Source organism: Scomber scombrus, chromosome 13 (assembly GCF_963691925.1).
Source record: "Scomber scombrus chromosome 13, fScoSco1.1, whole genome shotgun sequence".
NCBI classification, from domain to species: Eukaryota; Metazoa; Chordata; class Actinopteri; order Scombriformes; family Scombridae; genus Scomber; species Scomber scombrus.
The window spans coordinates 9,126,993-9,270,881 of record NC_084982.1 but is presented as its reverse complement, the minus strand read 5'-3'; the positions used below and the strand labels follow the sequence as shown (position 1 = coordinate 9,270,881).

The window sequence follows — 143,889 nt, the reverse complement described above, 5'->3', positions numbered from 1 at the left end:
GAAATCTGTCCCTTTCTGAACATGGCATTGAAAGCTGCTGAACAGCTGTCCTAGCTCTGGAGAATCATATGGAAGAATGCATTATTGGCCTTGTTTGAATATTCCCTTAGATTTGGAATAATCAGGCAGCTATTCAGCAGTGAGATGGCCACGCGCAGATGCCAAAGCACAGCTGAGGCGAGCACAACGGTTCAAACACACAGACACACACACACACACACAAAACCAGCGGCATGAAAAACGTGAATAATGCAGGTGTGCCTTATTTCTGTACAGTGCGCTTATCATACATAACAGTGAAGACACTTTCTTTCAGTCCTTTTATCTCCCTTTTTTCTTTCTTCTTGCCTTGTTCAAGGTGATCCTTGCTTTGCATATGGCTGATTAATCTTATTGCACAGTAGCTAACATTGATCACAGAAATGATTAGAAATGCATTAGTCAGCAGACTGTTTGGAGTGGTTGGGTTTAAGTGCTAGTGCCAAGCCATTTTCCATAGGTGTCCATGTTTTTAATTTTGTTATATAGAATTTTGCAAATGGATGCATGCAGGCCGCCCAAATACAGCATCAAAGCTTTAATGCTTACAGACATAATTTAATCTCCTAGATGGCAGGCCTGATGGACTGTGTAGAGAAGGCATTCCTGCTAAATTCATTATGCTAAAAGTTGCTAGATCTCACTAGCTGATGAGAGAGAGAGACAGAGTAGCAAAACCGGTTTGTGTTTTATGCTGTATAAGAAATCCTGGCTCCGTTGCAACACTGATGAAAGCAGATTGTGCGCTTTCAGAGTATCTTCACCTTTTTTTTTTTTTTAAACCAGAGAGCTTTCTTCAAGTTAATGAAATGAAGGACTCCAATACAGTACAATATAATCTTTCTCTCTCCACCAACTATAGTCATCCAGTGCTCAGTCACATACAGTTAACCACTTATAACACAGTGCAACCCGAGCGTTAATGTGTTTAAAACGAGACACTGCCACCTAGTGAGTAAACTAAACATGATCTGTGGTTCAACACTTAAAAGAAACATTAAACACAAGCAACTAGGACTTCCATATCCTTTGGAAACAGAAAAGTTAAACGCCCTGCATTCATCCCAACACTCTTTTTGAAGCCATTCTTCATTTTCCCCCTGACCTCACTGGCTGCACCCCCACCACCACCCCTCCTCCTCCTTACTCATGGCTCAGATGCCTCCTTTAATCATTAACAAAGTCTTTCTTTATTCGCAAAATGTATTTTCTGTACAATTTCTTCTTCAGATTTCAAAAAGGTAATGTGAGTTTATGTTCACTCTAAATGCCTTTTTGGCTTTTATATTTACTGTACTTTGGGATACAAGAGTACCCTCACCAAAGCTACACTGTTCATTATGATGAAGAGCTTTGCAGAGATCATAAGCGCAGGGGAACGTAAGCAGAAAAATAATTATGACATTATTTGAGAGTCACAAAACAGGAAACTGTCCATTTGCAGCACAAAGAACTGACTGGCATTTTAAAAGTGACATAATAAGAATTAAAACTAAATCGTTAACGACAGTGCATAGAACCATTATGTACAATTTCCCCAACAATGAAATGTGCTTGATTACTTAGCAAAGGGACACCTTTACAATTAAAAAAGCATGGCATTCCTTCAACAGCAGAGGTGCAACTCATAAGGGTCCCACCAAGACAACTCTTGCCACATGTTCAACACTCCCCCATTAAAAACCTGGGGAAATTAATGAGCTTCCATTGGCACCCTCACAACAAAGCAGCCTTAATGTTCTCAGGGAAACTTTACTCTTCAGTAGTTCCCAATCAACCGGTAGCAGCAGATTTTGTTTTATTTCCCTTGTAACCGACAACAGGAGCTCAAAATGCAACTCGCTGCAACTTTACATAAATGTTACCCTTGATTGAAATTGTTCTTAGCTGATTCTTAATCAAAGATATGCCGATAATTAACCATGCTGGGCTGTCAAAATCTAACTATCTATAAATATGCTGTATCTTTAAATAAACAGCTGAGTGGTGCACTTTCATAAAAAAAAAAATCTATAAACCTGTAAAATATTGCCAACAACATTCGTTTGTAATTTATGCAGCTCAAAAGTGTTCAACATCACTACTGGTGTACACGGAGAACAAAACCGTCTCATGTTGTGAGCATTGATTTGTACTTTCTACCTGCTTGTACACAATTAAGAACACTTAGGAATCAAAGAGCGCAGAGGTTTGCAGAAAGGTATTAATTAGAACTTTATTTATGCAGATGCTTTGTAAATTTGCATAAAAAGCAATTCCACAGATGGGTTTATGGCAGTAATGACTGTTCCAGTCTGCAATAAAACATCTGCTTAATCACAACAGAGACTGTCAATGGCTGCTGCGAAAAACAGGCTGTCCAAGTACGTCTCAAAGAAAGTAGCAAGGTGAAGAGCCGGCGTGGACAGGTTAGGGGGGTTTAGGGAAAAAAGCTGTTCAAAAGCAGCGTTGGTTAAAAGAGATACACTTTTCCCAAACATTTACTGGTGGTACTTTGAGTGCTCTGATGTTGGAAAAATAGCTTTATCGAGCTGGCAGAACAATCCACTTACTGTGTCTAAGAGAAGAGAGAATTTTGTTCCAAGTCAAGCCAAGTCTTTGTCTACGTGTGCCAACTATTTTGAAAATATTCCACTTTGTCTCTTTTTAATCCACGAGAGCCACACACAAATACACAACATATACGCACGCGTGCACACACACACACGTACGTACACACACGTACACAACACACATACAGCAGTGTGGCTGCAAGGTCACTCCAAGTATTGATAAATCACCCAGCTGTGATTCCCTCCTGACAGCTCAAACTAACATCAAGCTGGATGGGGGAGAACAAAAGACCATCAAGCGGCCCTTTTCCTGACACTTTTATTCAATCACGGCCAGATTGCTTACGACAGCACCAGCAGCTGTTTCGTCTTCATCTTTCCCCATTTGATAAAGCGTGTCAAGTCATATTTCTGTAAGTACTTCACCTCACCCCATACTGTGCAGATCTGCAGCGATTCGGCATATGCACATTCCACATGAGGGGATCGTCAAATGGGTCAGGGAGTAATGACATCCCTCTGAAGGTCGCAGCACACTGGTGTGGGGGGGTGGGAGCAGGTAGGTGGGTGGGCGGGTGGGTTTTTTGCGGGGGTGACGACAAAGCAACAAGCTGAAGGTCAAAGATAAGAACAGCCACAGAGATATCTAAGATAGCCACCAGAAATTAAACAATGAGGGAAAGGCAGCGGGGCTTTGATTGTGTGATTGTGTTGTTTAAGAGAGAAGGAGGGTGTTGGTGCTTGGGATTGTTATTTTGGGACCACCATCCCATTCAGAGTTCTTCTGTTGACCTTGTTCCTCACGGGATGGAGGTCGGTGATAGGACGTAGAAATATTGCAGATGTCTATTGTTTGTTTGTGATCAGACATCAGCTTGTGAAGAAATTAGATTTCCATTTCGCAACTGCCTTTTAATGTTTACATTTAGATTGCCTTTACAGGCCCTGTTTTCCTGTGCAAGTGTCTGATAACAATTGCAGGTGTTTGAGTTTATTGTACAAAGGATGAATGCCATATTTGAAAATAATGTTTGCCTTCAAGGATAAAATACTGCCTGTCTCCGGTTAATTTCATCCAATTTTTTGACGTCATCAAGTCATGTAAGTATTGTAGCTAACATCCTAGACGCTTACTTTATCAAGGGATGACCTACATGAGCTTTCACAGGTGCACTGTTAGTAAATATAGCCTAACTACACATTATTACATACCTGAAAGCTGTAAAGTTACAAAAAAAACAACTTGGTACTTGAGAAACATGTTCCTGTATGATAAAAGTAAAAAATAAAACTTAACATATGTCTTATTGCCTCACTACAGGTGTGCCTACAGGGATGACAACATTGTTTTTTTGGTCTGTCCACATAGATATAAGAGTGTATTGTCATTAAATTTGCTATGGGCATTCACAATCCCCAGACAATGTATGTGTTTATTTTCCTCTGGTGCCACCATGCAGTTTTTGGTTTTGTGTCAAATATCTTGACAGTTACTGAATTGACTGCCACAAAATGTTGCATTCATGTTCCCCTCATACCTTCATTTTTTATCTAGCGCCATCGTCAGGTCAATATTATAACTTAAATCCAAATACCTGCAATGCCCAAAATCCTCAACTGTAGGTACTCTATATAGTGCATGTTAACACACTAAAATATAAATACTGAACACGATAAATGTAAAACAAACAAAACAAAAAAAAAACCCAGTATTGCCACACACTCTAAATAAATAAAGATTAACATAAAAAAAAAAAAAAAAAAAAAACTTCCTGAAGAAGGTAGTTTGTCAAATGTTGATCTTCATTTGTTGAAATAGATGTAATGGAGTGTGGCTTTCCCATTTTTAAGAGTCTGCCTGCAAGCCAGCATCTCACTAGAACAGGTGCATTTCCCTTCAGTTTGTTGAAAATGTCAAACATACCTGCTAAACGTCCGCATGTTAGCATTGTCGTGTCCATTTTAGCCAGGCGGTTAGCTCTCACATTCATGGTAGCTCCATAGCTCCCGGTCTGAGAAGTGCAGATGTGCCTTAAACCTTCTTTCTCAGATTATATATAAATCTATGAGAGTATGTCCCTACTTCTCATTTAATGTCTTACCTAAGTAAACACTTTCCTGGTGAGATTACAGTCTCACTGTAGCTTTTAAAGTCTTCTTCAATGCAGTATAAATGATAGTCCCATTTAAAGTAAAATAGACGATAAATAAGACTCACATTGACAGAATATAGGCGTAGCATCTGCTATTTCACAGTGTGGTTTCAGTTCATTAAAGTTAATTGTAACATGTCGGTCGTCTAAAAAGTGTTATCAAGCATTTGGTTGTACTAAAGATGTTCTAAGGAGTCGGCTGTGTAGTATATCCGGTAAGTTTGTTTTTTATGGTTTAATGCCTGTTTTTCACCAGTAAAAATTAGCATTAGCATTATTACAGTTTACCATAGGCTTTAAATGCACCTGCTAGTTAAGCTAGCGGCTGGCGCTAGTGTCAACTCTACAGTCTCGGTGCAAGTATGGTGAGTTTTGGCTCCAAAAATTCAGAACTGCGTCAGTCAAATGGTTAAACTCGAGGCTTCAAAACATGCTTTAAAATGGCAGTAACGGGGTAATGTCACGGTGACTACGTCCATATTTATATTAGTACAGCTAACAGGGCAGCTAACACAAGTAGTCTAACCGCATGATTGGGATATAACAGCGTTACGTAATGAGGATACAAAAAAGTAACTACTGAGTAACAGAAAAAAAGACGTAATCAGATTACAGGTACATTTAGTAAAAAGTGGGATTATTTAGCAGGATTACAATTTTAAAACACATTTTACAATAAAGAAAGATATACTATCATGTACTGTAAAAGTCCCAAACTAAACAGAGCAGAAACGAGAGAGAAAATTAACTCGCTGATCCACGATGGTCAGAGTAGAGGATGATACCGCACGTAGAAGCACTGGTCTTTGAAACAACTCTTAGTTGCATAGAAAAGGGCCAACTTTGCACCAAATGTATGTCTTTATTATTGCATATTTGGTATTGCATTAAATCTAAAGTAATGGAAAATAATCAAGTTATATTACTATAATATTGTGGTACTTGGATTACGTTACTGACTACATTTTTTTTAACAGGTAACTAGTAACTGTATCGAAATACATTTTTAAAGTTACCCTCCCAACCCTGTCTGACCGCATATATCAAATCATTACTACATAAAACATCTTAGCAGGTTCTGAGTATATTGTGTGTTTATATTGGAAAAGCAACAACACAAAGTAGCCTATGGTCAAACGAGACAGTAATCACTATTGTCTCCCAGTGCACTGCACAGAAGAAATGGCTGAGCGGCAGGAAAAAACAAACACAAATGTTGTCGGTGGTGATGAAAAAGCTCCAGAAAGGAAATGGAAAACAAAAATAAATATCAAATCTTAAGGAAGATGTTTTGGATAGTTTAATTAAGAGTTCCTTGCAATTTAATTGATGTATCATTTCCTGTTAGTATCAAACGGTTAACCGATGTTCTTTTTTCTTATCTTTTTTTAACTTCAAAAACAGTGTACTAAAATTACTGCTTGATCATACTGTACAGATTTGGTATATGTATATACAATATGGAATTAGGAAACAGCATGACTCTTGTTTGCTTAAGGGTTGGGAGATAATAATCTTGTTATTATGCTTTTTCTTTTATTTTTCAGCTGCTTCTTGTTAGTTTAAAAAACAGAAAATAAAAAAAATATTCACTTTAAAATATAGCTATAGCTGTTTCCATCTTTTGTTTTCACTCAACTTGAACAGAAATAGCTTTGCCTGTCTGGGCTATATAGGGTGTATCAAACTTCCATCAAACATAATTAGAAAAAGAGTCATAGGACCTATACTGTTCCTGAAACTGTGTCACAGGGAATATACAGTAACACAGCTGTCCAAGTTACTCGCCATAAAGCAGTTTATCTAAAATATATGTCTCAACATCTCTGCTCTGAAAAAGAGGGAAATAACAAAACCAAAAAAACGAGATGTTGGAAGTTAGATGCTATTTTGGCCAGAGTGAACAGCCACTCATTCCGTGGAAAAACAGATATGTAAATCAGGTGGAATGTAGGAAATGCTTGTATCAAAAATGGGACAGCTCACTCCACTCAGACTTGGCCTGGCTCCCAGGAATGCAGTTAGCTAGCACACAATCACTGCCTATTCACGGTGGCACAGCTGCTGTGGACATATGTTCCCCACCAAAGGAGGAGGACATCAACCAGGCACACCTTGAACAGGTTAGCAGATGAATGGCGTTCAGTCCTTTGACAGGCTGCCCTCGTCTCGCTGTATTTTCCCTTGCTCAACAAATAAGTTCCTCTCCAGTGTGGCCTTAACTTTTCTGATTCCTTCATCCATAACAAAGTGTACAGCAGTACAATATTGTTTAGTTATGGTATGTTGGATAACGCAAATGAGTGATAAATACTATACCTTCATAAATGAATATCTGAAATCAGTGACACTGTTCAATAATTTAGTGTTTCAGAAGGACAATGACTCCCCAGGAACAGTAATAAGGAATAATAATAGCAAACGAGCATACCATACAAAGACTTTTTCCAAGCCCTCAGCAAATGACCAAATGTGAGAGAAAAGATTACATTTATTCATAGCTGTCTTTCATCAAGAAGCTTAAAACCCAAACTTTGAATGTAATGCCAAATTATATGCATATTGAGCTGACCTCTTTCACCTTTTTTTCTTAAAGCCATAGAAGAGGTGTGATATGCAAAAACCCACAGATCCTTCAGCTCATCATTTAGATGATTTCAGCACTTTTGGTTTTCTAGCTGTCCAAGGGTGATCACGTTGGTCACTAATAGATAAAGAAGACACTCTTCCATTAGCATGGAGGTCATATGTGTAAAACCCCAAACCTTGCTGCCATTGCAGTAAGAAAAAAACAATGTGACTTAGACGTTGACAATTCACTTGATGCAATGTCAAACACTTTGAATTGTGAGGCAGAACGCACTAGATAACTGCAATCCATTCTCACTTTATCCATTGTTAACACTCATGCTTTTGTCACCCATCTCTACAACCATGACCTATTAGCTTTAGTGAAGTGCTCTGAGGCCACGGAGCCATATGAAGGTTGTTCACCCATCCAGCAGGGCCATTTACAGGAGAGAGACCCCAGAGCCGAGCAGCCGCAGCTCTCTAATGACTCTATCAGCTACACTGATGGGAGCAAATGGCACCCAGAGATTTTAACACATTCCCTGAGCATGCATTACATTTGCTCTCCGTACTTTCGTTATTGTTTTGTAATGGTAATGCACGAGGACATTGTAAAACATTTGAAAATAGATTCTAGAAATATCTTTATTAAAAAGAGAAATATTCAGCACCCTCCCATACACACATGCGTGCACACACACTCACACATATGTCAATTTTCCTATATACTAGGCTGCCACAGTCTGCTTAGGGTTCTCACATATTTTCAAAGGATCTGTTCTTTAACCTAAATACAACCTCTGTATAATTATTGTGATTTCCAAGGGAAGGGAAGGAAAGCTGTGTTGATCTTGCACCTCAATCCAAAAATTACAGGAAACTATGTGTAAGATAAAAACAGAAAATGCGCTTCCCTTTGTGAGAGATGGTGCGAAGTCACAGGAGTATTCATTAAGGCCTTTTTGTGTCCTGTTTGAAATAGTGCTGTTAAAGGCTTTAGCTGTGGGCATCTCTCTGGAAGAGATATAATGATCCTCCAATTAGAGACAGAATCATGAGACCTGTTTATTAGTCCTAATTCATCTCCTCATTGTGCTGAGCATATCAAATACCACAGAGGAAAAAAAAATCAACAATTTGCCCACCATAATTACAGATCTATTAATAGTTTCACAACAGTGACAAGCAAAGCTATTCACATCATTTTCTACTGTCAAGAACAATACCGCAGCACTGTCAATGTATCCATTAAAGCCTGCATTTATACCAGCTCAGTGACATCTTGCATTTCATAGATGACTCTGAGCCTCTTCAGATAAATTACACTTTTTCATTAACAAGAATGGTTTTTGTATTATTAATTCTAAATGGATTTTCAGACACTTCTCTACATTTGTAGCTTATCATACAATAGCAGGCTTTTGCGGCTATAAAGGTATTTTCCATTAAGAACAAGATGATAGGGGAAAAAAAACCTACAGTGCATTGTTGAGGTTTCTGTTTCAGGAGTCTAAAGGTGGAAATGGATACAACACAGCAACATGACAAATGAAAGTCCACATACTGTACCTAACTTCAAATAGTTCACTTACCAGTTTTAAGTAATAAAAATATGTTTGCATGATGTAATTGCAGAACTTGAACTATTTAATTTGTTTCATGTAACCAATAACTATTAATAATTCTTGAAATTATGCTCCATTTCTCAAAAGTCTAAACTGACATATATATAACTGCACATTCATCTTCACAATCTTCAAACTTTCACATCAAAACCAAACTCTGACCAAAACCATGTAGTCTACTTTGCAACCAAACTTTGCCTTCAAATGATCCTGGACGAAATTAAGATGGACTTCGTACAGTCCATCCTAATTTCAATGATAGTCATAAATCGTTAGCTTAAAAGCTGTATTGTATGTTAGTTTAAAAACTATGTATCCAGTTAGTTTAAATATCAAAGCCTGTATTAGCTCATCTTAAGCTAATGTGGCTCAAAAATAAATGTCAAATGTTTAGTTAGTGGTAATGACACACTAGCTAACGGAAAGATAAAAGGTTGGGTGGATAAATGATTCTATTGTGAGACTTTATTTGATGCTAAAAGGATTAGGCAGGTTAAGTTAATGAAGATGTCACACTTCATAAACTAAGCTTAAAATAATGCTGTTTTATAGGTGACAAATAACAGTATGTCCTGTTTGACTTCCACAGAGACTAACTTTCCCACTCTATGCTCAGTGCTGTTGACTGCAAAATCCACAACAGAGAGCAGAGAGACACACATCAAAATGTTTATGGAGGACCTCCCACGCTACAAAATCATTCTGGTATGTAAATGATATACAGTTTTTGTTTTGACCATCTCATTTTGTTTCTTGCTCATCACAGAGCAGCTTATTCATGTTACATAATAAAACATAGAACCTTACCCCACCAGCATACAACCAATACAATGCCTGTTCACCTGTTTGACACTGCCTTCCGCACTGTGAGCTGACACCAAGATTGACCCCTTAGATAAAGCATGCAAGTTTTCAAGAGTGACGGTAATCACAATGTTGCTGGGATACCTGTTAGCAATGTGGTAATTTAATCATCAACATAATAATAAAAATACCAGAGGTAGGATAAAAATGTAAAAAGTAAGAATACCAAAATAAAAGAGTAATAAACTATAATAAAGAAGTAATAAAGTCACTATAAAATAAAGTTGGTAAACAGGAATGTGAATAGGGGTATTAAAAGGAAAACAAAGATAAGAAGAAAAGAAAAGAAAACAACTTAAAGGAAATGTGATGAAGTAAAACGAGACATAAAAGGTGGGTTATGAAGAGGAAAAAAATCAGGAAATAAAACAGAATAAAAAGGATAGTCTAAAACATACAATAAAAGTGAGATTAATATAAAATAAAGTTCAATTGAAAGCCAGATTAAAAAGGTAAATCTTAAATTTGCTTTTAAAAATATCAACACTCTCTGCTGTCCTCAGGTCCTCAGGAAGACTGTTTCAGAGACAAGGACCATAGGACCATAAGAACATGTAAGCATTATGCTCTTAGTTCTGTTCACATTCTACTTGTGACGCTGGACAGGTTCAAATGCTCGGTAGCGTGGGTTTAACAGTGGCAAACCGAGTGAAAATACAGTTTTGTGTGTAATATAGATAAAAGTAAAAATCTAATGGGACAACATGGCTTCAATTTGCAGGGTTCTGGATTCTGCTGCGGCTGCTGTGTCTTGTCAGTGCAGTCCATCACCTCCTCCTGGCTTGATAATCTTGGCAAGCAGCTCTGATCCCCAGAGCAATGTGACCACATCAAGCCAAGGTAACACTTATCATATAAAATAAGTTCAAAGATATTAACTTTAGAAAGCAACACCACTAGCAGAGCAGATTTTACAAAGTACACAGATTTGATAAAATACTGTCAAAGCCCGACCCATAGCTGCCATTCACATATATTGTTTTAATCTGTGCTGGCTCTGTGACAAATAGTACAGCAACAGTAAAAGCAGGGGCTACTGCAAGTTTGTGAAGTCAGGAAGGATCTTTGTATACTGTATTAGTACATCAGTTTCACAGAGTGCTGGCTTGCTCCTGAACTGCCATCATGTCACCAGCCTGAATGAGGCCACTGTGATGATGCAGGGGGGTTGCCAACGCAGAGGCCTTGTAAAAAAATAAATAAAAAAAGAATAAAAATGCAGGGTTGTCCGACGAATGAAGTTAAACTTTATCCAATTTATGTCCCAGTGCAATTTGACTTCATCTGGCAATACATTGTTTTGGCTGATCAAATACATGCGAGTGCACATTCCTAATAGATTGCTTTGTAATGTGAACAGTGAGAAGTGAAACGATCACTGTTGTGATAACTTTGCCGAGTTGTAAAGTTCTGTCTCGTGGTGTTATAACTGCTGTGCTTTGTTATGGCTTCTGATAAGCCCTCAAGCTCATTGACCTATTACTCAATTACTGGCTTTCTTGGATAGTATTTCATTCTCTGACAGGTACCTGAAACAACACAGCCGCACCGCATTTTTATTTAACGCTGTGCTGTTAACTGTCTAGACACACGGTTAATCTGAAACCAGATTACAGTTCACAAAATTCCAGGAACAATTACACTTCATATTTGTGAATGATTTCCCTTTAATTGAAAGAGTGTCTACAAAACTGTTTTCCTTACAGATAAACCTAAAAATTGTTATGTTTAGTGTCAAATTTTATCTATATAAAAAATTATAAAAAGTCTTCATTATAATCGTATCTGATATAAGGGCTTGAGTGACAGAGCATGGTGTTAGCTTTGTGACTTTTCAAGTTTTAAATAACTGCGGCAGATACTGCCAACCTGTAATGATATTATATAAATATTGTTTCAGCATAACACATTAACACATGAATCCAATTAAAACAGCATTCATCATTATATTAAATAACTTTATTTTACAAAGCATCTCAACTTGAATTAAGTGTTGTAGTAGTATTTTTCTACATTAATAACGTGTGGTAATAAAGTTAATTATTAATTGGTGAGGTTAATTATTTATACTTACTCCCATAATGTGCCTGCTATAAATGTGTTAGGATAAATAAGAATAAAGAATGCTGTTAAAGAGAAACCTGGTGTCCACCAGGCATCTAAGTGAGATAGACTGAGGGCCTGTTGTCTTTTGGGACAGGGCAGCTCTACTTTGGACAAATTAATCTCCAGTAAAGATGACTTAGATCAACTTTGAAAAACACTAAGATGAAAACCCATAAAATGATTACGAACGGCGGCCAGAATGACAAGTATTATCAACAAAAATTAATCAGGTGCATCTTTTCATGAACTCAATTAATAATGTGCAACAACGGGGTCTTTTTTCCCTGGAATGAAAATTAATTAGCAGGGGAAGGTCACGCGGAGATGCTGACATCACTCATCAGGCCGCTGTGGCAGTTCTAATTATTTGTCTTCCAGGCATGGCTGATCAAAAATTATTGCCATACCTGAGCAACATTTAGAAAAAAAGCTTTGTTTAAAGCGCTTTTAATTAGACCTGCTATTTGATTAATGCCTTGTAAGCGCTCAGGATCGGCCCTCTTATCAGCATTTCTGACAAGTTTGCTGGGTATTGTTGTGTGAAAGACGTTTTACTGACGCTAACCGACTGTTTAGTATCTAATTCGTTCACTTTAGTTGCAATTAAAAAGCTATTTACTGCAAGAGCACTTGTTGATATTAATATAGATGTTGTAAACTTTGACAAAGCACTCTGTATCAATACTTGAAATAAATGTCATTGAATGATAATAAGTAAATAAATTTGCGTCATGTGGATTAGGGCTAATAAAGAGTGTAGTTACCTGCAATATCACACACAAACATAGTGTTGTTGTGGATTGTGCAATGATCAACTAAATTGCTCCCTGCACCTTCTAAGAAACAGCAAGTGTAGCTCTACGGTAGTACAATTTATTGCGTTTTTGTCAGCCGTAATTAATAACATAAGACAAAGGTCACGCTAACCCAACATGATTACCTAATCCCTGCCTGATAGTAGATCTAGCGAATACCGGACCCCTTGGTCACAGAGAAGGAAGACTTGTCATGAAGCAGCGTTATGATCCAGGCTTTATCAAGCTCCTGCGTTTCTACACTCGTTGCGTTAATGTGTTGACTCGTTGCCTGAACTATCTTCAACCCTTACTACATCAATTCACATTACCTGCAAATTAGCAAAGTTCTACTTTCAAGCTCACAGTACATTTGATCCAAATAGACTCTAAATGCCATTTCTGTTCCTATTAACCTACGGATCGGTGTGGCAGATATTTTCATGAGGTTGCTGGGGAAAAAACACGAGGCTAATGGCTTGGTTGTGACAGCGCTATTCATGATGATTTATGATTCTGTGTTTAAGTTGATTACTCCACTGCTGACTCGGAATACTATTTCAATTAGTGCACTGAAGGTCACTCCACGAAATCCCTCCATAATCTATTCCTATTAACACTAATGCGCCGAGTATCCATATCTGTTCACCCTTGTTGATTCAAATCATCCCCACTCCTAACGGCCAGCTTGTTTACCAGTTTACTGGTTCGGACGTATCCTAGATGGTAATTTTCTCTCCTCCTTGTATCATTAATGTCTTCAGTCTTGACACATGGCTAGGAGGGACATCTCAATAGAGCTTGGCTGCATTTTTATGGCTTTTATTATTTCTAATTTGTTTCACAGATCAAGTGATATTTATGCTGAATGAAATTGATCCTGAAAGCCCTATAGGCAAATGTGGTAATATTGTGAGGTTAGAAAGCAACAACCTCCTATTACTTGTCATCATGAGAACCAAAATAGCCTCGGTGTGATCAAAATTTTAGAGGTCTAAATTAATTTTACATCACTTTCATTCATACTCCCACTCACCCATGCAGAGGAGGAAATTAGCTACCTGTATTTAATCTAATATGTTCCCACTGTAAGCGCTGGTGGACATGATAGACTTAATCAGTTCCCACTGAATCAAAAAACCTCACCAGACAGTGCTTAGTGATGAACAATGTATTAAGTTTCAAAGACAGGGTCTATGAGTTTACTACCTACATTCCCTTAGGATATCGTATTTGAACGATAGGTTTACCCTTCTGATTCAATACATCAGATCAGAAATGAGGAAATAATTTACTACAAAAAGTTTATTGCATATTTGCCAGTTGAACTTAAAAGTTTTTAGTTGTAGGATTAGAAGGAAAACATTATATTACACATATAAGCAAACAAAATACTGTATTGGAGAAAGGCAAAAACTTAGTAGCTCTTATCAGCCGAAACAGGCCTCCAGGCTTGAGGAGAGGAATCATCCTTTTTTTTTTAAAGGGTAAAAGTGCTGACATTGTCACCAGTTGATGGGACTCTATCCAAGGGATAGGTGAAAACACTTGCGCACAGTGACATCAATTTTCAAGATGATTTAACTCCTTGCTCCTCTGTTGGAGGAAAGAAACTTCAGACCCCTGATTTACCTCCAATGACAGCCATGCGGCCCCCGAAACAATGTTTCCAAGGCTACTAGCGAATGACGAGTGGTCACGTCTGTACAGCCGTCCCCATTGGTTTGATTTATGTGACCGGGATCCAATAAAAATGGCAATCAAATCAACCCAGCCACTTTACAGGTAGAGGGCTGTCTGATTGAGTTGTCGAAGGCATGGCTGAGGCTCAGAATGATTATGCTAGGAAACGGAGAGGGGTCCATCTCTCCGCACCCAACAAGGACACCATACATCTCCCCATGCAGCTTTCCTACTCCACTGTGAAATGTATCCAAAATAACTGCACACCTACTGCTTGCCTGCCTCCCCTCTCTGAAGGTTATTTGTCGTCTGAAGGACTCTCCCTGTCAGAGTATGATGAATACCATGTACACAGACAAGAGCAGCGTCAGGTCCAGGATTAGCCGGAAAACTCACTGATCTGTGAATAACCTAAAAAAGAGGAGCTGAAGATTAGCAATGATGCTTTTAGGAATGATCCATCAAACTCAACTACCTCAGTCACTCAAATGAATCATCTCACTTGATTCTTTAACCCAGGCGAAGTACGAGTGACTGCCGCGCTACCTGCAGGTCACACAGATCATTTTGAGGATGTTTATTAAATCAGTGCTATCAATTTTCTTACTGATCATCTTTTATCTGTCCTGTCCTTGGGGATGAGTCGAGCGCACAATGATGTTAAAGGTTGCAATATTCAACTTATGGCTTTTCCTTTCAACCTCCAGAGCTCCACTGGCAATATTAAATTACAGCTACTGCCATAACGTACAAATTGATACCTGAAATATGCTCTTTATTGAGAGGACCTGTCACTTAAGTTAACTGACTTCTGTTAACAGAGCTACTGTACAAAGCAGAACAAAAAATGAGCAAACAATAATCATGTGAACTATTTGCCTTGGCTTTGAACTAATGACAACTCAGGCAGGCCTGTTTACTGTGCATGAGGAAGCACACGTTCAGGAAGTAAATTGGATCAAAGTACAAGCAGCTGCTTAAGTACTTACTCGCTTCGATAAGCAGAGTGAAATCACCATCATTGTTGCATTAGAGTGACTTGCTTCAGTCACCGCCAAGAAAGCAGACAGGAAGAGGAGAGGGGAGCTGATAGTGTACCAGCTCCATGTGTCATGAAGGAGCCACTGGCTAACAGCCAGCTCGAAAGAGAACAATTGAACATCACTGTAGAGTCTTTTTTTGTGTTGGAAACACAATCACCTTGTTGGAGAACAGAATGCACTGTACAGCAGGTACAAACACATCCTCTGGAATAATAGTCAAGCACACAGACCTTAAATCAGTCCTGCATTTCAAGACATTTATGAGTAAGGTTTTATTTTGCTTTAGCTGTAAAAGTTACCTCAGTGGTATTTCAGAGAAAAATAGGCTACCACAAAAGCAAAGTCAATAGAGTATGAATTTAAAACATGGAATAAGCTCATCATTGTAATAAGCAAACAAGCAAAATTAAGATAAGAGAGGCCCTTTTGATATTTTCTTTGTTGAGTCAAAGCTGAGACTGAGAACAGAAATTCTCTAATCCAAAGGATCTGAAATGACATCATCTTAAGTTGTCACTGAACTTTGAAGACCTTTCCTCTCCAGCAATGAGGAGACAAGGAAAGTTCAAGGATTGAGCAAGTCAGTTGGACTAACGTGCCATGGAACAGGAAATAGCCATTCATTGATTTTGTGTGTGTCCAGAAAGATCAATTTTATTCTTCCTTTGTTTTCAGACTACAATGCACTAAAGCTCCTGCAGCAGCAGGATGTGTTTCGTACAAGCACGGTCCAAATGAAGCTATAAATCAAGTGTTGAAGCAGAAACACATAATGTCATCCCCCGTAGACCACATACTGTACAGTATTGCATCTGAAACTCCTGCAATCTGCTTTCATACTTGCTGTACAAACAGCCTGACAATGTCCGACAATCTAATTAATATTACTGTCAAAATATCTAAATAAGAACTAAGGAAAGGCAGCACAATGCAGATTTATTCTATTTTGGATATGTATAGTAGATGTGTTGTTATTCTGTACTCTCCTTGGAGAAGTTAGTCATGGTTAGACTACATGGCATTGTATGATGACTTAACACCTAAATCTTACGTTATCTAGTGCAACATCATTCTGTTGTTATGCACTTTGCCGATTAAGTGTATGAGTGCACGCGCAGATATACGTGCGTGCATAAACTGACACTTCTTTAATTGTATTGCACTATCTGGTGCTGGAGTTAACTCGTAAAAGTGAAGTCTCAAGCAGATTCCCAGCGTCTGCCTATTTAAGATTCATAGAAAAGACCATCCACCCCAATCAATATCTACTTGAGATTTAAGTTGCATTATGTGTCCCCTTCACAGGCATGATTTAAAACATCAGCACAAAGTATTCTTAATTTTATTGCCTGCCGTAAATTAAAATTAATGATGCTGACATCCACAATTAACAATGAAAAATGTAGATTCTTATAATTACTTTAGCAGTAATATTGTTTTCAGCTCAGGCTCAAGGTGCTCCTCATATGCTCCTCAACATTCAGTAAAACACAAAAAGACAGCTTCATTACATTTTATTTGCTATAGGAAACAAAAAAAAGGGTCTAACAAAAATCCACAGCTCATTTGGGAATATCTCGCCATGCATAATTAAGCAAATTTGATTGGAATTAAGCATGACTTCTTTTGGTTGGGTTTTAATGAATGCAAATCAGGCATCTACATCCCTAAGATTAATTTCAGCCAATTAAAAAACAAAGCTTGTTGGAAAGTGTAAAAGTGTTCAAAGCAGGGCAGCAAAGCAGTTTCTCTCTCTCTCTCTCCCTCTCCCATTCCCTCCCTCTCTCTCCTCATCTCATCTTCATAACTTGCACTCAGGAGAAATCCCCCCCTCCACCCCACCCCTCTCCACTACCCCCACCCTCAACTTTGATCATTAGCATGAAGTTACAGGCAAACAGTATGAATTCAAATGTGGCAGAAATGCACTGCCAAGATCCTTATGCCTTTTAATCTCAAAGTTGCACCCCTTAATAGTTTCTCCACACAATTACTGTTTAAGTACTTTGTTTCTAGTAGGAATCTAAATGCACGAAATAACATGCTAATTTTTCCTCGGTGATGCAAAGTTCAGAGAGTTGAATGTGTCATTGTTCTGGGCTTTGACAGGACAAAATATGACAATTATTTTGCATTAGTTTGCCCACAATAATGTTGGCACAACCTGAAATCAACCTTTATCAGTGTTCAAGAGCATTCAATCCATCTGACTTAAGCACTCAGGAGATCTCATCGCAGTATTTTCCATGTGAAGGCACCAATGCACACCAGACCAGTGACAAATAATGCAGCTCACACCAAAAACAAATGCCAGTGTCAGGCACTGTCTATGGCTTATGTAGGTTTTAGTCTCATAATGACAACCTTACATTACCCTCTGTCTTAAATGCTATGCCTTTTTTTCCTTTACAGCTATCAATGCAGTGCACTGCAGCACTGAGTAAATCCTGATTATTTTGAGAGTAAACGCTAATGATTGAGGGCAAGCAGGCACCTTCAGGCTAATGCTAATCTGCCTGCGCATTGCCCGGAGAACGCCGTGTACATTGATTTGATCTCTCACATCAAAAGACAAACAGTGGTGCAAGTCAGCACTTCCCCAGTCAATGTCATTCCTTGAAGTGATTCCCCCACACGTGCATCTTCACGGGCCTGGGGAGGGAGGGAGGGAATAGAGTATTAGGCAATCAGATCTATTGGCATTTCTTTAAAGGAGATTCATGGTGGGAGGAAAGAGGAAAAGTGAAGAAAAGTGTTTCCCCATTCACCTGCTAGCCAGAGCCAGTTCTGAGAGGCTTGCTGTGTTTAGATTGCATTAATCCCTCTGTCTCTACCTGTTACAGAGCTTTCATTAATGTTGTCTTTTAACATCAAGTCTCCTGCAGAGTGGGGAATAAGTTGAGAGTGCTCAGAACTCTGCAGAAAGTTCAAAGCGCCACAAGAAACCCTTTATGTGTTCCCTTAATCATTCAAAAGCCCATCCTAGTATGCCACTTGCGTAGCTCCTCCATATGACGAGAAGAATTAATATTTGGCCTCTGATGCATTCTTTTTGAAAGAATAAAGGAATGTGAAGGAAAAGCATTATCTATTCAAGGAGCGCAGGGAATACTCCGACTGTGTCTCAGTTCTGTTGTAGCTGCTGCGTCTCATTTTGTCTGTCGCAGATCACAGAGCTGCAGACTGGTACGTTTCTGAGGGAGAATGGAGAGTGGGAAATTGTACTGTTTTATTAGAACCCGGTGGGAGAGTTTTGTAGAGGCAAGCATGCCATTGAGCCTATTTGCATCATGCTAGCAGTGAATAGATATGATAATATTGTAATACTTTGGAATCATTCCCACAAAAAAAAGTGGTTTATGTGATGATTTTTCTGCGGTTGGAGCCTCTGGCAGAACCCCTCACAATATCAAAAAGATACTGTACAGCAAGTCCACGCTGCCGTTTTATATTCATATATTTTTGCCTAAAACGTTACACGTCTACACTCTTAGACGATAATTTCCAATCGCCACTTCTGCGCAAAAGCCTGAATAATCATTAATTCACATTTTATCATTTGTTCTAGTTCACTTTTTAGTATTTTTTGTCTGTAAGTCCTCCCCTGTGTTAATATATTAACTCTGGTGCCTTAGGCTTTTCATTTCATTCAGTAAAGCCTCATTGCTATAGAGTTGGCCTTATGCTTACTTTATGCACCAAAGACCACACATTCAAGTTCACTAGAGCAGACCTATGCGCCTTTTGAAGCATTTGGGCCACGTTATTATGAAAGTATAGCGTTCGTACATTTGTAACTGCAATTGCAACTCAGCCATCGGTGTAAAATTTCCTTTTCTAACTTGCCTGAATGCAACGAGACAGAGAGAGGGAACATGTGTGTACCCTTTATTTTCACACATAATAACACAACAGAGATTATTATTCAAGGGGTACAACTAGTGAAAGGCTATTCAGTACATTTGTTTCAGTCTGTCCTACTAAAATCTGAGAGCTGGAATCATTTGCACTAAGCCTCTAAGCATTCTGAACATTCAATGGGTTTTTTTTTTTTTTTACTTAAAAAAAAGTATTTTAATTAATTTTCATTAAATTGCATTGAACTATTTAAAAAGAGGGTGCCGTGGAAAAAGTCTGTCTGCTAGGTGTGGGGCTAAATTGTGTGGAGTGAAGAGATGTTACTGAGAGATGGGAAGCCCAAGGGACAAGCAGGAGGACAATGCTGTCTCTTGGGAGAATTTTATGCTGCTGAAGTGAATTTGAATACATAAAGGAGAACTCGGGTAAGAAGGAGAGGGGGGTACAACATAGCCTGTGTTCTCCTGGTCCCTTGTGTGGGAAAAAAGGCAGATTACCCTTCTTTTTTTTTCCTTTCTGGCCCTATTTTCAATTACTAATTTTGCATTTTAAGATCTACAATTATGCCATGAGAACATTAGCTCATCAATTGAAAATTTTACCTCCGCTCATCAAATTTAAGTGTCAGACATGTTACTTTTCAGTGGTAGTTCATTTACTTCTAATAAACGTATCCATTGCCACTGCACAAATTCGTTGCAGATGCATAGCATTACAATAAACAGATTTACTGCTTCCACCAAAGATGTTATATGTTCCCCTCTAGTTAGTTAGTCTGCTTCTGTTGATGAGATATCTCAAAACCTCAACAGATTTGGCAGACAGATGGGGCTTTGGCCTAGGAGCGATGGATTTGATTCTAGTGGTGCTCTGGATGTAGGACTTCTCATTTGCAAGTAAAACTACCAGAGTCCCGATTCCAAAACTTAAAGGCTTGTTTACAGTCTCTTAAAATAACTGTCCGAGTTTCTCAAGAGTTTTTCCCTGATTGTGTAGCATTATCTGAACTGGGATGTTTTCTTGGATTAATTCTTAAATTAAAAAAAAACAAAAACAAAAAAAAATTACACATGCAGCGCAGCATTACACAACACAACAAAAAAAGAATATAACATACTCGTATCAGCACATTTTCCTGCTCAGGCAGGCAACGCCCCGCACATTCTCCCTTCTTAGTTTTCCTGTTTGGTCTGCCCTCTTTGCTTTGTCCCTTATCTGAGCATCATTCATTCCTCCTCCGTGATCCTGCACTTGGCTGTGGTCTGCGTGGCTTGGCACCCTCCCATTCCTCCTCTACCCCACTAAAGACACTGCTCTGCACTGTTCTTTGTCTTCAACTAAAAAGCAGAGGGGTCGCAGTATGAGAGGGCATTTACTTGTTGATATGTAGCAGCCTCACCTGTTTGCCTGTCATAGTGTATGTTTACATCTTGATCTGCCTCTATATGCAGCCTATAGTAAAACTGTCTATTTATATGTAAAGATTCTTATGTTAAAATTGGGTTATATGTAAAGTTTCTCTATAAAAAAAAAAGTTAAATCAAATGTTTTAAAAAGCTCCACTAATGTGTGCCAATTGGTTCCCAAAAGGAAAATAAGGAAGAATTTAATCTAATTATTAAATCATACACTATTTATTATTAAGTCAAAGCATCTATAAGAGCAACCATCACACTGATGATAAATTACATTAAATTAAATACTGCATCACAGTAACAATTACATTTATTTTGTAGAACACTATCCCTCCAGGTTATTGGCTTAATGCATCTATTTTGAGGTGCTTGACCTGAAAACATGTGAGAGGCACAGTAACAGTATTAAAGCAGGCATGAACTAGGTTGCAGTTGATGTGTTCTGTGTTCTGTGTTCCTGTAGAGGTCACTGTTGTGTGGTGCCTCTGTGTCAGATTGGGGATACTATCAGCAGCCTTAATACTTTCCTGTATGGTGTCTGCAGCACATAGTGTGACATTGAAAGAGACCAAGAGAATGTGAGCAAGAGAGGGATTACAAAGTTAATTTTGTTTGCAAAGCCATAATGTCTAGTACAAACAATGCTGTTTGAAAGGGAAAAGTTTGTTGGCGCCTAATCTGTACAATGATGAACAGTAATTGTTTTTTTATGCCAGTGTTAATCATGCTGCACCAGTGGTAAGTTAATTTGGACCAAATACAGAACATTATGTACATATGTCTGAAGGCATCTTAGAATTGTAGGATTATTTTCTTCTCTGGAAGAAACACATTATGTTAATCACAAAATCCCCATATTTGTGTATCTGGGAGATGATTGTAGGGAGCAATTAAGAGTGGGCTTTATTACCAAGAACACAAATTAGATACTATAAATGAGTTCATCCCATGCATTTGTATGTGCCATTTCACTCCAAAATCCTTGTTTATTAAACTCCAATTGCACATATGAATCAACTCTTTGGCATTAATCATGAAGTACAAGGGCCCAGATGGTACAATCTTAGCCAAGCCTGAATTAATACGAAAGGTTGAATCGCTGCTGCTTCGAGATCCTCTCAAGGACCTTTGAAGAATGACATCAATAATCATTGTTGTTGGATGCATAGTTTATTAAGTCAGCAGTGCATTGTGACCTACTGCAAACTGAGAGAGATTATAGCGCACGGTCCTGCACTGCCAAGACTGTTTGATGTATTACAGCTTGGATACTGAGGTGAAGAATAACTTGTTCTAACTCATAATATATGACATTTTAGTATCATATCATACACCATAATATCAGTGTCATGTTGGTTGTGATAAATGAACTATTTTGATTTACACAAGCCTAAAAAGGATTAAGATCTAGGACAGTCTCCTGTTATAGATAATTAACTGGAATCACTAACCAGAGAGAAAAAGTTGGCTTGGTGGATCTTAAGTTAATAGCACAAGATCACTTCCTCTCATTCATAGATCTTAATATGTAGGCATTAAGTAATCAGGAATAATTAAGAAAACAGATTAATGTCCGAAACTACATCCAACAAAAGGCCAGTTTTACTCGTAATCAATGTAATACAGTATTTTCTTAGATATCTGATTTGTAGCGCTACCACGTATCTTAAATTAGTATCATTCAATCACAATAAGAATAGAACTGCAACTCATTACATGAATATATATATCCTATCACTGCTCTATGACAACACATTGTAGAGTCCTATTATTTTTTTTGTTCCATACAAAAGCAGTCGTTCTCCACTTCTCTGCTTTGGTCTCACACTTAATGTATTCCAGCTTAGCTGATTTCGTGATTCTAAAGGACATTGCATCTCATTTCTTGTCACTTGTCTCCTAAATTCCTAAAGGTACAATTAGCATTTTGCTTGACGAAATGTTGAAAGGTTCATAGATTGATATTTGAAAAATGTAGCAGGGTGTTTTTTTTTTCCAAATGCAAATTCTGACATTTATTAACTTTTATTGCAGATACTCTGTTTATGGATTGTAAAACTCTGCATAGATTTAATGGGAATAAAGTAAAATTACAATGTTTAAACACAATCAGTGTGGCAAACCAGCAAGTGTGTAATTTAGTGTTGTGTGGCAATGAAATGTTTTACGGGCCTTGATTTATGTCCTGTGCATGGCATTTCTAATGAGAGAGACCAACATTGCAGTGCGCCTGTGTTCCAGGAAACTACATTTACAGCAGATCTTTTTTCTCAAGAGTGTTTTTCCCCTGTGAAATAATGTCAGCACTTTCCCACCTTCAAAGTCCTTTTGTTTCCAGATCTATTAACAATTCTAATTGTACAGGAACACTTGTTAAGTAAGGCTGGTAAATAAAGCAGGAAACGCATTATTTCCTTTTAGTGCAGATTAAAGGTACAGCTATGCTGGGTTGAAACACATTAATGAGGTTTTAAATAAAAATGCTGGCAGGGAATTTACACCGCTGACTGGTTTAACTGCAGTAAGCAGTTGATTTTCCTTGATGTTAAAGGGGAACATTATTTCACCCACTAATGAAAAATACATCTTTCCACCCTCCTATCTGTTAATTAACATGTTTGTGTTAAGGGATTTTCAAAAAGGGATACAATCGCTTTCAATCTGATTAAAGTAAGTGATACATAATAGGGAGGTTGTTTTCGTTGGGTCTTTCTGTTAATTGAATAGCTTTGTATGACTAGGAATGTTTTTCCTAGTCACAACAGTTTGCCTGGACTGAGCTGCTCGGGATGCCCTATCTTAATTACGGATCGTTTTCCAAATGTGGTTCAATTTCCTCAGCAGGACAGTTTCTGTTAACTGCTATTTTTAAGGCCAATAACAACGTCAAAGCTAGAGATGATTAAAGCAATTAAAGTTTCCCTTTGTTTTCTAAGCACAGCGAGATAGGCTTGCCTGTTTGTACAGCATTTATTAAACATTTACTAAATGGAATTGAATCTGTCATCGATGAAGTTTTCCGAGACAATTACCTTTTAGCATAGCAAACACTGTTTCAGTCAGCCAATGTCTCACAGCTTATAGCTGTGATTAGCCATTTGATTTCATCAAGCCAAACTACAATCCTCCAGCACAGAGAGAGAGAGAGAGAGAGAGAGAGAGAGAAAGAGAGAGAAAGAGAGAGAGAGAGAGAGAGAGAGAGAGAGAGAGAGAGAGAGAGAGAGAGAGAGAGAGAGAGAGAGAGAGAGAGAGAGAGGGCTTTAAATATAATTTTACCATCGGAATTTCTCAATTAGCATACCACATTTTCTCCATTAGATAAACTGCCTTTAGAGAGCTGGCTGGTTTAATCTGTTTAATGTCCGTGTAAACTATAATCTCCTGATTCTAAAAAGAAATCCCTTAAGGACATCATTCGCATACACTCTTCATAAGACAGTTTTTGAAAGACATGATCGAGCGCAGCTTTTAAAGAGGGCTAGTACGGTGGTGGGATGTTATGCATATCATGCTTTTCTTTTCTGCAGTGCACAGATTGTGCAAGTTGTGGTTTCACTTGCTTGAGTTTAGCTAATCATTAGTAATGACGCTTTTACCAGCTTGTCCTTCCTTGAAGATCACCAGAACATATAGTACAGCTTCACTGTAGATTCTTCTGACAGTATATAGGTTTATTACGGTACTCAAATGTCATGGCAACTGCCTGTTGTCTCTGAAGTCATACATTAAGCCACCCTGGAAAGATATGGTACTTGCTGTTGTCTGAAGGATAATGTGGAAGACATATCACCATGTGACATAATACATGAATCAAACTTTGATCTCAGATTGAATCAGGCATGTATCAGGCTATGTTTACTGTACATGAACTTCACTGCCAATCAGCGTTGGGCTGTTAGTGTATATGGATGTAGAAATGAGGATTTGTTGTTATCCTATTGAACGATGAGCACAGAGAAATCAGAGTGTTTACATGCATATCATTGCCTTCCATCATACACTGCAGGCTGTATGAATTAGGGCCTGCAAACACAGTCTCATTCTCCTTGCATCACGCCAAGAGTCACTCCATTGATTACCCTTCCCCGCTCCCAGGAAATGGCTCATGCATCTCGTGTACATTATAACAAATGTTCTCTTTGCATTACAATTGAATTGTGATTGTTATGTTCAATCAATGGGGAAAGGTCACGGGATTGCTCCTGCCAGCACTTTAATGGAGAAGTCGATGAGGATTCATTTTAATCACTGTGGCTGTGGCAGAATGAGCACAACACTGAGAGACTGTCAATGGCCCGGTAATTACCGCTGTTTATACAGGTTTCTGCTTTAGCAATTTAGATATCCACAAATCTCTGTTTCTTGCACCCCAGTTATATTGGAAGCTGCGTGGCATCAAATGAAGTACTGTAGGATGTGGGCCGTGACTGCTCTAATTGTGGGACTATCGGTGAGGCAGGCTCTTTGAAAATGAAGTGAGCTCCATTTGCTCCTCTTTTGAGTAGTTACATTACCAGAAAGCTGTTATTTTACATACTTTGTGTGAGGGAGCATATTATTAGCTCAGCCGAATTCACGTCCTGTCTGTAGCAGTTGTGTGTTCGTAAGTGGTGGAAGATTGTGCATATAATTACCGTATAAATTACAGTGCACGTCTGTCTAGGTTAACTAAACGATCTCATTCTGTAATTTCATTTCTTGAAGAAATTGTGATGGTACATACAAGTTGAGAACCTGAAAGGCTGATTTAGACTTCATTTCCCAGAATGCTCGCTATGCCAATCTTCCTTTTCTGACTTTGTAAACTTTATTTTCTGTGTCTGTCTCTTTGTCCTCTTTGAACAACATGTGGTGTTTTAAAAGTGCTATACATGTACAATAAGATTTTTATTTTTATACATAAAACTGAAAGTCTTTTGTGAATTATGTATATGCAACCACTTTGAAGCAGAAATGCAGTTTAATGGACAGTAGACTAGGGCTGATTATTTTCATTATAGCTTAATCTGCTGATTATTTTCTTGATTAATTGATAAATGGACTATAAAATGTCTGAAAATTGTCAAAATGACCCATCAAACTTCAGGGTGGACCAAAGAAATTAAATTTACGATGATGTAAAACAGCAAATCCTCATATTAGAGAATCTATAAAAATGCAATTATCAGTTTTTCATTAAAATGGGATTAAACAATGAATCGATTATCAAGATATTTGCAGATAAATGTCGGCTAATGAATAAATTGACTAATCATCTCAGCTTTAATGTAGACTGTCAGAGTCACAGTCACATTTTGGACTGTGACAGAAATTTTGGTGGATGTGATTGGACAATTACAGAAACTTTCACTTAAATACTCAACAGGTTAACATTACGAGCGACTTCCTAAACTTAAACCGTTAAAAAGAAATTTTTATGGCTAGTGTTGAATATTATCACACACCCTCCACCATCACTGTGCTCTCTGACATCTCCCCTTCACCCCAAGTGGCATGTTTGTGTTGGATGGTGTCTAAGGATAGATGGGGTCAAGGCTGTGTAACCTTGGAGAAACAAATATTCATGATCAATAGATGCTTTATTCCAAGCATCTAAATGATTCTTAACCCAGAGACGCCCCCCCCCCCCCGTCGCCTTATTTGCCCATGCAGAAAAGCAGCTTGAAGATTTATGCAGACTAGGTAAAAGGACATTTTAAAAGACTACACAGTATCAATGCTTTCAAATGTCATGTAATCATAGGTTAGAGGAGAGTGCTGGGCACAGAGAGCTAAGTGATATTACAGATAATGAATTGCCTCTGAAATATAATACATCGTGAGTATGATGCTTTGTTCCAAGCTCTGTACACCAACTCTGTACAATTAAAGTTATTTATCTCTCTCGTTTTTTAAGTTCATCAATTATATTGTGATACACTTAATGTCCATAAGAGGATGATGCATGATTGGTCTAATTATTTCTTATTCACCATGCTTTCTAAAGCATATCAATTTTGTTAATACCATGTAATTAAAACACGTCAGTGTGCTACAAGTTGCTGGCTGTATTAATGACTATGAAAATTATTTTAATTAAATAGCCAATTATAGAAAAATCCTAACCATGAGAATTGACATTTAAATGAATTCAATTTAAATTGCTTTTCAACATTGTTTTATCAAAGCGTTATGGGGTGAATAAATTATTATATCAAACAATATACTGTGTCATTGATCATACACAAGTCTTGTCCCATATCCATACATTTTCAAACACTTTCTTGATGCCATACATCATACCGGGTGATTACATTTTGACATAGTCATTTGTTTACTGCAATCTCATCCACATGTACAGTACTTCTGTGTACTTTTAGCAAAGCTAGTTAACTGTTTATGTGACTTAGTTGACCAAGTATTCAGTCAGACTGGAAACTTTATTCGTAGTACTCATTTCCAACTGTTTTACTGCTACCTTGTTTTATCTGAAGAAAATATTTTACATCTGTGTCACCAGGAAACGGTGAGTTTTCTTTGTGAGCAGTTTCCTTTCAAGATACCTGACTTTTACACGCAGTAATGATTTTGCATTAGTGCTGGATTACATGAAAGTGTTGTGGCTTAATGCACAGTACCAGTATACAAACCTTTTCCTGTTATGCTGTGTTTTCATAACTGGGGTCAGCCCACCCAGTTTGTTGAAAGGCATTGGTATCGAAAACATCATACATATCCTGTGGTGCCTTTTAATACCTATTAGGCTACTCTGACTCATATATTCTCGTTTTTTTTCTGCATAATGTTAATGAAGTCATTTTTCAGACATTACAAGCACAATGATTTGCACTTAACCCATGCAAACAAGAGAAATAGTGGCAAACTGTTGTGACATTCATTGTATATGATGAAATCTTAATATGGTGCATATTTAAGTGAAAGGTTAGCAACATAAAGGGCAAATGGATTGCCTGGCAATGAATTTTAAGCAGCTATTGATTTTACACTACAAGCTACCTCTTTCCCTGAATGATAATTTTGAAATGGCACACTGCTTATCTTAAAACTGATCTGACACAACAGGACAACAGGAAAATGCAGAATATTAAGGTAACTCTAGACTGCGATAAGCATCACTTTTCTTGACGGGCACCATACTTGTTCCACTTAATGAGAATACATGATAAGTGCTGATGCACTGTACAAATGTCAATTAATACATACATCTAAGGGAAAATAGATACATCTAATTAAACTGTGTGAGCTACAAAAGTGAAACTAAGAACGCTGTGACAAATGAGTTTATATAATGAAACTATATTAAGACTGGTCAAAATTTAAGGAACTGACCAAGTTGGTGACCGAGTAAAAAACCCTGACAACTGTCTTGACTGACCAAGAAAAAATATTTTTAAATTTTCCCAAAAGTCTAATAAAGTTCTTGCAAATAACAGTTGGATAATTCCACATGTGGGTTTTTCTGCCACTGTGAATAACAATAAAGTTCACTGTTCCTCTGTAAGCCTCAATTTTAATAAGGTGAAATTTATTCATGGATCGTTTTACTTAAGATAAATCTGCTGCATGTTAACAGAGTTCACTGTCTTACACCAAATAATCATTTTGGTGAGAAAGGCAAAAAGAAATGTATTTTACTTCATGATGGCTCACAGTGGTTGAATAGAGATGTAAAGTCTGTATTAAATGCACCTATTTCACTTGTACATGGATTTGACCCCACACCATGATACTGAACAGTGCTGCATTTCTCCCCGCTCTGCTTTTATCCTCCGTTCCTGTACTGTCTGAGATCGAGAACGAGTTCGTGTTATAGCTGGGTCAAGCTTGGTTCACGACTCAGCCTCATAAAATAGTGAAACCCCTCAATTTACAAGTGCTCTGTCTGTAGTTTGTGCAGTGTGTGTACTGTGGCAAAAGTTGACGCTGCGTCACTGTGCGACACCCAAAAAGTGAACGATTAGCATTTTACAGGATGTCTTTATAGGTTTTTTTTTTTTTTTTCATTTTAATATTTATTTTTTTGGATAGGTTCTAACATTATTTCCCCATTGCTCTCACTCAATGCCAAATTCTGGATCGGCTGTGGTATACAAGGACTATGATTTCTTTCCTTGGTGTCTGTATGTGTATAGCAGATTTAAGCCTGGTAACATTTTTACCCGTGTTTTCATAGGACACGTTGCTTGACGACACCTGAAATTCTAAAGTAATAGTTATTATAGCTATTTAACTTGAAATAGGCAGAACTGCAACTTTTAAAATGCCATCTGTTGGAGATCAGTGATTACAGTCCAACTTTGATTAGTATGTGCAAGTCACCATGATCAGACAGTACTATCATATTTGTGCACTATCTGATGAGCATTTTAATAACTGTCATCCTTGTTACTTCATGTGAAAATGCCAAAGCCACGTTGGCTGTGTAAATAAAATAATCAAAGGACTAATTAAAAAGACATTAATGCCTGTACTGAACATTTAAAGTCTGCAGAAAGTTTGTCCTGCAAAAGTTAGTTTTAAATGACTTCAGTGCTCAGTATGCTGCAGTGGGTTTGCTTACAGTTGGATAGCAGGTGCAACCTGTATTGCTGTTACACTGTTATAACCAGAAAAAAAAACCTAAATATATCCAGTGAGTGCATGTTTCTTTTGACCACGGATAAAAACAAATAATCCACATTTTTACACGATTATGATTTGATATAACCGGAACTCTGTCATGTGGAACAAACAATGTCACGTTTTAAAAGACCTGAAACATTTCAGAGGTAGCCAAAGCACAGTTATCTGTTCTTCAAAGGCTTCCACTGTCCCCTAGCTCCTCCCTCTCTGTACCGTGTGACAACAACAACTCATCCACAGAGCGGAGCTGCACTTTTCAGCTCATTTTCCTCCTGTCATTCCTCCTCCTATCTTTGATCACTGTCCCGCCGCTCAGCCCCCCCAAACCCCTCACTCAGCACGCCTTTTTTACGGCAGCTCTTTTTACTTCCCAACTTATCCGAGGAGCTAAACTCTGGTGGATTCTTTCATTTAGGGGTGTCTCGGCAGGCTGGGTTTTATACTTTGAACTTCGGCTACTCTCTTCCCCTCCAGTAGGTGACCATGGCCGTACCGGCTGCTCTGATCCCACCAACTCCTCTTGTCCCGCCGCCTCAGATCTCGATTCCCTCCGCGACGACGTCCCCGCCGTCGACAACTTCATCACCGTCTCCATCCCTGGCCCCCCCGTCTGGACCCGGACAGAACCTGTTCAGATCAGAGCTCATCGGCACCAGCAGCCCGGGCATCCCGACCTCGACTGCGGGTTTACCACCCAGCAAACCCGTGTACTCGACTCCATCGCCTGTTGAAAACATACCGCAAAACAACGAGTGCAAGATGGTCGAGTTGCGCGGTGCCAAAGTGGCCTCTTTCACTGTGGAAGGCTGCGAGCTCATCTGCCTTCCTCAGGCTTTCGACCTGTTCCTGAAGCACCTGGTCGGTGGACTGCACACGGTCTACACCAAGCTGAAGCGGCTGGAGATCACGCCGGTGGTGTGCAATGTGGAGCAGGTCCGCATCCTCAGAGGGCTCGGCGCCATCCAACCCGGCGTGAACCGCTGTAAACTCATCTCCAGAAAAGACTTCGAGACTCTGTACAACGACTGCACCAATGCGAGGTTAGTGTGGAGCTCTTTACGGCATTATGGTTTAAATGTCTGCACGGACCGCCGTGCGTAAAGGCGCAGAAGCAAGGAAGGGGGAGACATTTTCCCTCTATTAAACAAGCGGTCCAAGCGATATGATTCACTTTGTAGCTGACTTTAATAATCGTTTGTTTTATTTAGTGTGTGAATATGCGTGTGTGTGTCAAAACCCATCCTGACATCGATGTGCTGTAAGGTTGTCAGTTGGACGGGAAGAGGCCAGCGCGCATCATCAGTGAAAAAAAAGTTTGGCGAAAGTTTTTTTTTTTTTTTTTTAACACGTGCAGTGTAAAGTTGTGCCATGATGGATAGCCTGTCTGCCTCAGAACAAATGGATCGATAATGTAAGACTACAGTCACACAGTGCTGTTGAATAAACTTCAGGTGTAGAGCTGCCACTGCAGAGACAATCTCAGAAACACGAGCCCAGTCATCCTCTGTGACCCATGCTTTTCTTGAATTAGCCTCTAATTTAAGGCACATTTTAAATCAACGTTATTCTTAAATTAACCTAAAATAAAACTAGGCTACGCCTTATTATATGCCCTCGCCACAGGGTCAATTTAATTTCAGTGATGACTTTAATTTTTCAGAAAGTAAACAAGACAAACCCAGTTTATTAGAATTAGATGACATGCAATATTTTTTTATATTAATTGTAATCTTAGTATTGATAACTAGAACATTTCTTAAGGAGGTTACAGTACATTCATGGCTCCTGTTGAAAAATAGTATATGAAGCCAGTTGTCTTTTTTACCTTGTAAATCCCAGGGATAATTATCTCACACACACACAGACACATACCCACACACAGATGAGAATGTGCCTCAATCACACAGCCTTGATTTCTGTATAACAAGAAACAATCATAAAAAAGTAAGTGAGGTAAACAGCTCCACATGTGAAAATTAAGACATGACTCCAAATGACCAAATCAAATATTTTGAGCTTTATATGTTTTAATATGGAATGATTTAAGTGGAGATCAATATTTGATTAAAAGCCTTTTTTTTTTTTTTTTTTTTACTGTCCTGTTGCTTCTAGCTTTGATGTATTGTTCAGTCTCACAGGATCGTTCAGTCTGGTCAAATTTACCATCTTACCTGTCACTATGATTGATTCCATATTGATCTCCTACCCAGAAATGAGCTGGAAATGCAAATATGATGGAAAGGCTCACATCAGTGGGGAATAGCCATAAACAGTTTGAGACATTCAGTTGTCTCGGTTTGAAGAGCATGCAGCCTTTTGGAAAATTATAGTGTGAGATTAAACTTGATTCTGACTTGTAAATGAATGCTTAAATTTCACAAATGCACATAAAAAAACACACACAGAAATACACATGCACACACACAGAAGTTTCTTAGCTAGCATAAATATATTTTTTGTATATGATGAGGTTAATAAATACATTTTAACCCTCAGAAAATGCTCCAACTGCAAATTGTACTATCAAGCCAAGATGAAAAAAAGCCTAATAACTCACACAATATTGTGAGAGTATGATCATTTTTTTAGTGTTTTTTTTCCTCCCAAGTCTTTTTTCTCATGTAGTTCATTCACGTTAACTGCTGTTAGACAGCTATATGTACAATATATATACTATAGTAGTAGCTGATATTTTTTTCCATCAACAAACACTCTTCTCCTTCTTTTTATGATTGCCTGGAAATAGCCATACACATTCACATACAATATTTGGAGCTTATAGATATGCTGCAGCACCATATTTCCATTCCACTAGCAATTGTCTCAACAACTCACCTGTGCACTTTGGTGCTTAAGCATCATTTACATAAAGCATCAAGGGAGCAGAACAGCCCCCTTCCTCTCCATAGAGAGAAACATACGGTGCGGTGATCCTCCTCTCCAGTCTGGCGTAGGGCTTCAGGTGACAAAGTATGTGGTTGAACTCTTCGGGTTGTCAATGGGGGGATGGCCAGCGATGGGGTTAAAGGATAATGCAGTGCCTCGCGTCGCTTTAATGACGCTAAAGTGCTGGGCTATTACGGGCACATGGACAGGACTGTAATTGTCTCTGAAAGCAGCCAGGTTCTCCCGGTGCTGGGTTGAAATCAATCACTCAGACCCCGGCCTGCCCGCCTGCCTGCCCCATTTGGAGAATTACATCATGGAACAGTGAGGCATCCGCTGGATAAAAGGCTTCTGTTACTTAGAAAGAGTTGATTTTATTTGCTGGGATGTGTGCTTTATATCGTCTGTCACTGAATTGCTGCTGACAAAATGATGAGTCTGAGTAAACAGGACGCAGGTTACCCTGTAGGTGAAAAGCAGTTCCCCCCCTCCAAAGTCAATGTTGCTCTGACTTATTGTCAGATGAAAAAAGTATCACCGGTTTAACCCACTCAGGTTACACAACAACAGCCTGCTGCCTGAGATAGTTTAGCTTTTCATCTGGCCCTATTACCACAGTGTCACTACTCTTTTTATACAGTGGCCGAGTGGTAACAATGAAGTGAATAATACTCCTGTACAATGGGTCTTACTATTTCACATGCTGTTTTTTCCCCTCCCACGGTCTATTGTGTTAAAACAACACTACTCTCATTTTGCACACAGTGTGAATGTGAATAGCATCACAGAGCACCGTTGCTCCCCACTGTTTTAGTTTTGATGTGGACACAAACAAGCTCCAACCAAATTGTTCCCTGTAACAGTTTTTGAACATATTAAATGGAAAACTGCGCTGTCAGAATTTTAGTGTTTGTAAAAAAAAAAAAAGTTCTTGTGTGTGTGTGTGTGTTTCAGAGATGAATCCAAAAATTTGTAGTGGAAAAAAATCCTTTTTGAGGAGTGTTTGAACTACGTGTGCTTTCCCTAATAAGTGACAGTGTTTTAGTAATTACTGTTCATCTTTAAAGACACGAGGAATATAGTCATTCTCGAACCCTTCATTTTCTTAAGGACTCTTGTGCCAGATTAGCAGTGTTCCCTCTCCCTCCCAGACTGATCCAGGTTCAGTAATCTCCCTTACATTATGACTGGCCCTCCAGGAGCCCTCCAGGAGCCCTCTGTTCCAGCTACTTGTTTTCCTTTTCATTTTCCCTGCGGTGGGATGGAAAAGGTTCTTATTGCTGCGTGACACTTGAACTCTCTGAAAGGTTATTATAACACGAGGGGGTGGTGCGGAGATATCGCATATCTCTCATTGGTCTGCTTTGTGGAGGGTAGACAATCCGATGCTGGGGCGCAGAAATGCAGCAGTTAATTGACAATCATTGTCTACCCCTGAAGGTTAACCACACGCCCCAGACAATGTCCCACCACTGGGAATGGGACGGCTTTTCACTTACATGCCCTTCTTAAATAGATTTTCCCCGGCTCCTTTCAGTCAAGATCTAACTCTGAAATGTTACGAGTGACAGGTCACAGTGGAGCGACGACTTTTTTCCCTTTACAAATGCACCTAATTGATACTGATATGACAGCAAGTGGTATGAGAGCTATCACATCTCTTGTTTCTATTTCAAGGGTGTTTATGCCTAAACACACATATTTGCAAATGACGGTAATTGTTTTGTTTAGCGCTCAGTGTGAGCTGCCACTGAGGGTGCCAGCTTGTCTCTCTCCCTCCTCTCCTCTTATAATATATTTGTTTTCTACAAGGCACGGATGTGTTTACAGGTACTCAGGGGAGATTTCTGGATTCCATTCAAATCATTCCCAGTCAGAGTGGGTGCTAAGATACCCGTCACCCAGCAACCACATCCAAGAGGGAGCTTGGGCGATAATAACTTCAAAAACAGAGTGACAGATGCCTGATTAGAGAGAGGGAGAGAGACACAGACAGAGGGAGAGAGAGAGAGAGGAGGAGGAGGAGAGAGAGGGAGATAATGGTATACAAAGCTGTTTAAAATCCAAATCTATTCAAGTACTTCCTTGAAAGTCAAATTGGCCCTTGTGTTGTGTGTTGTTTCTTTATTGAGGGAAAAAAAAATATTTTGCAGTTCTCTCTGTTTTTTGTTTTTTTTACATTTTTAATCCTTCAGTGGGGCTCTGCTAAATTTGATTAGGTACAGTACATGTGCTCAAGTCAACTGTGCAGTTGGCAGATGGCGGCAAGGTGTTTTTTCCCCCTTTTTTTTCTTTGCAAACAAATAGCCTCCTTGAAAATCAGAATTGCTTTATTGACTTGACATTTATTCAGTTGGAACGAGTGCAAATTAAAACATTTTTTTTACTAACTCAGCTGACAAACGTAATATTTATTTTCTTCATTTCTTTTAAGATCATGTTTTCCTAACTTACAGTCAGGCTGAGCTAAGACAGTTGAACCCACAGATTTCACTTGTTAAAGAGGCTTTGTTAGACACTGTCTAATGTCATTTGTGGATTTAGAGGCTATTTGCATGGCAAAGAGGCCTGTATTGTTAATTTGCCTGTTGGATGCATTAGTTGTCCAAGCTCCTATCTTATTTGCATGCCTTTACTGGATCTGCAACAGCAATTGAATTACCAATTATTTCTTCTACCAAATGACACTTTTAAAAATCACACATCCACATCAGGTCTTTCCAGGCTGAACATTAAAATGACCTATTTTTATGTTAAACAACCATAAGGGGGTATTAACTTTGATTTTTATAGACAACTGACCTAAGCTGTTTAAAATCTATCTGTCAATATGACTTATCTAGCTTATTAAAGTAGATTTGTTAACAGTGATTTTTACCTGCTGATTTTACACTGAAACTGATTGCCTGACAGGCAAGCAATAGATTTTGGGTCACTCTTATTTCTGTTCTCCTCTTTCCCCAGTCAGTGCTCCCTTAGCTTGTCTTTACTCACGGGCTCCTTCACATTACAGCACATTTAGGGAGCGTGGCGGAAGTCACAGACGCTCGTACCAGGATGTTAAATGCTACTGACAGAAGTTAGAGGGAGCAGATGAGATTTCCTGATTGGAGAAGGAATGCAGGCCTTTGCCTGCCTCTGTCTAATATGGTCACATAGAGAAATTGATTTTCCTCTGAAATTAATTAATTTTTCATATAGCCCAAAGCTGGAGTTTAAAAAAGAGTGCACACTTGCTGGTTTCCTATTTTCCCTTTTTTAAAGAATTATTGCCTAATCATATTAATACTTTTGCCCCAAGGATGAAAAGATAATTGTACAAATGCATTTGGAAATATGTATCACTGAGTATTTATGATTAAATTATGCAAATAACTCGGCTCCCTTCCTTCGTGGGCCCAGATTGTCTAATTAGGATTGATATGGCGAATAGATGTTGGGGAATCTGAATACAAGCATGTCCAAAGAGCAGAAAATTGAAAATGACAAGGCTGGAATCCTTAAAAAGTGTGTAGGTTTTTTTTTTTCCCCCTCTCTGTCTAATTCAGCGTAGCTGTATCAGGAGTTAATTTTCTCCGGCTTCATTTCTCGTCTGAGCTGACAGGAAAAGGAATCCATCAGGGAAGCAATCTCAGATGGGATTCCACAAATTTCCTCCACTTGTTTTTTTCTCCCCCTCTTCATTTTGGTGGAGGCTATCAGGGATGAATCTTCTCCTGAGTAAACATGCAGATGTTATTCCTCAAGTGTCAATGTTTTTGGAGCTCTCTACTCAATACAAAGGACTCCTCCTTAATAATCGGAGTATATTAAGAAAGGAATGTCATCCAACAAAAAGCCCTTTGTACTTTTGGAATTTTACTGAAGTAATGCACATTACATTATACAACTTTTTAATTTTTTTTTGGAGGGTAAGGAGCCTTTTTTACTTTACGTTTGCTCTTTGGCTTATGGCATGCCATTCAAATGACATATTATTCGGCTGGTGATGACTGGAACAAAGTTTTTCTGAGTGTTTAAAATCTTTATTACCAAAATAATCAAATATATCAGATTTATTTCAAAATGTCTTCTGTATACTGGAGTTTATCCATATTTAATAAAAGCCACTCTTGAAATTTGCCTCTTCAAATTCTAGTTGGAGCTGCCCAAAGACAAGCACACAGACACTGACACTAGTATGAGCCAACAGTTACATGTAATTTAACAACAGCCCTGTTCCTTGCTGGGCTCAGCGGCACATCATAGAAAAGAAACCAAGGAGGAAATGACATCGGTTTCCACTCTCTCTTCTTCTGTTGTTAGCGTCAGATGAACAGTACAGCACAGGAACGGCTCCAGTGCCTCCAACAGTATCTATTAAAGGGCTGATTGTTATCTAATCTTTACCTGGCGCTAGCTGGAAAAGCCCTGAAGCTAATGACACTTGAGACTAGCAGCACATTCTATGGTGGTTCAAAGCATCTGCTCAGTCAATACCTTTCTGATGATAAACTAAAAAAACGGCCCCAAAGCTATTTATGTGAAGTCTGAATTCACTTAGACTCCAAAAACACTTTACGCAGTCAATTTATTGCATTGAATTTTAACTAACAATGTGAGTCAAATGAGTTCCTGTTGAGGCAGCAGGCTCCACACCACTGTTCTTTTGTGTTTGCTGTTCAGTACAGGCATCAGAAAATCTGTACACTCAACTCAAAAAGTTAATTATTTACACCGTTTAAATGATTTAGAGTGAAGTTAAGTTAAAACAGCATTAGTCAGTAATTATATGGTTTTGTCAAAGTCAGTGATTCATATTTAATTTCTCCTCAGCAACATGTTTCCTTCACTCTGCATTGATTTTTGTAAGATGAGTGTTTAGTGGCATACATGTACCACAGAAGGCAAATTAGCAAGTTAGATTGTTCTTTCTTTTTATGGGTCATATCAAGAAGGTCGGCCGTAGTAACGGTGTCGGACACTGATCGACAGATTGTTCCAGATCTGTCTTTCAAACAGTGGAAAAAAAAAAAATCATCACATCCTTGTTAAATCTGCTCAATTAAAATGTCATTAATCTTAAAAGTCGATCTCAGCAGAATATTTCTCAAATGAGAAAATCAAGAAACAAGTGACAACTTTAAAATCTTCTTTATAATATTTTTTTAATTATTTTTTTTAAAACAAACCTGATTCCATATTTATGTGCCTGAAGCTTCAGGTTTAATGTATAGAGAATGCAAATATGAAAATCAAAAAGGATCCGTGCACTGTGCTTGTGGTTTCATGTATTATTTGCTCTGCAGTTTTATTTTCAATACAAAATCATTTCAGCTGTCAGCACTTCAAAGTGAACGAGGCAGACTGTTCGGTGAGTGTACTGTAAAACGATAAGGTCTGCAATTCTGGCTGTTATCCATAGAGATAGCCACACCCAGAGCTGCTTCCTGACGGCACTGCACACCTGTAGAGGTTATGAGCGGGGTATCAATATCACCAGGTCAACACATTTTCATCTAACACTGACATCTCTCTTTGCTTTTTCGCCCCCTCTCTCTGCTTCTGTCTCTCTCTCCATCTCTCCCTCTCTATAAGCCTAGTGAGAATATCGGTGGGGGTCTTTATTGGTTGCAGCACTTGGGTTTCTCTCCTCGTAGACTCAAATGTCACCGTCTCCCTGATGTTTCTTTAAAATCGCCTGTGCCACCACTTGCTGTGGCGCCCGGCTATTATTACCCTCCTCTTAAAGAGTGACAGTCGGGTCTTCGGAGACATGACAGAAACCTCTGTGGATGGAGCTGTAGTGCTGTGTCAAGCCGATGCTCTCAGCCAATCAGACGGCAGGAGACCACTGGATACCTGGTATGCTCTGAGGTTAGCAGAAAAAGTGGGAGCAGTTGGGTTTCGTGCTTTAAAAGTTGCTGCTTAAATCAAAATCATAGGAAATATGTAAAGGATTAAATCTCAACGACAATAAAAGAAGGTAATGTGATAGGAATCAGTTTAACTGCCATCGTAAGTCAGTGAGCTCCCGCCATCCATGCGCCATTGCCTTGAAAGCAACGTGTTGTAACAGTTACTTGTATGTGTTGGTAGCAATTCCACAGCAGTGCAGGAAATACAGTGAGACATCTTCTCTATGGAAATAAACATGGTTATGATAATAAAGCGGCCCTTGGCTGAAATGGTCTGTCCACATACATTAACCCTGTGTAACTCACACATTTGGAGCGTGTGAGTGCTTGAGTGTGTGTGTGTGGGTGAGAGATGCTCAGTCAGAGAGAGTGTGTGCGTGTGTGAGAGAGAGGGAGAGGGAGAGTGTGAACTTCACATATGAATGGTCTTGTGTGAAAAGGAGGATGAATTGAGTCAAGCTGACATAGCATGCCAATAAGCTTTGTCTCATTTCCAATGCCGTATTCATTTGTGCCACAGAGAGATTTATTGCATGATTGACAATTATGAGAGGGTGACCTAGTTCTTTGTGATGGAACAAAAATGGTTTTCATCAGTTGCCTTTGCTGTCTTATGCATTTTGTTGTGTGTCTGTGAGTGTGCGTGCAAGAGTGCGTGTGCATGTGTGTGTGTGTGTGTGTGTGTGTGTGTGTGTGTGTGAGACGTCCCCTGGTAAAGAGTAGGGATAGCCTCCATGCAGCGAGATACTTTTTCACCCCCTCCAACTATTGAAACTCATGCATTTTTCTAGTAATGGCTTCATATATTTTGCATAGAATCACATCATCCACTATGTCTGTTCCACAGCAGAAAAAATGAATTTCCTACCCCATTAAGCAATGTGAGCTGTCCAAATGGATCACGTTAAAGTGACATTTTTACGAATGCTCTTCAATCTCTAACTTTGGTCTGGGAATAAAAAGAAAAGGAAGTAATTTCGCCGTCTGCAAACGTATATATCTCCGGCACACACACACACGAGACCATTTTCTGCTACTACTTACTATACTGTATTATTGGCTGTGTTATTGTTGTTGCTTGATCACCCAAATCACAAATACATTCATCCCTTTTTTTAGTGTTGTGACTGTCAGTAAAGGGCTTCATCTGTATAATACAGCCCCCGATTCCTTTATTCCTTTATGGTTCATTCTACCTGTCTATTAGCTGTGTGTTTGTCTGTGTGTGGTTTTGTGTGTGTGTACGTGTGTGTGTGTGTGCCCAGTCAAGCTTAGATTACTACGACTGTGAGGAGGAAGTGTCTGCTCCTCCTGGGACTCCTGCTTGACTGGCCCCACAAATGATACAAGCCAGGGTTTAGTTGGGAGTTAATATCCTGCAAAATTGTCCTGCACAGCCTCGGCAGAATGTGGATGATTAAATGACACAAGCATATCAAAAACATTTTTCTCAGACTAGTGGCTGCTAAGTGTCGCGTCGGTGCAGCCCGTTTCCCAAGGTTACCATTTTTATTTTTTTTAAAAGAAAGGAATATTCAGTGGGAAGTGGTGTGCGTGCATGTGTGTGTGTGTGTATGTTTCACCTGTATGAGCGAGCGCGTGCACGCTTTTGGATGTTTTGTTAATGCCCTGTTTGAGTGGTAATAATATCTCAACAGGATTTCAGGGTCTCATTGAGAGGTTTGATTGAAGGTTGAGAGGACATATGCTAATTGTGGCCGAGAATACTCTTCTCTCAGAAACATATTCCACAGGAGTTTTCCTCGTACGCTGGATGCCCCCCCCCCCCCCCCCCCGCCCCCCCCACACACACACACCACCAGTGACCAGAAAAAAAAGGCTTGAAGTTCCAAAGCGATCCATTTTATCCTTTCTTTTTTCAAAGGATGCAATGCTTTGTTTTAACCTCCGCAGGAAAGGAGATGAAAGGCAGTGTAATAAAGCCAAAAGGTCTTTCTGTAGTTATCAAATGGCCTTTCACTCCTGACCTTTAAGATGCCACAGTAGGAACTGGAGACAATGCTAGAAATACAGATCGGATTTCAGAGATCAAACACCTCTTTGTATAGTTTACTTGCACTGAGAAGAAAGAACAACCTTTCACAGCCCATCATTTGAACATAGGAGAAAATAAAACCCCAAAAATATTTGGAAAAGAATAATCTTCCTTGTCAGCTCCTGCACAGATCAAACACTTGTAAAGTTGAAGTAATGCAGCAACGGATGCGTTCTGAGGCATTTCTTTATTTCTTCCTTTATCTGTTATGCTCTTGCTACAGCGATGGGCTTTGTATGAGGGCAGTCATATTCATCTGAGACTATAGGCTCTTGAGTGTGTCTCTGCATGTTTTGCATTTTCCATTTGCATTTATCTTTACATTATATGTCATCGACAAAAGAAACCTTTTTACACACCCGTCCCATTTGCTTTTCCTGTTGTTGCATGTTACAGTAGATAGGCTAATGCCATTTCAATTGATGCTTTCCACCTGGCAGCCTTTCATAATGCACAATCAGGAAAAAACCCAAACCAAAGAATGGCAAAGCTCTGGATGAAGTGATTGTAAGATCCTCTAGTAATAACACTTGGTTAACATCAAGTTTCTGAGCTGCACTTGCTATGCCCTGAAGTCTTAAAATCCCAATTTACACATATAATCATACTGCTTTTACAGTTGATGGTTACATGTGAGTGACGTGGGAGGTTCAGGATCAGGTTTTGTGAAATGACAAGCCGCTGCATTTTAATGACAGGCCTACAATACCCAGCAGCCCATGTTTCCAATCACATCCATAGACGGGCTGACTACAGAGACCGCTAATCATGCTCTTAGAATGTTATTCGTAGGATGTTATCAGGATGCATGATGGCACCCAGCATTCCTGTCATACTCAACATTCTGCTGAGCGGCACTCGCACCCATGGAGTGTCGGTGCCTGCGGACCCTGAAGGGCTCTGTGTGAGAGGCCCAGTCGGGGCCCTGCTGGGCCAGGCCTGTTGACAGTTCCTTGGCACTGTTGTCTCAGCAGGAAGACATCAGTTGGAGCAACACAGAGGCTGTGGATGAAGGCCGTCTGGTCAGAAGAGAGAATGTAGTTGGAGAAGATTAGGCTTCACCCACGGGTCATTGTGTTCCCAGAGCAGGCCTGAGCCCGTCGGCCTCGGTATTGTTGAAGGGAAAGGTCAGGTCCAACGACCAGGCTAAGCCTATTAAACAACCCGCACCACTTCTTCCTGACTGTGCTTTCTCTTAACTACCGAGTTGGGGAAAAATCAGCTTTGAACAGCTGAGGTCGGCCATACCCTGATGTGGATTAGAGACCACATCTAATTGAAGAGAATATTACTATACCGTACACTCATATGAAAACATTGTTCTTTATAACACCAGGCAGCGATTTCATATTGCATTATAATACATATTACATAGCATGAGCGGCGCTAATTGTTTTACAGAGCTCTGCAGTCTGTATGCTGCACAATATGTGTGCAGGGCTGCTGAAGGTTTGCTCCGACAGATCCTACCAGTGTCGAACAAATCCTCACATTTATATCCTCTCAGTACTAAATGCTTATGTACCGCATCCATAAGGTCGTCTGAGCCCCAACACACTCCCATAAGTCTCCTTTAGCTGTAGTGATGGCTGGTGTCAGGGATGTCTGCCGAATGAAAGGAAACACTGGCAGATAGCGTTTGATCCGTGATGGAGATGAGTCCACATAGGAGTAGAGCTAGTGATTAATAATGGTGCATCTGGGTAAAAAGGATGTCATCCCCTGGACGTCTAATGAAAGCTCTTGAACATATCTGGGAGAGGCGATATGTTGACAGTGGATAATGCAAATGAGGCTAAATGTGAGAGGAAACCTGAAATGAATCACCCCGCTGTCTCCGTGGTGTTTTTTTGTGTGTGCATGCGCGCGCTCGAGCATGTGTGTGTATGTGCCCCGACTAGCAGCCAGCCGTTTACGCCGTGCAAAGCTCGGTGTGACACTCTCCCTCCTTTGTCTCAAACTGCTAACTGTATTTAATTTCACATCTTATCGGGCCGGGCTTTGTCTGTCTGTGAGTCTCTGCACAGTGGAGGCGACCCCCGGAGATAAACTCTGTCAGGCTCTGGGGTGATTTATTAAATTCTGATTTCTGTGAAGGACTTTAATGTCGAGGGGGTGGGAAGAGCGGGAGGGTGGATGGAGAGAGAGAGGGGGGGTGTTAGCGGGTGGAGGAGTGTAGGAGGTGGTGGTGGTGGTGCGGGGGAGAAAATATGTCGCAGGTGTCTCTGCCAGCTCCGGGCACTGTTCTCTCTCTATTACCAGCATTGTTAGGTATAGAGAGGCAGGAGAAAAGAGAGAAGTAGGAATCTATGTTGAATTTCCTGTCTTTGTTGTGGCAGTGGACTTGTTTTTTCCCTCTTGTTCCAGGCCAGAACAGCGGTATCAAATCTCACTTGTTTGGACTGGAGATAGCGAGCCGAGTGTGGGACGTGGGTCAGTTTCATCGAGGGCTCAACCCCACCGACTCGGGTTAACACTTATATTTTAATGCTAATCTTCCTCACCACACCTGAATGTAAGGTGGGGGGGCTCTAGCTTTCCATCCAAATCTGTTAGGTAAATCCTTTGACCTTATCGGACCTCCAATCCTCCTCCGATATTTGAATAAAGCCCGATGTCAAGACGTGTGACTTTTTTTTTTTTTTTTTTTTGACAAGTTCAGCAGATTTCACGGGCAGCTATTACAGCCTATCTGGCTACCTGAGCTTGAAATGTTAAATATTTTCTTGTTAAGTACACTTAGCAGGTCAATTGTGACTGAAGCCGAAGCTCATCATGTTAATTTTAATATCATATTATTCATCTCAAATGCATCAGCTCCTCCCCCTTGAAACCTATTTTACATTTCTCTTTCATGTCACCTTAATCTAAATTGATGTGTTATCATACATGGATCTCAGAGGAGGGGATCAAATGATGACTGTCAGTGGTGCATGGTGAACTGTGTTTTTGAACATAATTTGGTGCTCAACATTATAAAATATGCTTTAAAAGCGAAGTCACAAGGTGCTTTTCATATGACCCTTTCCTTTTGTGAGAATTATTTAACTAAACAGAGAACAGAGCTTGTGAAAAGTGACGTGTTGCTTCCTCTGATATTTGTAAAAAGCAGTTTGATCAAAAGGTAATATTGGCGAGGGGGGCGCCGCCGTCCCTCGTCTCCTACGCGTTACTTTCCCAAAGGGCTCTTTTTCTCTGTGACACCTCGATTCTCCAAAGCGATGAGTGGATGGTAAAGAGTTGTGGATTCCATATATTTATTTATTGCTTGTATTGAAGAAGTTAATAGAGGACTGTGGGCTGCGATGCGTGAAGGGCTGCATGGGACAGGACTTCTTGTCTTAGATGCAGAACTATAGAAAGCCGGGCTGAACACATACATCAAACCACAGCGACACATGCGTGCACACAACTACCCGTACACACACACACACACACGCAGGTGCTCTATATCAAATAGTTTACCCCCTGTCTTTCTTTCCTTCCCATATTTCTTTTTAAACCAGCACATCTCCCACACTCAAGGTAGCTATTAAATCAAGTCGAGAAGATGAGTTTGCAAATCCCCGAAACTCAATCTGCTTGTACTTCTGCAAAACTAAACAGTCAGAGCTCAGCACCCTCCCCACACACCCCCCACCCCCCCAAATATAGCTCAACAAGATCAGTTTAAATACACTTTCTCTCTCGCAGTAGCAGAGTTTGTTTGACCTAGTATGCAAACCCTGGTTAGCAGGTTTGATTGAGCGGGGCTGGGGATCTTAGGGCCTGCTCCTCTGATACCTACGTCTACCCTGTCTCCCATTGTTCTCTGCAAGTCAGCATCTTTTGTCTATGCCACTGATTTGTCTTTTGATCTGTGAGAGTGATTTATCTGCATGGAATCGTTTTTCTCTCTGTTCCCCCTCAGGAAATTTGGAATGAGGCTGGCCTAACCTTGCCAGGGCCAAACAAAGCCCGAGAGCTGATCTCATGTATTTTGATGCTGTTTGTGAAAACGACACACACACACACACACACACACACACACACACACACACACGCATGTATGCAGCTCAGACTTTGAGAGGGCTGAAAAAAAAGCGAGAGAGAGAGAGAAAAAAGCACCCTGATGGTGTCCGTTGTTTGGTGTTTTTCTCCAGCAGATGTAAGTACCTCCAGCACACTCTCCATTTGGAAGTGACATGTTTTCTAAACTCGAAATTATTAAATGGTAGTAAGTGCGTTTAAGTGGATACTTCTCATGCAGGCTACCAGACCGCTCTGCACACAGACCCTCTGGGAGCATAAACCCAGTTCACCGTTGCTGAGCTCACCAGGTAGGACTGATGGAACGGGGGGGGGGGGCTGATGTCTTCCGACTGCAACAGTTTTCCCCTCTGTTTGCCTGGTTAAAAAACGCCAGAGGTTGGGGGGATTGGAGTTGACAACCCTGGGGGGATTGGAGCTGTTTGCCTTGTGCGCGTTTTTTTTCCACCCGCCCTCATGTGCAGCTGTTAGCCTCCTCCTTCCTCCTGCCAGCTGCCAGAGCGAGAGAGACACACGCACACATAGAAAGACAGAGAGAGAGACAGAAAGGAAAAGAGAGCCTTAGAGAGGGAAAGGTAGAAAGGAGGTGGGTAGCGGGGTGATGGGGGCGGGGGGAGTAAACACACTCAACACCTGCTGCCCGGTGGAGAGAAAAGGTGTGTGCTGGAGAGACAGGAGAGGAGGGGGGAGGTGGGGCGAGGGAGGTGGCGGAGGGGGTGGGGGGGCACACGTAGAGATAGGTGGTTAGGGAGAGGCGACATGACTACAAAAGCCTGAGAATGTGTTAATGTGGGAGTGAGGATTGTGGAAAAAACAAAGATTAGAGGAAAGACAGGTGGGGGGATATGCAGGTAGGCTACAGTATCACACTCTAAAACCTTTGGTATTCTAAGTGCTCCCACATGCACACAGTCTGCTTATCTTTAGTGGAAATCTTGGAAAAATATAAATAGATATCTTTGTTCCAAAGGCAGGAGTCTCATTGCTCCAGATGTTTACGTGCTTTGATCAACATTGTTTTGGGTTTGAGGCCCAGCGTGTTTGTCTGAGATCTCCGAGAGAGGAAACTTTTCCTCGGCAACACTAATTATTTTTCCATCACCGCTCTGTCACCAGTGAGAACTCTTCACGTCCACATCGCCTTCCAGGCAGCAAATAGAGCACTAGGAAAGCATAAAAGCCACCGCATGTTTGCACAGTTAATGTTTCGGAGATAGCTTTCTTTCTTCGATAATTTACTCACCAATTCAACAAATACTACCCCGGCGATAGCATTCAGACGCTGGCGATAAGATCCGCACCGAAAGTTTTAGTGTGCATGTAAAGGTGCTTGATTCCTGTCCAAAGTATACATATGCATTTAAATCAAATGAAGTAAGCAATCTTTTTAATCAGCCATTTTCTCTGTATATCAGAGAAGTGCAGAGCCCCCCACCCCTCCACCCCACCACCCCACCTCCTGTTCCGTTTGGGACCGAATTGTCAATTGGCTGACATTATCTAAACAAGAAATATTAAAACTAATTAAAGAAATGTCTCTGTAAAATCTTGATAAGGCTGAGTTTTTTTTTCTCTTTCTCTCTCTCTCTCTCTCTCTCTCTCTCTCTCTCTCTCTCTCTCTCTCTCTCTCTCTCTCTCTCTCTCTCTCTCTCTCTCTCTCTCTCTCTCTCTCTCTCTCTCTCCGGCTGCTGCACTGTGCTCTGTTAGGAGACTTGCCACAGGCTTGTCTGAGCAGAGGAAGTTATGAAACTCCTACTGCCATATCATTTGCACAAGGAAGTTTCAGCCTGTTCCTCTGGCTCTGTTGACTGGAGTCCATAAAACAGCTTTATTAAAAATGACACCATTCCACTCTGTATTTGCTCAGTGGCTGCTCATCTAGATTAGGTCACATGTTGCTGTGTAGTGTGGCCAACAATAGCCGGAGTTTATGACAGATAGCAGCTGTCTGGGCTGACTGTGTTGTGATAACATATTGCTTACTGTACATCTCTAAATCTGCTGCCTTCTCATCGAGATAATCTGCTTCTGTTTTCAACAGAAAACTGTCTCGACCACAATTCAGAAAGCAAGTCAGCGCCGTTCCAATTTCCTGTAACCAACTGCACATGATAGTAAATCATGAACTGAGCTGAACTGACATGGCAAACATATACCAGCTCCACACAATTTTAGGCTTGTTTTGCAGAATTGATGTAACCCTGCTTCTTACTGTATTGCACAAGTTGAATGGTTGAGTTGAATACTTCGATGAGGAAATAGCCTCATGTTTCTCAACCAAAGCTCGCTTTCATCTAGATAGAATCTGTACAATCGAGGCATCAGAAAACATATCGAGTGTCTGAAAACCTACATTATGTTTTGTGTGAGCTCACAGGTCTGCCTGTGTGTGCATGCCCATGGATGTATAACACAACCGCCACAGAGAAGGGAGGGGTGAGCATTCAGAATTATGTTATGGCTGCCTCCTGTTTAGCTTTTCCCAGAGCCCCAGGCGACTGGAAGGCATCAAGGACACCTGGGTGCGACTTTATTAAAGTATGAAATGAGAGGTCAGTGACGCGACGGTCCCACACATGACATCCTGCTGCTGGCCCTTTCTTTCCCGCCTCCTCCCCTCAGCCCAGGGCTCTGATGACTCCTCTATGAAAGTCTGTTTCATTAATCCCCCTGAGGGACCCCTCAACTGCTCTTTCTGCCGCTGATACAAATTTAATTCCTGATAGGTCTGTTAGATGGAAGCCGCGTCTATCAAGGCTTTTAATTAATGTGGCACTACTCTCAGTGTATCGCAGTGTTTATCTGAAAATTCATGACCAGGGCGAGGACGGACGGGATCGTTCAAAGATGGCTTGTTTCCCCTTTATTTATTTTTTGGTTTGAAATGTGAATTTTAATTAGACACGGTTGTTACTCTGAGGGGTTGTAAAAAGGGGGCTCTGCGCTTGTTACACGGAGGCATGTGTGTGCATTGTGCATGCCGTGATCTTTTACTGTCACACCTTTTCCAATGTGTTTATTTTTCCTTATTAATGCTCCAGTATTTTGAAGGGAAACAATGCTCTGAATAGGCTCAGGAAACTACCTACAAAAGTGCAGTTGACTAAATTCTTTGGGCTTCACTGTAAATCCAGAGCCTGACAATGGGCTGGCCTGACAACTGTTTGTATTGGCAGGCTATTTCCAGCCTAATAGCTGTACAGTATCATTGTCAGCCTCTTATCATGGCAGGCACAGCCCTTTCTGACACACTGACACCTCAATGGTGTGTGTATCTGTGTGTGTGTGTGTGTGTGTGTGTGTGTGTGTGTGTGTGTGTGTGTGTGTGTGTGTGTGTGTGTGTGTGTGTGTGTGCATGTCTGTGTGGTTGCGCACTTGCTTGCACACGTACATCTATGTCTCCATATTATTTAAATCTTTATATGAACTCTTGTATATATACACATACATATATTTCCACTGTCTAAATCTATTTATCTAAGACAAAACTAGAAGTGATGAGGCCCAATAACACCTTTTTATTTGCGTCCCTCGTTAGCAGTGTGTCAAAGAGAGAGGGGGAGAGATCATGAAAAGCCTATCTCCAGCTGTATGCTCACTCTCTAATAGCGTGGACGGTACCTTGAGATGGTTCTGATGGCGAGATTATCATTTGCGCGCCTCTCAGCACCGTCCTCGTCCCTGAGTCTCATTCGTGCTGAGGCTAATTTGTATGCTGTCCTTAATGGTTGTGTTTGGGTTAGTTCTGAGCAGCACAAAGCCTTTAATTGTGAGGTTTAACATTTTGCAATTAAAATCTCCCCTCTTTGCTCTAAGGAATGAATGAGCAGTCTTTGATGTGCTTTAATCAGCCGAGATGTATTGTAGTTTAAGAAGCATAAAGATGCCAGATACATTTCTGATTTTAAATTGACACACTCTTCAACCTTTGAAGATGATAGTGTATTTTTTTTTTCTCCCCACCCCTCCCGCCTTAGCTTTAAGCAGTGGAAGCTCAGTCCCTTGAACCCCACTCTTAGATTCTGGGGCACAGATCTCTATCTCTCTTTCTAAAGTGGCCAAACAGGATTAGGAAGAGGAGCGCTTCTATTTCACCAGGACCAAGGAAGCGTACACAATGATTCACCAGAGCTTGACTAAATATCTTAGATGCACACTGTGACTGTATCAGCTGTTATTTTCTCACCTGTTAGAGGAGCTTTTAGACATCCGCTGTAGACATGCCGATGTGATCAAAAGAACATTCAGAAAAAAAGAAGAAGCACGCCACGCTAAGAATTCTTATTTAGACGATTCGATTTTTTTTATATCACTAATTTCTGTCACACCCTAAGCAAACGCTGGTGAATGCAGATTATGGTGCTTCTCTCCAGAGGTATCCTTGTTTTGCTGTATTGTTGCAGAACAAAAAACCTCATTAAGATCAGAGAGAGAGTGGAGGAGAAAAAAATATATTCTTATTGGACAAAGAGAGGTGGCAGTTTGATGAGGGCTGATTGGGAGCATCTGGAGGCTGTTTCCAGAGGATGCAGCCCTGAGTGAGCAACCCTGGCATTTAAGTACGGCCCGCTCTTAGAAACTAAAAAATCTCAGTGCAAGAAAATTAACGGGAGCAGGGATTTGGTAATAATGGAGGTTCTCGGCTTTTGTTTCACCGTGACAGATGGACAGTGTGCGCTCAAATTGAATTTGGCTTTAATTGCATTGTGGCGTTTTATAATTTATCTGCTCCACAGATTTTGTTTACAGGTTTATGGGGGTCTTGAAATGCGCGTTTGCTCGCCTTCCCTCTCTACTACTTCTCCCCTCTGTTCTCTCCATCCCACCGCGCGCGCGCGTGTGTGTACGTGGCGGCCAGATCCTTTTTCATCCTCCACTACGGAAGGATAAAGGACACTGTAATTCTCTGAGAGTGTGGTGTTCATTACCGTAGCAGTTTGCCCTCCAGGGTGAATGTGTTCAATAAGCGAGATTGTCTTTTTTCCAATATACACTTAAACGGTATAAGATTGCAAATGTAAGCTCTGTAGTGCCCCTCTGCCCCAATGCTCAATGTTCAAATCATTTGGATCACTTGGATAGGTGAACACAATATAATCAAATACCTCTCCTTTTGAATAAGTCGTGCAGATGCACACACGCGCATTAGAAAGCAAGAAGGCACGTCGGCTGACACACACGCGCACGTCCGCTGTACGTACACACAGACGTTACCATCCACAAGAGAAAGAAAGCCTACTCGAGTTATTTTTGTGCCTTTGTAATTCTACACATGTTTAAGTGCTTCTTCTGTATCCAGGTGGTTTGAGTGGTGTGGAGTCTTTCCCTTTCATGCAAACAGAGGCAGATCCTTGAGAAGCAGCAAAAGCATATTTTTTATTTCTTCAGAAAGTGAAAGGACTGAACATAACACATCCAGCCTTACCTCGACATGCTGCACTTTGCAATACAGTGATGACTCAAATCTCATTCTGAACACGGATATAAAGGCAGTGCTTTGTCTCATTAACTTGTGCAATATTTTTAAGCATTTTCTCTTTCTCTCTCCTTTTGGACAGACCTCCCGCACACACATCTCGCGGCGGCGATAAAGATTATATGCTTGTCTCCTGCTCCATCTAGCTCTTCTCTCCTCTCCTTATCCTAGCCTCTGCCACCCTCTAATTGATGCACCCCTGCCAATTTACACTTCAGCCCTGGCTCTGACCCCTATTAACTACCTGGCCTCGCTCTCCCAGGGAAAAAAGCACTGTGTTCAGGGAGAATCCTCCACCCCCAATCAACTCCTCTTAAGACTGCCGCTAAACACATTTTCATACTCAGCCAGCGAGAGAACTTCCACTTCTCGCTCCTCGCCAACTTTTTTTTATCTGGATGAGCAAAAAAGGGATAAGCCAAGCCGCGCCGTTTCCCTAAACGCACGGCGTCCCACAACACGGTAGTTTATCACTGGCAAGCTTCACGGTCATTTTGACATAGGCTATTTATTTATTTATTTTTTCCTCTCCCCCACCTTCCCACCTCAGCCCCCTCCCTCTGCCCCACGTCTTCAGATTACTGTCCTAGTAACACTGCACCAGCCACTTGTCATTGTCTGTTTTTCACTTGTCCTAGATCGGGAGTATTTTGAGGAATGTCCGCTCTGTTCTCTGTACCTGTCCCAGAAGTCAGCCCATTTGGGTTGTGAGAGAGAGAAAGAGAAAAAAAAGGGGTGGGTGGGGTGGGGTGAGGTGGGGGGGCATGTGTGTTCTTGAGCAGTAGTAAAGCTGTAGGTCTCTATCAGCTATGGCTTATTTGTGGTGAGCTTAGCCGGAGCGTTCCTACACCGGTTTTCACTTGACCTGATGTTATGTCATCATGAATGTTCTCCAGGGGTCCAGACTGTGTGCTGATTAAAGGACAGCAGATAATCATGTGTGTGTATGTGTGCGCGAGCGGCTGATTGTTTATATTTAGATAATATGCCCAACTGAAGTGGACGTATTTAGAGTCAGGAATGGCTGGGATGGGTACACTTCAGAGGGGTTAGTCACGTAGTTGCTTTTTTTCTTTTTTTGTTGCTGCAGACATGGTATGTGTACAGTTTAATGAAGTAGGGAATCATTCTGTGTTCTCGATTAACAGTAATCACAAAGCAATTGAAGCGTGAAAAATGAATTTGTTTCTTCCAATGCAGAACTGTTTCAGAACACACAACGGCAAACTTATTAATTATACACCGACGTCAAACTGGAAGAATAATATTTTTAAACGCTGTCATGTTCTGTCTGTTTAACCGCTTGGCATTTCACACGGTTTCCTTTCCATTAAAGTTGAAGGAAACCCGGCAGTTAGTTTTCTCTTTTATCCCCCAGCTCCACTGAGTAGCATTGCGGCTGTTTAGCCACTTTTCTCTGGGCAAATTGTTTTTGTGACCCATGGAATGTTAGAGGAAATGCTTCTTTCTCATTGGCGGTCCCCCGGGTGTGGAGGCCATGGCCCCTGTCATCGGCCCCAGTGCACACACAGACACAGACACACGCGCACGCAGACACAGTCCCACACACACACGGGATCACTCTTTGCTAGAGGAAAGCAATCCACCACAGGAGAGGGACCTCCAGGCCTTTTTATAGCACCAACACACACACACACACACACACACACCCCGACCAGACTCCCAGACGTGACATCACAACAATCAGAGATCATTTTCGGTAGCATCATCATCATCATCTGTACCTTTTTTCCCCACCTATCTTCCCTGTTTTGTGTTGCATTCAGTTTATCATCAATTAACCCTTGCTTTGCACAAATAAACACACACACGACTCCCTGAAAGAGAAGTTAAAAAGTAATCATAAACGGTCCCAATTCGAAAAGGATTTCCCTTGAATGTGCAGTGAAATATGCTCCTCAGATCAATTAAGTGTTTACAGCCTGTAAGAATAAGCAGCACAATAGAGAAGCTGTCTCTTTCTGGACCCCGGAGGCTACCGTAGCAATGTTTCATTAAGTGCACTCACTCCTGTGGCCCCCTATAAACACACATTAATTAAGGCACACAGAAACACAGTCTCTGAGCTTGCACTATGGTAATGATGATATGACCCCAAAAGGAGAGGTGCACCAGGGGTCAGGGAATAAAAGCAGGGAGCGTTTAATGCCAGAGCTTGGCTGATCTGCAGAAACACGGTCTTAACTGGTCCAAGTCAAATTAGGCCAAGATTTGCTTAACTGGCTAATTTAGATGTGCATGAATGTAGATTCATTTCCAGCAGTGAGTATGGCGAGGGTGTGTTTTCTCCTCCCATAAAAATAATGATGGGGGTCAAGATGACAATTTTCTCTATGTCAGCAGTCTATGTCGGGTATTCTAATTTATACACACTGATAAAATAACTTAATAATGATGTGTTGTATTTTCACATAAAAGAAGAAAGTTTAATCATGCATTGTGACATTGCCAAACATAGAATATACAATAATGATAATAAGATCGTGCACAATTTTAATAAAGAGAGAGGCTGAACATGTGTCTTTTGACATGCTGCTACGTGAGATTGAAGAATTGCAGAACTGAGAGCTGAATTTGAAACCCTGATACAAAACTTAGACATGCTGCAACTGACCTCAGTGATTGCTCATCCCTCAAATCATTTTAGTTTCAATCGCAGTCACCTCCCATAGACAATTTAGGTAGATTTGACAGTGGCAAATGGGTGTCATCAATATGATCCCAAACATTGACATTTTCTTTGGTGGGCTAAGTGGAAAGTCCCATCCCATCCTCTCAAGATCTGCGGCTAGAGGCCAGGGGGCTGGTATCCATCTTCGTAACAGTGACTATGTTGGAGGAGGAGGTGAAGGAAGAGGAGGCGAAGAGATGGAGGGGAGGGAGGCAGCATGTCAATGAGCCTGCCCAGTGTCACTGAGCACCACACAGAACAGCCATCTGGAGAATCAAAGACTCCTACCATCTGGCTGCCTCACCCGCTCTCTACCCCCACAGAATAAGAATCAACCAGATAGTACTTTGCCATAACACTCCTTGGCCTTTTTGGAGAGAAAAAAAAGTCAGGTAAAACTGTATTCAAGTTGAAAAAAAAAAGAAAAGAAAAAAAAAACACCTGTCAACACTCATAAACACGGTGAAACCAAATAGGCTTTTGATCTGCCTGTCCACCTTTTTGTTAAACAATGGAAAGATAGCACTGACCCTCATTCGTTAAGCCATCACATGTTAAAAATCGGATTTCAAAATGAACATATGTTCATCGTCCTGCCAAAACTAATATTAAACTAATTTCCGTCTTTGTCTTGCGCTTAAAATCAATCTCGCATCTGTTCGGAAAACACATGCTCATTTATCAGACGTCTGTATTTGAATCATGCGAGGAAAAGTTGTCTAATAACAGCACTGAAGAATATCCTCATGCTTTCTGATGAAGAATAGCTGAATATTCCTTTTTCTAATCAGATTTCAGATGCTAGGTTACTCATAATTTATTTGTTTTTTTTTCATAGAGCAAGACTCAGCAAATTATGTAAAATTTAAGGGATTTCAAACGACTCCATTCAGATCTAAAATTCTTGCCTCTGACTTTACAATCTGTGATGTCCAGGGATTATTTGAATTTAGATTATTTCCTTCTTTTCACGGTGGCTTTTCTGAGCCTTTAGTGCAGCCTGAAGTTCTACTTAAGGAGGTAGAAACTGTAATGCAATGAAAACTTGAGGCTTTAAAGGAGTTCTTTACCATTGAACCAGTCTTGCTGAGTGGGCCCTCTAAGTCTTGATTTAAATTATGTATGCTCTGTAAGTATGTATTTGGCAGGAAAGAGTGGCGAGAGGAGAAGGGATGAACGCTGAAAAGTCGTCAGCCATATTCCAAAATGCCATTTCCGTGTTGCTGAGGTACCATTGTTTACAGGGCTTTGATGGAGAGGTGCCCTGATCGCCACTAGCTATTTCTCTTGCTCTCTCTCTCTCTCTCTTTTTTTTCTTCCCCCTCTTAGTTTGAGAGAAATCTCCTGACGCTGTAAAATGGGCAATGATGACATATGTGGATGCAGGCCTGTTCATATCTTTGTGAGGCCTTTAGGGAAATAAATATCTGAGAACATTCAGTGAAATGAAGCTCACTCAATAAATCACCATGACACAATAAACACTTCTGGCACATGAGCACCCCCCTACCCACCATCCCCTGGTGCCCAGCCCCCTCATACACACACATAAACACGCGCACAAATACACACACACACACTCTCCTCTCAGACACCACCTACCTCTCCCCGCCTCTTCTTGTGCTACCAAATGGTGCCTCCCCACAGGCCAGTAAATCAAATCCCAGCACAAATACAGTGGGAATTTATTTGGAATGGGCTTTTGTTCTCTTTAACGCCTGATTGTTAGGCCGACTAGGGCGCATGATAAATTTTGAGCAGGTTGTTTCTGTGCAGTGGCTGTACGTTTTGTCGCTCCCTCTGACTAACGTGACTCATGCCGCCTTTCAACTCCACTCCTTTGACCATTTACACCTCAAATGTAGATAATGGCTATTTCACACAAGAGGAAATGTAAAGAAAATGACCTCGCAAAATAAATATTTTATGTGCTATCAGCTGTCTTTCTGTCTCTGGAAAAGATGGCGGTGCTTTACATCAGTCACAGGTACAAGAAAAGATTCGATTAAACTGGTCAAAAAGACTGTAAAGTACATTTAATGTAACTTTTTGAACAAATCAATTGAAACAAAAAAAAAAAAGACTATTGTGCTGGCTGTGTTAACAATGTGTCCTGACACCTCCTGAGTGACGGTTTGAGAAGGTTGAAGGGCTCAGCTTTTTCCCTTGGCTCATTGCACCCAGTCAGTCTCCTATGGCAGCCTCTGTTTATGCAGAGGTAATATAAGCAGTAATATAACAGAGTCTAATTGGTTTATCAGTGTTTGCTATGGTAACCCACATGGAAACAGCCCCTTAAACAATTATATTATTAAACTGCTGGCCAGGATATATTTTGCTTTATCTATGGGCACTGTGGATATGATTGCTCACTGTTATAAATGGCACATAGTTAGTACACTGAGAGAAAGACACTGTTTACACTGGGCCTCATGCGGTGAATCTGTCCAGTGTAAGGTAATCTGCAGTAATAAGCTCCATTTGTTTTGTTTAGCTTTTAAGCTGAGGCAGAGAGGAAGGGAGAGAGAGGGGGGGGTGGGAGAGAGAGAGAGGGGGAAAAAAATCTCATTTCAAATCCTACCCACCTTCTTATCTCTATTTGTTCAGTTGTTTTTAATGCCACATACTGAAAGAATTTCAATGGCTGTTTTGCCATGAAGTCATTTGTTATCCTTCAGCGGGCTTTCGTCTCCCTATTGTGTGACAGCCCCCGAGTGCTCGAATCCTCCAGATGGAGCAGGTCAGACACACACAGACTCACTCACTTACAAACTCAAGGATACACACACACACACACGCACGCACACACACAAACACACACTGAGGCACACTCACAAGCAGGTTCACACACTTTCCTTTTGAATGGCTGACATAGATCTACTTGCCTTGTGACATATACGGAAATGATAATGTCATTTTTGGCAATTTGTCTCCCCCCCCCCCCACCGCCACCTCTTTTTTGTTAGTTGGAAATGTGGCTGTTAAGAGCGGCTGGCAGTTATACAGCTCATGTCATGTTTACAAACAGTCCAAATGAAAATGTTCCACAATCTCTTTTTACACATATTGTCAGTTGTTCACTTGCTCGAGTTTCCCTCCAGAATTTTGTGGACGGCTAACAGAACAGATGCATCTGCTCTGTCTTATTTGGCAATTACGCTCATCTTAGGAGTTATGCCCAAAAATTGAAAGCACAAAGGGAAAACTCTTTATTCTGCAGATCAAACACATTATGGTTGAGTTGTACACTTGGAAAAATAGGTTTCTTTAATCATTATTCTAACTTTTTCTCATATTTCTTTCCTTTTGTTTCTCTTTTTTTCCATGTGGCGTCCCTCTCCGTTCCTCTTCGGATCTTCTGATGCATAGGTTAGTACTCATCCTTCCAAATTTGACCTTTTCCATACTTTTTCACTCCCTGCTGGCCAAACAATAAAAAAAAAATCTGTCACTCTGCAATTTGATACCCACATTGTTACATTCTGCGAACGTTCGGTAAGAGACAGATGGCTTGTACAGTTTCACTTTCTCTGCATGAGGGACGATATAAAGCAGAGAGTTCCAGGAAAAAATATACAATAACATTTTGCATGAAAACAACAGGTGCAGTTCAGTGATCATTCACTCCCCAGCCATGGTAATAAAGGTAAAAGCAGGTTCCATAACAAGTGCCATGTAATAACCATAACAGCCATCCTCAAATGATTTGATTGACTCACGCTAGACCTCATCGCTCTATTTTAAACCTAATGGAGTCCAGGTATAATTTGACCATGCCCTGATTGACAGCCCCTTTCTCTATCTCAACAGTAACCCCTGATGATGTACATTAGGGTCGGATTAAAGCAAGGCGCTAACGCATATTAAATAATTAAGCCAGCCACTGGACTGACAAAGCTTCCTTTTTCTCCCTTTTTTTTTTTTTTTTCCTCCTCCCTTCTCTCGTCCATACACTTCCTTTTGGCTGGTCTGGCATTAAAATTTCAATGCTATCAAACAGTGATAGGGACTTGTTAATACAGCTGCAAGTTGCCCTTGTGAAGGAAATCAAATGACACAGTGCAGCAGGCCACAGAGCAAAGACTGATAGGACATTATACTGCTCAAACAGAGCCACAGAGCCTTGCAGGAGAGGCAAGGATACAGCATCAAATATACTGTGTAGCCTTCATAAATAGGTGCTTAATTTGTCAAAATGCCTCACTTTTGTCTAGGGCATATTTTACAGTGCCTCGAGCCCTTGGCATATTTAAGAGGACCATGGTAGTTTTTCCTGCGGCAGGATACCAGCCTTATTGTACTGCTTCAGCTGCTGTAAATAGTAGTAAATCTTTAGTGTTGCATTTATTCTAGCATGACACCAAAGCCTCCCACTCCAAATGATTGAATGTAACTTATTTGATTCTGCTTCCCTTCATTTGGGGATTTTGTGAGGAGTCTGGTTTGAAGACAATGAACTAACAAAAGATTGTTTTAACAGCTGCATGTCTTTGATTACATGCTTCTTTGATGTAACACTTTAACTTAGCCTTTGAACTTGGATAGAGATCAGAAATGAATCGGGGCTCCTTTTTGATGTAAGAGGAGGGGATTTTATTGTCGAAATGTTCATAAACTGCTCCCAACCGTTTAGAGAACAAGTTGAGTGTTGATTTTTAAATTGACGCAGGAGAACAGGGAGGGAGGCGCAGGGTTTTGAAGAGAGGAAAAAAGGAGGGAGGGTTTCATTTTCACACGCGCGGGCCCAGTGCAACTTGTTTTCTTTTTCCCACCCGCATTCCGAGAAGACCCACCCTGCTCTGCATCTGATTGGATAGTACCCGTCGCCCTCATCGGTTAGGTTCGTTAGGAGCGAGATGGTTAGGGTCAAAACATCGGGGTCAGAGCCAATCAGAGGCTAGACTTGGGACATGGGTCTTTGCAGAATGCAGGTACGGGGGAAAAAAAACATCCTAATGATGAGGAAATGAAAACACCGTCTTTTATTCCCCTTAGTAGTGGAGAGTTCTTAGAGACTGCCTTTGAGTTTGAGTCTCATGCTCCACATTTTCTTGTGTGGCTCATTAGGACAATATGCCATCCATATGTTTCATTAGCTGATCGTTATATCAGTTTTCCCGCTTGTAAAAGAGTTGCACGTGCACCGAATTTGAAGAGTTAAAACAATCCCGCAACAGTTCTATTTAATCTGCTTGTTGTTTTTGACAGAAGCAATATTGTGCATTTGAGGTACTTTGTTGTTTTGGACAAAATTCAAATTCTATTAAAGGATTAAGTAATTGAACACTAATCTAAAGGACTTGAGGTTTCTGTTCTTTGGTAATGCTTTTAATCTTGGCACAGTTTTAGAAAAGGCAGCGAAGTATCGAGTCACTGAGGGGAAAGCAGATTAGTTCAATTTCATGTATTTTAGGGGAGAACTGCTCTAGCTTCAGATGGATTACTGTTGAATCAGTCAATTGAAATGTAATGATGCAAAATGTATCTATTTGCATAAACATGGAGCCGTGTGAGCTACCTCTCTGTAAATTAAACAACTGAACCAAGGGAATTATGTGGCTCATCTGTACTGTGTCACATGAAATGCTTTTTTTTTTTTTAAACCTTATTTTGTTCAAAAAAATAAATAAAAATGGAAGTTTGCTGAATTTAGATCACGAAATCCCCAAACTACGAATTTCACACAATGCCAGATTTAGAAATATAATACACTATCAGCTGTAGGCCATTGTATCCCCTTTTTTCATCATTTCCAAATTAATCATGCTCCAGATCCACTGCCATTGTTCAATTCTACTGTTACCAGTAACAATAAAGAAACAAAAGTTGGAGAAATTGCTTGCCCTACATCTGTCATTGTCATTGAGTGAGACTGGCCATAATACTTTATTTATATTCTGCTCTGGAGACGTGAGGTTTATGTTGTAAATGTTCATTGATTCAAGGGCATACAAATATACCCCTAGCACCCTGCATGACCCACATAGAGCAATATGTCAAATCCACCATCCATTAATGTAGCACGATAGATACAAATAAACTGTATTCCACATTTTGTTACCCTTGCAGCTAACTCCAATTACATTTTTGAATGTCCTCCACTCAATCTCCCCTCGTCTTTTGTGCTTTCTTTGATATAAATAGACAGACATTCAGGGGTCTGAAGTGTGGAAGTTAGAAGAATATAAAGGGAAGAGGAAATTTAGATATTTTTAAATGATGTCCTACATTTTGTCAGCTAAAATCAGGATATTGCCTGAGCGGGGAGAAGCCATGTTCTTCAGTTGTCAAAAGGCAGTAAGTAATGATTAAAATAGCAGTGTGAAACGCGGGGAGATTAAAGTGATGCTAATGATAAGTGAGAGAAGAAAAGGGCAAGCTATATTTTAATTCCTGGGAGAATGGTTAATGACTTCTATTGCCTGAGATTAAACTAAACCTGTCTCATCAGCTTTTTCTGCTCGCTGAGGAAAAAAAAAGCCCCCTGCACTTTAATTTATTAAACTCTTTTAAGGAAGCACATTGATCTACATAGGTTAAACTTTCAAAATTTGGGCAAAAAAGACGCCCCATAAAGCTGTCATGCAGGGCAAAGCTGTTGAGTTGCTCAAGGCACACTATAAAGAATTCATTATCTCCAAACTGCCACATTTAATCAGAAAATATCAATTATTTAAAAGGGGAGGTTTGCTCCTGTTTAGAGCATCAGGTTTTACTGACACACTGGATTATACTGACACGTTTAATATATTTTTCTGCTGTCACCGTGGCGATGCTGTGAACTTTTCTATTTTCCATGCCCTTTTTTTATACCTTTGGCTGAGTAAATGTGCATTTGGCCACTGGAAATGGCTCCGTGTAATCACATCAACAGTATAATATCATCCAACAAGTAAAATATTTATCTCCTGTTTTCAGCTTGCTGGAGGGACTAAGACTTGTGCTGTGAACATTTTTTTTTCGCATGGCATTAACGTAGAAGCACTGGTGACCTCTGTAATGAAATGTATGGTACTGTTGACATGGCATTACAGCGATTCAACACTGTTCATTAATCTTTGTTTTGCTGGAACCCTTCTGGCACGTCCTCCGCCAAGGTGCGGAGCAATGCCAGAAATTGTAAGGCTCACCACATATTTCTGATGGCAATTAGCATGCATTCCGATCCACTGAGCCCCTCGCATAACAGCCCAATCCTTACAGCGGCCAGAGTCTTTATCAGCAACCGGGTGATAGGAGTCATTGAACATTCTGCTGACAGCAGATTATTTTTGTTTTTATACAGATGTCAGGCTTGAGTAGGTGGTGTTTTCCACTCTTACTGTGGGACTATACGGGCCCCGTTTGTACCCTGTTTCGCAAACATAGGAGTGCATTTTTAACTTGTCCCACTCTTTCTCTTCTCCCCATATCTTTCCTTATCTTAACCTCTGTCATTTGAGCTCTGGAAATAGGCCTGATATTTAAAGCACTGGTAAAGAGTAGCTATCATTCCTATGAGGACAAATAACAACACTCGCCCAGCGTTGAATTCTCCGTGCCTCTAAATTCTCAGTGGATCTGTCAGCAGGAAGCAGGCATGCAATTAATAAACCTTTTAACTGTAATATCACAGTTCTGCCAAATGGGAAAAAAACTGAAGACACATTCATACATAATGGAAAATGTGCACAACTGTCTATGAGAAGAGGAAGCACAGTTTCAAAGTGCCAGCTGATGGTCCAGGTATAGTGGTGATAGCCATGATTTTGATCGATATCATCAATGGCTACTGCTGCCGTGCAGAATTTGATCCAGGAGTCTCATACTAATGTTCACGCCTGTCTCAGGCACAATGTAATCTCTTCTTTTGAATCAATGACACTTTTTTAAAACATATTTTAAATGGTCTCATCGCTTTTCAGTTTGGCACTGTTCTTGAATCCTGCTGGAACACATAATCTGATGCCCTTAAAAAAAAGAAGAAAAAAAGCATAGAATATCCTCACAGCTGAGTTAACCAACTTTGAAAACTGTATAAACTCAATGAAGGCCAGTTTTCTTAACTGTCTCACAATGCACACAGGATGGAGATGCTGGCTTTACCAGTGTTTGTTGCACTCTGCATAACCACGAGCTTTTCTTTTGACATATTCAAAATTTTCTTTGGAATGTTAATGATTCAAATCTTTAAACTTGCCTGGAGTCAAACGAAAATGTCTCTGTATTATTTTGTTGACATATTCAGGATGAAATGATTTTTTTTTTTCTTTCTGCCCCCACCCTTCTCCCGCTTGTTGCGTAAAGTAATATCTCTGTGTTTCTGGGGACACATTACAATAATGCATTAAGAAATCACATTAATAATGCACATATTTTGTCACATATTTATAACTATCCCCCAGACATCAACATGTCACAGTTGTTGTTAGATCCCCTTTGGTTTCAATTAAAATCGCACAGAGGCAATAAAAATAGCCAATTAAATTGGAGCAGGCTCTTCAGAGGTACAATTGGTCTGATTAGATTAACCTTGAACATCAATTAGGGTTAAAAATAAGACTAAATGTATATTAATAACTGCCCACCATATTCAATGCTAAACCATACTACCCTGGTATCACTCATTTCCTCTGTACTGAGTCTGTAAGTGTCATTACTTTCACTTGATTAGCCCGCATTATCATTTATTTTCTCTCATGCTTATTTGTAGCTTAATTATTTAAATTAAAGTATTTTTTATAGAACTCTGGTTGTGAAACATTGAGACTTCATTATCTAATTACAGTAGTGTGTTTCCAAGTTAAAACAGACAATAGAGATGTAATCATGTATAACAGGCATGGTTGTACATATCAATCAACACCAGCCTCCAAACCGTTGTCGCAATCCAGCATTTACCGCTGCACAGCTTCTCCTCTCAGTCACAAACAGATACACACTCTCTGATAGCTGTGGTGTGTCAAGCTTTTCTCACCACTATTACTGCCTCACTGCTTTCAGTGACCCCCTCCCCTTCCTCCCTCCCCATCCCACCTGGTAACTAAGAGCTGAGCATCCAGACGCTAAAAATACGACTGATGCTAATGTCACACCCCCCTGCCATTTCCAGCACCCGGTTCCCAAAGCCCAGACTGGTGTGAAGGGGAGGGAGGCGAGCAGACATCTTTGTAATTCTTTTAATAACATGTGTAAATGGGCAAGGGGCCTATCGGTCTTTATCAGGCCTGGCGAGCGGAGCAGAGCAGCTGATACCACCTAGGGGCCGGGGAAATGCCTGATTCATCTAACAGTCCGTGAAGCTGATTAATTTCACTCTTCATTAAGAATGTGTTGTGGCGTCTTCTCCGAGCATTCTTGAGCATATCTTTACCACCTCGCAGTACCTTGGTCATCTTTTTCACTCCTTCTCCAGCATTCTCCCCTCACTCGCTCTCGCTCGCCCTCCTTCTTTCCTGGGCAGCGTTAGCAGCAGCGGCGGCAGCGGCAGCGGCCACCCTCCTCCTCCTCTTTTTGCGCCCTTGGCAAATGAAAGGTCAAAGACGCTGCAGTGATTAATGAGCAGTAGACTCTGGGATCTCTCTGTCAACCCCCCGCCGGTCCCCCTCCCCTCCTGCCCTGCCCGCTCCTTGCATTATTTCATCTGCTAATCTCACACAACACTACTTAGTTAGTATGTCGTGGAAAAAAACAGTGTTGTGTGTGTGTCTCTTCTTAGATGCCAACTCTGATGAACTTTTCTGGTAAGGGGTTTAAAGGAATGAAAGCAAGGGAACAGAGAACACTATGGATGAAGGGGTGGGGGTTTTGGGAAAGGGGGGGGGGTAGTGCTTACAGAATGTTTTTGGGCCAAAGAAAAGGTGCTGTAGTGTAAATGGCGGGCTCTCCACTCAGCTTTTCATCTCAAGATGTTGCGACCAAGTCTAATGATTTCAGTAGTGTGCTCCCAGCACAAAAAAGTCCACTTCAGCTGCTCAGTGGTTTTATGGTGTAATTGAATGTGAACGTCACCGCTCCTTTTACAGGATAAATGACACTTCATGGGCTCAGACCAACTGTTTATTTGAAAAAGTAATGAAATATTTACTCTCCATTGCAGTACAGATTAGCAGCAGTAATTGACTGCGACAGAGGTCTATGCACAAGTATGTGTGCGTTTTACAGAGAGAGAGAGAGAAAGAGAGAGAGATGGAGAGAAAGAGTTAGAGGGCCCCTCATGTTTGAATGCAGATCTTCAGCACACAATAGGCCTGTTAGTGAGGCTGAGTTTCTGCCTGTCACTTTCTCTCCACATGTTGCTTTTTCTTTCAGAGATAAGTGGGCCTAATGCTGAACAAATAGTGGAAATCAGAAGCCACTGAGAATCATTTGCCTCTCCTTTTCCCATGGCTCCCAAACAGACACCCAGACTCACAGACAGAAGGGAGTGACGATGAGAGAGAGGGGAGAGCGAGACGGGAAAGGGGGAGGTGGGGGGGGTGTGTGTGTGTGTGTGTGTGTGTGTGTGTGGAGGGGGGGGTACAGAAAAAAAAGAAGAAAAAAAAACAAACCTCAATGAGCAAAACAATTTTGTCACCACAAGCAGATCCAATTGAAAAGTCTCCTGGATGGGGAAGAGCTGGACTTGTCAGATCAGACCATGGCAATGAATAGATCCAAGCAGGCTAAATTGGCATCAGGTGTGGGCTTCCCCTGGCCGGTGATAGGCTCCCACATTGTGCTGGCTAGACATTTGGCCATTTTCAAATATAATGGGAGAAATGAATGCAAATGAGTGAGTGGACTGAAATGTATTTAAATGCAGATTGAATGGGGGGCTCTGCGTAGCGCCTGATAACAAGTTGCTTTAGGAGAAGGGCCACATTGTGTTGGATCATCCGTCCAACCCCCACCGCTCCGATCCCCACACCAGCGGTCCTGTTCTCTCTCCCTCTGTCGCACTTGTGTCTCATAAGGGGCCATTGTTCACTGGGTAAACTCTCTCAAAACTATTTACATTACTCATTTATTTGAATTTCAAATATTTTGGGTTCTTTCTCTCTCCCATACATAGCCGACACACACATGCAGGCTGCTGCCTTGGGCTATCTAGTAAAACAGTAATTGCCAAAAAGGACAGGGGGCTGTGGCAAAAAAAAAAGAAGAAAAAAAAACACAAGGAGGAAATGGAGGGGTTCAATCATTAATGATTATGTTATTTGTATCCATAGCCTCATTAGAAGCAGTATAGCAGCTAGTAGCATGTGTTTCACAAACAAGTTCCCTCTGCCGACTGCCGGTCGAGCGCTAGCCCACGGCGATCCATCTTCTCAAACATCTCCTTCCCATATTTAAGGAGCTCTCGTTACAGCCTTTCCCAGACCTGTGAATTTATGGTGCACTCCAAGCGGTTAGCATAATCGCCGGTAATGCAGTCATTTCAGCGGGAATGTGGGAATTAGGGCAGGAGAGAAAAGGAAAGCTGTTGGTGTGTTAATTGAATTTCATATGAATCCTTTGCAACAGCTTTGCCTTGAGCACAGGGCAGCGTGGACACCGCAGGGCTACAAATTCCTTTCTTTCCCCAATATTTTTGAGTTGATTTTAATTTCCCTGTCTTTTTCAAACACATAATTGGAAATAAAATCTAATATTTCTCTGGTGGACCCTTTGACATTAAACAACAACCAGAAAAATAGCTTACTTTTACAAACTGTTCATTTTTCTTGCCTCTGATCTCATCAAATAGAACAAGTGAAGGGTAACAAGAGGGTGCAAGGCTTTCTCAGCCAAAAAAAAAGCTTTTTATTTGTTTACTCATCTGCATTTAAAATACAATTTACATGCAATTAAATCTGATTAATTAGAGACCCTGACCTCTGTCTGTCCTGTGTGCACATGTTGTATCATGCATTTCAATGTCAACCAACTCATGTTTACTTGAACTTTACCAAGAAGCCATCATTAGGTTTTGTTCCCACAAAGGCATAATTTGAGGCATCAAAAAAATATTTCAAACATTTGACATGTTGAACTCTTCAACATCCATGACAGAGTTTGTTTGAGGGAGTTTACTTAGATAAACAAGTTGTTCAGGACTCGGTGTTCACAGCGACAACACTAGAGTAGTTTTAAAATAATACAAGATACATTTCAGAATGCCAGTTATTTAAAATTGGCCCTGTTAGCGTAGGGGGGCAGGTGGGGCAGCGTCTGCAGAGATGTTTCAGTGTCCAGAAGTTTCCATGCGGTGATTAATAGGAGGGGTAATGTAGTGGGGAAATGAGTAAACACTCCCTTGCTCCTGGCTTTGTGCTTCAACGGCTTGATGACAAGGGCAGAGCAAGGTGAGAATTAAACAGACCCGCAGAAAAAGAGAAAAAGAAAAAAAGAAAAAAACAGAGCACGGGCTGGAGGGAGGAGTGAAGCATGACAGACCTGGGCAGTGGGTGGGAGTGAGGGAAATGGAGACTGGGAAGAAAGAAGGCCGTCCTGGCAAAAGTGGATGTGGAAGTTTCTCCCGAAGAAGAATAATTAAAAGCGCTCAAGGGAGGGCAGTTTTAATTTCACATGTAAGGGGCTAAAGATTTCATTTAAAGGCGCGGCGAGCGGAGAGGAGGTTAATAAGATGAACAAAGCAGGGAATGTGAGAACATACAGTGTGAGGAAGCGCGTTGGACTTTCACCTGACACGTTTTTAATTATTGAACCTCTGATATTTCTCTGTTGAAGAGAAGGGGTAAAAAAAGAGGAGATTAACTGATTAATGATCGCGGTTACCAATTACTCACTCATGGGGGAAATAGAGGTAACTTCACCACACTCCTCTTCAATGTTAAACGTCACCAAGTGCAGAAATGCTTCCAGCACCATAGCTAAAAGCACACTTTCGGTTGTGCTGGCGGTTTCAGTAGCTGCCTACTGGGAACGCAACCAGAGCATTGCATAATGCCTCCTTTCTAAAAAAAAAAGAAAAAAAAAAGAAGAAGAAATAAAAAGTGAACTTGCTTCTACAGTTGAATATGTGCTCTTGATCACTGAAATCTCACTCCATTAGTGCTATCTGAAGTTGATGTATCCCAATTATCATAATAAGATCAGCTTGGTCCCGTACTCTATGGGACTCCAAACTCTCTTACTGCCACAAAATGATCAAAAGGACTTTGTGAACTAGACCCAGAGTCCCAGCTGTGGGCTGATTTGTTCAGTAGTGGTGAAAAAAGAACTTTAATTGAATATGATGTATTTCTCTTTCTTGCACTTTTGGGCCCAGTCTGCTAGAAGTGAACAACAGAGATCTGCCAGGCTGTCTTATCTTGGCTAGATATCAACCCAAGAATACTTTTCTCTACTTAGATCACCGTTCAAGACTATAATACAATTCAATGTTTGCCAAGCTGCATCCCACTTGTAGACTTCCTCTCTATGGTGCCAACAGCATGCTCCTTAGTTCCTGATGTGTCCCCCCCACACTCCTCCCTCTTCATGAAATCATTAATATTGTCAGCGTAGAGCATGGGAATGAGTGTTGCACTGCAATCCCAAAATCCTGTTCCCCTCCCGCCGCCGCGTCACACTGCACACACACTGTGTTTGACACTTATGTATTATATGTTTATCAGTCTCTAATGAAACACTGACAAGTTCCCTGCACAAGGGATACTGTGTTCCATTAATAGCCCTTAACGAACCTCGGGCACTCACAAAAAGGTTGGTCCTATTGCAGCTGACAGCAGAGGGGCCCTCAGCCCCGGCCCCCTGGAGAGGGAAGATATTAAGCGTTAGCCACGTCTGCACTCTCTCTTTCAGTCTCTCTGTCATTCGCCCCCTCTCTCTCCATCTCTCTCTCTCCCCCCCTATATGCATCTGTCTCCCCTGGAAGTAAAAGGTGTCTCTTTCTATTTCTTCAGGCACACATTACTTGACCACAGCGTTTAGCACGGAGCCTGACAATGAGAACAGTGTCAGTTAATTTGTCAGAGAGTGTTTGTGATTGATTTATTCATCTAAGGCTCAACAAATGTTTGTACTGTGATGAATCCCCTGAACTATAATTTACTGCAAATTAAACTCAGACCAGTAATGACACACACGGGCACAGACATTTACATACGATTTGATGAAAAACACTATTTATTTGGACTCATTTAACATGTTTTAGCATTTCCCAAAATGAGTAAGCACAAAGGTTGAAGAAAGATTTGAGAATATGATCAAAGACAACAACAGATTTATTTATTTATTTTTTGTTAATGCAAACCTTCAAAATGTTTCTAACCCGATTACGTCTAGTTTTTCTCTCTGACAAGGTGAAAATCATTTTTCAGTCACAGCAATACTGTATCTGATTGTCGCTGGTAAATTGAATCCAGTAGTTAGCGTCATTTTCAGCAGATATTGTGTATTTTTTCCTCTTAATGCAGACTTTAATCTGACTATTTGTGGCCCGTTTTTCAAACGTGAGAAATCCATTTTGCCTCCGCTTTCCACTCAAAAGCTGCACCCGCCACATGAGCCCCGCGATCTCTTTATTAGAATGTGACAAAACATTTGTTCTCACCAGAAATAATGGTCTGTAACATCTTCTAATGTGATTCACAGTTTATTTGCAAGTCCATCGCCGTGTTGAACAAGGGGTTATGGGTGTGTCACACATATGGATAATTTTAAGCAGATGCATCTGGCGTGGCTACCATGCTATGATTAGTTTCCAGAGCGTTTGTGAATGCGTAAACCATTGCCGACATGGATGAAATATAGCCTAGGTTCACTGGGAGTGCAGAGAGAAGAAATGTACCCCATCTGTAATACACTGTGTAGACTAATATCAGCTCCTTTTCTCTGATATTGCAGTGAGATATCGATCTGGTAAAATTGTCCCATATTGGAGCTGTCTGTTGTGATATTCATCATGCTGTCACCTCTCCCCAGCACCTACGCGTTATTAGAAACCCGGGTTTGAAGAGGTTGAAGGGTTTTAGTCTCCGAGATGTAGCAAACAATTCATCATGAGAGTGAGGGAGAACGAGAGAGGGAGAAAAAAAGAATGCAGGTGAGGTGATGCTTGGGTAAAATTTATGTCCAGTCAGGCTGTACATTAAGAATTATATCATCAAGCAAGAGGACACCAGCAGCTTCACCGCTATCTGCTGAGTAGTACTATTTGCTCTCCTGCCGGGGCTTAAATGGAGTTTTTTTTCTTTTCTCCTCCTTTTTTTCGATCTCTTACGAAGCTTTTAAGAGAGATCTGACGTTTCAAGGAATGTAGTACATCACCCAAACAAAGTTATTTGTGAAAACAGCCTGTTGAAAACAGTTGTCATGTACGTGAAGGTTTTAGTGAATCTGACATTATATTTTGAGCTCGATGCCACTCGTCACTTGTTAGGCACGGAGCCTGTAACTGGTACGTGTCACCTTCAATTTGGCCCACTTCAGGGTGGGACTCTAGTTTGAGTTCCTGTTATTTCCTCTCTTTGCTCGCAGTCAGAGATTCTTCCGGAAGGATCACAGACAGAATCCAATTCTTCCGTGTCTTGCAGAGGAGTCGGGCTTTGATTCGTCTTTAACTCAGTATAAATGCTCGTCTGGGAATGTGCAGGCTGGGGGCTTCCTCTGAAGTTGTTTCTCTCTTTCTCTCTCTCCCTCTCAGTTTCTCGCCGGGAAAGTGCGTGCGTGTGCTTGTGCGTGCGTGCGTGTGCTTGTGCGCTCGCAGGCTTGGCTGTGCTCTGTTAGCCGCAATGTTATTGTTGTAAACAGCATTTAAAGCACAGCTGGCCAAATTGATCAGGGCTTGTGTTGGAGTGAACTTGAGCAGCCAGGAGTGGGGCTGCATAAACAGGGCTGCTTGTATCTAAATATGCAAACACTCTCGCAGCAGTCCACACTCGGGGGAACAGACACTGTTACTTCTGATGGGGAGACAGTGAGAAACAGTGAGAAAACAGGCTCGAGTCCTAACCTTTCCATGTATACAGAGAGAGAGTGAGAGAGAGAGAACACAGGAACATTTTTCCCGATTAAGTAAACATTTCTTCTCCTCCCCAGATCATTTTTGGACTCCTCCAAGTATTTACTTTTCATTAATTATTGAAAAAAAAAAGAAAATCAGGAAAAAAGTGGATAAACAGTAGATAATTTTTGTTTAATGTTTCACACAGGATTCCAATCCTCAGTGCAATTAATGCTAATCACCATGGTCTTCCTGTTTAGCTTGAACTTGGAGTATGTTTGTGAGCGCTTGTTGTCTCTGTCTACATCTTTTGCTCTACTCCCTCTCTCTCTCTTTCTCTCTTTTTCTCTTCCTCCCCCATCTCTGCTGTTAGTCACTGTGTCTCCTCATGTTATGATTACATCACCCTTTTCTGTCTGTTGTGTCCATTTAGACCTGAAATTAATCACATCCGACAATCTGGTGGTGCTATTCCCAAAGTTCAAAAGCTGTAGTGGTGAGAGAGTGATGTAGAGAAAGAGAAAAAGAGAGAGAGAGACAGCGTGAGATGGAGCGCATCAAGCATGTTGGAGGTACTTACCATTTGTAGAGTACAGTATATTAATTGCTTATCGGTTTTTGATTTCAGAGTCATTTAGAGTCAATCGAACGCATAATTTTCACAGCTATTGTTCTTTGGGGTTTGTTAATTGTCACCCCACTGGCAGAATTAAAAGCAAATTAAAAGCCTTAACTATTGACTCTATCTGAAGTCACTCTCCACAACAATTTCACAAAACAATGGGGAGGATTAATGAAAATGCAGCTTGATTTCTGTTCTCCAAAGCTTTTGCTATGGGGAACCAATTAACTACCCTTCAGGATGACTTTCACTTCTAACTGCCGGTCTGTTCCACTGCCAGAAACTGGGATTAATTCTCAATTAATCCCTCCACCAGAACAACTCTGCCTTTGTCTGCTGGGGAGGACATGAGCATACAACACTGAGGTTACCCCAAGCCTGTTTGGTGGAGGAACTCCACCCCTCCTAAGATTGATACACCCTGTAGACTAGCTCTTCTCAAGCTGAAAATAAGAGCCATTAAAAGGGAATTGTTGACAATGATTTTTGTTTTAGGATTTTGAGCTTTATTAGCCATGCATATTAATGAGTCAATTAATTCCATTCGTCCTCGCGAGTGGTCTGTTTGTTTTTGCCTGACCTTTTATCTTAGATGCGTTCACGCTCGGCTTGGTTTAAGCACTTACTCCACACTGTGTTTCCCATAGCCTCACGTCCAAAATGGGAGTTTTTTATGTGTTTAGCACTAAGATTCTTCCCCTCTCTTTTGTTTTCTCTCTGCCACTCTCTCTCTCATCCGGCCGCCCTCCCCCTCTATCTTTTATTTGCTCTTTCTCCCTCTGTCAGAATGCCTGCTGGATGTATTCCACTCTAAATGTGACAGGAAATATGCTATTATAGCATGCAGAATATTTGCCTGATGGGATTTGCAATAAAATTACTACATTTCCTTTCCATTAGGATCTCTAAAACCCCTCTCTCTAATTTATGATTACCCCGGCAAAAAGACATGTTATATACATAAAGTAGCCCCCAGTCCACATTTAGCCTGTCCTGCTTTCAAAGTTAGTTGAGAGGACAGGAGAAATAATTGAAAAGTGCAGCTGGACTGTGTACAATCTTGTAAGGGATGCCTAGAAAATGAGATTAATCAGTGCACAGACATTGTGGGGAAAAGTTTGCAGTGAATGCCTGACAGTCGTGCTCTTTCTCTCATTTCAAATGTTGGCAGGCTAGCAGGCAGCTCCAAGGGAAATGCGCTCCTTTCATACTTGAGTAATTGATGAATTGTATGCAATATGCAAATGAGAATCCATAAATCTTATGAATGACAGCTTAATTTATGTGAGCCTTAATGAATGCAGGATTAGATTTTAATTAAATATCCTCAAAGGCACCCTGACTGGGTAAGTTTTTAAAGCCTTGTTTTGAAGACTTGTTTCATATGCATCGCAGTTCATGAAAAAGAGAGATCAGTGAGAGTGGTTAGATGAAATTTCCTCGCAGTTTGAAGATAAGACCTGTTCTGTTTTGCTAACCAAAGGCACTTGCAATTAATAAATATTGGAGCAAAATCATATCTACCAATCTCATTTAGGCTTTCCTGGAACTGTTCATACTCATACATTTGATTAACTGCATTTACTTTAAGCGCTATCTGATTTCTAACATTTGGTACAGTATCTTTTTAATTAAGAGAATCATCCATTAGGCATGGAAAAGTCAACCAATTAGGCTTTCTTCATCAGTTCCCGTGATGTAGGAAGTCTGCTTACTCATTATCAGAGTCTGTTGATGTGATACTAAACAATCTTAGTCTCCGTAGTTATGGGACATACAATTATGAAATCAGCTTTTAACATTAATGATGCATGGGTGTAATCAGCAGTTTATCGTGTTTTAGATCTTTTTTAGATTCTATTTCACAGCTGAGAGGCTTCAAACGACTCTAATAGAATGTGATTACAGGAGAAAGCTCTTTGTAGCTACTGTAACAGTGGTTTTCTCTTAAAGCCCGGCTGTGGTTTCATGACACAGCCTTGAGGACGGTGGAAGGAGCGTGACCGGCTCCGAGTTCCCCCATACCATCAGATGTTGCGATGGTCTCGCCCAGCGTGGTTCTAATCAGGCCTGAGCTCAGACAAAGACACCAGGAAGGCACCCACTCTCCCAACTACTACTGATCTCAACCCTGCACATTAGTCCACACAGGGATCAGAGCACAGACAGCACTTTAAAAGGGGTTTTAGTGGGATTGATGCTAACTCTCCTCCGCCTTTGATTTCACACCATTTGATCTGTGATATATTGTTCCGTAACAAAGGTTCACAGTTTGCAGGCGGATGCAGCTGTTCCTATCCCTAATAAATAAAAGTGTGGGTTTTTTTCCCCCCTCTCTCCTCACACTCACAAACTCGCTGTAATCCAGCTATCTAGATCAGATAAGCGCGATGTGGCTACCTGTGCGAGGCGGTGTTTGACAGGTGCAAGGGGAAGCTGATTGAGATAATCCAAGAATAGGTTCAATGCAAATACAGATACAAGATGAGGGTGAGGATAGATGGATGCATGAAAAAGATGGATGAGTGAATATATTCCCATGTATCACACTGTGACTGAGATTATGATCATCACAACCAATAGACTGCCAAGGTCAGCAGGAAATATAAATCATCTTTTTTCCCCCTTTTTTTGTTGAAGGCAACATACAGTATACTCCTGTCATTGTCACCGGGTTTGTTTTGACAGATTCTCATGATCCTATTATTGAGTGATGTAACTAACAATTACACTGATTAATTGATTAATTGCTTGGTCTATAAAGTGTCAATAAATGGTGCTAAATGTCAATATACTAAATCTATGCTGTCTTCTGCAAATGGATTTATCAATAAACAGACTAAAACCAAAGAAATTCACTTTATAATGATACAAAAACTCAGCAAATTATCACATGTAAGAAGCCAGAAATGGATAAAATCTGGTGTCGTTGCTTGATGAATGACTTCATCAGTTAATAAAATACTTTCTAATTACTTTTTCTTTGCCTAATGTTTAATATTGTGAAATGTTTAAGGGAAAAAAAAGGAAATCCTCTTCAAACGGAAACATGTAAATGATTCATAAAATACTTCCATGCACGCTGATGTTATCTGAGCTTTTGTGTGCGCTCACATGAATGTTTTTTCCATAGCAGAGCCTGTAGGGCAGCTGATCAAGTAGGGAGATCACATTTAAATCAGCAGATAATTAATTAGACATATATGTCTTGGTGTGGAACTCTGGAGTTTTTTTAGTAGCACTTGCATGTCAGTTTTCCTTTCATTGCAATCAAAGTGGAGAAAACAAGCAGCCGATCTTCTAAAATGTAAAATTTTAGAATTAAAGTCAATTTTTCCTCTCAGCGAACGCTGTGGGGATTTGAAAATTGGTCGTAACACCGCCGCGGCCGTGTTATTCCTCCCCTTCAACAAACTGTTAACCTCTCAGGGGAGTTGCGCTCATATCGTTAAACTGTTTGACTTCACCAAATAAAAAAACACTATAAAGTCAGCATATTCAGGCCCCTGATGGTCTGAGGCCTCTGAATTTCTGCATGACCTGGCACTTAAGAAGGTAAGGAGCTGCTTTGTTTTATCAATAAGACCTTGTTTTCATGGCTGGTCACCACCCCAGCAAACCAATCAATGGGGCATGCTCTGCTATCGCTGTGAGAGAAATGAAAAATAAACCCCAGATAATCCTTCAGTTAAAAGGTTACTCAGGGCGATAAAAGCTATTTTGTTAATTTATTTACTCTCTGCACTGGAGAGATAAAGAAAAGGAACAATTAGGGAATTCTAGGTGAGAGATTTTAAAAGGGCAATGACATTGGGTTAATATTTTATAAGGCCTGATTGGCAGAGACCTGGAGAGGCCTTTTGTTTACACAAGCCCCAGATGGAATGATTCATTCGCTTGTTTTGGCCGACTGGGCGGAAATGGAATAAATATCTTCATCCTTACCTTTTAGAAACGTCAAACAAAAGACTGAGATAAAAGGTTAATGGCTCAATCATAACCACCAGGAAATAATAATATGTTCTTTTCTGCAAACTCGAGTCACTATTGACATAATCAGGTTGAATTCCTAAAGATATCCGAAGATGGGAGGAGCAGATGATTTTTGTGTGTAACTAAATCCACTAAGGGAGTGCGCTCACTTGGGCTAAACATTACATTTGTGGTTTCAATTGATTTATAACAGATCATAATCACTGCATTAACAGCGTTCTGGGTAATAAGATCTCAGTCACTGCTTCCGTCGACAGAAAAGCGTCTGATAGTGAGATGTCAGAATTTTACCATGAGATCAAAAACCGTCCCGATATCTCATGTGATATAATACCTCTTATTATACCGATCACCTAGTGTTGGCTTCCTGTAAACGGGGTGAGAACGTGAATTTAATTATTGTGCGTTTATTGCATTGTAGAGCTGAAATTGGACTCGTGTGGAGTGTATTGTTGGGCCCCGTGTAATCTGATTGCCTGCGCAGCGTAGTGTGTTGGATAGTATCAGGTTCCAGCCGACTCTGCTGGGTCAACACGCGGCCGGCCCATTAAAGGAAGTCTGGTTCAGGGAAAGTTCACCACTATTTTCTTTTCACCATGGCAGCAAAACAAGAAAGAGAGAATAGATGTGTAACATATTTGTGGCCCCAGCCCAAAGCTGGTGGGGCCTATTTTGTTTCCTTAATTGAAGCCAGAGATATGAGGCCTTTGAATATCTTTAGTTTAAGTATAAATAAAGCAGGGAATAAAATTCTTTCATGATTAACCTCTAACATAGGAATAATATTGTCCAAATAAGTCCAATTTAAGCCCACAAGTACGTATTTTCGGAGGCATTTTAAAGTCGAGAAGAGAACAGGAAAAGAAGTTTAGAAAAGACAACAGTGGAAAACAATGAGAAGTACCAGAATTCCAATGATACATCCAGTTGTGCTTTCTTTTTCTGCAATAATGCCCTAGTTTGGAGCAGTTTCTGTGCCAGGCTATTTAGGGATTCAGCATCTGCTGCTTGATAAATAGCCTGGCTCTTTTGTTTGAGGCCAGGTTGAGTTCCTATCTGGACCCAGCTTATTAGCCTGTAAAGCTCTGGACATCGCATATCTGCATGGATGTTAGTGCGGATGCCTCAGCTGTCGCATTTCAAGGGACGGAATTACATATTGTTAAGGAACATTACACCAAACATCAGGAATCACAGGGCTTTGAAAATAACAGAATAAAACAGGAAAATAGTCTCGGCACACCCTCTACAATAAAGTGAACGCTGTTTCGGTAAATTTAGACACTTAGAAGGAAATCAGACACTAGCTAACTATTCATTTCTGAGAGGCTTTCCTGTTGCTTGGAGGTTCCTCAGTTCAAAGCTCTTTTTCACTTGGTGTATTGCTTTCATGACCAGCTAGTGTTTGTGTGCAGAGAGCAGCTGAAATGCTATCCCTTAAACACACGGACAGATTCTCTTGCAGCCTATCTAAATATTACCTTTACTTAACTGGGTCTTTGTACCGGGGTTCACATCCTTTTGACATGATCTAAGGTTGATGTGACATTTTTTGTCCATTTGAGGGCCTTTTCGCTTTTAGTATTGTTGGTAAAAAGCCTTTTACCCATCACATACCCTCTATTGAGGTCTTTCATAAATAATTCAGCCAGAGTACAAGTGAAAGTGATGACAGCAAAACTGTCTGCGATCTCTCCCTCTCATAAGATCAAAGAGGTGCTTCTATAGAAATAGGAATTACATTTCCAGACGTTCCTAGGTTGAACGGGCACTCATTTCTCTTTCTGTCCCTCTCTCTTTCTCTCTCTCTCTTTCTCACTGCCTTCTTCTCACTTTCTGTCATTCGCTCTCCCCCTTGCCACTTCTCTCTATCACTCCTGTATTTTCCTTCTAAAGGGACACTGTTTGGTGATGGTCTGCTTTTAGTCCTTAAAACCTCTAGAGCTGGTATATGAGAGAGTCAGCACATTCAGACAGATAGAGCAAGTGCACTCTATTAGCAGGACTGAGGTAAATAAACCTCACAAGACACGGCTGAATAAATTCAACGACTAAGGCTGTGTGGTATCTGAACTTAAACACTGCATCACTCTGTGGATACTGCCTGTGGGACATGTAGTGAAATGTACTGTAACACAAACAGCCTCATATACTGTACCGGTTGATAAGGTCCAGACTGAGACATTAATTGTAAAGAATTTCAAACAGCTCATCATTGGTTAAATCAGTTGATTGCATTTTAAAATTGTGTTGGTTTTAAACAGTTTGTAAATCCTTAAGTGATCAAGTTAAAAACTGACAAAGATTCAATTGACAACAAAGTAATAAGCAACTTTATCTACAGTTGAGCTGCATTGATTAGCTGATTAATTATTGGCCAACTATTTTGATAATCTACTCATTTGGAGTAATTTATTTGATTCCAGCTTCTCAAACATAAATATTTTGTGGTTTCTTTAGTCCTCAATGATGGTAAATTGAGCATCTTTGGGTTGTGGATCGTTGGTCGTGACAAAACAAGACATTTATGGACACATTTAAGGATCGGTTTTGGGAATCAATGATTGACATGTTTCACTATTTTCTGACATTTTATAGATCAAATAAATAATCAATTGATCAAATACTTGACAGATTAATCAATAATGAATAATTGCTTCCCTTATCTACAGACTACAAACATAATTAGTACCCATTTAGATACATTTATTGAGAGATTTTGTCCAAGGTTTGAAGAAAAAAAAAATGGACATAGCCATCACGATGTCACCCATTGATTTGTGGACTCCTGTTCTGATCCCTCGAGTTGGCATTTTGACCATCGCCATCTTGGATTTTTGTAGCCAGACGTGATGAAAAGTAACCATATTTGGACAAGAGTGTGGAGCTGACCTTAACGCTAGCTGCTAGTTTGGTAAGCATGGTGCGTTTACAGTCTATGGTTAACTGTGATAATGCAAATGCTAATACTTATTTTAACTAGCGTAATACTGGAAAAATCTTTCGATGTACAATGCACTTTTAGTACGACAAAATGCTGAATACACACTGAAATTCTGACTTTTTTTTGTAGCCAGTGGAGTCGCCATTAGTCTAGTAAGCCATTTCATCATTGCCTTCACTATTTAGACCTGGAACTACCCACTTGATGTCACATCAAATTGAACAATGACATTGATGTATAAGCATGTTGGTATACCCCTCCAAGCTCCATTAACATAAAAATAATTAATTTGAATTTAGAGGTTAAGGAAAGCAGCTCTGCGAAAATGTCCCATCTTTTATTTCCGGCCATGTCCTTTCTTGTGGAAACGTAGACAAATTTGCACCGTCTTCCTCCCCTACTTACGACCGCACGGAAACCGTTTGGTGTTTTAAAGATGGATTAAACTCGGTTCATATTAGAGAGAACTTAGTATCCTGGTAAAGCTTGAAATGGACTATTGTATGTGAAATAATGTATGAAGCCAATATGTCACCTGTGTCAAGTCACCATAATTCATCTTCAGCTGAGACACCCAGCTCCTTGTTCATAAAGAATATACTTCCATACAATCTTGGCGCCCTTATTATATTCTCATTGCATTTTTTTTTACCCTGTAGGCTTTTCTTTGTTACTATAAGCCAGCAAAGTAGGTATTGATTGCAACTTGCAGCTGTATTAATAAGTGAATGAGTAAGATGTGTGGAAAGTTAGGGGTGTATCTGCGATGAAGGCCTTTTCTCCTCCACAGTAAGGTGGCACAGTCATTTATCAAGGCTGGATCTGTGCCCCACGTTTGGTGTAATAAAACTCCCCCATCAGAATCGTCCAACAGGTCTGAATCACTCTGTCACACCACCTTCCAGCTAAGGCACGCATTAAATCAAGCAAGCAGAACATTTCCTAAGGCAGCCATTGCCTTTTAATTTCCTGAAGAACCTTAAAATATCATTCATTACCAGAACTACACATATTTGGTTTTTAAAAGTCTCATAAATCAATAGTGGCCTGACTGCAATAATTATAACAAGTTAACATGTAATTTCCAGGCCGAGGGCCGCGCACTGGATTTTAGCATATGCAAACGAGGCAATTCAAATAGTGTGGGGATATTAATACGGAGGAACAGGTAACGAGGTACGGGTTATGAATTATGCATCAAAAAGTGGTTGATCTTCAATAAAGGAAATGAATTCACCGTGTAATCTAATTAGTTATGGAAGTCTATTATGTTGAGCTGCAGAAAGCAACTGTCCTTGAAAAGAAATTTATTTACAGTACGTGTTAGCTCTTTGGAATGGAATTGCATTCTGGAGTGCTCTAAATGTTAACACCGCCCCACCACCATCAACACCACCACCACCACCACCCACACAACCCCTCCTCCTCCCTCCCGCCAGTCTCCTCCACGTCTCTCACCTGCGTTCTCCTCCTTCTCTGCCCGGCGTTTTAGCTCCAGACCCGGACGGCCCCCGAAGAGGACCCAGAGTGTGACATCATCGGAGAACCCCCACATCATGCCCCACTCAGTCCCTGGTCTCATGTCCCCTGGCATGATGCCACCCACAGGTATGGTTTGGTCTTAGTCAGTAGCACTCTGTCGCTGTTGCTAAGGCTCTGATTCAGTCTTTTCTCTCTTTTTCCTTTCTTTCTGTCACACACACTCATGTATATTAACCCCCCCCCCACGCACACACACACATGCACACACACCCTCCCTGCCAGTGGACTCCCTGCAGCTTGTCCTCGAAATGGCAACCAGTCCAAAGTGACACATGCACCCAACCACCAGACACCAGCCGCTCACTCGTTTACCAAAAACAGATCCTCTGCTCAACCCCCGGAAAAGAAGAGGGGGAGAATAAATTGGAGTGGAGATCTTTTCTCTCAGATTATTCCAGTAGATGTTGCATTTTGCCTTAAGATCATTCTAATTAGTGCGATTAAATCCACTTCACTGGTATATGTACATAGGCAGTGGTGATGCTAAAGCAAGCGTATCGCCACAAGAATCAACAACAACCATTTGTGCCCTAACTTACCCCTGGGCCAAGTCTTATTGCAACTAATGCTTTTGTTCTATTTGTGGCTGGCTTCATTGTGACTGCTTTGATGTTGGTGGCTGTAAGTGCTCTGATTTGCATATTTTGCTCTCCTTCTTGATATGTCTTTAATGATATTGTACTGTCGAACAGGGCTCTTTGAATGCTCGCTCTGAGTACAGTACACATTGTATTTAACCAGCTATTAACTGTAGTACTTCACAAACAGATAAAAAAAAACACAGCTGCTTTTTCCTGCAGATCCTCGTTGTGTAACAATTTTAACAGACTTGTTATTATCCTACCTCACACATTTTTTCCACCTCTGTAAAAACAGTCTGGAAGTGTTTTTTTCCCTCTTCTCACTCTCTCTCTTCCTCCAAGAGGCAGCAAAGCAGTGTCTGTGAGGTGTTTGAAATTCAATATTAGAGATTGGGCCATCCTTGTGATTCAGTACAATAGAGGCTCACAGCCTAGTGCTTTGAACTGTGGGAATAGGGTGAGGTCACTGGCTAGCTGCGCTATAGTGTAGAAGGCGAACTTAAAGGCCGAAGTGAACATAGAGAAGGACAATGATGAGAAAGACCCGTGTTATTTAGTGGAACATAAAGCAACAGAAAAGCCTTTTGATAACATCCCCTTTAAGCCCAGAGGGACTCTATGATCTTGACATTTAGTCAGGGTATTCAGGGGGCAGAGATAAAGTAATTGAGGTTTTCGGTCTTCTTATAACTGTCTTAAAGGTCCAGTGTGTAGGATTTAGTGGCATCTAGCGGTGAGGTTTTAGCTTCCGATCAACTGTATACCGATCTCTTTCCAAGGAGAATCTATGATGGCCACAAAACTTGCAAAAACACAATTTTTTAAATTTAATTTCTGTTCCTTTACAGTAGATGCCACAAAATTCTACACACTGCACCTTTAAGCTTTCAGAACTTTTCCATCAGTTTTTCTGTTGTAAATGGACCATTTTTGGTTTTGAGGATAGTGTTAAGCATGACGTTCAGCAACGTCAAGGAATTGACAGATTTTGACAGATTAATAATCAAACATAATTGACCACACATAAGTTAGCATCTAAGTAGGCGGCTAATTGATCTCCCTGTCATGTCCAAATCTACTGATTGATGATAAAAAACTGACACTGAGAAACTGTCTTAAATAGTTACACTATCATGTCATGTCATATTAGTTCATTTTTCAGATGAGTTAACGCCCGCGCACACAGACAGAATGTGGGCCGGCGGCTTTTCCTGAGGCTTCAACCAATACTCTATGACTCCTCGAGAAAGCCACAGCACTGTTTAATTTGGGCTGAAGAGAAAAAGCAAAGCACTCCATGAAATGTTTTGTTCACAGTAGCATGTCATTTCTCTCATGGTGTTACTGTTGCAAATGCACTGCAACAGTCCCACTCGAGAGCAGGCAAAACATTTGTTTACTGTGGTTTTCTCTTGCAAACCATGATCAGAAAAAGATTTTTTTATTTTCAGATAAAATTAGACTCAAATCATAACAGATGAAATACAATGGGCATATTCAACAATGTGGAAAGATATCTTCTTCACACTGTAACAAGACCAGAGAGGCCTATGTGAAACACATTGTTAACATATGTATCTTGGCCCTTGACACCGCATCCATTTAGAAAAGGACATATTAATATGCTTAGCTTTCCATTTAAAGGAATTCCATTTAACCCTCGTATGTGTGTGAAAGCACACGTGTGCATGTAAGAGTATCTGAATGCGTATGTGCTCGCGTTCGTGCCCCCAGGTTGGGGAGGGGGGGGTTGGTGAATGGTGGTGGGAGTGAGGGTGTTGTGCTGGAGCCTTTCCAGTTGCTGATGCATTACAGGCAGATTGGCCCCCAAATCGGATTATTTGCTGTGGACTGACACCACACTGAGATGACATCTCCTTTAAAGTGGAGAGGGCCTCCACTCACACTCTGGCCACTACTTAAGCAGCAGCTTCAATATAATTCATTTATGTCCTGGATATGGCTTCAACCTTTTGAATAACGCAAGAGTACTGCATTTACCATTAGAGAAATGAATGTCACCTACATCTTAGCAAGGTGCATCCTGTACTTTACTGATAAAAACAATATTTCCTAATGCTGCCTGTGAGGCTGTGTTGAACTGTAAGAGTGTGTGTGTGTGCGTGTGTGTGTGTGTGTGTCTTGAGAGCCGGTTCCTGTTACGAGTACAGTAGGTGGAGACTCATTGTAATATTTACGTTCTTTTGATGTATAATTAGCACGTCAGCGTCTGGAGTGGATCATCTAATCCGGTGCTACTTGAAGCTGCTTTAAAATAGATCCAGTATGCACCAGGTAGTGCCGTTTCTTTGTGCCTCTACCCCCTCCTCTTTCAGTCCGCTGCTTGTCATAAGGTTAGCACGCTCTGTAATTGATACTAAATTTGTCATGATGTGGATAGCACAGTTCAAGTGGCGCAGTGTACCTAAGAGTCGCGTTGCTCCCAACCCCAGTTTGTCATTGCTGTGCTGCCACCAGTCCATGCATAAAATTAGGCGGCCATGCTCATTGGCATGGAGTGTCTCTTCTCTGATTATCCTCCTTGCCTGATAAATAAAGTGTGTTTTCATTGTTGCCCGTGGTGCAGTCCCTAACAGAGACAGAACAGAAACACAACAGATAAGCCCAGGCTATTTTTCTTCTTCTTTTTTCTTTTTTTAAAAATCGCTGCTAGAGAAAGTCGTAAAAGTCAGTCTTTTGTGTACTGATGTGGAGTTAATCTGATTTTAATTTAATTATACGAGTTAGTTGCGGAGGGCACAGGCATTGGGGTGTTTGTTGTAAGAATGTTCTGACATTGGCGCAGGTATGGGGCAGCTAGCATGTTAATTAATGATGAAGATCCTGACAATATGCAGAGGCATGACAGCGTTAAGCCAGTCGGCTGCTGCTTCCTTTGCATATTAATAGATCCTTCATTATTATTTAATATGACAGCTGCTCCAAGGGCTACCATCAGACCTTGTCTCTGTTATTTGCTGTTTTGTGCTCCCCATGTGACAGTGCCATGCTATTCTCTGTTTGTTGAAATGTTCCCTTTTCTGTTCTTTGACTGGTGTGGCTCTCTCCATGCGGCAGAGCTGCGCTGTTTGTTTTTTGCTCAGGAGGATTCTGACTGGCCCGCGTGTCTATATGCGAGTGTCTGAATCGAAAGGTGACTTTGAAAGAATATATGAGGCAGGATTGTTTTGTTTGCATAGTAATGAATGCAGATTAGCATTGAGTGGGATTGGTCTTGTTGACGTTTAGACTTCTAGTGGCTTAATAGACTTGTTGCTGGGCGCCAACATCTCCCTAGCTTCCTTATTACACCCACTGTATCGAGGTGTGTGTTATGCGGATATGACAATTGATCCGCCGAAATGAAACAATTATCAGAACAAAGATTTCGATTTACGGAGAGTGTGTCACTTAGTGGGAGACAGGGTGGAGGTTGGGGCCCCAATGATGAATGAAAAATGGAAAAGTGATCATTCCATCTGTTTCACAAGAGTCCTGATCGATTCCTGAACCTTTATTTACTCAATGCGCATCTGATCAAACCTGTCACCTGCTTCTGCATGGATTAACCCTCCCCTTTTTTTTTTCTTCTCCTTTTGTTTTATTATATTTATATAGTTTAGTCCAGTTTGCCAAAGTAAAGTAAAAGAAATAGCGAGGACACGCAGGCAGCCAAAGTTAGAGAGCATCAGAAAGCACCGCTGCGGCACTCCTTTGAGGGCACCTGATTTGTGGGGGGAATTTATCACACAAACAGCCCAGAGGTGATTTCAATATTTACTCGGCAGTCTGTTCTGCATACGTCTCATTTGGAAAACAGTTGACTCTTGCCCATTATACACAAATGAAGGCTGACCTTCAGACTGGGCAGAGGCCACATTCATTATGTGGAGAAGTATCACCTTCTTATGAGGCAACAGCCTTTTTTTTCTCCGCCGCCGCTGCCTATGCATATGGAACAGCAGCCAGGGCCCATTGCAAACGAGAGGGCCCTCACTGACATGATGTATACTGTACGTCAATATGGTCCTGTTGTATTTTAAGATGCAAACAAGGCTTTAAATTATATGCACCTCCATGTCAGTGGCTCAGAGTGACTCTCGCCATCTGCCTATCAGCTGGGGATGAGAGGAGAGGGTGTCCAGGCCGGTATGTTCTTGTGCACGTGTTTTGTCAGCATGGGTTTGTGTCTGCGTGCGCGCACTCACTCGCACGTATCTATTAGAGCCACATGTTCGATTTCTACCTCTCCTTGTACTTGTGTCTCCCCTCAAATGCATGGCTAATAGCTGCTACTGAGTCCCATCACGGAGACGTGACAGCTTAGTGATGATAAACGCAGACGTTACCTTGTTCTGCGTCAAACATAAGGCAAACCTGCATATCAAGTGTAAGCAGCCTCTATAAGAGGAGAGGGCAGGTGATATACCGTATTGTGGATATGAGTGATTCTACTAATAGGTACATATCTTTTTCTCGCCGTGCATCTTTGATTTTTGTTGCTGGGGTTGGCGAGGAGAGTGGCGGGACTCTCCAGAGACACGCAGGCCTAGAGGAGCTTTAGCACTATCTGTCCCTGCTGTTTGAGACCAGCCTCATGAATAAAGATTTCAGTCACGTTCAATACACCAGAACCCTGGAACTACCACAATGACAAACCAATGCTTTATGATCTCTGCAGTGTGCCCAGCATATGTATGTCTATAATCTCAGACCCAGTGTATCAATCATATCAAGTCCATTTTGATCGAGGTGGACGAACGCGTCAAATATTGCTGTTCCGGTATATAATCAGAGCTGGCAGTGGGAGTGTGAATGATTATTTAAAATGTGATGTCAATAGTCATTTAGTCTGCTCAAAAAAAAAACTGCAGCCTTTAGCCTGAGGAGAATCCATGTAAAATTTCCAGATATTTGGCCTGTTGTCAGAAATGTTCTGAGTGATATGCATACTAAAGAACGATATGTGAGATTGGAACCACTATAAAATAACATGTTTTCATGAGTGCAGGAGCAAGACTAGAACACTAGCTTTTTTTTATATTTCTACAGTTTTTAATTTGAATTGATTTTTTCTTGTATCTTAACACTTATCTTAAAAAATATCTTAAAAACAAAACAAACACATTTCTATAATCCATCTTTTCAGTCCTACTGCCACTTTATGAACATAAGAGGGCCGTCTTGCCCTTTTGCCTCATTCATTTCCTACATGGGGACTCCTCAGTACGTATGTTGTTTTCTTCTTTTTGAGAATGTATGGGATATTGCATACATTCCCTCCGCCTTATGTTTTATTGAACATATAGTTTAGCATTTTGCTTGATGACTGGCCTTGACTTTCAGAAAGCACTTTTATAAAGAGCACTACAGTATAAAGCTGTGGAGAATGTGAATACAAATGTTATACATTATTCGGGAGCAATTAGATCTAGTGAATACATTACAAAGTATCATTGAGATACACTTTTAAGACACAATTGTCTCCCCTGTATTTGTTCACATGTTGAACCTCCCTCACTCTTTCTTTCATTTTTCACTCCTGTGTCACACTGTATATCGAGGCCACTATTATATACACGTACAGTGTGCATTGTAAGTTGTACACACAAAATGCTTGCATCATGTACTATTATCTTGACTGCATCTCTTCCCATCAAGGTATAAATACATCAATATATGAGGCAAGGAGTGCCGGAGTGGGTGAAACATTCATAAAAATCATATGCTGCCACACACACAGGGATCTATCCCATCAGCATGATAACCTGCTGTGAAGATATCCCCTGTCAGAAGATGAAAAACTAAGCTGTGATCTCACAGGCGCTTATTCCCCATAGTGTATGAAATTATTCATTGTTTTATTTCCAAAGTCCTTTTCTTTGTTTTTTTTTTGTTTTTTTTAATTTGCCAGTGCTTGTTTCTGAAAGGTTCTGCAGGTGCAGTGGCTCAGCCCCAGTAGACACGTAGAGGTCTGTAAGTGCTCTGTCTCCTCTGCCTCCTCTTTCCAGGCCTGACAGCAGCGGCGGCAGCAGCTGCCAACGCAGCCATCGCAGAGGCCATGAAGGTCAAGAAGATCAAGCTGGAGGCGATGAGCAGCTACCACAGCAATGCCAACCACCATGCAGAACATGGAGAGAATGGAGACCTCAGCTCCAGCGTCGGTGAGGATGCCCTTAACACACACACACACACACACACACACACACACACACACACACACACACACTGGCACAAATATATAACAATGTAAACTATTTTAATGCATCACCACCGACAAAGATACAAACACATGAAGATTTGAATACTCATCACCACCACTTCTCAACACTTATAGACATTCAACCTGTATCTTGATCAACATCTGCATTAAAATACACATACCAAATAATGCGCTTAGGCTCCTGGCTTCCATAAGCTTTGGAGAAGAATGATATTTAAATTATCCAAGTTTTATTTGGGCAACTTATGGGCAAAGCGCCGTCAAATTTAGAGGGAACCAAGGAAATGAAAAAAGAAGAAACAACTGAACTTTTCATGGTTTTTCAACAGCTTTTGAAATGGGCACATGGACACCAAAATCTTTTCACTTGTTTTTTTTACCCATTTTCTAATTTTCTACACCAAATTTGAATGAAATCTGTGAAGTAGTCTCTGAGATCCTGTTTAACAGCCAAACACACAACCAAACAAAACCCAATCCACTCTGCCAGAAGTAAGAAGTGATCCTATTCATACAGCTTGTCCTAAAGTAGCATGAAGATAGTATCCCCACTATACAGCTGTTTTTTTATAAACGTTTATACAATGATGAAATAGTCTTCACTTGTTATAGGGAAGTCTTGTTTTCTCTTGAAGTGTTACATTTATGTGTTGAAAGAAAAGAAGAAAAAAAAACATTCTTAATAGCTAAGTGAAACTGTGAACACAATTTCCCAAAGCTATCAGCTTTTAACAAGGTCTAATTGAATTGCTGTGAGAGCTTTGGTTTTTCACTGTGTGCCATTTCAATTCATTATTAGCCCTAAAACACAGAAGGATTTTCGTAATATCACACAGAAACCACTTAGTGTATTAAAGAGAATGATAATGTATGTGAGTGCAGATTCATGAGCCCATTCCAAATTATAAACCACATGTAATCCCTGTAGCTTTGGATGCTAAATGGAGGTTTTGATTTGCTTACTGTACTAAATGGCTCAACTCCTGAACACATTTCAACAGCAATACTTGACACCAGTGGAGCTTGTGGTTATGCACAATGAAAAAACAGGATGTGTTTCTAAGCAGATTTAACAATGCAAAATGCATAAAGTGTGAGGTCATCACTCCGAGAGAATGGAGTGTGTAAAAAAAGAGAATACGAGCATACGAGGTCACGGAAATAAAGATAAATGTGAGTACCAACAGCAAGGCTATGGCAATGGAGCTAATAAGAAACTGTTTTATCTTTTTACAATTTAAATTGTAACCTTGAGCCCACAGCCAGCCACACAGGCTCCCGCTAGAATCATAATTCTGGCAAGGGGGAGCAGCTCTAGGTGTGGGTGCGTGGGCCACAGCATTAGCTCTCTGAGTGAAATATATGGCAGCGACGCCTCTCGGCCCCATCCACAATCAATTGGATTCTTTTCCTTTAATATTTACTCGCAACGATGAGATGCTCGTCTGCATGGTGATGAACAGTCTGCCACTGGCGTTTGAAGGTGACCTGTCAGTGAGTATGGACAAATCTCTCGCTCGCAGAAATGTAGAAAATAAATCATTAGGGGCAGGCTGCTAGACAGGGGCCTCTCTCTCTCGTTCTCTCTCTCTCTCTTTCTCCCTCACTCTCCTCGGATTTAAATCAGCTCAGATTTATGATTTGAATTAATGCTTCGTTTGGTCAAAGGAATGGTTGCGGAGACAAATGATGTTTGGTACTGAAACCATCCTAATATTGATTACTGGGTGTCGCAGCAATCTCTTGTTTATATCAAGCACTCTTCTGTGACAGGGTGGCCAGCAGGAGTCATCCTGATAATACGCTGGAGAAATATGGCCCGCTCTGCACCGCAGGGCCATGAAACACAGCTAGCAGCACGCTGTCTTCTTCATCTAGCCCCGGGCTTCCACTCACATGTTTATTTTCTGATAAAAGCATTTTTGTAATTTCACCAAAAAATATGAACTGACTTAACAGAAAAGTGTGACTGCAGAATTATTCAACAGTCCAAAAGTGTCTCACTCTGGCCCGCTTTCACTTACTATTTTAGAGCGTGAATGCCTAATATGTCCAGCTCTCGAGCCCAACAGCAATCCAAACTTATAAATCACTTGACTGATATAGCACAGAGTGGGCAGAAAAAAGGGAGACTGTATTTGGCTGTAGCTTTGTCGGGACTTGACTGACTGTTGTTCACAGGGCTGTTTTGTTTTTTTAAGAGACTTCGGCCACAGCTGCTCTGAGGAAATGGAACAGAGTTTTATAATCACCCAGCTTAAAGTAAGACACACAAACGGACGTGTTTACTTACACGAATGATGTTACCAACCACGATAGGAATTGATATGATAATGAGCATGCTTCTGATAATACCACTAAGGACGTAGATCCATTTAATCAAGAAAGAGCTACCACATGAATCCTCCTCAGGCTAAAATACAGGTGCCTCATCTCAGCGTTTGTCTGAAGCTGAATCTTGTATTGTGAAGCGCTTAAAGCAAAGCACAGTGGAGCCAGCCAGTGAAGGACACTCTGTTCTGTTTGTAGAGTTGGATTGCCTGTCGCTGTCTTTGTGTTGATGTAAATTGAACAGGCTAATGTTTCTCCCTCGCATTAAATATTCATCACAATTAGACCTTCCTGTTTGCATCAATGTTATTAATTATAAGGAAAATACAGCCAGTTCAACTCTCAGCCAAAATAACCAAACATCCTGAGAGAGAGAGAGAGAGAGAGAGAGAGAGAGAGAGAGAGAGAGAGAGAGAGAGAGAGAGAGAGAGAGAGAGAGAGAGAGAGAGAGAGAGAGAGAGAAGAGAAGAGAGGAAATAGATATTTATGTAGGAGTAAATGACAGGGGGACAGATGAAAAAACAAAAAATAGAGAGAGAGAGACATAAAAATGTAAAAAGAGAAACAAAGTGAGATGTGTGTGTGTGTGCGTGGGGGGGGTATCTCTTTGATTTTCCCCTGCACTCTTTAGTTGGGAAGAGGGAGACTTAAAGCACAATGTGGATTGTTCCTGCGCAGGAAATGCCACAATTACAGATCACAGACCAAGCAAAACACGTGTGGCGCTGGGCCTTCAGGGGGATAACAGCCCGCCATTCCCTCCCAGTGCATTGACCCCAGCCACAACCTTCATTACTGGGAGAGAAAATATTGTCAGCTGCCCACTAACAAACACCTGCCAATTTCAAGAGAAGGAATTGTTTTTTCTCTGCCGCGGAAGGAAAATAAAGTGTTTCTCAGATCCTTAGAAAAAGAGTGGGAAGAAAAGATAAGACGGCGTTCACCCTTGTCCTCTGTTTTTGTTGTTTTTTTCTACGTCTCCTGTTTTTTTACTCAGTCTCACTTACTTTCTTTTCTGTCTTTCGCCCTCTGTCTCTCTTTGGCCACTGGGTGCTGCCCTGCCACTCATCTGACTCCTCACCACACAACTCTAATGGAGCTGAAATCCTGTTTGTAATTAGATATGGGAATTCCACTGTCATCAGCCAGATGATGCCACGGCACGCAGACCGACCAGCTCGCCCGGCAGACAGCGCCGCAGCGAGAGGAGAAAGGCACAACAGTCGCTAACTTTCAGACGTCACCACGCAATTTTAAATATGTCCTTAACCGCGACGCCACGACTAAGCAGCGTTCTGCAACACCGCTTCACAACCTATAAGCCCTTTTTTTCTCACATCTGTGGCTTCAGTCCAGGCTGCCTGCATCCAACAGGGAGCGGGGTGGGGGCACATGGTAGGCTGGAGCTGGACGGGTGGTGACAGGTACCTGGAGTGTTGCCTGACTGAGAGTTGAGAGAAAAGGTTCTGGATGAGATGATGAGGAAGCATCATTCTCTCTTCCCGGGGTCATCAGGCTAATTTCTGCAAGCCCCACCCTCACGCTTGTATGTTTGCATGTGTGTGTGTGTAAGTGTGAGTATTTGTGTGTGTGTGTGTGTGTGTGTGTGTGTGTGTGTGTGTGTGTGTGTGCATGCGTGTTCGCGTCAGAGAGAAATAGGGGGCCTTGGCCCCTGAGAGCGCTCTGTGAGGAGACCACAGCTGTACACTCCCAGCAGCTAATTGGTCCTTATCTAGCTGTCCCATTCATCTTCATTTTTTACCAATTACTGAGCATTATCTGTGTTCTCAGTTGGGTATGGGACTTAATCCGTTTTGGTTAAGCTGGTGCTACAGCTTGCAAATTTCAAATGGAGGGGAGGGTGTGTGTGTGTGTCGGTGGGGGGGTGTCTAGGAGGAGAAGGAGGGAAAGGTGGAGGGGAGGAGGGTGGAGGATGGGGGTGGGGGCAAAAGTCATAGCAAAAACAAACTCTGGGAACTTCCCATCATCCCTCAGTGGCGGGAAGCAATCAATAAACAATGACATCACGCGAAGGAGAGAGGAAAAAATGGAAGAGATCAATTATTGGCGTTATAATTCAAGTCCTTGTTTGCAAACGTTGCAGCCTCATTGATTATGCTGTTCTTGTTGCACTCTCCATTATTGACTTGTTAAAACCATATTTTCTCATCATCAGTGGTTTTACGTTTGCGGTCACACAGATAACAACGCTTTAAGGGCCGTCATTAATTATTCAAGATGTATTCATTTTAAAGCACAGCGAGCCCAAATCATTCTGTTTACTCCACAAACAACAAAAGTATAGTACATTGCTCATCCAGAAGGTACATCAAGACTCCGCAATCTGGGGCAGTTAGCCTTAATTTTCTGAGATCAATGCATAACTAGGCTCCTCTCTATATGGGGTCCTTGCTTGGCCATGCTGCAGAGCTGAGCGGAGTCAGCCTGGAGACCATGCACTAATTACTGGAGTGTTTACTGCTCTGCTGGATAGCATTTGTACTATTTTGGATGGTATCAGTGAGTGAATGTGCTTTGTGCTAGACTGATAAATAGACAGACAGACAGTGAGTATGAATGAAATGACAGTGGGGCTAAAAATGATAGGTATCCGTTATAGATCAAAAACAAGTTTGAAATGTGTAAAATGACATGTGTATGTATACCTGCAGAACATCCAAGCGTCCGTGTCAGCATACACAGACAATCATACACACCAAAGCAGGCCACATATAGAGGCAGTGCTCCTGCACTTTGATAGGGATCTGTTTGGTCACACTCTCTGCGCCAGCTGTCAGCCCAGCTCCACTGCTGCGATTTAATTAGTCTGTTTATGTCCTTTCTAATAATAAAGCTCTCTGGGTGGAAGGACACATCCAACCAGCTAGCTGCGCGCTCCAACCTGCTAGCTGCACTAGTGCTGGTGGCCCAGTGCAGCTAAATGTGGGCCATGATGGAGGATGGTGGCTACTTCCTGCTCCTCTATACAGAACAATGGCCCTCAGGCTCAGATCTAGTATCACCCCCTACTCAATCCTAACCTTAACCATTAGGGGATAAAGCACATACTGACCTGATATGAGTGTCTAGGGGCAACTTCATCCATCTTCCTCTCTACCTCTCTTGTGGGAGCCTTTGTCAGTCGAAGCTCTTGAGAGAGACTAGATTGTAGCCATAGGCTGAAAAGAATTCATTTCACGAACACATCATAACACCTCTTTCGCTGCGACACTCTATTGTCTAGTCTAATTTATGCAATTACGACGTGGTTTGTTTTCTTTATTCTGATATCATAGCTGCACTGGACAAAGTAGAGTCCATTTAAGCTGCAAGCAATGGGGGGGGGGGAGTAATGTTAGCAACTGAGTCAGACACACTGAGCCAGACAGAGGGTGGCAGAGCAGACAGACAGCCTTCCAGCCTGAGTGAAGAGCTTGATGGGTCTGTGTCTCTCTCTTGGGCTTAGGCCCTCACCATCTCTCTATTAGTCTGCCAGGCTCATGGGAGCCAGGTGACAGATAAGTGAGGAACGACACACACATTTTAATAGACATTTCAAAAGATAAACCTGATAATCATTTCTCTTTTTAATGAAGTCTAATGTCCTCGTTCTAATTCCAGTTGCGTCGGCTGTTAAGCATCAGCGTAATACTTGAATATGCATGATTGGGAAATTGTGAGGCACACTCATGTAGCAACAAAATACACAAACGCAGACAACTGCAGAAATAGATTACAATAACAGGGGGAATTGATTAAACATTATTTCCGTAATGATCCATATCAAGTTCTATCATCTTTGAGTGGCAGCGGAGTTGCTGCATTTATAGAAGGGAAGAGACACAAAGAGAGACAAACCGCATGTCGTGGAAATATTTGTTTGATTGTCTCTTGCGGTTAGTTCACAAATGCAGGAGCAGAGCTATAAAAAACAACTGACCAGTCGAGTTGTCATCCCTCATCAACATTAGGCCTCATTCTTCATTAATTGGATAGATTAATTTGGAGCGCTTTGATGCGGGGGTGATGCATGCGTTCGGCTGTCCCCTCCTCACTATTCTCTGTCAGGTTGAATTTAGCCAGGGAAGGGGCTGACCTTTGAAAGTGAAGAGATCAACACAATTTGAAAAGACAATGTCACTTGGTGTAAATGTGATACGTGTAATAAATGACATTCAAACTTTCAGTGATGATGAGCTTTCGCAGGTTGGAGTAATGTGAAATATGCGCGGCGTGTTATTGAGTTGAAGGTGGAGCAGTTTTCACATGCACGTTGAAGACGGTGAGGCATTAGTGCCTTCATAACATGTGCTCTCGTTTCAGTATGATTACGTATTAGAAGACACATTAGTGTGGAGCAATAATATTACTGTGTACACAACAGTAATGACAACACAGCAACGACAACAGCAAAATGACAATCTCTTTTTTACTGTGATCACGCTGTAAAAATGTCCCATTGACCGACTACGCGGCAATCAGGAGGAGAATCAAAAAGCATTTGTGTGATAGAAATATCTGGTTCTGTTCCACGAAAGCACTCTATCGGCTGCCTGAACCGAAAGGTGTTTCTTCTCAATTATGATATGGGAACCCTCATCCAAATAGAGCTATCAGCCATGCTGAGCCCAGACATCTTCACCATCACACAGCCTCTCCTCTGGGACCAAGATAAAGAGGGAGAGAGCGAGCAAGTTCAAACAATGTTAAGGAATTTCACAATCTCAGCATGTCCTTCACAGTGTGAACAAATACAGGAAGGTATTTCTCGATAAATTGTGTTTAGAATCCCCAACAAAATACTCATTCCAGCAAAATAATTGAAATAACCTTAACGTAATGTTTGGTTTTTTTTCTTTTCTTTTATCAGTGTGCTTAAATGTCACTCAATCCAAACTTACCTGTTTTGGACTGCAGTGAAATAAAGTGTGCATGCGAGGGAGACTCGGTTCACCTTGAAATAATTAGCACTGCAACTGTAAACCATACACTGCATTACTGATTTTCTCTCAAGAGGCGATTGAAATGGAGGAAGTGAGAGCGCAGGAGGTAGTAATGCTAATTTTGTAATTAAAACGGATGATCTGATGACCACATGAAAACTAATCCCCCCCCAACACCACACCACCACCACCACCACCCCTACCAACCCCCACCCCCTTATTCCACCAATGAGATATGACGGCAGAGTGGGCTGTGATTGATAACACTCGTCAATATATTTCATTTCAGGAGCCTTAGTCAAATGACAACTGGTTGTCATTGACTGAAAGCAATCTTTTTAAAAGGGGAGCCTTTGCTAAGTATCAGATGAAAATGATTCCTCTGTCTGCTTGGGTGTCACTGTCTGTAGGAGCTTTATTGATTGGGCTTGAATATATTGCACCCGCAGTAGTAACAGCTGCTAGTAATATCTCTCCTCTCCGTCTGCTCTCCTCTTCAGCTCACAGCACTCTCCGTGCCACGGTGTGTTGTCAGTGATCGGATGTCGGTGTGCCCTCGCGCCGATGTTGCGTATTTATCAAGAGTGATGTGTCACAAATATAAAGTGAGTCTGGTTCCGACCCAAATTAGAGGAGCCATCGCTGTTTGCTAATGTGTCCTGAAGCCCCTGGCTGTCCCGGCCACCCCCGGCCATGCGCATGATTGCGTTAACTAAACCCCGACCATTGTCTCCCCCGCTCTATACGCTCTGTGTTATCAAGCACAAAGATGTTGGCATTGGTTGGTAAAGGTCATTTACTGTAATGAGATTTGCCACATGCAAGCATATGGCTTGATTATTGCCCTGTTCGTTAACATTTTCAGCAAAGAGACAAATAGACAGCTAAAACGGGGGCTGGGGGGGATGGAGGGGGGTGCGGGCGGGGCGATCACAAAACGTGTTTAGCATTTTCTCTTCAAAAGATAGGAAGAACTTTTTTTCCGCAACAGATCTGTCAGCGAGATGATTGATCTTTCAATTTTCATAAGGAATGCGTGCCATTAGAGCCGAGGATTTAAATTATCCTATAAAAGTTGCCTGCCTTAGATTTTATACACTTAAAGGACAAACACCTCTGTCTGTCTCCATGATAATTTCTACCACATGTTACACTCCAGTGGTTTGGGTAGGAAAGCAATTATGTTACCTCATCAAACCAGAAATGTTTTCTTATCATGGTTTCTCTTACATTACATTACATTACATTAGGCATCTTGGCAGGAAATCTTTGCCCACCTGAATCATTGCGTAGTGTATCTCTTTATCCTGGCACGCTGAACACATTTTGTTTGTTGATGTGAATTAGCTCGAAATGTATCCAATCATCATGGCTGCCGGAATGTAAAACATATTGTTTGCATGTGTCTTCACGTCTGGCTGGCTCTGCGTGCGTATATACCTACAGGCAATCATCTATACATCGCTATTTGGGCGCGTACCCCGTAAATTTTGGTCTTTAAACCTACTTGTCGGTGCGGGTTGCGTTCTTTACATGCGTCCGTTTGCTTGTGCGTGTACGGCAGGTATTTAACAGAGGCAAGATGTTTGCTTTATTATCTGCATTAACTGCGTAAACACAAAAGGCTTCAAAGTTTCATTCAATGACACTGAGGGGCTGTGGGTGGCTACATCAAAGCTCAATACCTTCCTCTCTCCCCCCATTTTAATGAGAAACAGGACTCACCAGCCTTGACTGAACCTGCCATCTGTGTGTGTGTGTGTCTGTTTTTTTCTTGTTTGCGTACTTATGTGTGTGTGTGTGTGTGTGTGTGTGGGAACAGTTGTGTATCTGTGCATACGTGAGCATTAGCTTGTGTTGTGTAAAGTGGCACCACAATGCCAGACAACATATTTATAGAGGCTGCGTCTTATGTTTGATCTAAAGGCTGTATGGCAGGGCTTCTGATTTCAGAGGAGATTAACAGTTATGGTAAAGATGAATAGGTGATTAGTGCTATGGAGAGACCTCTAAATGTCTCGCCCCATGACAGACACTTTTTCACGAGCCATTCATTTCCTTTTGGGACCGGTGTGCAAATCCTTGATACGACCACAACAAAGACCCTCCGTGCGTGTGCGCCACCGTCTCACCTTTGTTGGAGAAATACATACGCGACATGGGGGCATTTTACAAGCGCAATTAGGAGGAAAACCGAGATTGTTTTGCAGCGGCCGACTGCGTATGCATTGTGCAGTGAGTCAGTCCATTTAGCTGCTTGACTGGAATAGTCCTGTTCAGTTTGACAGATCAGAAGAGGAAAAAAATATCTCAACACCATTTAAACCAAAGGCTTAGCGCTGAGCAAATCAGCCCTTTGTCTTGTTCAATTCAAATCAAAGGATAACCAGGAATGTTTGTTTGACAACAGCATTTACAATGCATTGTTCTGAAGCCCAGAGCCTCCCAAACAAAGACAGATAGGCTTTAAACAAGTCATTTAATTAGCACCGGATCCCCAGCTTTGGCTGCGCCAACCAATTATACATTCCTGAGGCATGGGCAGGTCCTATTTCACAGGAGCGAGAGGCAGATCCTCTCCAGCCCTGTCTCTTACAGTACATCTCTCCCCTTCCATTTAAGAGAAGGTAAATAGCCCAGACAGACAGCTTCATTAGCCAGCGTCTGAAGAGTGCAGGGCCGATTGTCGCTTAAATAGTGCGCTTTTACTGCAGGCCCAGCCGGCGACCTCCGATCAATTACAGCTGACATTATTGTTTGTCGGGAGCTTTTTTCCTGGACAGAGAGAGTAAAAAACGAGATCAGGCCTGAGCTTTGGCTGGAAATGTAATCTTCCCCCTCTCTTTGGTTCTTTCGCTCCACAAACAATAAATCATTCAGTTGAAGAGATAATAAAGTGCCAAGTAGGAGCTAGTTTAATTTTTGTCAGGGGAAATCTGTCCACAACAGAGTTAAGGGTAAGGGGCTGGCTGCTACCTCTCTACCATTTTCAATGACAATGGCTTAGTTCCTTTTTCCTTATTTTCCTCTGTAGGGTTAGGCGGCCAGAGAGGCTGAAGTCCTGTTTAGATGAAGATTAACTGCAGCACAAATCACTGCAGGTTATCATTTCTGTCATCAAAATAAATTACTGCTCCCTTTTTAATCATTTTAAAACATTTAACATTCAATCTTTTTTTCAGCGTGATTCTTTTAAGTATCGGACTCACCGTCAGCGCCGCGATTTGGTTCTGATGTAACAGCTTTTTAATCATGTTGTTACCAAGGGCTGTTTTAATTCATTCAATTCATCCTCCATGATTCAGATCTTTGCTTATCCATGCGTGAACTCCCAAGCACTGCAGAACATAATAGCTGAGCTGTTTATATTGGTATTAAGTGATTTGTAGTTTTAATGATGGTAAATAGGAGTTCACCTTTGCAGGTCCCTCAGGCTTACTTCAGGTAAATTACTCCAAATGCATTGTTTATGCCCTTCAGAAGAGAAGGGGGCTTGTGGGAATTCACCTCTCATCAGGACTGAACTTCAGTATCACAGATAAACAGAAACTGACAAATATGTTTCTAACAGTGCTCACTGGAATATCTACACATTGCTTAAGTGATTATAGAGCCTGACTAATGCCGGTTGGGTCTGTTTGCAGAATATTGCGCCATATTGTTCAAGATCTTGTACTGCGCTTTGCTCGTGATCTTTTTTTATTTAACAAGAACAAATCTAGCAAACGGGAAATAATTGCATATGAATGAAACAAAAAACACTTAACTGTCTTGCAAAAAAGGCCAGATTCCTTGAATAAAAACCAATATCCCCCTCACCTGGCTCCTTTCAGGGACAAAGAAAGGGTTCGGTGGACCCTCGTTGGCCTGTGGCACATTCCCCTACAGTGTCCTGAATAGGCCTTTATGGGAGAAACAGCGCTTTAGGATGGGGTGACATGAAAGGGGCTGGACAGGCACTGAAAGCGAGACTAATACCCCTTACAGCGAACAGAGGTCCAGTGTTTTCCCACCGGGCTGTCCGTCAGGTGGGGACACATCACCCAGACTCATACACCATCAAGTGCGAGACGCGACAAAGAGACAAGTAGAAGAAAGTGATTAACAGAGAGAAGACTTCAGTAATTTTCCCATCGCTTCTTCATAGTTTATTGATTTGGTGAATATGTGGCTGCTTAAGAAATGTGTCTTTATGTGTGTGGCTGTGTTTGATTGAATGGGTGTAATGTATCCACCTCAAAGGCAGAATAAGTCTCTTCTCTCTGGCCCTTGAGTCGCCTTGAAAGGCTGATAGGTAGCCTAGACCTCTCCATGTTGTCCTACAGTAAGTACCCCCGCAATCAGGTCCTCTGTGGTGTTTTTTAATTGAGCTTAGCCTGCTGAGTGGTAATTGATTCAGTCTGAGCTACAGCAGAGGCGCTGATACAAGGTGCTGCTTGGCTTCCGCCTTTCTTTAATCTCCCCTGCTTTATATTGTTTGGGAATACTCACCACTGAGAAACTGCATGCCATCTTTCTTATGGAAATCAATGCTTCTTTCGGAAGGAGGGGAATGATAGAGAGGAGTACTTCTCATGTCCTTTCATTTTCAACCAGTGTCCTTCTCTTTAGAGGCTTCGCCATGCAGATCTCCTTGCCCTTTGGCTACTGATGTTTTGTCAGGAAAGAAGAGTGGAGTTGTTTTGTGGATCAGCTTTCTGTAGTGCAGTATCTTTTTTTTTCTTTCTTCTCTCCCCCCTCTTTTCTTTCACGCAGCTTTTTTTTTATTATTTTTTTTTTTTACCTTGAACCAGGCTGCCAAGAAAAAGAGGGAAAAAAGTGAGTGAAAAATCAACAGAGGCTCAATCAGATCCAATAGTGTCTATGAGGTTTTCTTTAAAGCATTTGAGGAAAAGCATCTGAGTGGCGGAGGAATGAGACCAAACTGTTCCCAGTCACTTTTGATCCTGCCAGTTCAAAGTCCCCATTGAGCAGAAGGGGGAGAGGGAGGGAGGGAGGGGGTGGTGGCGTGTTTGGTGGGGGGAAGTGGTAGTGGTGGTGGGGCTTACAGACACCTAGCTTTGACCTTCTGTCTGCGCTCATGTCCTTTGAAAGTTGGCTTGTTTTCATTAAGCCATTCAGTTTCACAGTGCTGGGCCGCAGTTTGACTAACTAGTAACCCCCTATGGTATCTTTATTAGACATTCTTTACATTTTTGAACTACTAATGCCTTCAATTCCCCCAATTAGGCGTCTATTGCCAGACAGCAATTGAATAATTTAAAACATTTGTTAGATATCTCTGATGTTGTAATGGAATAATTTGTGTGGGTATAAACGGGAAAGAAATGAAAAACCCATTATTGTACGAACTGAAAGCGACTTTTTGGTCTCGCTCTCTTCTTCTTCTTGTTCTCTCGCTCGCTCTCGCTCTCGCTCTCTCTGGTCTGGAATATAAGCTGCTATAATTAGCCTAAAGTCATTGCCATACTGTAGTCTGACGGTACTTGTTTGTCATTAGCACATTTAACTAGTCATTTGGGTAATGGCTTTCAAGATTGCCTTTGTTTTTACAGAGATTTTTTATATTTAAATATTTAGACTATTTCCATAATGTCCCCTTTTTATTCATCATAGAATAATTGATGCATATTTATTGCTGTGTAAACTTTGGATCTTTGAATGACTGTGTATTTAGTTATCATCCCCGTTTTCTTTATTATTATTGCAGTAGTATCTATTATTAATGTATGTTGTAAAACATTTATGTGTATTATGTTAACATGGAAAGATACCCGAGAAGCGATTCATTTGAATTATTCCATTTTTTTCTCTAATGGATGGCAGTGTAAAGCTTTAGTGTTATTGGACACCAATTTTAAAGGGTATCTCAGTGGTGGGAATCGCTGATTGCTGAATTAACAGCAGCAGCTTTTGAGTTTTCTGCCAGAGCCTCAGAAGTTTCCCCCTGTGAATGACTCACTCATAATATGCATCATTGAGTAACCAACGACCCCTTCATGTGTCTTAGGCCTGGAACTGCCCTTCATGATGATGCCCCATCCCCTGATCCCTGTCAGCCTGCCCCCAGCCTCTGTCACCATGGCGATGAGCCAGATGAACCACCTAAGCACCATTGCAAACATGGCCGCCGCCGCACAGGGCCAGAGTCTGCCTTCCAGAATGGTCACCTCTGTTATAAAGGTAAATTTTAACACACAAAGAAGCAACATCTGGAACAACTTTTTCAGGCTACACTGGGTACTTATTTTGTTTCGGTTTTTGTGTTTGTGTTTTTGCTGCTGCTGGGGTTCCAGGAACGTGTCCCAGACAGTCCCTCCCCGGCCCCCTCCCTAGAGGACCACAGGAGGCCAGGCAGTCATCCATCGTCCCATCGCAGCAGCAGTGTGTCCAGCTCACCAGCCCACACAGAAAGCTCCTCAGACAGGATACGTACGTCTGCTTAGTAATTCACAACTTACAGTTAGTCACACATACGACTGCTGCACAGACTGATGTTTTGTCTATTTTACAAGGACAGAGTTGAAATATGTCGTCTAAGTAATGTTCCAAGTGTTTTGTTCTCTCTACAGCGATACACCACAATGGCCTGTCCATGAACCATGCCCTGCTAGGCCTGTCCCCCAACATGCCGCCTGGGCCTAAAGAGGGAGACCTGGCCCACGACATGAGCCATGAAATGAAAAGGATGCACGCTGACAAAGGTGAGTCATTAAAACACATTTGATGGAAAGCTGATATACCATATGCCCACAGATTTCCTGTATGAATGCTACAAAATGAACCATTATTGGTACTGTTTCTTTTTTAAACTCACATCTTTCATCGTATGTCAGGCACTTATAATCTAGCTTTTAGTTCTTTCTGTTCACTGCTTCACAATGTCTCAGAGCGAGTGACTGAATCCTTCATTTTGGTTTCTTATACCAAAGCTGTGCTCTAGTGAGCACACTCTCTCTTCTGCGCTGGGAATTAATTCTGACAACAAAGATGAAGTCTCAATAATTTCAGGAGCACAGAGCAGAAGTGTGAGTGTGCTGAAAAAAACTGAGCTTAGTTCAAGAAATCAGGGGAGAGCGGAGAGGACCAAGTGAGCCAGTAAAGCCCACATTTGGTGAATGTGGCACCAAAGCCTCAGTCAGTGTGGCTTCAAGATGAATCAACTTGGATATGAGAACTTGTTGAACTTTTTGTATTAGAATGAAAGATAACATCATGCCTGTAGAATATTGTGTGAATATTTAAATGAATTGTCACACATACGTGGGTTTGTTTTAGTAATCTCCATTCTTCAACTCCACATAGTTAACTTCTTCCTGTGCTAACCTGCTGTCGAGCTACAGCATATGCCAGCCTTTATATTACTCACATCATGATGTCAAACACTCTTATTAAAGCTCATTGGGTTTTGTTTTTTTTCCGATTTCAGAAAAAATAAAACCTTCCTATATTTAAAAGGTGGAAATCACTTTTAACTCATTTTCACTCAGATTTGATGTTTCCACTTGGTTAACTGCAGTTTACAGTTACAGTTAACAGCTCAGAGCATTAATCTGTTAATTGGAAACAAGGAATATGAAAGACCTGCTGATTATCCTGCTCAGTCTCAGTTCTTAAAGTAATTATACAAATATTAAACAGTGCAAGTGAGTAATGTTAGCGCTAATCTGATTTTTACACAGATTTTGTGAAATCAGATTTGTACCTGTTTTTTATAATTGTTACTGACATTTTTTACAGAAATGTGGGGAAATAATGTAGACTGGTGCTATTTCCTGTGATCCCCACTAACTTGAAAATATTCAAAATCTTGCACCTCAATCATGTTATCCAGACTAAATGGTTTTATTAATTGCTGGCATTATTTCATTACATGTTTTCTATTAATTTTTACATTCGAAAGAAACGGATGTATATCTAGTAAGCGTGGTGAATTAAATACAAAATGAAGCAAATAATAGATTTGAGTATTCTCCATTGGCTTTGAGAGGGGCAGGGGCGGGCTGTGCTGTGCTGAGCTGTGCTGCGCTGGGTGGGGTGAGGCTGATAATGATATTAAAACCACTGTGGAAATCATTGGGCTCTATGTTCCCTATTGGCTAGGCTGACATGAAGATCAGTGTTAGACCTCCACTCACAGGGTGTGAAACGGTGAATAGTAATAATTAGCAGGATCATGAGTGAAATTTATGGGTCACAAACTGTCTGTGGATATGTGTGTGTGTGTGTGTGTGTGTGTATGTGTGTGCATGTGCGTGTGCGTGTGTGTGTGCGTATCTGACAAAAAGAGAGTCAGGCAAACAGAGAAAGGAAAGCATCCACACACCAAATCAACTGAATGTTTCGACAGTAGCAGAAAATCTTACATCTGAAGTGAAGTGCCTTCTCCATACTCAGATAATCAACACAAATGGACTGTAATTTCTTTGCAATATTGGAGGAGAAAGCAAATGACCCAGCAATCCACACCAATTCTGGCTAGTTGACCCGCACACATCTACCCGCAAACACACGCTGTATTATCTTTGAGATTGTCAATTCCTAATATGTCACTGGACTTGATTAGGATTCTGAGCTCTCCAGTGTGTGCACCAGAGGTCTCGGGCTGTGGAAAACATTTTTATAAAATAACCCATTAATGCAGAGGAGTGCAACTAAATTAGTTACCAATTTGCTGAGCATGAATTAATGAAGAGAGCTTCTCCCGGCTCCCACAGTTGTAATTTTCATAATAACCCCAGACCTTTATTTGGCAGGTTGTTTAGTTTTTTCGTTTGAAGGTTTTCATTAGTCTAATGAGGACTGTGCAAGGGCGAGCAGTCAGCACAATTTACATGAGGAAGCTATCATAATAAATGAGGCAATTTGAATAACATGCACAGGTTTATGCAGCGAGATAAGAGAGATTGTAGAAGCCAGATTCAGAGGTAACCAATACATTAGAACCAACTAATAACCAAAGTAATTCCAATAAAAGCTTTAAGTGAAGGGAATAAAATTAATGATAGATATATTGAACTGTAATGATATGATACATGATGCATTAGATTAATAAAATAAATGTGTTCCATTGTTAGACGAGGGGAGAGGCCTCACGATCCGAAGCTTTGTTTATGGTGAGCTTTTTAATTAGGCTTGTTCATCGCATCAGTTTGTTTAGATAAATGAGATAACATTCCAATGGTTTAATGATATCTCTCCACTTGTTTGATCTTTATGATCCTGGCAGAGCATTAAATTAATCTCTTGCAATGCACTCTTAGAAGAGAGCACAGTGGGCGCAGAGGAAGGATGCAGTGCCCTGGCTCATATGGAGACTATTTTAAATAGCCAGACACCTCAGAGACAGCCACTATAATGTCACATCACTCATATCCTATGAACGCGCCTCATCTTTTTCATGTCATCTCTGCTGATGAAGGACAAAGGCTGTTTGTTGTTGCCTAAAAAAGGCGGTTTCCAAAGTTGTGTCACCCAGTGCAGAGTAACCAGATGGTAGTTTTTTTTGGGGAGGGGGTGCTGTTGTTTGAACTTGATTATTTTTTGTCCAAATTTTGCCTGAGAAAAAAAAATTTAAAAAGCGGGAGATTAGATGATGTGTGAGAAAAAACGCAAGTAGAAAGCTAAGTGTTATCTCACATGTGACTAATTGAAATGCTTCAAACAGAAAGTCTGTGGCGATAGCTTCCGACAAGCCTCTGTCTCGTGAAACAGCAGGTAGCTGACAAACAAGGGGAAATTTGAAAGGTACGGAAGCCTTTGGCTGTAAACTCACTTTGGACATCAAACACTTGACATCATTTTATTTCCTCAGGGAAAAGGTGTTTGAAACACAAGCCATATGTATGTACATCGAAGTATAAGAGTCTCTGTAAATACCATGTGGCAGTTTGAGCATTTTTTTGCCAACAACAAATTTCACCACTTTACCTCAGCCCTCCCGCTGCAGTTAAACATGCCACATTTCTTTTACCCTGAGCTAAAATGCCTGACAGGAGAGTCAGAGGCAACAGCAGTATGTAAACTGATTCCGTAAACCATATTTTAAAAGCGGGTGATTCACTGGTAATACGATATTGGCACTTCCCTGCTAAACGTTATATATCCTTGTTGACACAACAGGAGATGCACTCATAATGTCTTCCTAAGCACAAATGGATGCTTGTGGTGTATTATGTCACCTAGAGGTGCATCCTTTCATACCTGCTATCAATCCAGCAATCATTGATGCATCGAGCACCGGTGTGACCACAACGGATGAAGCTGATAGGCCAGGTCTGTGTGTCCGGATGCTGCCCAGAGTCCCAGTTTACAGTCAGAATGAAGAAGTGGGGCAGGTACCTGTGTGACAGTTTATTACCATACAGCTGCTTTGGGTAAGGGCCTGTGGATGCTGATGGGTTCATGTAAAAAGCGAGGGGGGGGGATATGGTTTTTAAAAAAGATGAAAAAGACCCCAAAAAAAAGGTGATTTCTAGTCTTTGTAGTCTTTGTTCTATCTTTTCTTTGCATAAGCATTTGCAATGATAAAAAGGAAGTTAGGGGACTTTGGGTCAGGCGAAAGTTTCGGCATCAGTTTTTGTGCTCTTTTGGCGTTGTAAATATTTCACTGACATTGATGGTATCTCAGCACAGTATCATTAAAAGTTCAATATGTTCAGTGTAAGCTCCTTCTCTTCATCTTTCTGACTTTAATGCATAGTGTTTTGTTCAGTCCTCCCGATGTCCTTGGCGTTGCGAGCTTCAAACACATGCTGACTACCTGACTTTCCCTAAGTCAGGAGGCAAGATCATTAGCCATCACAACCCTGAAATGTGACTTGGCAGACAATAATGCTTTATGATCAAACAACTTGTCAGTGCGTCCTGTTGAAATGAAAGAGTGCAAAAAAATAATTCAATAGAGGATCAATCAAATTTCCCCAGCCCATGTGAGAGAGATTGCTGATGGTGCAGAGAGGGGCTATTCCTCGAGGACATGGGAGTTCATTTGGATATTTGTTCTCCCCCTCATGAATGTTCCATTGCGTGACACCATCTCCTGCTAATCACATTTTACTGAAAAGGGGGGATGCTTTTAGGGACGTTGAAAAGAGAGAGGTTCTTTTTAATCTTTGAAATGCCTCAAAAGTGACAGAATGCTTTCTCCTGCCAAGACGTGAGCCTCGGATGGGGAGATAAATATGCTGTGGTCAGCTAAGTGTATCTAGTGAGCAGAGAGGCAAATTTAATAATGCATTATCATTCACTGGCGAAGGTGAAATCTCCCTGTCCATCAGAAGGCTGAGGCCTGTTTCATGTTACCCTTCACTGCAAATGAACAAGTGCTTTACTCAGCCATACCAGAGATGCACAGTAGGCACCGGTGCTCTACTATATATGCTGCTCCGGACTGTCAGGAAAAACAGGTCTCGCAATCAAAGCGATCATCTATCGGTCTTGACTGGAGACATTAATGATCACAGTCCTTAATCCTGATAAAACTGTTTTGAGCAATAACCTTCTTTTTTTTTCTTTTTTTTCTCTGTGCTCTCCGAGAACACAAGGTGCGTTTTACATATCTGAGCATCTGCTATTATGCAGATCATGGGAGCATATTTACCCGAACGCCCTTGGACAACGGCATTAAACAATTATGAAGATTATGTACAATGCGGGAAATTTGCGATTCAAAACAATACATATCTTAGCTGTGGCAACTGTTGCAGACAGATAAGGTTGACCCTGAATATGTATTTCTGTACTTTTGGAGACATTTCTGTGGGGTTTGTTTGTATAATTTAATATTTGCATGTAAACAGTAATTAAGTGATGCTACCAACATGCCAGGGCCAGACTCTGCCAAGGTAAACACCAGCCGTAGTAGTTTGCCACAGTCCATCATGTTTACAGACTTGCAGAGCCGAGTGCTGTTTGTGTGCTCTTCCTTGGCAAAGCCCATAAAACACAACCAATTGGATGCCGAGTGTTGAACACAGTCACTCTTATCGCCTGGCAGTCTGCTAGCTGACTTGAGGACATTGTGAGTCAAACCTTTAAATTTTCACTCTGCGATAATTACGCTGCTATACTTGAGCTTTTATATCCTTTCACTGAGAAAGTAAATCATTCCTAATAAAGAGAGGAAGAATAGGGGGCGGAGGGAAAAGTGCTTGAGGACTAATTCTCTTCACTCCCTCCCTCTCTGCTCTCTATTCTGCTTTTTGAAAGCCTTTCTCTGAGTATTCCAGTCACCTTGACTTTGCAGCTGCAGCCTTATAGTCTGTTGCTTATCCTGCCTAACCCCAGCCTGTCAATTAGGTGTTTAAAAATTAATCTCTTTAACTGGAAATACCAAGCCAGCTTTCTTCCGTCTGTAAATGAAGTGTTATTAATTCACACAGCGCAAAGCCAGTGTTATGAATAATGTTATCAAAACAGATTTCCACACGTTTAACACGTCGCTCCCATTAAAACCCCTTAAGTATTTTTATAACTGTGAAACCAGGACTACTAATGGATTTGCATCCATTTTTGAGCTTCTACAGCAGGCAGCCACAGAGCAAGTGTTCTTAAGCCAGGCCTTTTAAAGTTTACATTTCCCACTTCCTCTTTTGTTCTTTCATCGTCATTTAAAAGCAGCTCAGTATATCCAGTCTGGATTAGCGCCAGCTATCGTCGACGCTCGCTCAGCAGCGAGCAGAACGGCAGAGCCTCTCCCTGTAGGATTGCAATTCCAGGCAATGACACCAATGTGTCTCCCCTGCACCCCTCGCCCCCCCCCCTCCCGAACCCAACAACGCTCTGATCTAGCAGCAGGCTATCTGGCCAACCACACCAAGCTAATACTTGTTCCATTAAAACCTGGTGATTACGGGGGATTTCCTCTCTGTTTGTTTGTTTGAATGCTTAATTATCAATATGTAATTGGCATGTGTATTGTGATGTCGGGTGCATATTCAGTGGCATATTTTACTGGAATGCACATTGCTATCGGGTAGAAACAGGACTCCCCAGTCACTGTCTAAGTTAAGCTGCATGAGAAGTTGCTCTAATGAATTAATAAATGCTAAACAAAGGAGAACTAAACAAAGAGTGAGAAATAAATGGCTTGATGATTAGTGGGTCAGAGAGATTAGTGGGGTATACAGTACAAATGATCCCCCTCTGAAATGAGAATGATTCAGGCAAAATACCCAATCAATAGCCAAGGCCAATTTAATCTCTGGGATTCGTCTGTCAATAAATGGACCTGGTCAACGGAGGTCAATATGGAGAGACAATCTAAACACCTTCAAAGTGCCTCACTATAATGTCCTTCTCCGAGTACAATCTTCCTGACAGTTTGGGCTCATAGTCAATAGGAGAATTTACAGAAATCTATTCCAAGTCTGCCCGGCTGTGTTTTTTCTTTTCGGACCCACAGGTTTATTTTTTTTCCCTCTCCTATCTGAGCCTACGGGTTTGTCTAAGGTCGTGAATTTAGCTCTGTGATCTCTAACCTTTAATGACACCCCCCCTCCACCCCTCATCCTGTCTCGACCACCGTAACTGTAATCGCCTCTCTCTCTCTCTCTCTCTCTCTCTCTCTCTCTCTCTCTCTCTCTCTCTCTCTCTCTCTCTCTCTCTCTCTCTCTCTCTCTCCCTCTCTATCTCTCTACAAAATGCCATTTTGTCTCCAGTACTGTTCGCTTTAAGAGCTCATTTGAAGGTGCGCGCTGGCAGAAACAAAAGTCCTGTATGCTTTTATGCAGTCATCACAGTCAGCCAAGCCTGTAATCCTCAGAGGTCCGATAATGACATAGCCCCTGCATTTATTACATGGAGGAGAGGAGAGAGGGAAAACGCTGACTTTGAACAAATGAACACTCTGACCTTTATGCAATAAATATGACATGGGCCGCATAAAAAGACAAGATATCTTCCTCCTGAATGGAAGTCAACATGGATTCTGCTCCCTTGCCTCTTGCTTGCTCTGCTTCAATTCCTCTCTCTCTCTCTTTCCCTCCCTCTGTTTTTTTCTCTGTCTTCCTTTCCAGTTAAACAAATGATGAAACCCACTTTAATGATTTGCACTATAACATCATAATCTACGTTCCAAAACCGCAATTTGTAGTTCATAATTTTCTCTGCTGTTGGTGGTGTTATACATAATATACATAGCAGAATATTATGGAGGATCATCTGTCAGTATTGTAATCTTCATGCATGATTAGATTCTTAAATTTGATTATAATTGGTTATTTTCTCACCACTGAAAGCCATAAAGACGTTGTTCTTTATCCATGCCGGGAAATGGCAGTTTTAACAGAGAGAATCAACCTTTCATTGTGCCTTTTGTAATCTCAGTGTGATCCCAATTGAGCATCGCGATTGTCTTCTTTTGTCACCTCAGACTGCCTCTCTGACAGTAAAGGATTTATGGTTATTTCCTGCATGCAGCCTGTCCATCTGTGGCTCTATCTTCATATGGCCTTGAGAATACGATTCAATTTATTAAGGCAAAGCAATGGACTCATTACTTTAAAAAGGTGGCAAGAGAGAGAGCGGGAGAGGGAGAGAAGTGACACACTGAATTGGTTATTAATGGAAAGGCACAGCCATAGGGCAGTTGAAATTTAATGATATCCTACAAGAAAATATGAGGGTGTCACTCTCCAAAAAGTCATGCTAAATGTCAACATTTTAAGGTCCCGGCGCTAATTTTATGCCTGTGCACAGTAATGTTTTGGAGAGCATTTAGGAAACACGGACCAGTGGCCAGCCTGATTATCCCGCTCACCTTCTCTCCTCTCTCCAAATGGGTTTGTGCAGCAAGCGATTTCATCTCTAAGTGAAGGGAACATTAGGGAGGGGAGAAGGAGAGAGCGATAGAGGAAAACACGCGGTTTGATTTTCATGCTGTGATAAGAGAGTGGGAGCCAAATGTTACCTGTTAATCTAGCCCAAACCGACCGGGGCTCTTGACTTTGTCCCCCAGCAGGGATGGGGCAAACACTCATTTTCCTCTCTCCGTGATGAAAAGGAAATTAGCTTAAATGTGATGAGGGCACATTAGTGTGTGTGCCGTGCGTGTGTGTAATGCGTGTGTGTGTGTGTGTTGTGTTTTTTTTTTCTTTCTTTCTTTCTTCTTTTTCTTTTTCTCCGTGCATTTTCCCCTCTCTTCACAATGCGAGCGCTACATTACACGTACATGTGCACAACATATGCAAGTGATAGTCATTCTAAAGGAATCTGTCTCATATGGATCATCACACACACATCCTCACAGTACATCCTGCAGGTTCTTACTTGAACAAAAGTGTGCCTCCAATGCAATGTAACCCTCCACCAGTTGGATTATGTTCTATCATCTTCAATGTTTCTGTGAATAAATTCAAGTTGGCCTTTATTAACACTTGGAAATCCTACTTTTCAAGGTGGGAAGAGACACAAAACAATATCTAGAGTTATTTGGAAATAAGCTTACACCATACACAGTGCAGGTTTAGAGCTATCACACAGTTAAGACTGAATTTATTTTGCATGAGGGACCCTTCAGAGTGCAGACACTTGCAAGATAAGCTGATGTTTTTTAAGTGCTCAGATTGCATGCAACTACTTTTTTTTCTTTTTTTTTTCCTCCCCCAGCTCTGCATCACTGCATTTGTAGCAGAAGACAGATATTTCCCCTGACAAGATTTTTCCAAATCCGGTGCTTTAAGTGCAGGTGGAATAATGCTGTGTTCGCTGCTAATGGCTGTCCGAGAGGTCATAACTACTCCATTTGAAGGAGGCTGGTTTCTCCGCAGCCCTGGCAGGTCAAATCAAATGTAATTGTGCAGTGGAAAGCAGTGCCTTGCTTTGTGTTGGCTGTGCTGACAATCTCCAGGTTTAGCATTCAGTTCTCCTGCTGGGAGGAACACAGGTTTGCAAGGACAAAGGCTTCACCTGTCAATATATCACACTGACTGGCCAGCCAAATGTACCTCTGCTCTCCCTCTCTCTTCCCCTCCTCTCTCTCCTATCGCTCTTCCTCTCTGTCAGTCTTTCATTCTTTGCACACCCATTCTATTGCGGCCTCCTCTTCCTCAGACTCTGCCTCACCTATCTATCCATCCATCTTCTGTCTTCGACCATCTATCTCTCGTCCCTGGCATCCTCCTCGTCCTCTTTCTCTCCCTCTCTCCCTCTCTTTGTGTGTCTTTTCTGTATCTTCCTCTCCTCCCCTCGCACTACCTTCGTGTGAGGACTCAGCTGAAATGTCCTGAGGGACCCAGTTTCAAACACAGGAACCAGAAACATATGGCACATTTTCAACTCCCAAGGTCAATTACAGCTATTTATCCAGAGATTGCAGCTAAATTTCCCAAGGTTTCTTCTAGATTTACCACAGATTGCAATGTGTGTCTGTCACATTTTAAATCAGGCCAGTTTCCCCCTGCTTCTCCTCACTCCCTGCGACTTTCCATCAAATATTTCAAAGGCTTTCAAGTGGGTTTTAGACATGTTTTATCTCTGGTTATCATGTGGCCCATCTTTTTTGCCTCAGCATTGCTAGGTCCAAGTGCCGCTCGCAACACAAATCTAATAACATGTAAATTGGAGATAAGCCTAGATCCCTCCAAGTGATATTTTTTACATTCATAGTTTGTCAAGTCAATTCCTAGGCCCCTGTTTTAGCAGCACAACACATGAGCAGTGAGAAAATTAACTGGATAGGTGATTCATCATTGCTAGCACACTGTCAAGGACTCCCTCTGCAGCTATTGAGAGCAGGGTGGAGGAGGAGGACGGAGAGAGGAGGGGGGCGTTGTTTTAAATTATGGCATTTCATTCAGAATGCATTGTATTTACAGCGTCCCATTTTTATTTGTGGCTCCTATTATCCGCCGAAACAGTTGTGCATGAAATGTTATTTGTGACAGGGGTGACCTGCGAGTGTTTTTCCACACGGTATTTCATAGCCGGGGCCTTAACTGTACCTTTACCGTACGGTAAGCACAAGAGGCTGTCACAGCTGCTGTTGGCAGCCTTGCTAGTGGAGAAATATCACCTGGAAACAGAGCACTCCATTCCACCGGCCCCCATCACTCCAACGCCTGTCGCTGTAATTAAGTTGAAGTCAATGATTCTGAAGCGATGGTGAGAAATAAACATGCAAACACATGCCAGCATTTGCAGCCAGGCACCAAGAAGGAGGGGGGGGGGGGGGGTGTAGATAGAGAGAGAGAGTGAGAGAAGGTGTGTGTGGGGGGGGGGGGGGGGGGTGGCAACACCATTAGAAGCATAGAAAGCACAGATCTAGATCATGTTCCACTGGAATTTACATTTGAGTTTCATTAAGCCAGCTTTGATTATATTGATTGAATTAGCCACTTATTAGCTTCCCATTTATTTTCCTTTTTTCCCCCCTTCTTCTTCTTTTTATTTTTTTTATTTTTTTATGGAAATGCCGGTATTTATGAATAGCTCCTGGTGGAAATGTTATCTGACAAGAGGTGCTGTACGGTAGTTGGAGTCTGTCGAACAAAACACGCTGTTTGCTTTTCCCAGAGCATGACAGGTTGTTTCCCCTGCAACAAAGCCATCAAATATTCTGTGTGATCCAACATTGTGTTGAGGGGAGGCCTGCTGAGTGGAAAGCCGGAGTTTGTTAAAGCAATGATTTATGATTAATGCCAACTCTAAATAAGGGACAAAGTGCCTACAGTACAAATCAATTACAAAGCTACAACAGCAGACCTTTCCCCGAGGTCTACTAACGTCTCTAGTTGTTATGGTGATTTTATTGGAGGTGGGTGATGCATGCACATAATGCATGCAATACATCTATATCAACCTGAGCTGGAGCCAACTGTAATGCTTTTGATCTTTGATTAGTTATTTTATTGAGATAAAATGGGACTTTCATGTTGTACCACTGTATAAGCAGAGTGCATTTTTATATCTCCACGACGACGCCCACCTCAAAATGCAGACAGGACTGCACCAAACAAAACAAATTACCGCAGGAGTGGCTTCTTAAAAGTAGGCAATTCATTATTTTTATGAAGTCAAATTATAAACAAATTTTAATCCATTAGGCAACCATCCATTCTAATTAATCAACAGGAGTGAACTCCATCTGAAAAAGGAGAAAGGTTGTTTACTCTCTCCACGGACCAGCGGTGCATATTTCACCATCTTCCCCTCTCAGAGAGGAGAGAGGGGAGAAAAAAAAAACGTTCTCCAAATTACAAACCCAAACTGTGAATCCTAACACTCGACTTTTGGCGCGTAGATGTTTCCAGGGCATTTGCAGATGCTTGAAATAATCTCCAATGTTTTTGCTCAATCTGCTCTGAGGATGGGTGAAATAAATACTTTAAACTAATTAATGTAGGACCAGCTGTTCCCAGCATTTGGCTGGCGTTGGTGAATATTGATGGGAGGGAGAGGCAGGGCTGTTCAGCTCCACTCGCTGTTTGTACAAGATTCAGCCTGCCACATAAACAGATATGAATACTGGATGAGAGCAGAGAGGTGCTGTGAACGACACAGCCAGGGCTCCACATTACAAATAAAACTTTTCCCCCCTTTCATTAAATTAACAATTAAACAGCTGATGGTGCAGACTTCCTGCGGAGATCTTTTTAGACTGGATGTGTTTAATAAACTGTCTCGCTGCAAGATGGTAGCACTTACAAATTGCTGGCTTTATAAAAGCTCATCGGACAAAAACATGTGTCGGATCGGATGGGACAACAAACGGCCGTGTCTGACACACTGTTTTAGTTTGACCGGGCCGTATCTGTGTCTATGTTTGCCTCCTGCCTCTCTCTCCCTCCCTCTCCTGTTCCTCTTTCCTCCTCTGAGGCCTGGTGGAGAGGCTGGACAGCAGATGGCAGGGCCCTACCCCTCCGCCGGTGATGAATGGAGGATGATGTCATCTCGGGTTTGACAGGCACCCGTGCGTGCATACACAAAGGAAGCCCGAGCCTTTGGGGTCGAACTGCGGGCCTGCTTCTGATTTTGGTGTCCACATGACATCTCTTAAATGGGGGAAGCTGGATTTATGTCCTGGTTGATATTATTTAACCCCACACTGAAGCCTTGAGAAGAAGCAATACAAAGGAATCTCAAAGGGCCCTGTCCATTATATTTGTGAGAGGAGGGGAGAGCAGAGTCATTGCTTCTGGTCAATTTGAGTCAGGGTTAATATGTGTCAGAATAGTCTGAAACATATTCTTGGAAGTTTTACATTTTGCTTTGTTTTTTTGGTATAAATCATGAATCCATTTTTTTATTGTATGTTTTGCAGAGGACAACATGATGTGCACCCCAACAGCAAGAGACAGCTACGAGAGGTTGTCATTCGCTGGACAGGGTCTGCCTCCTGGCTTCCCCTCACCCTTCCTCTTCCCAGATGGCTTGTCGTCAATAGAGACTCTCCTCACCAACATACAGGTAGAGTATTGTCCCCTGACAGTAACAAGACAGAGTTAGCACATTTTGACACAACTGGCTCCAACAGAAGGAGACAGGAGGAGTTTTTATTTACACTATACCTTTAAAATCATGTAGCCTTTTAAAGCCACTGTGGTAAAATTTTAATATGATTAGAAATTATCCTTAGGCCACAAGTTTGTGTTGATAGAACAACCCTGATCCAGTTTATAGTTGCCTTAAAACTAAGACTGTCGTCTTCATCTTCAGCTCAGACTGAATTGTAAGGGTGTGGAAGTCAGGGTTGATGGTCGGCCATACAGAGTATTGGACAATGAACCTGTGTGTATGTCTCATCTTTTAGCAGCAGTCAGCACTGCTTTTCTTTTGTAACCGTCACAGTAATCTTTTCAAAACCTTACAAGGAGAGAATCAGAGTTCATTCTTGACCTTTGAAAGCTACTTAATAGCTTGTTCAGATGTCCATGACAAATGTGCAAATCTTATCCGGAAATAGCTACTAAGTGACACACACACACACACACACACACACACACACACACACACACACACACACACACACACACACACACACACACACACACACACACACACACACACACACACACACACACACATACATATCATTTAGAATAGTTTGTCATCAGTGCATGAGGACTTGCTCGAATCACTACAAAGAATCTATTTGTACCCAAAGAAGAAGAAGCCAATCAAGTTGTTGTTTCTGGAATCAGGTGATTTAACAACCAGTTGAATGTTTCATTTCCAAAAAGTGACATCATATTTTAGTTTTTGTTTATTTTATTGACATATGGAGATACTTTTTTCCAGGTAAAAGTCACATAGTTGCCTCTCTGTAAGAGCTCAATTGAATCAATAAAGTGGACATCACCCATCTTCCTCCCTCCGACACACTGAACGCGAACATCAGCACTACAGCTACACACATCTGTAAATCTGCCCACTTTAACAACACCCATACACACACACACACACACACACACACACACAGACACGCAGTCTTCAGCTCTCAAACACCCTCAGTCAGAAAGATGAATGTATTTGCCGTCTGTCTGAGTGTAATGATGTGTGTACACTGCTGCCCTTCTCATTGCACTCCTACCACCGGCATCACAGTCCTGCCTCTCCTTTGGCTCGGCGCGGTAATTAGAAAGCCACAAGTAAACCCAGTCGCGAGTTCCAAACACTCCACTAAGTCATCTTTGATAATGATCGTCGCCTTGAATATTTATATACAAATCAACAAAATGAAACCAAGCAGAAAATGAAGATAAAGCAACTTGGAGTAAATTGGGGTCAGAAGAATCAACAATTAGTAAGATATAGCCCAGTGCATTTGATATAATTGCGTGTGGATGGGGAATAATTGTGATGAAAATGGCCGACGCACTGTACTGCTTTTCATGCGAGAACGCAGTATCTCTCAATGCAGGACTGTCAGGAGTATATTTGGAATGGCAGTAATGTAATTGATACATGATGAGATACTTGTCATTCATATTATTCATCCCTACTGCGCCGGGTGAGGAGCTCGAAAATTTGCTACAGAGACTGATTCTGTCTATTTACACCAATCCAGTTACAAATGTCAGCTGCGTGAAAGAATATAGATATAACCCGGAGATTAAAGATGCCGACCTTGCCTATATAAGCCTTTTTAAGGGATTCTTAGTAGGACTGGAGCTGTGACCAAAAATCTCAACTTTTAAAGGTGACATTGTTGGATTTCTTTGGATTTTCTTTTCCTCCTAGTTCAATTCAGAAAGCTCCAAAGTGTAATGTTTCTCCTCACTTGTATTTCACACCTTTGACCAAAAGGGGTCAGACATACTCAGCACTCTCACATTAGCAATCATTATTAATTATTATTTTTAAGGATTACTAATACAAAAAAAAAAAAAACTGTGGCAGATCTGTGTTCGTGTTACCGGAGCTGAGCTGTGAAGTAAGCTGTTGCGCCAAAAGATAATGACATCTTCTCTGACAAAAGGAAACGGCAAAAAGGTGGTAATTCGCCTGAAAGGAATCCTAGAGCAGCAGTCAGCTTCTGGTCGGGCACTACAAAGAACTGCTGTGACATACTTTCAGTGTGGTTTGCTGTCACTTCATCTTGAAGCTCTTAAATAGCCTACATCACTCTCTTTCTTTCCCTGCTCCCCTCTCCTCCCACCTTTTTCTTTTTTTTTTCTTGTACAACTCTGTGATACATGTGTATATGTGTGTGTGTGTGTGTGTGTGTGTGTGTGCAGGGCCTGCTGAAAGTGGCAATTGACAACGCACGGGCTCAGGAGAAGCAGGTGCAGCTGGAGAAGACAGAGCTGAAGATGGAGCTGTTCAGAGAGAGGGAGCTCAGGGAGACTCTGGAGAAGCAGCTCGCCATGGAGCAGAAGAACAGAGGTACCGCCTGACGACTACCTGGCACTGTTTCCCTTTCAGCCTCATCTCTGTGTGTGTGTGTGTGTGTGTGTGTGTGTGTGTGTGTGTGTGTGTGTGTGTGTGTGTGTGTCTGTGTGTCTGTGTGTCTGTGTGTCTGTGTGTGTGCATGTAAATGTGTGTACTTACAAGGCCTGCACTCATGTAGACGTGATAGCTCCTGAATGTGCGTACACAGCTCTGCATGCATGTTTAATGTTTCTTATTGAAACACTGACATACAGTAAAGCCGCTGTGTGTTTCTTGGGTTACAGCGATGTGCTTAGCGCCGGCTTTTCCTGCTCTTAGACAGTTCACATAATTGGAAATACGTATTAACTTGAGAGAAACTCGCTCTCCGTCTCATGTTAAATGCATTATCTTCATATGCTAACTGCGTCGTTTATGTTTAATGAGAAAAATTCATGAAAAATATCCCAATAAACGTATCAGTTTGCTTTAACTCCCTCAAGCAGTTTGCTAAGTCACAGTCAGTATTTGCTCAGATTTTTTTTCTTTTTTAAGGAGAATCTTTAGATATTATGAAATATTAAGCTTTAATTGATTTTTCTATCACAGAGTGCTAGATGAAGAGACCTTCTTATCATCTTTTCAGACCAAATTAGACTCCACTAATTTGTCCCAGAGCTTATTTATTTCATTCTCAATGTTGTTTTTTTTTCCCCTACATTTTTTTAGCAATCATCCAGAAGCGTCTGAAGAAGGAGAAGAAGGCCAAGAGGAAACTCCAAGAAGCTCTGGAGTATGAATCCAAGAGGAGAGAGCAGGTTGAGCAGACTCTGAAACAGCCCTCGCCTACTGACAGCATGCGTTCACTCAACGGTCAGACCCTCCACAGAGAGACACTGTCACTTTCACTCTCTACTCTTTCAAGCATCACACAGCTTCCAGTCACAAAATCAACTCTCTTTACAAAAAGTTAAATATAATTTGCTGGGAGTTAAATGTTGAAGTCACAGATGACTATTTAAAAAAATAATAATAATAATTTTATGACATATAGTTTACATGCTGATAAAATAATTCACAAGTTAAATAGCATCTCATCACTAGTTTCTGACCTTTGGCACTAGAGCTGCAGTTGTTTCCATTATTGATCATTCTGTCGATGATGCTTTTGATTATTCAATGAATAGTTTAACGTGTGAAATGTTTATTAGTTCTCAAATGTCTCAGTTTGTCTGAGCAACAATCCAGAACACTAACATATTCAGTTTATTACAGTTTACAGTTTATAAAAGGTCTCTCACATCTGAGAAGCGGCATACTGAGAGAGCTTTGGCATGTTTGCTATATTATAGATTATAGTCATAAAAATAGTTGTTGATTCATTTTCTGAGTTAATCAGCCAAACGTTTGTGCACAGCTATATATCAAAATATCAGAGTCTAGTCATGTGGTGTAAACTTGTCAATCAAGTACTGTGCAGGCTGCAAGTAACTACATTTACTCAAGACCTAAACCTTAATACAGCAGTCACAGATGAATTAATGTAATTAGTTTGCAAAGTTAAGGTTTTACATAAGATGAGCTATCGTCTAATATATACTATATATGTTAGTCAGCAATACAGGCATTTTTTATACATACAAGATATATATATATACAAGATCTTAATCTGCATTGGTAGTGGTTGTGTAGTCTAACAGCAGCAGTGTCCAGTATTATTTACAGTTATTAAACAGTAACAAACACAGTACAGTTGTAGTTCTGACACTGCATTTGCTCCACCACTACACTTCTGTACATTTATTTAAGCAAACATTTAAAAGCAGGCTCTCACTTTTTTTTACCGATAACTGATAACAATCACACAGAACAGAACAGTCTGATCTGAAACACACCTTCGCTCCCGTGCATCAGAGCTATGGTTCGAAGGCTCGGGGCCCCTCTCGTTTTTGAATGAGCGATGCTGTGAAACTGGCACTGTGATAGGTGGATGTCAGAGATGTTTAACGGTGGCGATCCCTCTCCTCTTTGCAGACTCTCTGACCCCTGAGATGGAGAGTGACCGCAGCAGTGGAAGAACAGATGCTGAAAGGACAATACAAGGTACAGGGGCTCAGATGAGACAATAAATCTCTCTCTCTTTCTCTGGCTCTCACTCTTGCTCTCTTTCTCTCAGCCTCCAACCCCTCCTCTCTTTCTCTTGCTCTCTCTCTCTCACACACACACACACACACACACAGCTTCAGTTTATGAACATTAGTGTTTCTGTGCCTGCTGTTCAGGCATACAGCTCACCATCTGGGCCACAGCACTAGGTCAAGATCATTGGTTTTGTGTAGAAATAATATTGTTTTTTACATGACTTTTAGTGGCTCGGATGCTTTTAGGAAACAAATATTTGTAGAGACAAAACTCTGTACAATGCAGCAGGTAAAATAACAGAGCAACTAAGCTGGAAGGTCACACAGAAAGAAGGAAAGAAGTGGTTTGTTTACAGCTCAGGAAACACTAATGAGTCATAAAACCACAGAAAAAAGCAGTGGAATCCCCCCTTTGATAGTAATAAAAGGGGGCAAATCAATCCATTTTATGAATAAGCCTTGTACATTTTTAATGGTTTGTTTGTTTGTTAGCCTTGGGGGTACAGTGTGTGTTTGGGGAAGGGTGCTCCAGCGATAACCTCTGTAGACTGTCTGCTATCTGTGTTTACCCAGATACAAGACACCTTGCAGAGGTTGAATATCCTCATTATTACTCGAACGTCTTCCTTTAATACGCCTCAGCTGCGTCTGCTCAGAATTGCCCTTATCAGCGGGAGAGGTCCCAATTTATCCGCGAAAAATGCTCCGTGTAATTTGCTGTGAAAAGTGGAAAATATTCATCTTTGTGTGCAAGAAGAAGTTGGCTCCCTTTAACTCTTTAATGTTTGATTATTCTACTTGAACTGATATTTTGTGAAAGGGCAGAAAAAAAAGAAAAAAAGAAAATGTACTAAGAGAAATGATGACTCCTCCTTAATTAAATGTCATTCAGCCACTGTGGGGATCTGAAAGGGGGTTTGATGTCCCAAAAAAGGAAATCCATATGTCATCATTTAAATAAAAAGATAACTTCCAGATACAGCGTAATTATAGCCCCTTATTTCATACCAAATTAGTATATTTAGCCGTTTTAATTTTACACTTATATGAAGAGCTGGCTCTTTGTAGTCTAATTGTATCAAATTAAATGTGATAAAGCTTTACATTTATAGTGACAGCATCCATTGTTCTGCTCATATATATATATAGTTGAAATCCCTTTTTTATGGTTTTGTTTTTCTATCTATCCCTGTTAGAAGTGGTCATAGAACATCTCATTTTTCTGGCCTCTCAATCACTCTGATCACTGCCTCCAAGAGTTGAATGAAGGAGGAAACTGAATAACAGGCTGCACTTTTGTGTTTTTTTGTTCAATTAGAGAAGCATTTGTCTGCCACCCATGTCTCCTCTGCTCTACTCTGCAAGCCTCGCTGTATAATTAACCTCAAATGGCAAAAAATGATGTTGATAAATTACACAAGCAAAAAAAAGGAGGGGGGGGAGAGAGAACAAGCCTATCATTCGCATGAAAGCCGAGAGAAATGTGTTGGAATATTCTCAACTCCAAACCTAGGGGAGGCGAAGGGAAAGAGAAAAAGAGAGAGAGAGAGAGAGGAAGAGAGAGAGAGAGAAGGGGGGAAAAAATAATGAGGGCATAATTTTAGAGAACTAATTATTTCTATTTGTCTTTTGTCACACTTCTCTAATTCTGCGATATTAACACAGTCTGTGTTTATTAATTGCTTTTACAGTGTTTTGAATCGGGTCCAAGAGGGAACGTGGGTCTTTTCACAGGCAGACAAGCTACTGGGACTGTACCTCGCCAGTACTGCCTGGCAACGGTGCGCCTGTGTATATCTCTCCCAGTATCTTCTCTGGTTCCCTGCCGCTTCCCCACTCGATGTGTTCGGCAAGTTTACACGACCCTGTGCACAGAGATAAAGTTCTTTGTTGCAAGATTAAACATCAAAACAGTTAAAGTGAAATTAAAATTAAATGAATGAATGTCACTGAAGCAAAAAAGACTGTAATTAATGGATCCCTTAATTGTCTTCATAAAATATTTGCATGGGCATAATTTGCATAATTTACATGTATTAATTAATCTTTCAAAGGAATTTTATGCTGAGAGAAGCCAAAAATTCCCTTTGTTTTATTTAGCATCTAATGAAATATTTATCCTCTTTAATGAACTTTTCATCTTGATTTGAATATAAAAATACTAAAGTTTTAACATATTTTAATGAGGCAGTCTTTCATAAAACAACGTGTCAAGACGTCACCGATTTTTTAAAATATTTTTTTTTGCCACGCGCGTATGCAAAGCAGATGTTTCAACATTTGCGCCGATGTTGCGCGCCGATTCCAAAACGGATGTGAATCAGTACCGTTTGCTTAACAAGCCTCATTACCGACCCCCCCACCAACCCCCTCCCACACCCACGTCTTTCATGAGGATTTTATCTATCAGAGGTAAAAACGCCGCAGTGTCTTTAACGTCTTAACGACAACTGTGAGTCTGATGCAGGCAGACAGGCTGCGAGGTGAGTGTGTGATGTCTCATCTGCTCTTGTTATGAAAAGGCGTGTGTGTGTGCGCGCATGTGTGTGTGTGTGTGTGTGTGTATCAAGTTGTACATCCCGGCCCACACTCTTAGTTCCCTCCGCCGGCCCCCTCCTCGGCTTTATGTTCTTCGTGGCGCTGCATTCATGCTGTAATGACTTTTACACAGAACTTGGTGGTTGTTGCTTGAATAGAGGCAGCCAGAGTGCAATGCCTTTGAGACCTACGGCAGTGCTGGGTAATTAGCCTGTGTGTTTGTAACCCCCCCCTCTCCCTCCCTCCCCTTCCTCACCCTTCCCCACAACGCATGCACAACATGCCTTTGTTTTCTCCTCTCTCCATTCCAGACAGTACATAAAACCCTGGCTGGAAGAGAGATCAGCACTAATTGATAAAATATTGATCATTTAAAGGGTGCAGATTTCAAATCCGACAAATTCTGAGCCGTAAAGTAAGATTTTTTTTTTAAATGATAGACAACTGATGCTTAAATTGTGTGTACCAGCAGAGCACTGTAAGACATTGTAAGCAGGTGTCTCCTCCACGTCTCTCCAGAATAGGAGTCAATCGTCGTCTCCGATGTCCTGCGCCGCTTGTGTCATGTCCAACAACTTGTGCCGCTTAAACGTCTTTGTGTGCGTTTTGTCTTTAACGTTGAATTATTTAGCCGCGCTGCCATAGAGAGGTGCACTCCTTAAAGGCATTACTGTAGCGTTCTCCGGCAGTGGAAAAAAAACGTGAAGGTAATAAACGTCAAACGTGCTCCTGAGCTGTGCCTAACAGATGCTTTTACCAGCTCAGCGTCGGAGCGGCGCTGCTCGCTCAGGCGAACACTCAGACAAGGAGTGTTCGCCTGAAAATGGACAAAGCTCGTTAGGTTAGAGGTGTCTGGAGATAACGCGGCAGAGGAATGTCTGCCATTTTCAATAAACACTATTTCCATGCAGGAAATGTCACTTAGAGAGAGCTCTGCATCATGAGTGCAGCATTATGTTCAAACAAGCGTATCAGTAGTGATGTCTTAAACACATGTGGCATACAATTCTGATGTCTTGAGTGCTTATCATAGCTGCTTTTACACTGTGTGTGCTTTGTTGGTAATGAAATATGCATTTTACAGTGGGATTATATCCTGAGTGATGTGTTGTGTGTGATCTTAAATACAAAGATTGAACTATTTTGAAAATAATCCAATAAACGGTATAGTTCACACATGATCATCGCTTTTATTTGTTGAATCAGTATTTTCTTCTTTATTACTGTACATCATATTAATCACATTTGTCACAGTTTCTCACTTTATCTCATCCTTATATCGCTTTTTAAATCCATAGCAATGCGTCTGAAAATCGAAAGACTAGAGGGCAACATTTTGAAGTTACGTTTCATCAACAATCACATCCTGAACAGTGCGTTTGCGTCAGCAGGATGTTAGCTGTTGGCTAATCTTTGGCTCCTGTGTGTCCTCTGTTGCAGATGGAAGACTGTTCCTGAAAACCACAGTGATGTACTGATAAGGCCGCAAGGAGCTGGAGGAAAGAAAAAATTTTAAAAAAGGAGAGAAAAAAAAAGAAAGAAAAGAAAATCCATGAAGATTCTCAAGAGCCCTTATCCAGGCTGATTTAGTTGTGGGAAGAAGTCAAGCTGCTTGTAGGAGTTCAATGGAAATGTTGCTGTGTTCACCTAAATGCTGGAGGATGTTGTGTCTGAATGTAGAGTAAGAAGTCTTTTTTTCTCACAGAGGCCAACATTAAAAAGTTTGATAGAGCGGCTTCTGACGTAACAGTATGGCCAACGTGAAGGATAAACATATATATTGAGCACAGTAAAAATGTACCCATGGTACACTGTTGGTAATAGCCCATAAATTCACAGCACTGAAGATTTTTATACTGTATCTCAGCCAGCGAGAAAGCTTTGAAAAAGAAATCCGACTGAAGTTTTGTTTTTGTATTTCAAATTGAATTTTGAGAAGCAAAAAAAAAAAAGAAAAAGACGTGGAGATGAACCTTGTGAGGAGGAGAAAAAAAAGAATATCCATGTGTTCATTAAAAGAGAAGACTGATGTTTGATTTTCATGTTTTCTAAATTAGATGACAATACAATCAAGTTTCCTTTTTACCATTGTTGTACATACAAGATCTGATGATAATGATAGGAAGACTCACTATCGAACCCGAGTGGATTGATAAGGTATGTGTATATAACGTTAAGAGGTATTGTGTATGCAGTAGAGCTATTAGGCAAACAATGCCACCATTTATATAAACCTACAGTTTTGTTTTGTTCTATTTCTGAGCCATCATTCTTTCCTATAGCTGCCATTTTTTGGTGAGAAAGCATGCAGGCATGTAAATGTTTGTCCTGGAATTATGATATTTAATAAATCCTATATTGTGCTGAACAAATACTAGGGTTGATTCACTCGGGCCCAAATGATTTTGAAAGCATAATTATCAAACAGTTCACTTTCAAATGGAGAATTTTGCTGTCAATAGTACTGTAATCTTTGTAACAGAGGTAATATTTCTTGGAATTTACTGTACATTTTTGTCATGAGACACTCAAGATCAGCACCTCTCAATGCTTTTTTAAAAAAATAAATAAATAATGCAAACTAATTATGATCACGTGTCAGCTTGAGAAACCGAAACAATCAGTCATGACACAACTTTTCCAAACTGAACGCCATTTAATTACATTGCCCAAATCCTTGTTCAACCCTTGTACACAAACACCAACTTTTCTCTTTTTTTTAATGATATCCTGATGGAGAATTTAAAAAAAAAAATGTTCATAATAAGTTATCATTTTCCTGTTACTTTCCCTGAAGACTTTTGGATCTCGGTGCTGAAACACCTGTGTATATTCTCTAGACATAAGCTGATGTCAGTCCTTTAACTGCAAAACAGTTTAGACCTTATGTGTTACAATCAGGAGAAGAGGAGTGTCCCATGTTCACAATGTGTTTGTTCTTTTTGTTCTCAATGGAGTGTCTAGGTCTGTTGTCACTGATAACTTATATAGCTTCTCGAATCATCTCTTCATTGTACTTCAAATTCAAATAAAGTTAACATGTTGATGATAACTACGTGAGTTAACTGTGTTTGCCCGGCAGTCTCGGCCGCACTTGGTGCAGAGTCGTACAAGTTGCACATGACACTGATTTAACATTCCAGATACAGCTCGATAGCGGAAAGGCCACCTACACAATAAACTTGTAGATCATCGCCCCTGAGACCGCCACACATAAAGAATGGAGATGATCTGATACACATGTAGGCAAATGTTCGGGGGGAGGGGGGGCAGCTCCTTTTTTGTGTTCTTGTGTTTTTGGCGTATTGTTTTTCAAGACCTTTACAATCAACCTTCAGACTTTGAACTCATTTCTATGTATTACTGTATGTATGACCTTATAAAAAAAACATTGCAGGTATACTGTACTAAAAATAAATGAGCATATTGTTCTTCTCTTTGTATAGCAATTACAAAAAAAAATGTATTCAAATGATGAGAATAACTTTTAAGTGTAAGTTTCCTTTCTTTTCATTGAGTGGTGATGAGAGTGTGCGTGAGTGTGTGTACCCTTTGACTTGCATGTGTGAGTGTTTTTTAAGCATAGGCTAATCCCAGCTAACGTATGTAAATGAGGGTGTTACCGAGCTCACTGTAAATAAATTATTTCATGTGTACTTTGAAGTGTATGACACTAATTCACTATATAGCACCATAAAATAAACAGCACTCATTTAACCAGTTGCACCTGCTATGCGGTCATGCACCATATTATTTGCTTTAACAACACACAGAGTTTCTAAGAAATTATTAAGACATTCTTTTTGTGAAATTATTCTGTTTTGTAAATGTGACATTGTCGTGGCTCTTCACGCAGATTTCCTCGCTTCTTGTAATTACTATTTGCACGACTGCTCTTGAATGACATTATTTGTTTTACTCTGAAGACACAACAGTCATCCACAGGGATCACTTCAGAGCAACCGGTAACAGGTACAGCTCTTAAAACGCATTAAAAAAAAAAGGAAAAAAATCGACATTGAGAGACAAATTTCTCTAGTAAGCAATTCTGAGTGAAATGTGTTGACACAGCATGCTTGGCCCATTCCCATTTTACATGCTTTTTAAAGCATGGCCGTAACACAGCAACAGAGATGAATAATTGACTGATTGCTGCATAATTCAATGCTGCATTGTAAAAATTCAAGGCCTGAAATATTTCAAGCTTTTCTTCTTCTTTTTTTTTATTTTATTAAAAATGAGGTTAAAGTTTCAATCAACCTTGAAAGAACAATATGACACATAAAGAGCAATCAATCATAAAGCCGTGCTTCTGGTTGAGTTCAAATTCACACTTACTTCAGCGGCTCCTCTCAAAACTTGCGCTCACTCTGGAGTGAAAGAAATGTCCACTTTATCCATTTAATGACTCAATTGCACCCCCTCCATCTTTTTTTTTTCTTCTGTTTTTTGCTGCAGTGAAAGATTCACTCCGCTCACTTCCAATGAGCTCGCAAGATGTGGGCTGTTCACAGCTATTACTCAGATATTCTGTTTATTTCTCTATCTGATGCCTTTTTCTGCACTGGCATCTGAGAGACGAGGCCCTGCAGCTACATGTTTCATATCACTGCACATTTTGTAATAAATTCAATTCAGTACAAATATGACCATGAGGCATGAAGACTTTAAATACCAAATGTGCATTATAGCTGTGTTGTTGCATTTCTCTTCACTGTAGTGTGGAAAGCACACTGCTGATTGCATTATTCAAAGCCGTGTGCCTTATTTACTTGGCTTGACTTGGAGATGTGCTCACGAAGACATCATCCAGATGGGATTATTCCACATGATCCAGCCTCTTATTTCACTGTTGGTTTGCCTAATGTCATATTGCACATATTTGTTTTTGTTTTTGTGCTTGCTTGACCAGCTGAGGAAACATTTAATCTGACACTTCTAATGGATTTCACACTATGAGGGTCAAAAAAAGTTTCTCGGGAAAGAATGAAGTTGTATTTATACTTCTGAATAGTGTCAACTGCATTGTTAACCCCGACCGACTAATTGCTCGCTCATAATCATGACCAGGAGATGGCCGTTTAGTGAAAGCAGCAATATTGCATGTCTCTTGATAACTCAGCGGTGCCCTGAGTCTGTGGAGAGACATTAGGAAGGTGCAGGTTGATAGTCTGAAAGATAGGACTAATGTCACCTAATCAGATAGACCATTATGTATTAGCGAAACTACAAAACAGTTTTATCTGACAAGGGCCAGGCCACATTACCTAAATTAACATTTTGCAAGCATGAACATGGAAGCCCACAGAGGCGAGGGGAGGGCTATAGGACTATGCGCTTAGACATTCGGCAGTAATTATTAATTTATGATTGTCTCTGGTCTTAATGAAAATGAAAGCCAGGAAAGAGAACAGGGAGGGATAATGTGGCGTGAAATTGAGTTTCATTTGTACAGGGGCCACCTTTTAACTCTGTGCTTCTTAGGCGGAAATGGAGCCGAGCACTTCTCTCTCTCTTTCTCTCTCTCTCTCACTTTCTCTAGAGAATGTGTTTCACTGTGTTTTTTTATATTATTATGCTCTCTCTGCTTTCAGTCTTTCACTCAAAGCTTGTTCATATCCTCTCATCCTTTTGTGATATTTGGGTCCAACACGCCCTTTAACATCTCCATTACTCTTGTAAGGCCTTTTCAAAAATGACACAAGGCTCTTTGATGTCTGATAACTATGTCAACAAGTTTCTTGAATGGAAATGTCTCAGCACAGAGCTTTCTAATGTCAACAAGGCAACGCCAAAAAAAAAAGAAAAAAGGACCAAGTTGGATGGAGAGGGTCTGAAAGAAATATTGTATGGAGTATTATATCCTGTTGATACAATACAAGACTGAGTTAACTGTTAGGGGATTTTTTTTAAAATGCAGACAGATGCCGGTAATATTGATCCCTGTGGAGGTTGGCAATATTGCCAGTCATTACAGCCTCTCTCTCTCTCTCTCTCTCTCTCTCTCTCTCTCTCTCTCTCTCTCTCTCTCTCTCTCTCTCTCTCTCTCTCTCTCTCTCTCTCTCTCTCTCTCCCTCCCTCTCTCTTTCTACAACCATTTTCTGTTTGCACGTAAACAAATACACTATCAATTCTATCTTCAAATTTCACCTTTAATGTCCACCTCAAACTTAATTAAAGGACATGGCAGGTGATTTTGTCAATAGACCAAAACCAAAAATGAACTGATCTATCCAAAGCCGGATACAACTTATTCCTCTTTTTCTTTCTTTTTTAATTTGCACATTTGTAAAATAAAAGTCAGAGGAAAATAGTAAACACAAAATAAAATGTGTAAGTGAGGTAGAAACCCACCATGGGCGTATCTTAAAACCTCAATTATAAGAGATAAAACGCAATAACGATGCATATAAATTAAAGTAAAATATCAAAATAAACATAAATGTCATTAATGTCATTTACATATAAACATTCCAAAATAAAGTAAAGCAAAACAGCAAAAAAATAAAAACGTATTGTGTGCATGCGTGGCACTTAGTTTCGTTAGCTTGTTGTACTACATATCACAACTTCCTAACTTTATTCTAACATGATTAACAATGTACAACGTGGTACAAAGTCAAGAGGTTGTGATATTTAGCACAACAAGCTAGCTGGAAACAAGCTGTCAACACGACTCTGACTTAATATCACTTTGTAGGTCAATATGGCAAACTTGTTAGCAGACAGTTAGATATTTATACATCCAGCAGATATGTAGCAACATTAGCAGTCCACCTCACAAATACACGCTCTCTTTTTAGCTCTGTTTTTGGTCATCACCAACTCCTACTGTGTGTTCACAGGCTAGTTGCTAATTATGTCTGTCTACCGTTTGATGCCCCGCAGGTAGTGTTGAGTTCTGTTAGTTTTCAGTGAGCTGTAAGCCAGAAAAACAATCAAAATGAGCTATACTGTTTAAATCCAATAGAGTTGAATTGAACCATAGAGATGGCTCTATATGGATTCATAACTACGAGTGACCCGTATCATATATAAGAAGTCATAGTAGTGATCAAATGTCGATATAAAATATTGATTGTAGATTCTTTAAATTAGAAATTAGTTGATTTTTTAAAATGTTTTATAATTTTATAAAAGTACCATTTGTTTAATTATGTCCTCCAACACAGTATGCATCAGTAAAGAGTCCTGCCACAAAATAAATCCCCCAAAAATCAATTGTTATAATATCAATAAGTTATGTGGCTCATAAAATAGTGCCATTGTTTAATTTAGTTATCTGCCACAGGGAGGCTTACTTTAGAATTTTAGAGCAGCCACTTTATGCCACAATGCTGCACATCAATACAATATTAGACTCTAAAGATGCTTCAAATCTAAAGTGGCGTCTATAAGCTACACAAAATTACTCAAAGCCAGCATATCCAAATCGCCAGGGTTAGTTATATTAAGTCAATTACATTTTTACAATTGTGAGCGAGGGATGGTTAATTTAGTTTGACCCAGGAGCCCCCCGACACTCCCCCAGATAGCAGATGGATGAGACGAGTGACCACAGGCGTGAGGGAGTGTGTGTCTGAGTGTGTGTGAGCCCGCTGGATTAGTCTTCATTTGGTGCCTCTGTCATAAGGGAGGCGAAGACTGAACACTGTGTGGCAGAGCAAAGAAAACACACAGGGTCAGCCAAACACACACAAACACAAGCATGCGTTATTAACCTCCCCCCCAGCTCATCAACTTTATTTTGCAATCTTCCCTCAGAACCATTAGAATACCCTGAAGAAATGACTTTCCAATTAAAGGGGATCTAGAAGAAGAAGGTTTTTTTCTTTTTTTTTTATCTCCGGCTCCTGGAGTTCTTTATTCCAATAATTTAAATTGGAATTGATTTTTCAATTTACCCGCTGACTGCTATGGACACAGAGTGCAGGGCTAAATAGAGCTACCTTCCTAGAATATTTGTCATGACAGCATGCTACATGTAAATTTGCACAGGCCTCCTAATAAGTAATATATTTCCTCCTGTGAGAACAATCAAGCAGGACAACAAATTCAAGCCTTGTGTGATTGGAGCATCAGTTAGGAGGGCATTTATGTGTTATTTTTCAGAAAATATATTATTTTCCCCTCAAACAGGCTCCTAATAATGGTCAAAGAGGACATTTCTATATATATTTGATCCAAACCAACATGTACAATCATATTGGTCTGATTAAGAACTTCAGAGGCATAATCTCAGCAGTTTGTTTAACATTAGATTTAGTGTTTATGGGGCTCTCTGTCTAATATTTAAAGCCATAATTCAGGTCAAGCTTTACTATCAAACAGCATTTCCCACATGGAGGAAACAGTACTCTGTCTTAGGCAGGGAGCTAGAGCCTCACATGTTTAAGTTTGACAAACTGTGCCTATGAACTCCGCAACAACAGCAGTTCCAGCTGCGTTCTAATGAGCATTTATTGTGTCTCTACTACAGTGAGCGCTTTGCACAGCCCGCTTCAAAGCCAACCGGATTCTACTCGAGCTGTTTTACAGATGCGTCTAGAAATCCGAGGCCGTTCTTCTGTGGACGAATGGTTCTGTCTTTTGCTCCTGACAGCTGCGCGGGCTTGTTGTTCGCTCTCTCCTGAGTTGTTTTAATAAAGTTGTGCTGCAGGAGTAGTGAGAGAAGATTAATGGACGCACAGGAAGTGTGGCAGTTGTGAGAGGATGCAGGACAGAGCGGGCCAGCAGCCATCTGTTCCCTCTCCTTTACAGCTCTCTTAATGGAGAAGCAAACCAAACAACATGGATCTGAGCCCTGCAGACAGACACACACACACAGACACACACACACACACACCTCAGTCGCACACAGCTAAACACAAAACATCACTTTATGTGACAGAGATGAGAGCTAGGCTTTTGTCATTGTATTCCCCCTCGTTGGAAGTGTATGTACGCCTGCTGGTGTGTGTGTGTGTACGCCTGCTGGTGTGTGTATATGTGTGTGTGAGTGTGTGCTTTTTTCTTTTTTTTTTTCTTCTTTTTTTTTTTTTTTACCTTTCAGCGAAATAAAGTTGGGTGTGAGCCATGGCTGTGAGATTTAGATGAAAGACACAGCCTGGATGGAAAGTGATTAAGAGATATGTTCTTGAGGCAAAACAGGACTTGGCATTTCCTGAGACAAAACCTAATCAAATTAAAGCAAAACATGGCCATTGTTGTGGAGTGTGTTCTCTGCTTGTGTCACGTTTGAAATGAAACCATGTAAAATAGATACGGGCTGGTGTCTGCGCTGTATCACCAGCACAGTGGTTTTATTCAGATTTACACACAGGCACTGACTAATGACGGTTGTGCCCAATGATGCCTAAAGCACTTTATAGAGCTGTCTGGGTTATAAAAAATGTTTACTGTGATGGAGCTGAATGGCTCACTGAAAGAGTATTATTGTTTACAAGTTATTGTTTTAAATGAATTCACTCAGCAGAATTGTTAAATTCTCCTTCCAGCAGGCGCGGCCACCTCCAGTTCATTCTTCCGTCAGTCAGTATTCACTGATGAGCCTCCTTCTCCCGTGAGTTCCCACTCTTTACTGGTCCTCCATATTTATTATTAGCCTATAATGAAATCTATAGTCCTACTGTTTCTCATTTTGTTTGTTTTGAATGAACGCAGACCATGTCACGTTAAATGACAGCATGCATCGTCTCCCTCTTTCTCCCAGTGAAGACATCTGTACGACATGATGAAGTTTCCTCTCTGAGTATCAATCCTGTAATTGAGCTCAGGGAGAGGAGACGTGATGTGCACACAGAGGAAGTGAAAGGCCTTCCTCTTTCCCACACACACATGCGTACGCACGCACACACACCACAGACCAACCTTTTTTTTTCTGCGGCACACACACACAACTCTTGTCCTCTTTCTCTCTCTACCTGGCTTTTACATTAAATTTGTCAGTCAGCTCTCTTTAGATGCACATAAGCTGAATTGAGTGCATTAGCGTTAGCTGCCATAATATCACTCAGTGTTCAGAGCACACTGCACTGTGGCCCGGGCCACAGCAGAAGAAAAAGACACAAGTAGAATTTCATAATAGTGTCTTCACAAGCTTTTCACAACACTGCATCCTGAGTGAGACAACATCCTGCAGCTACAATGTCTTCACTCGTGTCGTTTTATCTGTCTTGTAATGTTGCTTTCACTTTCTGCTCTTACGATACGGTGGATCATGAAGAAACTGAAGTGAGACCGGATTAAATATTAACACAACCTGACACAGTCCCCACCGGAGCTCCTATTTCACTTCACATGATACAATTAAAAACATTCCCACATGCACTGAGCAGAATACTGTCAAGAACATGCCGCTTTACAGACTTAAAATAAATCTTATACTAATCTATGGAGAACCTGACAAGAAGAGGCCAAGGTTTCCACACAAGCACTTAGCTGAATGGAGAGTTTAAAAAAAAAAAAACAAGAAAAAAAACAGAAAGAGTTGAGGGCCTTACATTATTTATATGTGCTAATGGCGGCTGCCTGTGTGTGTGAATCAGCAACAGAACAATCTGCAAAAATAGACACACAGCTGTAATCAAGGACATACATTTCCTCTCCCTCTCCTGTCCTGTGCTAACTGCAGGGTCAATTGGAGTCAGTTTAGTAGCATTTGAAACTCTTGCAGTAGATTATCTCCTTTTAATGGAGACAGAAGACAACGCAGGAGTAGACTGCAGTTACAAAAAGAAAAAGATTACTTCTGCAAAGCTCCTACTGTACGTTATATATTATTGTACATCTACCATAGATAAGAACAATAGCTCATGCGCTTAACATAGTTTTGTCCGCAAAAGGAATCCATTAGTCTCATTGTGCAGCCCTTAAGCTCAGCATCACAGGGGGGAACCCACTGTTGCTCTGCTAGATCCATGCACATGTGCCTCTCATTTCCTATGGCAGTCCAGAAGTATCCTTCAACATCCTATTGTAAAGTTTACCAGGGGAGAGGTTCAGTGTATTAAAGTGCCCTGAGAGAAACGCTAAATGATGTAAATGCAGGCAGCTGCTTGCTGCCGTACAGTAGACAAGGAGGCCCAGGCGAGGCTGGATGTGTACAGTATCTATATAACATTATAGGCTCTCTTTCATGTCCTCGTGCTCTCTAATGGGAACAATATGAAGACTAATGGTATAGTAAAAACAGGGAACAATGCTTCAAACCAAACTTCAACATATTCTCTTTCTGCAGTTGTTTCAAATGTAACACATTTAGGTGGCAAAAACTGCCATGGTTGGGTGCTTTATGAGGTTATAAATGAATGTGCCGGAGCACTCTGGTAGCCTAATGGTTAATACATGCACCACATAACCGCAACGTCCACCATTTGGGTGACCTGTACTGCATGTTATACCCGTCTCTTTCCCCACATTTCCTGTGTCCATATTGTCTGTCAAATAAAGGCAAAAGTCTGAAAAATTTGACAAATAAATAAATAAATGTATGGGCCAATTGAAGTAACATGACAACATTAGCATTGCTTTAACCATTGTTGATCTTTAATAGTCTTGTGGTAACAGATTACTTTTGGCAGTATGGTATATTTTATGTCTTCTTGATCATGCCATACTAGCCTGATCAAATGAACTACCCCTACATCACCTACCGTGATTCAAATGAGGTAAATATTTCACACCATTAATTACATAAAAGTGTATAATTCTGCACTTGTATCATACAGTATAACTGACCTGTCAATGTTTAAGTCAGTTTGGTCCAATTTTTATTTATCATTTACAACAATTTATACACTTCTTTTAGCAACTAATCCAACTTGTAATCCTTTAGCTTTCTTTAACAATGCATCCTTTGCTATTAGCTAACAATTTTAACAGTTTATTCTGTGCTTTCACCTCTATTCCAACCATTCATCTATTAATATAAGCTAATTATTTAGACTTCTCTGTTCGCTTGCTAATTGGTTTTCATGCCCTCTCAATTGCATCAGCTACAGCTGACTCAATATATGGATATATTTTTAAAAATATAGGAATTTCTATTCTTTGAAATTAATTGAGCTTCTCCACAATCTTTCCACATCCCCCCTGGCAACTGCAAACGTACCCCCTTGGGTACATGTACCCCTGGTTGAGAATCACTACTGGAGGTTGTTTACTGCTGTACTATATTCCCTTTTTTTCATATTCAGAGGGGTCATTTGTTCCAAATCTGTTCCAACATGCACAATAACATAGAGCATAAATGAACAAGTACAACACAAACTCATGAGAAACACTTTTAATCATGATAAAGATAAAGATAGTCCAACAAAGCACGATTTGGAAAACAAATACAGCAACGCTGTCTCTGATCATCATTTGATAGTGTGCTGACACGCAAACTCTATTAAGCTGTCTTCAAATATGCAAAAATGATATGATTTTACAATGATTACATATTCACTTCCCCAGCTGGCTGGCTCCAAGCGTCTCCATTTGTCATCGACTATTGTGTCCAATTATATGATTAGCTTTGAACACTCCAGCACTTCGAGAGCTCTCGTGTGTTCTGCCGCGCAGAGTGATTCACAAACAAAGTCATTACAACATGTATTCACACATATCAAATAACAAAACAGATGGCCACTGCGCTCGCCGCCTGATTTGTTTTCCACACGAGTGGTATAAAAAAAAAAAAAAAGTATTTTGTCTGAGCTGTGTTTAATGCTGACTGTTTTTATTCCCAAAGAAGAGCAGCTGGCTGTCGCGCTGTTAGATCAGCTCCTATGAAAGACAATCTTGTTTTCATTAATTTCTCTACAACAAAGGCACTTGTTGGGAAGATTTAGAATTACAGCGGGTAAAGCTTCCGGATAATTCATCACAGGGACTTGACAGGAAACTTAATTGTTTTAAATGCCAGTTGCTGTGAGCAGCGTCGCTGGTTATTCTTTGATGTCTAACAGGTGGGACAGATAGACAACCCTCTGATGTTTCATTTGACCTTTGACCTGGTGGTTATAAATCCACATGTAGTCCACCAGCCAATAAACCTATCATCATGTGATGAACTGCAGTTCCCAGAATTCCATGTGAGATGGAACTGTTGAATTCTTCTTCCTCTTATTAAACAGAGTGTAAATTTACTGTGTGGCCACCTCTTTACCTATAAATAGTGTACAAACCAACCAAACACTGTATGGACTCTCAGCGCATTTTATCAGTTTAAAATTGCATTACACTAACTTATCCTAGTGAGAATTTATCTGGGGTTGCACATGAAGATCTGAGAAAACGGAAATACAACTAGAATCTCTTCAAGGAAATGCACAATGAAATGCACAATGAAAAAGTTCAACTAGCTCCATGTTGGCAATTTATTGACCAGTAAGGAAAGTTGCCATGGTGCATGTGGTTACACCACAGAGTGACATTACTGTTTGATTGCATGAGACATTACATAGTTACTCAGCTACACTGAGTCACTGTCTAATCCGGTTAAGACTGTGTGGGTGTGACAGACACACTAACTTGATTATTTTAGCATTGGCAATACCAAATCGATTGTTAGCTGGGGTGATGTTTGTGCGGGACATCTATCAAAACAGTCCCATTCAGAAACATGAGGTTTTTTCCTTGGTTTAAATTAAACAGTTTCTAGCCAGAGACGGAACTGTCTAACACACACAGCACCCTCTAACTCATAACTTGTCTGTCATTTGAGGAATAAACTGAAGATAAATAGCGGGTCTTGCGTCGTGATGCTTACACTTACAGCTGAGACCTGACACACACATATCAGTTAGTGCAGAAAAAGGTTTTCTCTCTTAACGTTAAGGCTGCTTTAAATCTAGTGAATAGCCTCCCTGACATATTTTAAAGGATGTTACTGTAAATGCACTCCAAAGTGACTGAATCATTTAACATCTGATCAATACAATTCGCATTGCACTATAAACACACTTAAGTCTGATTGCTGGTTGAGGAAGCAGTAATGACAGTAGTTAACAACTTCTGTGTGGGAGGGCAGAATTAAAGCTATGTCACAGGTTAAAATCTAAAATATTTGCTGTTGTTAAGCTGGTTGAAATATTATTAAAAGCATTAAACAAAAAGAAAAGGGAAAAAGGTAAGCAAAGACACAAATGATCTTGCACTGCCCACTTTAAAACTAAAGAAAGTACTGTTTCCCTCGTTGTGGCAGGTGGATGGGATTTAGTTGTGCCATGCTGCCATCAGCTGGTCATTCAATTTACAGCAACTTTCAAAACTCTTCTGGTTATAATCATGTCTTGTATCAAGTGGTTAGGCTTAAACTCCTATCCACAAATATGACAAAGTGAAGGTGAAGTCACACCAGTCAGACAAACTTAAATCCTTTGCATATCAAATGCATGACATCATGCAACACCGATTGTTATGTTTACACAGTCATGAAGCAGCAGAGGTGTGACACAGGCGTGGTTGCAGATACGGTGCAACCACCAAGCTGCAACCTTTAAGAATCAACCAACCATCATTTCCTGTAGACACCCACCACCCCCCCCGTGTGGAGAATGTCAGGCCATTTATAGTGAGAAGGCAATGTTTAACACATAATAACAACACCAAGATACTGTGGGCTATATTTTAACTGACTGTTAGCTTTATTTTCACCTGCATGTGTTACACCTGAGCCACACATACTTGTGCTTTGTCTACCAGAGCAAAGATGCACAAAAAACATCTCAAGTCTCATGGGTGAGTCAATCAGCTCTGAACACAGATGTTTTTGCCACAACAGCAGCACACCCATACTGTGAGTGTAAATTACACCTTGGAAATTAATTGCAAGTTGTGATCCTTTTGATAATGAACCATGTACACAGTGAAGCATTCAGTGTTACATTGTTCCAAAGCATACACAATACATATGAGCGTGCTGTTTGACGTGGAAGTGATGGCCGTTTCATATCATTGCACTGGTCAGGTTGCTCATTGATCGGATGCTGCCTGTATGTGTGTGCCTGCTCTTCCTTCTCACACTTCTCAGATAGTTCCTGTAAAGAATCACGCTGATCACCCTGTCCTGGAACTGCTTGGAGACAATGTAGTACAGAATGATATCTAAGATTGTACTCATGTTCATCAGAAATGTGGTGAAGACCGCCCATGTGCTATACCCCCCGTCTTCTCCTTTCCCCACCAAACGTAGCACTAAGCACACATGGAAAGGCACAAAACACACCAACACCTGGATAATGAGTGTGATTATAATTCGGATAGACTTCTGCTTCACTTTAGGTTTGAGTTTAGAGGTGCGACCATGGATCAGATTATCTACAATGACAATATAGCAGCCGATCATTATACATATGGGGACCAGGAAGAAGAATATGAGCCTCACAAAGTTGACAGCGTTGTCATGGCGCATGTAGATGATATCTTGCATTTTGACGCAGGTGGTGAAGTTGGAGATGCTATCGGGGTCATTCTGGGGGAAGAGCAGGGGTACAGTGCTGCCCAGAGTCATGAACCAAACCCCGAGGCTTCCCACCACGGCCTTGGGGACATTCCTCAGCTCCTTGCCGTGCTTTGGTTGGACGATGGCCATGTAGCGGTCAGCACTGATCAGAGCAAACAGCCACAGGGCCATGCAGGGGTAGAAGATGGTGAGAGCTGCACTGATCCGGCAAAAAAGATCTCCAAAAGGCCAGTAGTCCTGGTGGTGATAAACCATCCTGAAGGGAAGCAGTAGGATGAAGGTGAGGTCTACCACCGCCACGTTTATCATGTAGACAGTGACTGAGTTCCTCTTCTTGGTGGTGAGGAAAAACACCCATAAAGCAGTGAGATTGACTATGACTCCTATGATGAAGACGAAGCAGTAGAAGATCAGGCCTGCCATGCGGTATTCCACCGGGCCTTGCTCTGGCTTCCCAGCACTGGACTCCACAGACATGTTGGAGAAGTTTAGATCCAGCATCATACTGAAATTTAAAGAATTCATCAGGAAAAAAACATTATTTAGTGAGTAACTGTATGCGGCCTAATACAGCAATGGTGTTAGTTTGCATTAAACAATTACTTCATCATAAATTTTTGTTATTTATAGGACATTTGTTTTCATGATTTGAGTTGAAGTCCAGTTAATTAACTTATGTTGACAGGTCATGTGTTTTGTAGCAAGGTCTTAATAAGGGAAAAAAGGAATTTTTATGTCTGAAAGGTAATAAATATGAAATTAATAAAATCTAAATGAGTATATCTGTAACCTATTATCAACCTACAAAAATACTACAGAAAAGTGAAAAAAAAAGTTATTTGATTGCAATTTTAGCTAAAATATTTTGTCGGATTTCAAGCCATAAGTCCCAAAAGATCTAAAGCAGAAATGAGGCAACTTACTTTTGAACATTTTGTAGAAATAATCCTTCATTGGTCGACATTAGTCATTAGTTTATTTGAAATCTACAGAAAGAGAAACAAACAAACAAAAAGTAACAACAGCGAAAGAACAATAATCAAACTCCATAAAACTGAGTGTGACATGTGAAAAATGATGTTATAACTATACCCCAGAGCTGAAATAGTCAAGGGCTGCTTCTATATATACATGCCTGTGTTTTAGAAGCTGCTGTGCAGAAGCTGCTGTGCAAAAGCTGCTGCTCGATAATTTGAATACTTATTTTTAAAAGCTGTGCAGCTGCACTGTGAAAGACAGAGGAAGATGAAGAGACCTTGTCTGTCTAGATGTGTCATTCCATTATGTACACAAACAAGCAGAGTTATAACAATTATGTACAATATATGAATTACATTGTAGAAAGAATGGTGTGACTGCAATCTGTGCTGAAGGTACAAAATGTGGAAGTGGTATTTTTTATCCCCTGATGCTGTCTTGATAAGAAATCATGTGACTTCTGGCTTTCACATTAAAGCATTCGTTTTTTTCCCCCTTTGTACCCACTGTACTGTGTATTTTGATAACTTTGATTGATTATCTAATACCAAGAAACCAATTACTGTAAAGCTGCCGAATAAAGCAAATTAGGTGATTTAAACTGAAACTCTGCCCCAAAGCACACATAAAGTAAGTGGCCTATAAAACACCACTCTGCCAAAACTACTTGTTTTCTCCATCTTAAAAGTCAAAGAGATCAGGTAGCCTTGCCTGGACAATAAAAGACTGCACTTACCACAGAAATCACACAAACATCTTGACAAGCTTGTGTGCCAAGAGGTTTATGAAGCGGCACAGCGATTTATCTGAACAGTCGGCTCTAACAGGCAAAATACAGAAGTGAATGCTTTCTCAAAGGGTAATGTGCTGGAAATGGTGGCGAGACTGTAAAGCCCCCATGACTTCCTGTGTTGTCTATGCGTAGTTGTAGTTTCTATACTTTAGATTCCTTTACAGTATCTACGTGGTCGGAACACAAAGGGCTACAGCTTTCCACAGTCTGCAATTACACCCCCTTAAAGAAAATGATGTGCCATTAGAAGTGGGAGTGTGTTTGGCAGGCAGAGAGATGGCAGATTTAGGGCGAGTTATTGATTGGAAAAGTGGGGTCTGTCACAGCACATTAGTTCTCAGGGGAGTAATCCACAGCAGGTTGCTGTGAGAAGCATCTGCTGCTAGAGAGAAGTAATTAAAAACAGGATGTTGAGGCAGTTGCCATATAAACAGGAAATAAGACGGCGGTAATAGACACTTCACGCTGATGCTGTGAGATGGTTTTACACCACGCCGACTTAATGGATGCAGAGCGCATACCTCAGGTGAAACACTCAAGGTCAGTCTGGACCCGGATTGAATACAGATTAATGTGTGTGATTAATGTGTGTGTGTGTGTGAGCTGGTAACAACTATGTATTCGGAGGACATTTGGCTCAAAGAACACTGTCCAATCAAAACTTCTTCCCCTGATCTCCTAACTACTGTTTCCCATTCCCATTATGGATCTTATGAAAAATCACACTTTCTTGTGACTACACTCCACTGTCCACTTGACCTCCATCAAAGGTTATGATTGCAGTTTTTACAAGTTGGTTCACCTTAGTACAGATTAAAAAAATGTTTTGCTGTATTTTCAGCACAGCGTTCATATGGAGTCTGCTCATTCAGTCTAATTCTTATTCCTGGGAAGTAATTATCTATCGGCTTGTCCTCTCGATGTGTCTTAAAACTCTCATACCAGATGGTACTTTGTGTTCATTGCAATATGTTGTTATGACAACAGTCTGTGTGATGTTTTCTCGACTTGTCATGCGGTTGCTTCAGTAAGTCCTCCACTCCATAATAAATCCTTTATTATTCACCTGTATAAGAAAATACAGAGGGGTAGCAAATTAAAAGAAAACATAGTGAAACTAAGTGTCTTAGTAAGGTGTTGGGCCTTGGCTTTGATTCTACAAGTCTCCTAAACTCTCCTCGAGGGATGAACACCATTCTTCCAAAAGATATTCCCTCATTTGGTGTTTTGATGATGGCGGTGGAGAGCAATGTCTAAGACGTTGGTCCAAAATCTCCCATAGGTGTTCAGTTGGATTGAGATGTGGTGACTGTGAAGGCTGTAGCACATGATTCACATCATTTTTTTTATCATCAAACCATTCAGTGACTCCTCATCCCCTATGGATGGGGACATTGCCATCCTGGATAAGACCACTCCCATCAGGATAGAAATGTTTCATCATAGGATAAAAGTGATCACTCAGAACAACTTTATTGATTATCAGTGACCCTTCCCTCCAAGGGGTCAAGTGGACCTGAACCATGCCAGCAAAATGACCCCCACAGCATAACAGAGCCACTGGGTCCCCTCACTGTAGGGGTTGAGAAGTCAGACCTGTACCGGTTTTTCTTTTAGTTTGTCACCTCTTTGTGCATATAGGCTACTTACAGCATCAAGTTCTATCTTATTGTGCTTCCCTTACCTGCCAGTTACATCATTTGCACACTGCTATCCTTGCACTACACTTGACTGACAAACATTTATGTTTATGTAAATAAACGATTCTTTTGTTGTGTCTGTCAATATTCAGATTTGGTGTACAGCCCATCTAACTTCCTTTACAGCCATCTCTTTACCCTGGACAACACTGCCCTCTAGAGGCCGAAAATAATCACTACAAAACTTTCAGAGGCAGCCATCTGTGCCCCATGATGGTTTTTGTCTTAATTTCTTACTACTGCATGTACAATTATAGTATAATAAACATGTTCATGGATTCATATTTTAAGATTTTCCACACTAATTTTGTACATTTAATGAACACAATGACATAGAATTGTGTCTTTGTTATCATTTTATGTATTGTTCTGTCTGTTATGACTCCGTTTCTCTCTGTACTTTTTTATGTCCCTTTTCTCTTTCTCCATATCTGCTTAGAATTGGTAACTGAACTTAGCAGCTTTAATTCAAAAGTGAAGCCAAAAGAAATGCAGATAAGTCATACAAATGAAAACTACTAAGGTACTTAACTCAACTTCTGGACATTACATTTATATTATTGACATAATTATCTCTATCTATGTCACTGAATCTGCCAGGTTGGCAGTCATATGTGTGAAATATAGTGTTTATTGCCATACACTTAACTAGACTCACAAAATGATATATTACAGTGAAATAAAATGTAAAAGTGTTACAGTGTAAAATAAATCATAAGAAGAGGTCAAGATGCAAATACATATCTGATAGCTGGTTTTCTCTGACACAAAAGAGATATTGATCTTGATTAAATAAAGGATATATCTGTAGTTTGTTATGCTGGATTGTTATAATCAGTATAACTCAACAATAATTCACCAACTGGATGAATTTGCAAAGAAAGAGAGAAGGCTTAAACATTTAAAAGCAGGTGATTCTGTGTGGACATGTGTCTGATTGTGAGGTTTAGAGCTACTGTTTTGGAAAATAGTACCTAAGCATTAATGCCTTGTAATAGATCTTTTGTTGCACAAGCCAGATACATCACTGTAATATTCCTATTAGGGCTACAACTAACAACTATTTTAATTATCAGTGACATTTTTTTGATTAATCAATAAGTCGTTTGGTCTATCTCATAAGAAAGACATGTGGAAAATCTTCACAATTGGAAAGTAGTATTAACAGAACTGGATTATCAGTTCAGTAAATGATTGATCTTCTCTATTGACTTATTGCTTCATCTCCAATTCCTCCAAACTTAAAAGCAGGAAGTGTTTTTCTCACTGAGAAACATTTTCTACTCTGTGGTTTTGCTTGAGCCCTGACAGTTGTGTTGGTGGCTGGTGAGCTTTGTAATCAACATGATGAAATATATGCTGATGAACTTTCCTGTACTTGGTTTTTCGTTGCAGTATCTTCACTTTTGGTTTGGTTCTGTACCATCCGTTCTCAGGGCTTGCTTGGTGTGGGGACGGGCTGATGCATGAGGAAGTGTTAGGATTAGGATTGTTTCTGTTTTACTTGCTATACTTGCCTTCATGTTGTTAAAAAAGTATTTGCAGCAATGTTCAAATTTTCTGACAAAAACTGTGTAAATAATTAAATACATGATTCATTTTCAGTCACCCCTGAGACTGACCAACCAAACTTATCGTAATGGCAGCATCATGTCAATAAATGACTCTATGGCAATACGTTTAAAAAGAGCATCTTGAATTGCTTGATCATAATTAATCAGCAACATGATGTTATACCACATCATCTGCATTAAGACGTGTTTGACGTCCATGTGGGGAAGAGACATCATTTTTATTTGTGTGAAACTTAGGAAAGATTACCAGAGAATCACCAGACACACACACCCTCTAGTATAAAGATAACATACACACTCTATGTAGATAGGTCACCTTTTTACCCTACAGTTAATTTTTGTTCATCCTCTAATCTGTTGATATTGTTTAAATACTGTGGATAATTAAGGTGGAGTTCTACACTAGCTCTGGTTTTATGTTCAGCTATTTCCTTTTTTAGCTGTAACCATATGTAACACCTCTCTTTAACATCACAACATGTTTTTTAGTCTGCTCATCTTAATCACACCTTAACCACTTACCCACTTAAGTATAACTTTATCTTTATCCACACTTTAACCATGTGGCAGTTACCCTGCATGTACTGTAGAAATAAATAATCTTAAAAATGTTGGCCAATATCACTTTTTTAGTGTTTTTGCACGTTATAAATCTAATTTGGATAGCATGTATTTATTATTTATTATTTATATGTACTTTGTAACCATAGCACATTGTAGCAAAAATGTAATTACATACATTTCTAGTGGCTCCTGCAGTAATGACAGTAGAGGGCCCAGGATGGATCTTTGAGGCATACCCAGAGTAATAGTAACCAGCGCTATTCATGACTGATCTCATTACATGGCCTTCTCAGTGAATTCTGGGAGTTGTAGAAATGGTTGTGATGGTAAATGGGTCATTACAATCAGAAAATGGTAGTTTTCTTTAACAATAATATTATCCAACACAAATAACATTCTAAGAAGTACACTGGATAGAAAGAATATTAAAGATTATTGATGTGAAAATTCTCTTTAACATTATACAGATGAGGCCTTCAGGTATTGGTGTTTTCAAGTAAAATGAAAAGACTGTTCAATTTGAAGATTGAAACATGAGATGAGAAGATGATTTATGACTCTCACTCTTACACATTTGAGGTTTTTTTTATTTTGTATATTGTTCAAATATTTCAGACTTTACAGTAGATACTAAAAAACAACCTATTTAGCTGATGAGTTTCATTTCTTGAAAATCTTACAATTTGATGTTGTAACTAAATGATAAGGGCAGGAGCTGATATCAGAAGAGACAGGGAGATAAGTGAAGAGCAGACTATGAGTCAGAGGATGAAAACCACAAGAACTACACAGTCAACAAACTGTTTCCTGCATCTAAAACTTGCAGAATATACTTTTGCTGTATCAAATGACTCTGGCTACTTCTCTAATTGTTTTTTTTTGTATTTTTTTTGGAAATGAACTCATCAGACTACACACAAACAGAGTTGAGGTCTTTAATTGTTTTTCATTCAACTGTGTGAATTTTATAACTCCTTTGGTGTGTCATATTCTTAATATTTTTTTAACATTGCAATATCCAAGTACGCATTCAACCAATATTGTCATCTGTGCAACCTGTTGAATGTGTAGTAATTGCTTTATGCTGATCACACCTGTGGTATCAATGAGGGAACCCAAACCCAACATAAGTCCCACATGAAAAACATTGAAACTGCTACAGGAACTGGTACATATATCAACAGATCCACCATTCTGGACAAATAAAACTTGTATTGTAACCTGCTTTTAGAATGCACAAATGTTGGTACAGTTCTCTTGATTGCATTCAAAACCAAATTTGACAAATGCTAAATAAGACACTTCAAAAACAGCTCAAACTACAAGCTTACATTACATTATCAACCACACCCACTTTTATCATGGAAAATAAATGGAAATACATGGTAAGCAAACAAATATAAGGCGCTTCTGCAATCTCTTCAGCTGGCAAGCAGGCTGCAATAATGAGTGTACAGTTCATCAATTATCCTGAGATACTGCTGCTGTGTACAGAAACATGAGGCAAAAAGGCTTTCCATCATTTTGGAGGATGAGGATGGGCTCAGATGTGAGGTCACTGTGCGGTTGCAAATAGTTGTTGCTTTCAAGTGAGTGTACTGCCTTTAGGAATACACCTCTTCACATACATGTACACATTATTTTCCAATCAGCACAAGCAATGAAATTTGAATGTGGGTAAGACTTCATGTCAACTTGTCTTTCTTAAATAATCTCCTCCAGCTCTTAATCAGTTGACGGTCTACTTCCACCATGCTTTCCTTAGCTACCTCTCAAGGTACTGGTAAGCAATGTTTCTTTCCTTAGCTGTAACAGTCTCTGCTTTCTTGCACAATGGACTAATTAATTAGAAATGATGTAAACACAAGAGGTACTGCATTTTGTCCTCTTAAAATTTTCAGTCATTTTGTTGATATTTTATTAACCTTCCCTCGTGTAAATAGATCTGGTCCAATACAACTGAATTCCTACAGAATGGATCCACATGCTGAGTTACAATTTGAGTCACAAACTGACTTGGCCTGATCGATGTAGGCCCACTGAGATTAAAAAGTTTCTCTTATCTTGTGTAACTCTTGGTGTCACAGTTTTATTCATGCCGGTGTAATCTCCTCTCTGTGAGTCTCTCACTGGTTGTACCTACAGTCGAAGTGGTGAGTTGGATCTTGTTGCCATCAATAATATCCTTGGAGGATCCTTCAGGTGAAGTCCTCACTGCACTGGAGAAGGATACGCTGACCTGCCGCTTCAACAGCTTCAGGAGTTTCCTCTTGTAGCCCTTACAGGCAAAGAAGTAGATAAAGGGATCCAAGCTGCAGTTGAGGTTCATTAGACACACAGTTATGTGCAGTGAGACCTGAAAGGCAGTGAGCTCAGCACAATCAGGGTTCGATACCAGCTTGCGGATCATGTACTGCAGAATGTCAATGTGATAGGGACTGTAACAGACGACAAACACCAGGGACACGCAGCAGATCACACCGATGGCCTTGCGGTTCCGGCCAGACCTTTCAGTCAAATGGTTGGTCTTAGCTGTGGAGTGGAGTTTACAGCACAGGACTGAGTAACACAACAGGATGGTGACCACAGGGATGACAAATCCAAGAAAGACAGCACCAATCAGAATAGAGGCAATATGGGGAACTTTCTCAAAGTTGGGGTATTCCATACAGGTGATAGAGCCATCTGGTTCCTCTTGGGTCATGGGCATGTTGAGCAGGGGGAGGGTCTGCGCTAGGACTAGCAGCCACACGCCAACACATATGTAGCGTACGTTACTAACCCTCCGACATCGGCCATAGCGCAGCGGCAGGACCACAGCAATGAAACGGTCTACACTGAGGCAGGTCATGAAATTGACCCCAGCGTAGGTGTTGATATAGAAGATGAGGCCTGAGATTTTACACATTGTCTCACCCAGACGCCAATTGAAGCCATAGGCGTAGTAGGCAATCCTCACAGGAAGAGAGAGGGCAAAGAGGATGTCAGAAATGACCAAGTTGAGTGAGTACAAGGTGGTGGAGTTGATCTTCTTCAGATTGGGACGGATGACATGGAGGGCGAGGCCGTTTCCAAACAGACCCACAACGAATACAATGCAATAGACAATAGGCATGAAGACCCGGGCGTAGTCGCGGTGGGCATATAAGGTATTGCAGGTGGAAATATTGATGGTGGATGAGAGGGTCACAGGCACAGTGGTATTAGCCATCTTGATATTTTAGGAACCAGTAACTGCAAAAAGGAAAACAAAATGCGTCAAGGCTTTTGTTCATTTCAATGCACAATTCCCCCACCCCTGATCAAAAAAGGCAATCAAGAAAATATGAATCAAGTTAAAATAAACGAAACAAAATCAGACACGTTGTGTCTACTTCAAAAGGTATAATGAAACATACAGCAGTCTATGTCTATGTTGAAATGAAACCATTTGTGAGCACATGGAATTTCTCAGACAGGGCCTTGCTTTCAAAAAAGGAAGTGAAAAAGTTATAGTAGTTCCCATTACCGCTTTCCAGACACTCCATAATAATAAAATGACCTTTTTATGTCTTCAATCACAGTAATTATGGCATTTCTGTATTTATATACATGACATTTCAATTTTAAAATAACACAATTCTGGCTAGTTTGATAGAAACAGTTTTCTGTGAATTGTAATACATTATATATAATGTAAAATATATGGAATACAATGTAGAAAAAAAACCTTTATTGTAATGCTTTCAAAATGTAACAAGGGCCCTCATGAAATAATAATTTGTGATTCAAGCACATGAACTCTCAGCGGATTTATCATCAGTAGCTCACTGTCAAAAAATGCATAATGAGACTCAACATGGTGTGTCAAGTAGAACGGTGTCTGTGGTGTGTGGTGCCACCTTGTGGTTGATACTAACCCAAATCCCAGCAGGATATACATGCTTGCATGTAAATTTTACATTTACAGATTATTAAACCATTCAGCCACTTATGTGCATGTTTCACTTACAGGAAATAACTATTTGTTCATGCCATTTGTAGCAAAAAGTGACATGAAGGAAGTGAACAATAACAGGGCTCTGCTGTGATTCTGAAAGCAGCTGCAACACATTCACACTTTTTCTATACAGCAAAAAAAACTTGGTGTTGAGAGATGGCCTTGTGTATGAGGAAGTCAGCTTCCTAAGGGTGTTCTTTCTTTGTAGGCAGTAACAGTAGGCAGTTGGAAAGTCATATTATCTGAGCCAAAATTAAAACCTGCTCCAACCACAACTCTATGCTCAAGCATACAGTACACCGCAGTGGAGAAACGTGTTTCCTGGCCTGATAACAAGTGAAAAGGGATTATGTATGGAGCAAACACGCAGCTTCAAAATATTTCAAATGCCTTTTAAAGTGCCCAGCTCACATGGACTTACAAGACACCAAAATATAGTTGCAGTGGTGAAATGTTTGACAAACATTGACAAGAACAAAACACCCTACATTACATCACAAACAAAGAAACTTTGTCTGATGTACCAGGCTCTACAAAGAAAACCAGTCACACAAAAGATTTCCTTCCTCAAACACACAGATCATATTTTTTATAATTATTCATCTAGAAAAAACAACAACAAAAAACACAAAATAGGACCATTTTATTATTGGACTTATTGGTCTCACTTAAATCATAGAGCAAACAGTCATTTCTCTTCAGGAAGAGCAGCAAACCTGCCTGTTTCGGTAACTGTGCGCACAGAGATCTTTGACTGTTAGGTAAATTCTGTTTCACAAAAGGCTTCACACTTCTCCACTGACAATACGTTCTTAATTTAGGTTTGTACCAAACATCAACAGACCATCTTTCTTTGTACATTCATGGGTGTCCATGCAAAATGTCCCAAGTAAAAATCTTTCTAGTGAGCA

At 40.7% G+C, this 143,889-nt stretch overlaps 3 protein-coding genes across 3 annotated transcripts in view; 1 reads left to right on the top strand and 2 right to left on the bottom strand.

Moving 5' to 3' along the window:
- Positions 1-29,655: 29,655 nt before the first annotated feature.
- On the top strand, positions 29,656-121,623 carry dachd (dachshund d). The gene is made up of 11 exons (XM_062431511.1): positions 29,656-30,365; positions 77,323-77,438; positions 83,965-84,117; positions 97,461-97,633; positions 97,735-97,882; positions 98,023-98,154; positions 110,712-110,857; positions 113,128-113,275; positions 113,990-114,133; positions 115,295-115,363; positions 119,380-121,623. The coding sequence occupies exons 1-11, from the start codon at positions 29,809-29,811 to the stop codon at positions 119,415-119,417; spliced, it is 1,824 nt and encodes a 607-aa protein (XP_062287495.1). The 5' UTR covers positions 29,656-29,808; the 3' UTR covers positions 119,418-121,623.
- Positions 121,624-130,343: 8,720 nt separating this feature from the next.
- On the bottom strand, positions 130,344-135,193 carry gpr18 (G protein-coupled receptor 18). Its single transcript, XM_062431832.1, has 4 exons — positions 135,105-135,193; positions 134,314-134,376; positions 131,865-133,895; positions 130,344-131,362 (listed from the first exon to the last, which is right to left on the bottom strand). The coding sequence occupies exons 2-3, from the start codon at positions 134,352-134,354 to the stop codon at positions 132,875-132,877; spliced, it is 1,062 nt and encodes a 353-aa protein (XP_062287816.1). The 5' UTR covers positions 134,355-134,376; positions 135,105-135,193; the 3' UTR covers positions 130,344-131,362; positions 131,865-132,874.
- A 5,134-nt stretch (positions 135,194-140,327) lies between these two features.
- The window catches only part of gpr183a (G protein-coupled receptor 183a), a 4,177-nt gene continuing 615 nt past the window's right edge, over positions 140,328-143,889 (bottom strand). The window contains exon 2 of the mRNA XM_062431899.1: positions 140,328-142,233. Coding sequence (XP_062287883.1) covers positions 141,089-142,210 — 1,122 coding nt within the window. The 5' untranslated portion in view covers positions 142,211-142,233 and the 3' untranslated portion in view covers positions 140,328-141,088. The remainder of the gene's footprint in view (positions 142,234-143,889) is intronic.

Coding starts and splice junctions, on each gene's coding strand:
- dachd (XM_062431511.1), top strand. CDS start 29,809: ATGGCCGTACCGGCTGCTCTGATCCCACCAACTCCTCTTGTCCCGCCG. Junction 30,366..77,322: donor AACGACTGCACCAATGCGAG/GTTAGTGTGGAG, acceptor CCGGCGTTTTAG/CTCCAGACCCGGACGGCCCC. Junction 97,634..97,734: donor TGGTCACCTCTGTTATAAAG/GTAAATTTTAAC, acceptor TTTTTGCTGCTG/CTGGGGTTCCAGGAACGTGT.
- gpr18 (XM_062431832.1), bottom strand. CDS start 134,354: ATGTCGACCAATGAAGGATTATTTCTACAAAATGTTCAAAA. Junction 133,896..134,313: donor TTTCTACAAAATGTTCAAAA/GTAAGTTGCCTC, acceptor TTTAAATTTCAG/TATGATGCTGGATCTAAACT.